The sequence below is a fragment of the Poeciliopsis prolifica genome, unplaced genomic scaffold (assembly GCF_027474105.1).
Source record: "Poeciliopsis prolifica strain line A6 unplaced genomic scaffold, Auburn_PproV2 SCAFFOLD014, whole genome shotgun sequence".
NCBI classification, from domain to species: Eukaryota; Metazoa; Chordata; class Actinopteri; order Cyprinodontiformes; family Poeciliidae; genus Poeciliopsis; species Poeciliopsis prolifica.
Genome location: NW_026562389.1, coordinates 2285672 through 2429850, shown reverse-complemented (window position 1 = coordinate 2429850; position 144179 = coordinate 2285672). Strand labels below are relative to the sequence as shown.

The 144179-nt window shown below is 37.7% G+C and overlaps 8 protein-coding genes across 18 annotated transcripts; 1 reads left to right on the top strand and 7 right to left on the bottom strand.

The window, feature by feature from the left end:
- Positions 1-58316: 58316 nt before the first annotated feature.
- On the bottom strand, positions 58317-59910 carry gadd45ga (growth arrest and DNA-damage-inducible, gamma a). The gene is made up of 4 exons (XM_055039487.1): positions 59714-59910; positions 59506-59607; positions 59182-59392; positions 58317-59062 (listed from the first exon to the last, which is right to left on the bottom strand). Exons 1-4 carry the CDS (start codon positions 59764-59766, stop codon positions 58949-58951), a joined length of 480 nt encoding a protein of 159 aa, XP_054895462.1. The 5' UTR covers positions 59767-59910; the 3' UTR covers positions 58317-58948.
- Positions 59911-64874: 4964 nt separating this feature from the next.
- Positions 64875-70157, bottom strand: creb3l3l (cAMP responsive element binding protein 3-like 3 like). 2 transcript variants are annotated; one of them, XM_055039938.1, is made up of 10 exons: positions 70037-70157; positions 68078-68218; positions 67609-67993; positions 67393-67502; positions 67136-67228; positions 66728-66834; positions 66523-66591; positions 66353-66437; positions 66176-66263; positions 64875-66043 (listed from the first exon to the last, which is right to left on the bottom strand). In XM_055039938.1, exons 2-10 carry the CDS (start codon positions 68216-68218, stop codon positions 65640-65642), a joined length of 1482 nt encoding a protein of 493 aa, XP_054895913.1. In that variant the 5' UTR covers positions 70037-70157; the 3' UTR covers positions 64875-65639. The 2 variants fall into 2 exon arrangements, with proteins under 2 accessions (XP_054895913.1, XP_054895912.1); XM_055039937.1 differs by lacking the exon at positions 70037-70157 and having other exon boundaries at positions 68078-68242.
- A 1068-nt stretch (positions 70158-71225) lies between these two features.
- On the bottom strand, positions 71226-80728 carry nim1ka (NIM1 serine/threonine protein kinase a). Of its 5 annotated transcripts, XM_055039844.1 has the most exons (9): positions 80591-80715; positions 78303-78367; positions 77266-77428; positions 76937-77009; positions 75106-75433; positions 74818-74930; positions 73718-73839; positions 73487-73633; positions 71226-72809 (listed from the first exon to the last, which is right to left on the bottom strand). In XM_055039844.1, exons 5-9 carry the CDS (start codon positions 75390-75392, stop codon positions 72051-72053), a joined length of 1428 nt encoding a protein of 475 aa, XP_054895819.1. In that variant the 5' UTR covers positions 75393-75433; positions 76937-77009; positions 77266-77428; positions 78303-78367; positions 80591-80715; the 3' UTR covers positions 71226-72050. The 5 variants fall into 5 exon arrangements, with proteins under 5 accessions (XP_054895819.1, XP_054895816.1, XP_054895815.1 ...); XM_055039841.1 differs by having other exon boundaries at positions 76937-77428; positions 80641-80728; XM_055039840.1 differs by having other exon boundaries at positions 76937-77428.
- Positions 80729-81881: 1153 nt separating this feature from the next.
- On the bottom strand, positions 81882-87997 carry znf131 (zinc finger protein 131). 2 transcript variants are annotated; one of them, XM_055040013.1, is made up of 9 exons: positions 87663-87861; positions 86541-86688; positions 86169-86270; positions 85706-85847; positions 85504-85606; positions 83823-83981; positions 83359-83731; positions 83088-83218; positions 81882-82740 (listed from the first exon to the last, which is right to left on the bottom strand). In XM_055040013.1, exons 2-9 carry the CDS (start codon positions 86671-86673, stop codon positions 82216-82218), a joined length of 1668 nt encoding a protein of 555 aa, XP_054895988.1. In that variant the 5' UTR covers positions 86674-86688; positions 87663-87861; the 3' UTR covers positions 81882-82215. The 2 variants fall into 2 exon arrangements, with proteins under 2 accessions (XP_054895988.1, XP_054895989.1); XM_055040014.1 differs by lacking the exon at positions 87663-87861 and adding an exon at positions 87890-87997 and having other exon boundaries at positions 81883-82740.
- Positions 87998-93086: 5089 nt separating this feature from the next.
- Positions 93087-96508, top strand: selenop (selenoprotein P). The gene is made up of 5 exons (XM_055039682.1): positions 93087-93188; positions 93661-93891; positions 94521-94733; positions 94834-94951; positions 95045-96508. Exons 2-5 carry the CDS (start codon positions 93689-93691, stop codon positions 95657-95659), a joined length of 1149 nt encoding a protein of 382 aa, XP_054895657.1. The 5' UTR covers positions 93087-93188; positions 93661-93688; the 3' UTR covers positions 95660-96508.
- A 2641-nt stretch (positions 96509-99149) lies between these two features.
- ghra (growth hormone receptor a) lies at positions 99150-128909 on the bottom strand. 4 transcript variants are annotated; one of them, XR_008606555.1, is made up of 11 exons: positions 128567-128909; positions 120680-120798; positions 108720-108849; positions 108456-108622; positions 106755-106933; positions 106027-106180; positions 105816-105906; positions 105543-105612; positions 104825-105045; positions 103782-104722; positions 99150-100736 (listed from the first exon to the last, which is right to left on the bottom strand). XR_008606555.1 is itself a non-coding variant. In XM_055039264.1 (11 exons), the coding sequence occupies exons 2-10, from the start codon at positions 120792-120794 to the stop codon at positions 103972-103974; spliced, it is 1878 nt and encodes a 625-aa protein (XP_054895239.1). In that variant the 5' UTR covers positions 120795-120798; positions 128567-128909; the 3' UTR covers positions 99150-103856; positions 103942-103971. The 4 variants fall into 4 exon arrangements, 3 of the variants coding, with proteins under 3 accessions (XP_054895239.1, XP_054895238.1, XP_054895237.1); XM_055039264.1 differs by having other exon boundaries at positions 99150-103856; positions 103942-104722; XM_055039263.1 differs by having other exon boundaries at positions 103942-104722.
- Positions 128910-135248: 6339 nt separating this feature from the next.
- Positions 135249-139440, bottom strand: fbxo4 (F-box protein 4). 2 transcript variants are annotated; one of them, XM_055039260.1, is made up of 7 exons: positions 139211-139440; positions 138259-138533; positions 137949-138169; positions 136951-137026; positions 136657-136829; positions 136371-136564; positions 135249-136285 (listed from the first exon to the last, which is right to left on the bottom strand). In XM_055039260.1, exons 1-7 carry the CDS (start codon positions 139364-139366, stop codon positions 136202-136204), a joined length of 1179 nt encoding a protein of 392 aa, XP_054895235.1. In that variant the 5' UTR covers positions 139367-139440; the 3' UTR covers positions 135249-136201. The 2 variants fall into 2 exon arrangements, with proteins under 2 accessions (XP_054895235.1, XP_054895236.1); XM_055039261.1 differs by having other exon boundaries at positions 137949-138142.
- Positions 139441-140309: 869 nt separating this feature from the next.
- Positions 140310-143464, bottom strand: rimoc1 (rab7a interacting mon1-ccz1 complex subunit 1). Its single transcript, XM_055039259.1, has 6 exons — positions 143327-143464; positions 142619-142728; positions 141440-141586; positions 141034-141165; positions 140656-140767; positions 140310-140571 (listed from the first exon to the last, which is right to left on the bottom strand). Exons 1-6 carry the CDS (start codon positions 143418-143420, stop codon positions 140336-140338), a joined length of 831 nt encoding a protein of 276 aa, XP_054895234.1. The 5' UTR covers positions 143421-143464; the 3' UTR covers positions 140310-140335.
- Positions 143465-144179: the final 715 nt, after the last annotated feature.

Sequence of the window (144179 nt, the reverse complement as noted above, 5' to 3'; positions counted from 1 at the left end):
ATCCTGTTTTTAAAGATGTATGAAGAAAAAATGAATATTTTGTCAAAGAAAGTCAATCTCCTGTCTTTGTATTGAACTGTGTAGCTCAAAGGTCTGGAACTTGTGGCACATGAGCTACACATGGGTCTTTCTTCAGTAAAAGTCCGAAAGAGTAATGTTGTAGAACTAAACAGTGCTTGTGTTTGAAGAGGAAATAGAAATCCAAAGTAAAATTTGTGGCTCAAACCCATGATGGGTTTTTAACTGACTTTTAGAATATTTTTCTTCCATTTCTATTTCTTATCTAGATATATGAATTATAAATTAGTTAGAAGAGAACCAGATGTTAAAATGGTCTAATGTAACAGAGTTTCCATCTTTTTAAATTCATAACATAGAAAACAATACTCTATATCTAAAGCCATCTTTGACAGTATTTCCAAGTCAAGAAATGAATTTACTGGTGTTTTCACACAGTCACCACTAAAACATGCAGAGACAGGAGATGGAGAAGCTCAATCTTTTTACAGATTATTTATCTCAGGTGCTATGACAGGGACTTAGTGACAGCTTTAACAAATATGTCAAAAACATATTTTGACAAATTTGCAGCTCAAAGCAGATTAAAGCATAAATATGTAAGCTATTAAAAGTAAACTGTTCCTTCTGACCTGTGTTCTCACACATTTTATTTTTCATTTTTTGAGTGACAAAGTCACAGTTTAGCCAGAGGTATACCAACAATAGATTCAGATAATCTTTCAAAGATTAAGTTAAGTTTTGTCTTCAAGAAAAAAGAACGAAAGTAAAAACTGAAGTAGATGAAGGTGTATTGTATTGTGCTGATAATAAAGTCTTACAAATTTATGAACATTTTCAACAGTGCTGTCAGATTGCTGGAAAGCACACCAGATTCACATAAATGAGTAAGAAAAGCAATGTGTTTGACTATCAGCTGCTAAGCATTATGTTAACTCCTTTGGGTAATAAATGTCTTGTTTAGATAATGTGATTATAAAACCTTGTCTCTTTTTCTTTTTAGCCTGAATAGTTCATCAGCAGACCTTGTAGTTCCTGATAAAAAAACAACTGTCTTTCCAATAATGCAAAGGGGAGGAGAGAGTAGAAAGCACATCGGCTGATCCATAGCGAAGATGCTGTTCTGGTTGACAATTGGCTGCTCGAAAGCTGGCAACTTGCCATGAATTTAATGATTAAGAGGCTGGAGGATTCTGGGAAAGTGTGTGACAGTAACAGGCAGGAGAACATCTTAAACATGCTGCAGTTTGAAGAGGATGTCTTTACTAGAATTGCCCTTTGGGGTGCAAATTCCACAAAACAGCTTCAGAATTCCGGGAAGACAGCGAAGCAATTCACTTCTGGACCCGTTTCCAGAAACATCAGAGACTGTAATAGCACAGACAGTTTGTTTTGAAACATTTCCTTAAAACAGCTAAGAATTCTTGGAAAATATTTTGAAAATACAATAAGAGGTTTTTTATATTTTGTCTTATTACAGCTGCAGACTTTACTGTTTTTCACTGGAATTTCAGAACATAACACAAAGGTGAAGTGGGAAACAAAACAACAACAAAAAATCTAATAACTGTATTATGCATTTATATTTGGCTCTGAATGAAATGCAGTGCAGTCAATTATAGATTATCATATTGGAAAGGCTTAGACATAAGTGAAGTACATCAATGTTTCAATGACAATCTGAATGCATTTGAGCTGTTTTACTATAAAGATGGTTAGATATGTTGGCAGACACACCCCCTATTTTTTGGAACTGAGAGCAAACCTTCAAAGGACAAATCCATGTTTGCAACTGCAAAAATATATTCTTTCAAATAGAGCACGTTCAGTCAACATTCATAATAAGTAATATAGCAATCAAACAATCTGAGCATGCAAGAGAGCTTCTTAATTTTTTCCAGCAGAGGGCAGCAAATGCTTGGTACAGGAATCGATTACCTCTGACGGTTTCTTATTCAATGCTCTTATCACAAGACATTACATCATGTTTTTCTTTCTGACTTCCACTTATACTCATGTGTTTGATAAACTGAAAAGATTTGAAAAGTTAGGAAGCCTAATACATTTTAAACAAAGATTATTTATACAACTTTTTCCATAAAAGGAAATGGAATAAACATAATTTATTTGATTAAGAAATAAACCTAAATTAAATAAATTGCAGCAAAGTTTTTACATTACAAAGCAATGATGGAAATGCATATGTAAAACAGTAAACAAAAAGGTTGACAATGTCCTTGTGAGAAAGTATAAGTCAAGTTGATTTATAAGCCACCATTCATATACCTGGAGTAAAAAATATACTTAAGGAAGAATAAATTTAAATATCTTTTATAAGAAATATTAAAGTGCAAACATAAAACTCCAAAGCAAACTGTAATGTCTTCATAAAAATTTATATCAAAAATTATATTATGACAAAATAAGTATTCGTCAAAAGTTGTTGCAACTGTGAGGAATCAAGTTTTTTACTCAAAGTTGTTCAAAAATTGAGAACATATTTTTTGTCAGAAAAGCTGAAAAATGTAAACTCTAAACTGCCTTCTGCATAAAACGGTGGATGACCTGTCATGCTTTAATGCTTTTATGCTGACCTGGTACTCTGGGTAAACAAAATAAACCAATTAGAAGATGACCACAAGATTTTGAGCAAAAGATGTAATCTAATGTCAAAAGTATGCCTTTCTAGGGAGATAGTTGTGAACTTGTAAATATAGCAGCCATAAAATTCCAAAGTGCAGATCAAATGGTACACGAACAAAACTTGGAAATAAAAAATTATGAGGCTGTCAGCAAACTACAGACCAAATCTTGGTCAACTTTTAAAAAGTGCTGAAATTAGGCATTGCGAAAACATTTTGAGCAAACTTATGAAAACTGCAAATGATCCAGACACTCTCTGAAGACACGGTCAAGAGGATTTCCATTGTTGCAATAGTCCTGCAACCAAATTTCACTGAGCTTTACAAATAACTGTGTGAAAGGTGAAGGTGATGTCAGCCCACCACTGTATATCTTCTTCTAATGGACTTTCCATATTGCCCCAGTTTTCCAAACTATGGAACGCCCCTCTGTCTAAAAATAACTACACAGTTCACTGTAACTGTTCATCTCATTCAAAGTGATCATGTCAGGATACAAATATGATCGATATCACTGCATGTTTAGACAGCTGAAATTAGTTTCATGATTGAAAGCATGTTGTGACATGTCTTGTATAACTAATTGACGATTCTTAGGGAGCAGCATGCATGCATTTCTTTACATAGTCAACATGCAAAGAATAGAAGTCACATGTTGTCACCTGACTATAAAGACCAGATGAAGCGACATCAGGTACCTTGTTAGGATATAATGTCCTGCACTGCTCTTTAGAGCTGGATCCTCTCTGCATTGTAATGGTCATGCGGTGTTGGTATGCAGAGCAGTGCAGTCACTTGCCAACTCTGGAGCACAGTGACTTGCCTTTCTGTGACGTCAGTGGACTTAGACTTATGGCTAAAGGCGTGACTGTATTTGCTTGAAACCAAATAAGGTAGAGAGAGAGAGAGAAAAAAAAACTCAATAAAACCCAGAACATTTTGTAAGCTTCTGTGGAAACATGAGTGGTAATTCCTGACATATTACATAACGCCTCATGTGACCTGTTTGCATTCCCAGCCTCTTGTAGTACACAATATTCTCTGCTGAATGAAGGGCAACCCTTCTGCCCTTTGTAGAAGACACATGTACAATGTCACTTGTAAACCTTGTAAACAAATCGTAGAAGCCACCAAAGTAGTGAACAAAGTTGAGCAGGATCTATAATCTACTTATAGGTCATTAGCTATGCATGGTGGTGACAGCATTATGCTGTGGAATGCTTCTCACCAGGGCCAAGAAAGCTCATTTGATTTGATGGGAAGATGGATAGACCTTCTTAAAGGATACAAAAAACTTGACTGAGGTCAAACTAGTTTGCAAAAAACAAAAAATAAATAAATAAAATACTGCTGAAAATCCCAGTCTCCAACAGCAGAACTCTGATAAAAACCATCAACAAAAGATTTCCAGCTGCAACTGCAGCAAAAGGTAGATCCACAAAGTATTTCATCGGGAAAATCTTTGTAAAATACATTTTGTTTAGTGTTTTACATCAAATAAAATAAAAAACACATTGACATTTGTTTTTTTAACATTACTGAAGTTGGTAAATTAATATAATATAAACACATTTTGCACAGCACTGTACACGATATCTTCCTGTAGGACAGAAACATCCAGTGATATATGTCTAGCATTATGTGAACATAGGTGACATTGCAGCCGTTTGCAGTACGTGCATGCAGTCTTGGAATGTGTTGCTGAAACATACTGTGCTAGAACACTGGAGAGAATGCAGCCTTTCAATAAGGGTTGGTGTTGAACCAAAGTTCATAAGAGAGTCTGTCAATTGTATAGCCTGAGTTGTACCTTGTCTCAGTAAAGCAATGCTTACTCTTGCAAAAGCTCCCTTTCAAAGATAAGACCTGCAAAATTCTTACTTGGAACAGGAAAAGTAGATTTCAATATTCTGGTTTTGACTTAATCAGTCACTGGTGACCTTTCTGCACATTAAGGTCCCTCTTTACAGTAAACTCCATCCTGTTATCTTCATGCCCTTTACCTATAACCCTTTAACCCTTTTTTGTTGATGTATATGTCCTTAGAGCCCTTCATGGATCACTCACCCAATAACTGCTTCTAAAATCCCCTATGTCATTTACCAACTTTCACCTCCCCCACATAGAGAGTGGGTGCCGTACTCTGAGTCACATCGGTGGGCTTGCATTATTGTTGCTTGTTTACAAGCATATAAGCCCTACTTTTTAATCAGGAATCCCCAAACACTAGTGCATCTCCAGACAGAAATTTATTTATTTGTTGTGCACAAAAGAAACATGTAACTGCAGGGAGCAGAGGAGATAAATATGTGAACAAAGAATTTGGTGCAGGACATTCTAACCAAAAGGTGAAAAAGAAAAGCACAGGATTAGAGTAGCAAAGAGTACCTCATTATAATGAGTGGCCTTTATGGAGGCGCTTTGTTCAGACTTTTGTTTGTTTAAAATAAGCACAAAAAGTTAAAGGACTGAACTCATACATGTTGAACTTTGACTTTTGCATTGTGAGTACACACAATGCAAATCTGCTTGCAATGTGTTGCAAGCAGATTTAGAAATATTTGAGTTATCACATATAGAAATCTATTCAGATTTACACTGCTGGTGATTCTCTCCATGGAAGACAGGAAATGAGATCAATAGGTCTTAGAAAGCACTCTGGGATCATATTTCATCAGCTTCCCTGCAATGGTGGTTTCAGTAAAAATGCACTGATATTTATTTTAGTTCTAACATTTCCCAACACAGAAACAACTAGATATTACCAGTAATACATTTTCAGATTCTGCAAAACTGTATCAGGCAACAATATATTACATCAAGTGACCAATCCAATGGGCAAGAAAAGATTTTGACAGCACGGCAACAATGAGAATGTTTCTTTCACTGATTTTATGCAATCTTGAGCTAAACAAGAATCACAGTTGTCTTGTGCTGGTAGAAAGATACAACTTGTCCTTGTGACCCCACATGCCTCGCTTCAATAACTGATTTACAGAAGAGGCCTCTCAAAATAGCCTGGTGGAACAAGCTGTCTCTTCAAGGCATGTGCCTGAAGCATATGTTCAAAAAGGACTTCATTGAGATGCATCGTTTGGCTTTAAAAACAGCCCTGCTGTAACTGTTTGAGCAATTATTTCTAAAAGGAGACATATTCAGATATTTTATTTCTATTTTTAACAAATAGCTTCAAATTTCAGAGACATTATTGAACTGTTTGAGACATGCTTCAGTCAAAGTGTTGCTAAGATTGTGTGCAGCAGTCTTTGAAAAGAATCCTGCAGAGCAACAGCTATGTGTGGAGGTGGAGTGGGACTGAGTTGGTTGCAGGGATAAGTACTTACTCACTCCACCAGTTACTCCACCTCTTTCTTTCTGAAGGCAGTGCTGACGCCCTCTTACTTTGCTTGCAGTGCTATTGCACTGTATCAGCAAAGACACACAGTGCCTTGCAAGAGTATTTCTTGAACTTGTACACATTTTGCCATGTGGCAATCACAAACTTAATTAGGTTATTTTATATTGAACAAGTTCTACAACTTATGCAGAGTTAAGAACGGTTATGAAGCAGAATGAAAATTAAATGTATGGTTTTCAAAATTTTTTACAAATATGGAAATTTGCTTTCTAATTTCCTTTAACATTTCCACAGCTGACAGCTAAAAAATTATTTTTAGAATATCATCATTAGAAATGTTAAGATTTGTTGCACCCTTATAACCAAAGACAGAAATAAAATTAAAACGCTTGAACCAAAATTACAAGTTTATCCAGTTTATGGTCAAGGTTTTGCTGCTACTGCAGCACAGCTGACCAAGAAGGAGAAAATGCAGCTAAACAGAGTACATAACAGAATAAATAGAGCAGTAGCTCTTTCTTCCAGTGTTAAACACAAAAAGATAGGATCAGCTGTATTGTCTACTGAAAGAGAATGAGGTTTTTAACAGCAGTAGCTCGGTTGCTTATCCCCTCCAGGAAGTTATCAGTGATTTTTATCTTGTTTAATATTTAAAAAATATGGATGCTGTTTAAAGAACAATTTATAAACATCACATCTCACTGTTAAGAAAAAAATCCTTTATTAAACATTAAAAAATCAGAAGAACAAAAACACATTGGTATCTAGAATGACTCAGTAGATTTATAGGGTTTGGCTCCTTGGTGAGTATGTGTATTAAATGTTATCACAATGTGTGCATTTTTTAAAAAGTTTTTCTACTCATTAGCACATTGCTTGGATTGGAGTACGCTATTTTTGATAATTTCACAGTATTATTTTTTATAACTTTTGCCCTTATTGTAAAGAATGTCATTCTTAATTTGGATGTATATATTTTAATACCTATTTAAAATATAGGTAACTTGGATTTAGTTATAATGTTAATTAATTCCAAGTTTACCAAAAAGTGTCATGACTCAAGTAACTCACTTACTGTGCTCATGAAAAGCTTTTTTTCTCAAATAAAAATGGAAAAAAATGACAAAATGTAACAAAATGTCTCAAGAAGCCCTGTTATGCCATTTTAGACATTCATTAATTTGCAAAATGTTCTAGAGATGTTTGAAAGCAGAAATAAAGCAGATGTCCTATATCCAAGGTATGTATTTGGTATGAAGACGTTTTCCTTTCAGCTCTGTTGTAAAATGTAAAGAAAAAGCAACATTTAGGGAAAATGTATAACGGCAAAATCGACCAAACCATTTACTGTATGTCAATAAGCTGGTTCATGTGCATTTCTGATGGTTTATTTTTCTGTAGGCCTTGAAATATAAACATTATTATGTATCACTACAGGAAAGGAATCAGACAAACTAATTCAACTGCCTTGATGAGCTGTAAAGGAAACTGTTACTTTCATACCTTGTTTTCAACATTTTACTTGTCTTGAGAAATGCTTCGCCATAAACCACCTCCAGGAAAGACTTCAAGAAATTCAATCAAAAATCTCCCAGATTCAATGTAAAACACCTTCAGTCAACACTTCCTGTTGTGGCAATAGTTGCTTTTTTTTTATCAACAGGAAGATAGGATAAACCTAAACTGAAACTAAATGTAGAGAAAAATCACAAGCTCAACTAATAACCTAGAAATCCAACATCAAATAAAAAAAACCCATGGGGTTTTTTATTATGCACTTAGAATATTTGACAACTGAATCACAGTCAGAATTCTCACTCTACTCCTGATTATTGTCTCTTGGGATTTAAAATGACAATTGCAAACACCTTTTTAATTGGGAAAAAAACTCAAAATGATTCAAATCTTTATATAATTTTATTTACATGTCGGCCTACATTGAAAAATGTTTGCATAGAATCTTGTTACATTATAATCTAATCATAGCACAAATCTGAATTTTAATGCCAAGTATTAGATTAACTGACCTTACTGTTGTGCTACAATGTCCACGCAAGTTCGAATGTAAAACTGTAGCGGCTTATGCTAAATAATATTTTGGGTAGTTATTGTGCTAAGTCGTGATCCTCTACTCTAGTCTCAAGTCTTTTCCAGCTCTGGCATAATTTCTAATAGTTTTCTGCTCCATCCATTTTACCGTAAACTCCAACCAGCTTCCCTGTCCCTGCTTATTACCGTAAAAACATTCTCACTGCATGATGCTGCCTATTGTTTAAAAGCCCCGTGGTGGACAGTCAGCATGAGGTGAATGGTTAACACGTAGCATGGTGACAGGTCAGTGGGTCAGAGGTCAGTCTCTGAATTGTTAGTGTGTTAGTCAGGGAGGAAAAGACAGCTGTCCTGTCGAGTAAAGGGATATTAACAATGGTATAGCTAAACGCAATTTGGCTCCATAAAAATTGATCAGACTTCTGCCGCAACCTTGTAATATTATACATACTCATCTAAACTCATCTAAAATTACAAACTGACTATAGCTCTGTTTCCAAATGCACACAATCTCTTGTCCTGTAGTCCTGATGAGGCATCAAAGAATCCAGTGGATGGTGGAGTAGTTAAAGGGCGGTGCTTTCTGTCCGTTGCAGCTGCTTTCTCTCCCCATGGGCACGAGGAGAAGAAAAGGGACAAAAGGGGAGGATCACCGTCTTTTAACTCTCTGTGTCGTGCTGCTGCTGCTGCTACTCCTTTTCTCTACCCACTACTCAGGTTTCACAGCCCACTCCACTGAATCATCCTATCACCCAAGACACACACATAAGGCCCATTTGCAGGCAATAACAACAGGCACTAAGTCATACCCCCAGGAATGACTCACGGTTACCCCGCTCACTCTCCCCTCAGGGAACAGTGACTAAGGGTGAGAGGAGAAAAAAAAAAAAAAAAAGAAGGAGAAGAAGAGGACAGGACAAAACACAGAGAAGTAAAAAGAGAGAGTGTCAAGTGCTGTAATGATGAGCAGTTTGGCCTTCAGTGCTTTGAGGAGGCAGCAGGCAGACATAACTTCTGCTGAACATGAGCTGCATGATGCACAATGCCTGTCTTAGTCACAAGCAACTGCTCAGCAATGCAAATATCATTCTGCAAGCATAATGTGCTTCAAATTGTTTTATAGTGGCTGAATTCAAAAAGATCTTACTCTGAAGGGCTTTTGTCTGGTTATAGTTATATAGTTTTGTAGTTATACAATATTTTCCTGAGTTTATCTATAATAACAGTAACAACTAACAAGTAATCTTCGAAGGAATGTGCAAAAGAACCTGCCAACTCAAAATATCTTGCCATGAGAGTCAGAAAAAAATGATTCATCTCTGGAAAAAAATTGGATACGATACAGTTGCACAGATAAGCACAAATACATTCATCATTCAACACTCAGTTGTCTGAAATTACAACAAGCAGAAAAAAATTAAAAGAGCAAAAAAATAAAAGTAAAAAAAAATTCTTGTTATTACTGGAGTTACCTACATTAATTCTGAATATGAAGTGGGAAAATTAAGCTGAATCTTAAAAACAAAACCCAAAAGTAATCAACTTTCAAATCTTAAGAGCCACTGAACCTCTAGGTAACCAAGAACACTGTGAACCAGACATTTTAAAGTAGATGACTAGCAAAGAATGTCTAAAACTGTCATCCATTAGTGCTACACACATAAGTACCATCTTCTCTCTTCATGCAGCAGAACACTATGAATTTCATGTTTGATCCCAATACAACTGCACTAATCGTAACATTAAACATTAAAATGATGCACAGATTTCAGAAGCATGATTGGACTTTATCTTCTGCAAAATGCATTTCTTCAGATTTAGATCCACATAACCTGCTTTCTTCAGTATCTCATCATGAATAGTAAGACATGGAACAGAGCAACAGCTGAATAAAGAGTGAAAAAACATAAAAACACATTTATGCAGTAGATATTGAACAAAAGCAGCTACCAGTAAATAGAAACAACATTGCATTTAAAACTAAGAAGATACACAAATGCTATATTGTAGAGTTAAGCAAGTATAATTTGGGTTGAAAATGCAAGTCAAGATCAGAACAATGTATCTTCATGCTGAAATGTATATTTAATCTGGAAGGGTGATTTTTAACTGGCTATCATAAAATTCATCCAATTACGAAGCCAAAGATTGAGCTTCAAAGTCCCAAATTTACATTAGTTTGAAATATGCCAGTCACAAATATGCTGCATGCTTCTGTAACCCAAAGAAAAAACATCTAAGAGAAGGTTAACAGAGACTAAAGTGAAGACAGCTTCTCGTCTATTAGCGTTGCTTTCACATTAATGACCAAAGATCCCTTTGACTGATAACAGCTGCAGCAGATACATGAAAAATGGTTCCTGCAAGATGGCACAGTTTTCTATGAACTTTGTGACCTTTTTAGGAAGAAAAAGAAGATGAGTCACAGTATGCGCACTGTAGCATCTAACAACATGGCTAGACCGCATAGCATAGAGTTGTTAGAGAGGCAGAGAACCTCACAGCAATGAGGTGTATGACTCACTGAGTCTTTGTGGGACTGTTTCAAGCCTTGTGAGTGCGGGTGGTAGGTAGGTGTGCGCATGTGGGCCTGTCGTCGTGCGTGGTAGCATGTGGTGAGCCTTTTGGTGAGAGGTTCTGGACCAGGAGGTGTGATCATCATCATAAACTGCAATGTTCAAATTGCACGGCGCTGTCACAAAATGCAGCAAAAGCATTGACAACGTTAATGTTTCGCTGTGTTTAACGGTCGTTGTCATTGGTTTGTGAAAGTTTCCAGCTCAAGGCACCATGTAGGATGCGCTTACAGAAAAATAAACACGACCTCCGCTGGAGAGCCCGTGATGTTTTGCCGTGAAGACTTGACTGAGCAAAACGGAGTTTCCTTCACGGGAGGAATCCCCCCAGAGTGCCGACCTGGTTTCTGTCTGTCTCACACATATCGCTCACTCACACCCACACACACCGTACGAAATACAGTTCTGCTGTTTACCCTTTGCTGCATGCAAGAAAATAAATAATTTAATTTTCATCTGTTGCAGCCCTTAAGCAACTTTTTAAAACAGTTAGAATTCTAATGTTTCACTTTTTTTTATAAACATCTGTCAATTAGTTCAGCAAAAGGAAGAGTTGAGATGAATCAGTAAATGTTCATTCACATTAACTGTAAAATTGCTCTCCTTTCATCTTTTGTCTCAAAAAACCAAGTCAATGTTTAATTCAAACAACGAACAGCTGCAAGTGGTGAAACGGCTTTAAGTATTGTCAGATCAAAGACAAGATGAAAGACTGTTCTGAAAGAGTTTTATGAAGTATAACTCTTTGAAGTACTAAAACTCAATTCAACTGTTTAGACATTTTGAGTTGATTTAATAGACAACAAATCTACCCACTGCCATCGTCTCTATACATTTGTGGGGTTTTTCAGGTTTATTAACCTTTGCAGAAGAAAATGTTTTAAAATATTTTCTATAATAGTTCCGTCATCTTAATTGCTCTTGTTAAATGAATCCTAAATATGTTCTATAAGTATAAGATGCACTTATAGTTATTGTCTAATTGGAATCCATATATTATTTCTGTTTTTACATGGAATCAGTTACATTAGGTGCTATATTTTGGTGTTGATAATTTAAGAAAATAAATACAAGCTCTTTCGCTAAACTACTGTCAAGAGGGCCTTCTCCAGATTTTAATGACATATTGGTGCCTGCACCCCGGACAGAACGTTAAACAAGACTAAAGTGACCCAAAGGCTTGACTCCTCTAATGCAGTATGATGATCTCTGACCTGCCTGCTCACAACCAACTCAAACTATGAGTCAGCTTTCACTTAACTGCATCACACCCTGACGGAAAAGTGAAAGCTGGTCCTGGATCAGCGGCTGTCGCTGCGTTAGCCTCTTTGCCCCACAGTCACTGTGGCTGGTGGTATGGAGGAAGTGAATGTGGTGTCTGATGATTATCTGACTGACAGGAAACTCTTTTGTGTCGAGGGTAATCTGGCTGCCTGCAGAGGAGATGACGTGAGCACTGGGGTACAGAAAGGCCATTTCTCCAGCGCTGTGTGTAATTCGTGTCAACTTCCTGCCTACGCTGCCACAACCAATCCTGTGCTGACATATGATGTTTACACAGAATACTGATATCTTTTTATTGCGTGTTAAAGCTTTCGGATGAGCAGACAGCTAATAGGAGGCTTGCTTACAGTAACTGATGGCTGGTGTCAAAACACTTGAGATGATATGACACCAAATCAAAGCAACATGTTTGCTTTTACAAAAACACAAGAAAATCAATGACCAGGACTCACCATGTCATGTCTTCTTGCTTATTTCAGTTTAAATTCATGAGTTGTTTTGTTGTTTTCAGTTCTTGTCCCCGTTTTTTTTTTTTGTTTGTTTGTTTTTTTTACACGTGTCTCTCATTATCTTGTTAGCATTCTTTAGTGCAGCTGTTGGTTTCAGGCATAAACTTTCTCAAAAGTGAGACCTTAAGAATATGTAGTGAAAGCACTATTGTGGCCCAGAGCATGGGAGCCATTCCAGATTTTACTTCTGAGATTGCATGTTTCAGCTTTGTTTTAGCCAAAAACAAATAGGAATAGTGCCTAAAAGTAGACTTTCTATGTAAATTTCCTCAAAAGCAAAAAATATCACAAGTTTATATCCGTTGGCATTTTCCAGCACCTTTGTAAATGTTTTTCACCTGTTGCTATACTACAGCTCCATTCTTCAACCAAATTTTATTGTGATTTATTTTATGTAACAGAAAGAAACACAATAGAAGTTGTAATCATACAAACAAAAATTTGAAAAGTGTGGCATGAATTTGTATTCAGCCCTCCTGAGTAAGTTCTTTGTCGAAATCAGAGACGCCAGCCTACATCCATCCTGACCAGCATGTCCATGTAGGTTTTATGCGCTTTATGATTTATAGATTGTATGTTCCATTTTGTACACCATGTTTCAACTTTGACTGTAAAAAAAAAAAAATGTCTTTATTGTTACCTCAGTTTGAAAAGAGAATAAATTGTTAGGGTTAGGGCTAACCCTATCTATGTAAAACACTCATCTATTATTTTTCATTTGAAGGCCAACTTCTCAAGCACCTGTAAGATCAAAGCTTTCTGGAAAAAAAAAAACTCATCTGATTCACTAGAAAGAGTGACTTTTTTCATGGTGTGTGCTGTTGTAAAGAAAGTGTTTGTGTTTTGCATTTGTTTGCAGGTGTTTCTGTGGGGCTTTTAGCCAACATGTGAGCAATTTGGTCTGACACATACACTTCTTATATTTACTAGTGGCGTTTTATGTGGTAACAGTGGTTTTTGTGCTTGCATGCACACCGGACAACCAAGCTTACTGAGTGGCAGGACACCTAGCATGTGCAGATGCTCATATGGGGAAAATAGATTTTACTCGTCTCTGTTTTTATTGGCCAGTGTGGTTATTATGTGGGCTGAGAAGCTTAGGTTTGACTTTCCCCACAAACAACACTGCAGGTGATTTCGATGTTAGCTATAGGGCACCCACAGGTTCTCAGGATAAGACACCACAGCTTCTTTCTGAGCAGCCGGGTGGGCTAGCTTTCAGAAAAATCCCACAGCTGAGAGGTTGATTTGACCACACATCATTGCAAGCGGCTGTTCTGCTGAATTTTACTCGAGAAAACATATTGTCAGTTCAACATGTGAGTCGTGCACCCAATAAACTTTACCATTGTGGAAGTGTGGCAAGAAAAAAGTATAAGTGCTGCTTTCAGTTTGTCATAAGTATGGGCCACAGCAAACATCGAAAAAAAGGTGCTTTGGTCAAATGAGACCAGAATCAAATCATGTGTTTGAATGTGGCAGAAAACTAACTTTGCAGATCACTAGGTTCACATCATTCACTATGCTTAAATGTTTTATCAAAGCCGTAATGTGGGGTGCTTTTGTGCTTTTGTGGGTAAATGGCTGGACTTTGGATGACAAGTGGATGAAACTAAATACAGAAAAATTCTGCAAAGAAACCTGTGTGAGGCAGCAAAACACTTAAAGCTATTGTATGTGACTTCCATTAAAAAAAAATGTTTTTAGCATCTTTGTTAAAACTGTCACTATGTTGTGACAGTATAATGTAAACAGATAATCTGTGAAAACATCAAGCTCAACCTACCTTCTCCCAGTGCTAACTCCAAAAATACACAGCATTGTATTTCTGTAGTAAGCACAGAAATACAGCCCTGTGTACAACAATCTGTCAATCATGTTCACTGCACGCTTTTAACGTACTCCTCCTCGCTTTGATTGGTTGTTTCTCGAGTAAAACGTCCAGTTTTGAATCTGTGGCTGAATCAGTGACTTGAAATTTGCTGTTCACAGATACTACTAAACAAATCTGACTGACTCTAAGAAGATAAACCAAAAGTTTGTTCTCTAAAAGCAAACATGAAGACTCCAGCAAGAAAATGAAGTGCTGAAAAACAATTTTATTAGTAAGACCAAAGCCTTTAGGTTTGTGGCCTTCATCAGGGTCACAAGCCTTGACTGCAGCCAAGTGTTGCTGGAGTCCCCACCTTATCAGATCTTTGACCCTCTGCATGCGCCTTGGGAGTCAGGAATGTTGTGCCAGAAACATTTTGGATTTCAGTCCCTAGAAGTGCAATGAAGGAGACTAAAAGATTTGCAATTGTAAGTGCAGTAAAGCTTCTACAAAGTGTTGTTTCAGCCTGGATTAATACGAATGCACACTGTACTATCCCATAAAATCCTGATAATATTCAATAAAGTTAGTAGTTCCATTTACTAAAATCTGAAGAAGAAAAAAAAATCAAGAGGTGTGAATTATTTTGCAAGGATCAGCAAGGATCAGCAAGGACCCATCCATGCTAGTGTGTTCTTTGACTGCTGACCTTTATGAAAATGTTCTCTTAAAAGTTGTGACAGAGGATGTGTAATTTGGGTCATCTACACAGTTTCTTTTGTCTTTCTGTTTCATGACTATGTAACTTATTTGTCACATGGAAGCAGACATGCACCACCAGCCTGTTTTTACTTAATCCGATGAAATGGAGATGCAAGACTGCAAGATGAGAAGGGCTGACCTAAGAGATGTGCTTCTTTTCACCCATAATGCCATGGCAGGTTTAAGGGCGCACCAATTTCATTAACACATTTTGTTTTATCTTGTCAATAAGAACATATGGTGGTACAAGTAAGATAAGTATAAACAGAAAACCAGAAAAAGACCATAGGTTTATGAATACACATTCATTGACTGGTTTCATTTACAAATAACAAAAAAAAAAAACAAATGTAAAATTGGTCAAGTTCCAGTTGTGCACCTTGCAGAAGATGTGACATTTATTGAACATGTAACAATCATAACTGCGAGATAACTTGAACATTTCAAAATGTCTGCAGAAGATACACTTTTCTGGAGCATTCTAGGGTGCAGAGATGTATGTTGTAAACAAGAATTGGTTGTGTAAGGTTTGTGTCAGTCTACGAAAAAGGTCAAAGCAGGTCATCTCCCTTAGTACACACGCTCTTAAAATAACGAGTGTCAGCTGAGGACACTTTATCACTGCAGCTTAGATCTGCCTTCTTTAGTATGGCCCTGTTGTCTGCTGGAGTCTATGCAGGGATCTGGAATAGAGTTTTTGTCAGATTGCATGTTTGTAGTTGAACATCATATGTCTGCCATGTGAACACATTTTTATATGCATACATGCTCATGCACCACCAGCAGTTTAAAAAAAAAGCATGAATGTTAATGGATTTGCATGTCTGCATGCCAGGGTGTCTTGTGTTTTTTTGCATCGCCTCTTTTGGTATTTAGGGAATGGGTGACTTACAGGTGTCTAGCTCATTGGAACCAAACTGATATTTCGTTCTTCACACACACCCGCAAACAGACTGTTCACAAGACAGGCAGGGACATAGACATGCACACGCACGCACACGCATACTCTATAACAGATGGCTCACACACACCCACTGATGAATTTCCATTCACATGCACATCCTTTGCTCAAACAGCATGTTCAACTAACAACTTATAGCATAACCATTGTCTCCACACCCAGAAAAGATGTTTCTGTTAAAAGCAGAGGCAGCATGTTTTCTCGTGGTTAGTTTTTCAAAAAATTAGTCTTTCTGTCTGAATCACAACTGCACTCCACCCTGGAAACCATCTGAAGTGTTGACTCAAAGTCCAACAAAGACTCATACAAGTATCTGTAAAAGACGAAACTGAGTAAACAACAGAAAACTAAAACTTTGAATCGGAAGAGTTGCAGACATACAGTCATACTGTTAAAAGGTGGCAACTGACACATCCTGAGCCGTTTTGGCACACTGAGCACCTAACAGTAGCAACTCAGATGAACAGAACCTTCAGTTATTATTTCTAGCTTTTAGTAATAAAAAGACTGTTGGTCAGGGAAAATAGTTTAAAGTGCTTAGCAAAACAATCAAGAAGCAGGTAATTGACATTAGCCAAACCACATCAGCTGCATTATCATTGACATGCCCCCAGAATGACTCCTGCTGCATAACTAAATCACATGAGAGGACTCCAAAACCAGCGCAGAGTGGAATATACTTTTACAGAATTAGACAGTGCTCCTTTTAGAAACTCGGTGAGCCAGAGTTGGAAACTCTGTGTTTTGTCTGTTAAACATAGCAGCAGCGGTCTCTTTAAAAGGAATTGAGACTCTAAGAATAAACCTTTCCAATCCTGGTCAGGATAATCTCCCTGGAAAAGAACATATGGAGCAGCAAAGACATTGTAGAGCATGTTTACTGTTTTGTCATTGACTTAATGCACATGTGCCTTCTCAGGCTGCCCTACATTCACACTCTCTCTCCTTGTGCTGTGCAGACAGCTAATCTTGTATTCAGGTAAGGATTGCTCCCCTAGGATCTAGTTCTTTCTGGTTAGATCTGAGCACAAGCAGTATCCAAAGCTGACCTGCAGTTGCAAAAGAAACAACAAGCAAAAAGGATTTTGCTGCTAATTATAGTGGGACTGTATGTACATGAACCTGTACAAGCAGGTTCATGTACCTGTGTGCAGGCGTGACAGCATGTACCAGTTTGCAGGCGTGAATGTGCTCGGGAACAACAGTCTTCCACATTTTTCAAATGTTTTTGCTACCAGTAAAATGTAATCTGGGTGGAGTTGCAGAATAAAACTTGTTTAGATGCAGTGAATCAGCACTTTGACCACAATTTCTTTACATCTGGTCTTTTTTGTCCAGTTTTACATGTTAAGTGTAAAAAATGATCTAAGCAGAAAGAATTTGTGTCTTAAAACTCCAGTTAAACTGTTCTAACTCATGTTAGCATGAGTATCAAATTCACTTCAAATTGTGCAATACTTTGTGATTATCTGGCACATGAACTCCTAATAAAATACAATGAGCTTTGTAGTTATGATATGCATGGCACAGAGTTCAAGAGCTGTGACTACTTTTGCAAATCCCTGTATGCACTGAAAGCTATGTTAAGTTAGCAAATTCAACTACCTTTGGGGTGGTAATTGAACAAAATGTGAATATTTTCCTGAGGCACAACACATAAAAATGCTGTATGCTGCATAAATTAGTGGCCTCTACAAATCCACAGCAGCAACTTGAGTACATCGGGCCCTGATGCTATCAAACTTTGATCGATGTAGAGAAGGGGAGGCTTTCTTAGCAGGAACCAAACAATTATTTAAGGAGGTCAACACTCTCCTTGTGGAATTATGCAAAATGATATGCATGATAATCGGAAGCTAAAATTTGTATCTATATATCTTCAAAGCTTCTCATTATTAATTCTCATATTTTTTCTGTCTCCCTCCAGGATTTGTTCTGTTTTTTTCTCTGCACTGAAACATGTTCTGTCCACCTCCAGTCAAACACTCAAGAGGGATGTTGGGGATGTCTGTGGGGTATCCTGTTGTTAATCCATTTTAACCTGAAACATATTCAATTGTCTTTTCAGTTGCACTCAAACACACAGGCAGTCATAACCCACACACACCCCCATAAACCTGAATCACTCTTTCAAACTTCCAACGCATCTAAAATGTGATTGTGTGTAGGTATCTAGATTTGGAATATGTTGTGTGCTTTGATAACTTGCAGCATAGAATATTTTCGGATTCAATCTTGCCTGTAGACTTTACTTCAAAGAGGTGTATGACTAATAGCTTCATCTGCATTTAGCAGTATCAATTTAAAATCTGCTCTCTTGGTAGTTTCGATCATCCACATATAAATACTCCAAGCAGCTGACTCACCGAGTCTTCACTCTCGTATTGCGTATTCCGGATGCTTAAAAATGGTAAACACAGCTCGAGGCGCTATCTCCCGATTCTTGTCAGGCCACTGCATCTCCTAATGTCTAATTTCTGTGACATACGTGCTCTTACTCGTGCTTGGTCATATGTAGGTCAGGAAAAATCCAGGTGTCAAATCTTGATAAGCACGAACATGGAAGAAGGTTAGTTGTACAGTTATATATTGGCCTAGATGTTCTAACCTATTTTTTTTTCCATCAAAGATGGGACAACAGTTAAGTTAAACAAACTCATTCAGAGAAAAGTGTGCTTTTGCACTACATAAATTTTGCATGAGATTTTTTTTGACTATTTCATCCACAGAAAGAGCTGCAAATTGCTCCACATCCTTTGTTGCACAGTTGCTACGCGTTGTATTGCATGATATGAAGGGGTGACCAAGATTATGGTTTCAAGGAACTACTTGAGAAAGAGCACAAACATAATTTAAAAAAATATTTTTGTTAGAATTAAGTCTGATAAATATGTATTGAAAAAGTGTGGCTTAGGTGTTTTTAGACATAGCAACCTAGTGGATACCCAACTCTTAAGGCAAAGCAGGTAACTTAGCTCCCTTTTTGCTTTCACAAATAAAAGATTCACTAATCACAACAAGTTTTAAGGAATTTGTAGTCAGTGGAGGTGGAGCAAGATATCATGGCACAAAGTCTTATAATAAAGTTGCAACAATATTTCTTGTCATAATGATGTCTGTCTTGGGAAACATCATCTAGTTCTTGTCAGCAATGGATTTTAGAAAAATATACTCAAACCAGAGAGTTCAAACTCCAGTCTTGGAGGGCCACTGTCCTGCAACTTTTAGATGTGCTGCTGCTGCACCACACCTGAATAGAGTAATTAAGTCATTAACAGGACTCTGGAGAACTTATCTACACAATAAGGAGGCAATCAAGCCATTTGATTCCATTTTTTTGTACCTGTGACACATCTAAAAATTGTAGGGCAGTGGACTAGCATTTTACACCCCTGATTTGAACTATCTCTATTTTCCCCAGATCTAAAGCTAAGTGCCTTAAGCTTTAGCTCTAGCTACTTTGAAAACATATGAAAACAGTGTGTATGCATAATCTTCATGAAGCTTTTCACTTAATGGATTGAGTTACTGGAATAAATTAACTAATTTCTTCTGATAAGTTAAATGAGCTTGCAATTAAATATGGTCCAGGTTCTTTAATAAACTGTAATTGATAATTAGCTTAGCACTTGAATTTGATGCTAAACTGGTGCTTCAGTGTTATGCGCTACCTGAAATGTACAATATTTTCTTTTCGCTCACTTGTACATCTTTTCTTTTTGCTGCAACTTATTTCTTATATTGGGAATGTTATTGGCCCAACACTCAGTAAAATTTTGGTTAGCTTCCTTTTAGGTCTTTTCCTATAGATTCTAAAGACAGTGAAAGTGCTAACAGCAGTCTAATGCTGGTAAATCAGCAGAGAAGTGTTTAGCACTGTTTGCATGTTGGTGTTTGCACGTTCTTCCCTTGTATGCATGGCTAATATAGCTTCCTGACAAAATATCCTCAAAATCTAAGCGGCTCTAAGGCAAGAGTGCCCAAGTCCAGTCCTCAAGATCTACGATTGTGCAAAGTTAGATACAACCATGCTTCTACACACCTGAATCAAATGTTCAGCTCATTATCAGGCCTCCCAGAGCAAGAGGATGCTGATGAGCCATTTGATTCAGGTGTTAACGAAAAGAGTCATGTAAAACTTGCAGGATGGTAGAGCCCGAGGGCTGGATTTTTGGTTGTGTGTTCACTGCGTTTCCCTGTGATAAACTGCTGATCTGTGCTGTGTGTACTTCTCCTCTGACCCAATGACCGCTGGAAATATGCCCGTCCAGCAGTGCTGCAAGGATTGCTGGGCAAGAAGGTCTGTGTAAAAGTGCTGTACCTAAGGAAGATTTATATGTTGTAGTTTAAATGGAAGGACACTTCTTGTCTTTGAAACACTAGAGGTGAAATGCACACTGTCATCTTACATTAACAACTTCCCCTTCAGTTGCAGTTTTCCCTCCAGACTTTGCAGAGCAAGATCTTGGACAATTAATCTTAGAACAGGGTTTATGACAACTGTCACTGCAGCATAATCAAGAACAAAGAAAGTAGCAAGTGTTTCAAGACTGCTCAAAGCAAACAAAGTTGAAAACTGAGAATTATTTGACTCCCCTATAATACATAGACGATTTAATTAGAGAGAAGATGGGCTTTTAGATGCTGAATTGTCTTTTGAGGTTCTTCAAAGGCAAGCCACAGCAGCTGCTTTGAGCTTTCAAGGTAAGTGGATACAAGCCCTGTTGTGCAGTTGTTTGCCTCTGTGATACATCACATTTGTATTGCAATGCTACATGATATGCTGTGACATTTGAAGCAATAAACCAACTAGCATAAATCATTCCTTGTTGTATTTCACTTCAAAGACAAAACTGAGGGAAAAATTGCATGTCTGAATGCAATGAATTGTAAATAAAATGAATTGTGCATTTGCAGGGACCTTAAATTTTTCGCAAGTTAACATGACTGCTGGTGAATCCATTCTGGGTTTCCTGTTGACACCAATAACTAACCTTTTATGCGCTCTTGTTGCAAATGCAATCTCATGCTTTGTTTGGTCTTTACTCATTTTTGAAATTCTTTTAAGATCAACCACACAAAAATATCAAATCCGTAATGCAATTATCTGTCAACAAAACAATCTTTTTTAAAAGTAACCTTTGTAAAAGATGTTTGATAATAGCAAAAATGCAGCTTTCTTTTCAGAACACACCTTTTATGACAAGGCTACGCACAGACATGTTTTAATTGTTTTTGACCATCCCACTTTCTGCACCATGCGTTTGCACGTGTGGCAAACGCATGGTGCTTTTGATGCATGCTTCATATCCACCCTAGGTTTCTCCTCTCCTAAAAAAAGCTAATGATATGTGTCATTATGAAAGCCTTTTTACTAAAAGGGGAAAGTCACGTTGCAGGTTCAGCAGTTCTGAGAACACCTCACTGTGCTTTTACAGAATCAGATTGCTCAGCTGTTTCCCTATATAGACCTGAGCTTCAGTAGACCTGGATAACCACAGAGAACTGAGAGAGAGAAACAGCAATTACAGAAAAACAGTGGTTCAACATGACATTTCTGTGGAGCTGGGAGGATCATGGTACCAGAAAGTGAGGGGTTGCTAAAGGCCTTTCGATTTTCTCAACAATAGTCGTGACACAAAATGAGACACATGCCAGTATGACTGGTCCTGATTGTAATTTACATGTGAGTAACGGCTTTCACAAATGCCTCAGAGCATTATGACTTGTTTTTATGTGTAGTCAGATTTATGGGTTTTGTTTAGAAATAGCTGGTTACTGTTCTTGATCTGAGAGTGAAAATGCAGGTGATCGAAATTGAACATTGAATCCCCTAAACTTTAGATGTTCTCATAGTTACAGTGGGTGGTGAATTATCAATCAGGAAATAAAAGATAAAGATGAAATATTTCTTCCATGTTTTTTGCATGTTCTTAAATACACTGTAATGTTGCAATTTTTATATTTACAATGAATAGGTCAAAATGTTAAAATATAAACATTGGGTCACAAAGCCATTTCTATGGGATTCTTAATAAATCACAATACAGAAAACGGCGGATAGTGTTGAACTTTCCCAAAGGAAGCCAGTTTACCAAAATAATACCAAGAGTGCATCAATGACTCATCTAGCAAGTCACAAAAGAACCACGAAATATCTAGTATTTTCTAGGCCTCATGCCTCAGTTAAGGTTAGTGTTCATTATTCAATAGCAGCAAAGACATCCACTGTCAAGGTTTGTAACCAGCCTTTTGCCCGTTGACCGCTGGAGAAAAGTACCAGCACCTTAGGTGACCCCTTTAGGGATAAGACTGTAAGATAATGGATGGATGTTATTTTTATTTTAGTCTCTTAGAAAGTAGAAAACTTCACTGAAATGTTTGATGCTATTGTCAAAGTCAAGAGAGAAACCTTAAACCTTAAAGGTCAAATCCCCTTTTATGTAATCCTCTTAAGTTTGATCATGATAAGTTCAACATGAACTGCACTTTGATCTGCACTTCTTTTTATTGACACAGTTGTTCCTCTTGCTTATGGTGCAAACTAATTACTGATGTTTTCTTTGAGTCAAAGCAAGTTCTTCACCATTGCAAATAATTTGACCCGTGATACAACAAAGATGATTTCTTGCTGTCTGTGTATTGTGCTGAAAACAAAGAAGGTTAATTGTTAAAAACAAACAGCTCAGTGGATTTGCTGAAAACAAAATGGCCACTATAAGCTATAAATTGGTTTGTTTACCTACTTGCAGCCAGTCTACCTCACTGGTGACATGAACAGCCCCAATCCTGAGCACACAATGCTGGACTTGTGGTTTGTTGGAACTATTTATGTCGCCTGAGCTAAAAAAAGGAGCTGCTGCACTAAAAATAGAGTGCATGCCATAAACAATAGAAGCTAGGCTCCTGTTATTACTGAGCTTGGGTTCCATGAGCACAGCTAAGATTACTGGCTTTTAACACAAGAGGAGACTCGGAGGCATTATTAGTGCTGACGTGGTGCTCGCTGTCACAATGACTGCGCAGAAAGCAAGAGTTGGACACTGTGTGGACCTGACCTTTAGCTCAACAGGAAATCCCACTGCAGCTGGGGTTTAAGTTTGCTTTTCAAAACAGCTTGGACAGATAGGGAAAGCCTGTCTAAATTTAGCCTAACAAACAACAACGTGAGATGGGCCAACTGAGATTTGTTCTTGTGACTTGATCAGAAGTGAAAGTAAGAAATGCCAGGGGCTCTTCTTTTCAGGGGATTTCTTCTTGGGGGATTTCTAACTGTTCCAAGTTAAAGGATTTGTGTGTGTGACTTTTTACTGTGTCTCCTGTTGCAGTTAATTACAGTTGTATACAGCATGTTGCATACAAAACATTTAAAAAGCACCTGATGCATCAGATGTTTCTTTTTTTTTATCTACACAAGTTCAGTACATTCTGCTAGAATTTACAAATGTAGCAGGTTAACTGGAAGATATCAGACATTGACCTTTGATAAATTCATAGAATCAAATAAACCTCTTTTTTTTGGCAACAGAAATAAATGTTTCACAAATCACAGACTGTTTTACAGACTTTGTCATCAGAGCAGAATAGTTTGTTCATACATTGAGATTTTTACGCTTGTCTAATTTTAAAGTTGCCCTAACACTACAACAAGAAATTGACAATTATGTGTTCAATGCTGCATTGTTTATCTTATTGTTGGTGTTGTTGTTTTCAAACAGAAACCTTTTAGAAACCTCAAATAGTGTATTCCTGAATCTCTGATCTCTCTGGAAAAGTGCAGTTTGAGTTTTATCAGTGTAATTAATACAAATTTAAAGTAGAAATGACTGAATGCAGCCCAGCCATTGAGCTTAGAATGCTAAAAGAGAAATGTCAAGTTATTAGTTATGGTTGGTTAGTTGTTTATTCTCCAAGTGCTTACAAATCATTTGCATCCTTTATCATTTGTCTCTTTGTAATCATTTCATTTTTTCTAACTAATAGGCAAAATGCTGCAGATCAATACAAATTGGACTTTGGTGACTCCTTCTAAGCCATATTTCTGTGCAACACATATAGTGCAATATGAAAAAAGTTAACCCTCATAGGACCAATAGTGGAAGTATTGGGGGCACTGAGATGAAATATGACTTTTAATTAACTTCTATACTTGTAAATGGAAGAATCATTAGAAAACTCATTAAAAAAATATGCCTTTAAATAAGACCAGAATTTTTATTTTTAATAGCATCTGTGGATAATCCTATTTGATCCAGCTTGTTGTTATTTCTTTCTATTCTCATCTATTCAAATCCTTGATTAATGAGTTCAAAGAAGTCAGCATATGGGTGCTCAGATCAGATAGGGCCATGCTCACAACAAAACACACATACGATCTGATAAAAACACAGGATTTCAGGGTTAATCTGTGTCCAACAGGATTTTAGCAGCAATGGCCTAATGGAGTGATTAGCAGTGTCCAGATGTTCTCAGCACTGGACTTTTTTCTACTATCAAAACAATCATGTGGCCTCTTAATGTACAGTTTTTAACCATATTTGCAAGTTGTTTGAGTGAAATAGGATCCTTGTTTTGGGGTTAGATTTTGTCTGATGTTTGAAGGTGTCTTTCTTGGTGATAAAAAGTTTTTTCCAAAATTCCTGACCTGAAATTAGAAAAAAATAAAATAAAATTTCAAATTGGATTTTACAGTGCAGTTGTTTGCATTGTTGCCTTGCATCAAGAAGATCCAGTAGACTTAAGTCCTAATCTAAATCTTTTCATAGCTTCTCTAAATTGAGCTTAGATACTGTATGAGTGTGTGCTTACATAGTTGTTTGTTGTTGTGTCAAAGATTCTCAAATCTGAGCTATAGATCTTTGAACCTCCTTCAAAATTATTTTTGGCTTCTTTGCCACTTTCCTGAATAATGTTCTCCTTGCATTATGGAGCAATGGCATGGATGACCACGTCAATGTGGGTTTACAGTTGTGCCATGATCTCCAGAACTTATAACATTGCTTTTTGTCAAATCCAACTTTCAGCTTTTCCACAGATTGTTTCTCATCTTATGATTATGTTTATACATTAGTGTTCTGTGGATCAATATGCAAATCAAATGACAAAGATGTGGATTAAATGACTTATTAGGGTTGTCTTCTTAGGGTATTGAGTTTCACAGGTTTTTATTTTGGCATAACAGAGTAAAGTGAGGTGAATACAAAGCACCCCTCACTTTTGATGTTTTTAGTTCATAAGAAAGGGGCGTAGAAACTTTTGCGAGATATTGCATTGTACAAATTTAATGTTAAAATGTGATATAAAAATGTCCCTATCCCACAGATTATGATATTCATGACTGGAGCAGTGAGAGTTCACAGAGTGCATTGTGATCAGTACTAATCCACCTAAACCACATCAAGGGTTCTTTATTTTCTTCTCCCACATCTCTGGATAACATATCCCCTTTTAATCTTTTTCATGATTTGCAAGATCCAGAACACCTACCTGTCTTGTACATTCATTCTCTCTTGTTTCATGTTTTATTTTTGTGCCTCCCATGTAGTGTATATGCCTGAGTCACACAGCCCAGGGCGGTGTACTCTGCTAATGTAAGGTGGAAAAAAAGAGGGAGAGAAAAGAGTGAGGCGATTCTAAAGAATAAAGACTGTCATTACGAGTAACTCCACACCTGCAAGACAATGACTGTGGCAAAGCAAAGTCTGAGCCAATCTTCAAAAAGCATAAACAATGCAAACAAAAGATGATAAAAGAATGTTAGCTGCCATTTTACAGTCAGAAGAAGCAAAAAACTGAGTTTAATGAAATGCTTACAAGTGTTGAATGATTAATTTCAAAGTCAACTGTTGGTATGGAAGAAAATGCTAGATTAGAAGTCTCTTTCTTCATTAAAGGTGTTGTAGAGCAGTTAAAGTAGCATGTTGAGCACATGGATTAAGTTAGGTCAGTGTGTCTTATCAAGCTTATAGTGGCTTCCCTCAAAAAGTCCAACTTAACAAAAAAATAGACTAATCAGGTGAAATGTGACACCTGATATCTGATTAATTCTCTCCTAACAGGTGAAGAGGTCAGCTGCAAAAATGTAAACACATCTGTGGCTGCTAAGGAGTAATAAGGGGAAATGCAGGAGGGGTTTCAATGTGATGCAGCTGTCCCCATAAACACATTCAATCTATACATACAGCATGGAAGCACAGAGAGTCAGAGACTCTTAAAACTGATACATCTGGTTTTCATAGTTGTTTCTTTAAACTTTGTGATTCTTGAACATGTTGCAGTAACAACAAAAATATTTTTTTTCAAAGAGAAATTCTTCCAGTGGCATTTGAGGTTTAAAAATGTAGAAATAAAGCACAATGCACAAAACTGTGTCTACATTTGCATGTAAACATCAGGTGCAAACACAAAACCACCCTGGGATCACCCGTCACCTCAAACCTAACCAACATTAAGACAGGGGTCCCCACTGTTTGAGCTGATAAGAGGGGCCTTATTGCCTGCTAATGGCAGGCCCTTTAGCCTGCCTTTAGCCCCTTTGACTAATGGCAGGCGTTGTGACCAAACCCAACTGAATGGTGGGGTCATGGGTCAAAATGTCAGAGATAACCACCTGCTGGAGCAGTTTTTTTTTTTTCTTCAGTTTTGTTTGTTCCAGCATACATCACGTGCTTGGTGGGGTGCGGTTGAGTGGGTTCCCTGATGTCATCTGGAAATTCTGATAAAATGTGTCAATGCTCAAAACTTTGAAAACAAACAACCACATGTTTGGTTTTACATAATAACGAGAAAAGGGGTAAACATACCAAATATATCAAAAATAAAGTGAGCTTTCAAAATCTTAGTTGAGCAAACACCGGAAAATAATCAACATATTGAATTTGAATTGCTATAATTTATTTTGCTATTTTTTCTTTGTTTTTTTTCTTCTTTTCAGGCTTTTTGTATGTTTAACATCTTAGAGCAGCACATTGTTTACCATCATCAAGCTTTTCTATTCAGTCTGTCTCATGCTGATACTTTTCCAACAATGACCATGCGACCGCCACCCAGTAAATACAGGAAGCGGGTGTGAACTAGGTGGAAGGTTGGAGATAATAAAAACTTTGAAAACCCCTGGAGTGGGATGACAAAAACAGCTCCCACCTTGTCAATACAGATAAGTTTTTGTGTCCACCTCCTCCACTTAGCAAATGTCTTATCAGTCTGTGCTTCTTCCATCTGGGAAAGACTTAGCGGTGCTATTGAATAAATAAATACACTTTAGTTCCTGTAGCATAGTGTGGTAGTGTATTTCATGAATGTTGCTTGTCATTATTATTGTTTCATTTCCTTGACATATTATTAGCATTTGGTACAGAAAGTACAATTTCAAAGCATGAATAGGACTGTGCAATGACATCAGTATCATTATCAGCTGAGTTCGAGTGCAGACAGAAGAGACTCAGGTTATGGATTACAGCTGTGAAGGGGAGCAGGCTGCAGGCTGAGGGAAGGCGAATGATAAACAGCTGAACTGGGGCTCCAAGAAGAAAACATTAGTCAAAGTAAACAAAATCCAAGAAGCACTCAGAACTAACAAATAGCACATTAAGACAATCTAATGTACTAAAAAATGTGGCAACGTACCAAGATCTAAGAAAGTAAAACAAAAATGAAATGATCAAAAACAGAAACAAATAAAACCCAAAGCATAGTGTCCATTAATATTCCTGTAATTCAATGATGTGATGAAATAGTTTTCAGTATGTTGCTTTTCTCAGAAATCAAAACACCTCATCTGGGTTGGGGTTTATGTATTTTCCTGGAAAAAACTTTTTTTTATTAAAAAATAAAAATCAAGAGACTTAAAACCTTGAGGCCATGAGCTACTGTTCCTGTTAAATCCATTAACAGGAGATAACATAAGAAGAGTTGTCGTTTAAGGTGTGGGGGCTGTTACATAATAAAGACAAAGATCAATTAATTATTTGATCAGCTAATATTCTGTTTAATGGTGAAGTTCTAACAAGCTCAGATGAATTAAAATACTCTGCCACTCTGCTGAGAAAGACACATCATTGTAACTAATTGAGAAAAACTTTTTTATTTACACTTGTGATGAAACTCTAAAAATCATGGCATTATAACAGCTTTATTGAACAAACTAACAATGAGATACTAATCAGATGGCTCAGTTGGGGGTTTAATTGCTTGGTCAGTTTTCTCTGATCACGACAGTCTGAATATAAGTTGGAGGTTGGCTGCACAGCAAATTCATCTGTAATGCACAACAAGCTGTTATGCAGCTCATTACTTTGAGTGGGAGGCCGAGGATGGAGCAAACACACACTGAGTCTGTTCTACACTGAATTGCTGCTCTCTGCACATAAATTTGTTTTAATGTTATGTTTAAAATCCCTGAAGACTTTATCATGTGTTATGTCTTGCATGTGTTTCTGCAGTTATACACCCAGCAAGCTCTTTGATTATGGAGGAATTTTTCCTGGTATGTTACGCTAAACTCTCCACTGCAGACGTCAGGGTTTTGGGTTTGAGATGCATGCCACTGATTCCATTCATTTTACTGTGCACACATGGCCAGTGAGGGAATGAAGTAAATGAATCCCCGTGAGGGCTCCTTTTCGCTGGGTGGGTTCTGACAGTTCAATGCAACAGCTGCAGACACAAGAGGGCAATGTCAAGAAAACCTGCTGCTGCAAATCAAACAACTCATTTGACACATTAGATAAGAAGGGATACTGTTAAAAAAGTTAAAGTGCGGGCTCTTGGCATGGAGTGCCATTTTAACTATGCTACCTTCAGCTGCTTTAAAAATGCTATATCAAACATAGCTCAAAAGAAATTCTATTTTGCATTAATATGTCTTGAAATTGACCTCTGTCTCTTCAAGAGGCTCCTGCACTTTCCAACACTCCACCTTTTTTTGCACATCATTATAACAATGCTTCTTATTATGTCATTCAAAACCATTCAGCAGGGGTTTGCCAATTGCTGCTGCCACTAGTCTGGTGGAACAGGTGGTTCTCTGTGAGGCGGTAGCAGAGAAGAACACAGCACGGAGGAGGAGCTTTGTGGAAATAGGTGATGATTTGCATGAGCCGGGGTTCAGTCACCCCTGTACGATTATGGGAGATGCAGGGGTGCCTCAAACATGCATGAAAGAATCAAAGCATCACTCCAGCTATGGTTTTGATGAGGGGGTAACATGATGATATGATATAAAGCTCACAAAAGTAGATTTTACATACCCTCCCCTGACCCAATCCTACTCTTAAAGAGCTAAGAGATAGCTCAGGTTTGTCAATGAAGGTTCAATAAAAAGGTTTTAAGCAGGTCACATCTTATAAACAGTTTTAGTTCGTTTGACGCAGTGCATTGTGGAAGCAAACCACACCAGCTGGAAATGAAATAATTGGGGCAAATTTGGTCCCTAGTTGAATGGAGTTTACTGGACTATCAGGTGGGAAAACACCCTTAAAAAGGCCTAAAAGAACTGAACACAGAATTGTTTTGTGAGAGGAGGGAAAAATTAAATAAAAGAAGACAGAAAGGTTTAGGTTAGGTCAAGTTCATTTTAACTTAATTTAACTTAGTTAATTTTATGACAGCTGTCATGAAGTAAACATAAAATTTAGAAAAATAAAAGTCTCCTTTCTCATGGTTAAAATGAAGTCTAAAATCTCTACACATCCTTGCACACCACTGAAGGTTTACCTAATTTTATCTATGGTAATTGTGCAACGACAAATTTCTCCAAACACACAAATTCACTTCTTTCTTTGATACAATACCTCTCACACATTGAAACAAACACCCATATGTAAATCCTCAGAGGCTGGTCATTTACCGGTTCTCGCTTTGAAAAACATCCTTTGCGGATTTCAGACAATGGTGATCCTGTGAGATTGCATATGTGTCAATCTGTAAACAAGTGTATTTGGAGGCATCACCGTTCTGTTCTTTTTTGACAATGTGCCATATTATAACATGTGGCTTTTGATGCGGTTTGTAAGATGTTGACGACCTCCTGCTGTGGTTATACTGTGTCCTTCTGGGGGCTGAACTAATTAAAGGATTGTCGGACTGTGCAGAGCAGAGTCAGAGGATTATGACAAAATCCATTTGTGTTTTAAATACATACAATTATAATGGTGTAGGATGTTTACACTGTGTTTGAACACAACATTTGATGGTGAGCCAACTGTTGTCCATCTATCAGAATTTTCTGTAACTTCATGACAACAGTGGAACAAAGGCAATGATGTTCCCAGAATACTGAAAAAAAAATTGAACAGTTATCATCAATATCTTTTAGCATTTTTGTGTCCCTCAGTCACCAAAATGCTGGGAAGGATTTGACTGGATAACTCTGTGCTACAAGCTACAGGCATGCTTGGCTTCAAGGGATGTTCTTAAACTATATTTACCAATGTCTAAACTTTTCCTTACCTAAGCGTCTGACTGTTTGTCAGAATTTCTTTAAGACCAGCTAGGCCACACAGCATTGTGTCATGAAACTTCCCCTACATCTGCAACTCCCACCTTTAAATACACACTTTATTTCAACCTGTTGGTACTTGTTGGTAGCTGCATAGGTCCTGATGGCTGTGCAAGCTCAGTAACAATCATTGCTCAGTTTAACTTTTTCCTTCAATTATCTTTATGCAAAACATGAGTGCTTGCCTATGTTTGCACAAAACTGATTTTCTTCAGTAAAGTTTTATTTTGTCTGGCCTCAGCCCGTTCTACAGTGATGGCAGAAGAAAGTATTTTTGTAACTTCTGATTTGTGGTTGCTTTTGATCTAAAAGCTATTTTGACATCATCGGTGAGGCAAACCGGTCAATTGATTTAAGATTATTAATTTGATACATAGAGGATTCTGTGACACTAACTTGATTTTTTTTTGTTTCTTATGTGCAATTTACAAAACAATCCAATCAGAAGCAAATCAATAAAACCATAATATAAAAATCTATTTTTTATTATATTACTTGTAATAATTTGGATGTACAAAGGGCACCTCCAAGTATGTACAAACAAAAATGAAAGACAAGCACAAATCAGTATGTATACATTCTTGTAAACATTTACTATTTTCTTAATACTTACAGTATATTGTCACTGAAATGGTAAAGAGGACTTTTTGCAATAAAAAGCAGAAAAGTGTAATATTTTGTCATGCAATAAAAAGCTCTATGGCTGTACATTTTCCTAAAAAGATTCCTTTGAATATTAAGTAGCAAAATCAGTGTCCTGCTCCTGAGCTCACCTACTGTAATCTCCTCAAGTGACCCAGATCACACTGCCCTACATTGGTCTATATGAGAGACATGCTGCTGATCCTGGAGTCCAGGCCTTGCTGGTACTATGCAGCTTTTTGCACCAACCCTACAAAGACATACTTGTGCTGATGCAACAAAAGGCAACAGAGAACATCAAACACATCTGTGGAAAGAACTCCCCCGCTAGTGGCCAAAGGCAAACCACCTACTGTACTGTATGTGCGTATATCCCTCTGTGTGTAGCAGTTCATGGATGCACGTATTTTCATTGCTTTGCCAGCTACAGTGTCCCTGTGCAGGCCTCACAGAGGCGTGGGTTGTTCCCCAAAGGATACTCAGCTGGTGAAGGTCTTGATTAGCAGTAGAACTGGATAAACTTTGTTGAGTTTCAGCTGCTTGTTCATGGCCCATTCTGCGTCAGAGCGCACATACTCTGGACCCAAAACTGGCATGATTGCAAGGCTGTCTGGATGGGGTCCAGAGAAAGGAGTGGGCCAGTTTTATAAGTTCAAGTTTGCATAAGGCCAAAGTCATCACTCCCCTAAAATCAGGAGAGAACCAAAATCCCCCTTCGAAGAAGTTGTTTGTTCTTGTTGCTTTTCACAGTCCTGACAATTCACTTGTCACCCCCCCCTCCTCTTTCATAATCTTCTGTCTGCTCACATTTAGCAGAAGGCTTTTTGAAGAAGTCACAATAATGACATTGCTCACAATTACATGGAGTTGCTTAGCAAATAACATAGTTTTGTGACTCAGAACACAAAAGTGTTTTCAATGTAGTCCTGGTTTAACCATAAAATATCCCTCATGTGAGACTAACAGATTTATTATTGTATGAGTCATGTCACTCAGGTGCTGATGAATTTCAGTAGAAGCTGAGCTCTGGGGTGGTTTTCTTTCTGAGGTTTGACAGTATGACAACAAGGTGAGGCAGCAACAAGCCACTTGTGGTCCAAACTAAGAGGTTTACAGAGGTGTAAACAGCTGGGTCCAGTGTTTCACTAAGTTATTTGATATGCAATTATTAAGATGAATGGAGATCTCAGGAGAGATTGTGGAGTGTAGTGACCAATATCTTACACATATGCTTCACATAATAGAGATTTTAAGGAACATTCTTTTGCAGACAATTATAAAATTGTTGCTTATTCTTACAATTTTTTCTGTTTATATAATTTCATAAAATAAAATTAAAAAATAAAATCAGCTTGACTTTGAACTATGTGGCACAGAGACAACAATCAGAAAACATTCACAGCAGAACTTTAGGTACAATCATGCTTACGACAGTCAACACCAGGATTGTGTGCTCAGCCCGCTGCAGTTTGCTCTGCTCATTCTTATCTAATCACAACATTTTTTGATGATATGACTGCATTAGGCTAATGCAGAGTGGAACCTACAAGACCTGAAATGGTGCCAGACCAGCAACATGACTCTAAAAGTGATGCTCTTTAAATATGTATGAAGAGCTGGTTAATCTACCAATCACCACATCTGATTATCAAAGGCTCTGAGGTTCAGAATAACATTCTAGGCAAATGACAGTAAAGCTGGTTCGACCTATTTGATAAAAAGAAGTAATGCTCCATTCAAATGTATTTTGGCTCAATTAAGTTAATTTTGATGAGATTTTATTCAGTAATGCAATTGATACATTAAAGCGTTTGTACAATTGTTGTATTATAATGTCATTCATTTTTCTGTGCCTGTAAACCAATCTGCCCTGATTTTCTGAAAAGAGACATAAATCATGTGTCCCAAATAAGAAAGTCCCCAAAGGGAAGCATTTTTGTATCCTCTGATGGAGGAAATACAAATATAGCACAAGCATTCACAAATAGACAAAACATGTGAAACGTGTGATCAGAATTTCACATGTTGCAACTACCTAAATATTTTCTTTGAAATATTTTTGAATAAATTGTGACCCTCAAACTGCTTGAATGTACATGGACCTTCCTCCATGCAGACTACAGATTTATTAGTGGCTCAATCATACTAAAAACAATTCAAAAATTAATATCCATATGTTCATATTTAAACATCAATTTGTCAGCACATGTTTGGCACAAGTTTAAACTACTTATTTTGATTCTGAAACCCGACTGTTTCTCCATCTTTATTTTTTTCTTATCTCTACCAGTGGCCTGGATTTGCCAAACAGTTTATTTTGATACAGATTGCTTTGCCCCAAATTTTGCTTGCAAGCAGGTGCAGAAGCTCTGGACATAAATGAAAACAAACAAGCAAAACAAAGTCAACATGCTTTTCAGCCCAAATAGGAGAAAACTTTTAGCCTTTGCCCCACAGGATCATATTTTAGTCTGTGCTTGAAATCACCTCTGTTAAAACAATATGTCAAAAATAGAAGGAAGTTAATTAGCAATGTTTGGTCTTCACTGTAATTAAAATGTATTTTTTTATATACTGCAATTGAACCAGAATAAACTGGTTTTGTATAGATAAATGAGATTTTCAACTTTTCACTTTTAAACACCTGGACAGGTTGCTGGTTTAATTAGTTTTCTGAGTTACCCCAGTCAGTCAGCATATCTTCCAAGTCCTCCTTTCTGGGCAAATTGATACATAAAATCTCACATTAGATGATTAAGCTGGAAGCTTTTCAGTCGCTAGTCAGTTACACACCGATTGCCAAGTTTGGTGTTTCTTGCCTGATCTTGACCTAGCTATTATGACCTACAAGTCTGAACTCAACTAAACATCAAAAGTTGTCAAAATGATCACAAAGACACCTTAACTTCATAAAAGTCTGTTCCACTTAAAGTCATTCTGATTTATCAATCTTCTCTGTCATAGTAACAATTTGTCAAAGATGGTTGAGGTAAATGAGTCCTATGAGTAATAGACCACAAGCAGTGTACAATAAAAATAGGAATCTGACAGTTGATTAAAAATTCAGAAACTTTTTTTTATGAAAATGGCATACACAATGGCAGTGATGTTCAGACTTAACTAACCAAAACATAATATTACTTTATTGGGGGTTAAGGATGATTTTATTTATGCATAATGTAAATGGTACATTGCTTGAGCATTGTTGAAAAACAAATCCAATTGGGAGAGGAGCAGGTGTTAATGTTAAAAACAAGAAAAATTTCAGTGAAAACATGTTGAAACAAGCTTATGTAGGCGGTGTAACAGGGTCAGACTTTGGGCATTGCAAGATAAAAAAAAAAAAAAAACAGCTCGCCACATGAGCAGCTGATGCAGATATTCATCAGCAGGGGATTTCTTTGCACATGCTGCAGACAGGAGAGTCTATAACGGATGAAAAAGGGACTAAACTCTATTTACAGTTTAATTATTAACATTATAAACATTTTGCTGTTTTCTCCAACAATAAAGCAGTGAGCCAAACTCAATATGCAGTAGTGGTAAAGACAAAGAACACATGTGACTTCATGGACTCTAGAGCAAGCACTCCACCGCACCCCCACTGTTTCAACCATTCAATACGAAAAGCTGCACACTAGGGAAGATGTTACGTGTAACAAAGGAGCAGTGCTGTCCGTTGCAGATGCCATGTGACAGTTCAGATTTTCTTCATATGGGAGCATGCACAGACAAAGCACAGGGACACACTGCCAAACTGGCAGCATGTCCCTGTGCTGCTACAAAGTTACACAACATATGATCGGACAGTACACAGTGAGCAGGTTACAGGAAAACATGTGCGGTGAACCTGTCATCAGACCTTCGTAACAAGCGCTTTATCTTACAGTTAGTTAATAGCTTTCAGCTGCTGTTTGGTGAACAAATCTGCATGGTCAGACAACTGGAAAAGAAGGTGCTGTGCAGAGGCAAATCTGTCTTGTATAATAGCTACAATGCTCGAGCATGTTTTTAAAGGGTTAGCTGCGAGCCAATTGCATGTTGCGAATAGCTGCATTCTGTGTCTGAGATGTTTATAAAATTTAATGTAGTTTACACAAAACACTGATTTTGGAACAAATTGTCAATTCACTTCTGGAAGAAAAAAAAATAACCCTGTTGGATTATTTATGTCTGATGAAAAATAAAAAGCTTTGATTAACATCTGAAACAGTCTTGTTTCTCTTTTTCCAGTCTCAAATGTAATATATCTTTCAGTACCTCTGCTGCACTGAACATAAAAGTAAGTGAAGTAATAGAGATTTCTACTTGTTTGATCTTTAGTGTAAACAAACTAATTCAAGAAAAGTCATGAACTATTTCCAAAGTCAACAAAGTACTTTGCAGTCTATGTATGTCTTTGTTTAATAAATTTTTAATGTCTGTGATAACCAACACATTTGGTCTGAATGCAGCATAACTCATTGGATGCACATTGAAGTGAAGCCATTACTGATTATTTCCATGATCTATCTGTCCAAATACATTGACATTGCGTTTAAAATTGATAGAACAGGTTAAACATGAAGTCTATGGCAAGAAGCCAATCGATGTAAATGAACTGTACCAATTTCATAAAGAACATTGTCAAAAATCCAGCTAGCATCATTAAAGAAACTCTGTGCTGGGTACAAAAACTGTATGATCGGGAGATCAAATTATTTACACTCCAGAATTATTAAAACATTATTGCCCAAGACGAGTCACAATTTGGCAAGAACTGTAAGTCATTAGTTGCAGTTTGTCCGTAAAGTGATATAAGAGAATAATCCCTTGCAGTTGTTCTCTATTTACTATCCGTGAGCAAAGTGGACACTGTTTGTCTTAAGTTACAAAGTGTAGTTTAAGTAATTGGAGATGGTAGAAAAGCATTTTGTGTACAGTACATCCTTTGTGAATATACTGATGTCATCAATGTTATGCCCTCAGAGAAGACATTTCTGGAAGCTGCAGTCAAACTTGCAGCTTCTCCTCTGACTCATGATTTAAGAGTCAGAGGAGATGATTACAGATGATCTTGATCTTCATACATTTAAATCCATTGTATATAAAAGCCTACGTGAGGGTGATACGTGCTTCATCACTATCTTCATCTCTACCTGAAGGGAAGCATTTGTTCATCTCAATATAAAGCAAACAGTCTCATACTGAACAGAGGAAAACAAGAAAACCAATTCCATTGTCTTCAATTTTGCAATGTCTGCAATCTCCCTCAACAAATAGCAACAGAAATGCTCTCTATCTGCATGGATCATAGATCTGAGGTCTCCTTACATAAACCCTCAGAGCTCGTCATCTCCCTAAATGAATCAACTATTATCTCAGCACCAGCACAGAGCTCTTTAACAATGCCCCATTCTCCATGCATCTGTTTCTCTGTTAAAGGAGAGACAGGCACTTAAAGTCTCTACAAACAGTCCGTTCTTTGGAAGAGGAATGATTAGGTTGTTCTTGTGTATTGTAATCATATCAGATGAGAATGACTTCAGCACAGTATATATTGTCAGGATGACTGATTTTCACTTCTGCATTTTCATGTCCAAGAAAGCTAATTATTTTGTTTGAGAACCACAGAAACTTAAATTTCCAGAGAAAATGCATTTAAGTAAAACACCCATAATGTGTCTAGAGAAGAAAACAACTTAAAAGCTGAGAAGCATTAAACTGGTGAGTCCAATTTAGAGAATGTGGTACAGTGAGGTGGAAAACCAAAAATGGAAGATGGTTAGGAATGATTCAACTAATAACTTAAGAAACCATGACTGAGGACTCAGGATGAATATCAAATCGAAAACCAAAGGAAGAACAAAATATAAAATCAATGTAATTACAATTGAATGTTTCTGGATGCCATGTGAATCTGTAGCGTTTGTTTTTGAGTTCAAAGAAGTTCATAGAGCTACAAAAATGTTCCTCCTGTTCCTGACAGTCAAACTGCCCTTTACTCATTAGATGTGCTGTATGCACGTGTGTGTGAGTATGCATGTGGTTTGTTGAGTGGGTGGCTAACTATTCCTGAGTTTTGCTGCACATCTATCACCAGCTGTACAAAAACCAGCAGAAACCAGATCCTTTTTCCAGGCAGCTGTCGCGTGCAGCTGGTAACCTGAGCCAGGCCCCTGCAGAGGCTTTTAATTCCACACATGTGGCGCTACCTGTCCAGGGAGGAATTGAAGATTTTATGTGTGAAGGGCAGCTGCTTTGGCCCAAAAGCCCAATGATGCTGGGGAATGGCCTGTAGGAGGATAAGCGCTTCTTCGCATCTAAAACTTTGTATTTGCAATCGTCACCATCCATTTATCCATCTATTAAAGCACATAAGACATATGGGCCGAAGCTTGCATGTTTGTCTTTCTATACCTGAAAAAGTCTGTCTATTTTATTAGAATAATGTGAAACTATTTTTTTATTGCTTTATTATAATTAACATCCCCACTGAACAAATGGTGGAAGCATCAAGCTTTGGGGAGTGTTTTTAGAAACAAGGACAAAGAAGATTTGATGACTGGGGTGGGAGACTTTAATTAGTAGTATTAGTAAAGTAAAGCATAGTATATTTTATACAATTTTAAAATTTTAAAATGTTTTGAAAATCGTATATTCTTTCCTCACCACTTCACAATTATGCAGTGAAATTCCAATGAAATATGACAAAGGCTTTGAATGCATTACCTCAAAATCTGAAAAGGTTCAAATGGTTTTTCAAGGCACTGCATGTTCTACTTATGAAATGTTAACTCCAACTTTTGACATAATAGGTCATTTGGGACATCACACAGCAAAGATGCCAAAGTTCAGTCCTATGGGTTCCCCTGTTATACAAAGAGTTTTTAGTAAAGGAATTTAGGAAAGAGAGAAAATAAGTAGCTGAACTCAAGTTCATACTTAGACTATATGTCTAAGTATGATGATCATCATAGCTCATCATTATTCACCAAACAAAGCGTCTGGACCTGGCTCAGTTCTCATCTTCTGCTCTTTCACCTCTCAGGGGTGCCAGTCTCTGTGTTGAGATGTTCTTACAGCTATGATTCAGAGGTGTCCTCCGTGGGTTCCTGAAAAAAGGGCTTCGATTTCTCTACTGTTAGAACAACAGAACTGTTCCATCGGCTGTTGTGTCTGATTTATCCAGATTTTTTGCCGTGATCCAAAATAACATCTGAAAACATTTGAACCAAGGTTTTTTTTAAAGCTTTGCATTCTTTAATCTGTAACTTTCATTAAGCTTTGGTGATGCACAAACTAATGAAAAAATATCAAGCATTTCTTTGGTGATATTTATTGCTTTAATAAAACCCTCCTCCTTAGAGATCACAATTTTCCAAATGTCTTGTTTATTTGGATAAGGAAAGCCTCAGAGAGAATAAAATTGTCCACAGATCTGTTCTTGTCTTATTTTGTTCTTATTTGGCATCCAATGAAGACAAAAAAATAATCTGGTTTTTGTTTCAGCATTGTGGACATTATACAATGACAATGTTCTGTGCACAAAAATTGTCTTTCATGTGTCTAGATTGCAGAAGGTGCTGAAAGTAAAAAAATATATATATTAGTCTTTGCACTGCAAAGGGATTTATTTGACCCCCATCAGCAAAAGGTAAACAAAAACATGTGACCAATTGGATTTATAGAATTTTTATGAGACACTCAGGAACATGTTGTTTCTTTTGTTTTCTTCCCTGCAGCACTGAGAATTTGAATACTTGGAAAAGAAAAGACACTAAGGGCTACTGAGAAAGTAACCGTATTCTCTTTGGAGAGTTGCTGGGAAGTGACTTTGCATTTCTTTACAGGAATGAAGACAGTTCTGATTCTTTGCAGGCTGCAGGAACCTTTTGATGGTTCCTTAGATATTTCTAAGGAGGTATGTTTAAAGAACAAGTTTGTTCGTCAGAGCTATTGACTGAAAGCACTCAACTGGAATTCTTGTGCAATTTTGTCTCTCTGTTCTGCAGAACTCGTGGTCTGGAGTTGGTTCAGTAGTTGCACTCAAGTTTCCATGTCCATTTTTTCCCTTCAGCCCAGTCTACAGGCTGTTTGTCTGGCGGAAACTTCAAACAAGCTTCCTTTACAGAATCCCTGTGAATTTGTTTTGACAAGATGAGTCATGACTGTCTTTGTGCATGTGCCACTGACATTATTATTTTTCTGGCTAATTCATATCTAAGTTACATCTAGGAATAAAAAGACTAGACTTGTTCCAGTAAATAATTGCATAATAATCAACTTCTAATATAGCTTAACTCTCTCCGATAAAAAATGTTAATGTGATAATGTGTGATTAATCTCATTGACCAGCCATGGAGTTTTCTCAAAGCATATCAGTGGTCTTTAAAACATTTTTGGACATTAACTTCTTTTAATGTTTATATACAAAGGGAAGTAGTGTGAGCTCTTGTATAAGAAGTCAAGTTTCATCTTGAGATCTTGTCCCAAGGGCCTTTTTTGCATAACAAAAAGATCACGGAGACAGTTGGTTGTTTGTGGTCTATGGTTCAACAAAGATCAGGTAAATTTGTCCACTAATGCAAATATTTCCCACACAAAGAGCATTCAGTTTGTTGCAGTGGTATGGCTTTTTTGTTATGCTTTTGCGAATATTAGTAAGTGATTGCTGTGGTAAGAGGAGAAAACTATAAATACATCACTACACTTGACTTTACTGTATGGCGAGCTTGCGTTACTGTCTCTTATTCTGCAGTTGTGGAGTCACAATGTCTGGGATCATGAGTGCCCCGTGTCATGACGTAAGAGAACTGTCTGCCTCGCCTCGAATCTGTTCTGATGTTTCTGATCTGTAAAGCTAATTTAATGCTTTACAGATAGTTTTTTATCTTTCTCAAAACTGTATGTGGGGTGAAAAACTAACACTGCATCACCTTGCACATATTATGTTTAATTATTTGGGAAGGTAACATTTTAGACAATGGTTCATGTTAAGATACATTGATTCAGACCTAAATATAATTGACATTGAACTACTATGCTAATAGCAAATGCTCTCCATCGAAATTGATTGAGTTTGAGCTATTCTGAAAAGAGGAATGGGAGAAAATTTCATTGTCTAGATTTATTCACTTGGCAAAGATGCATGTAAAAAGACTTGCTGCAGCTGTGACTGCAGTAGAAGGCGGCTGTACAATAAATGCCATATTTTCTAAAATCACTTCTTATCATATTTGACATAAAATGGCATGAAAGTAAATTTAAATGTATAGCTGCATGGCCATTAATGCTTTTGCAAAGCAATGAGTACTTTTTTTGTCTTGTCTTGTAGGGTAGACATTATACACTTTGCATTTACCAAGAAGGGAAGTCTCAGACAAAATAAGCCATGCAAACATTTGTTTTTATAAACATTTTAAACAGTTTCTTTTCTCTTTTTTTTCCAAAAAATGCTGACCTCCCTATAATCTGAGAGCAATGCATGTACATGTCCATGCTTTGGAGGGGCTCTTTTGTGCTTGGCTGCAGGTCCAGCCCCCACATTCAAAGTGCTGGCTAGTGAAGGAGAACAGGATGTAGGTGCGTTGTCTGGCTCACATTAGACCATGTCTGCCTTGTCTGCAGATGATCACATCAAAGAAAAACAATCACACTGCAGTCAGGTCTCTGCTAAAATATCAATGCAAAGTTTCTTGTGGTAAAGTTGAGGCCGTTTTAAAAATAACATGAATCATTTTCAAAAAATGTTTGACTCAAAGGAAGTCCCTACATGTGTGATGATCTTCCAGCAACTGCAGATTACTTTCCACATGTATTGTGAGGCTACTCAGGGGTCTTCACCTTGAACTTGATTCATTTCTCAGTAAATATGCTGTTTGATTATCTCTCTCAGATGTTGCCACGGTCAACTGCATCAACTAATCTATACCCAAATGTAACTCATTGACTAATTTTTTTTTTCCATGCGCATGGACTTATATGACATTGGGTCAGTGAAGTTATTCTAAGTCACTCATCACTTTAACAAAGACTTAAATCTTCCTGACATATGATCAAAGCAAGTGTTCATTTTAAGATCCTTTTTTTCTCTGTCTCTCAGACATCAAAGCCCTCTAACATCTTACACTTTTTTGCTTAGCAAAGAAGAAAAGGCAAGGAGAAAAAAGAAGTACTTGATGTTGAGCGGCTCTGAGCCTCAGCAGCCGACAGAGTAGTGAAAACTACCAATAAATACTCCGACTTCATTCTTTCTTTCTCTCTCTCTTTCTTTTTTTTCCTTCTTTCTTTCTTTGTTGTCTTTTATTTATTTCTGCAGGTGACAGTATCGTGAGTCAGTGTGGACTTTCCAGCTTCTCCTCTGATCTCTCTGAAAATCACCTCACGAGTCTTTTCCTGGCATCTGCAGAAAAAAACACACACACATAAAGACAATATTTCACACAGGCACTTAATATCTCACAGTCTCTCTTCTCCTAAGCACTTTTTTTTTTCTTTATTCCTTGGAACCACACCTGCTTACCCCTCTGAAAGGTGAAGACCGCTGGAATCCCCCTCCCCTTCGTTCCCAGGAGGGAGGTCCTGGGTGGCCCTCGTGTCTCAGAGGGGTGTGAAGCTGATCTTTCACCTTTTCTCTTCTCTGTCTCGGTCAGGATCCCAAGGGCATGGGTTATGTGTACTGTTACTTAAGTGTGACAGTGTGCCCTCTGTGTAATCCAGAGTATCACCTGAGTCCAAAATGAAGCTGAGAAATATTGAGGGTCTCGTTGATATGGCAGAACAAACAGCACATTCTAGATGTGAATGTGCAGCCCTGAGCTCAACTTTCTCTTTTTATTACATTCCACTAACCACACTTTAAATTAAACTTACCTTAAGTTAACTTCCATCTTAACATTGGCACTAGATATGAGGCTTGTTTACTCAGCAAATCTAAAATATAGGATGGAATTTTTTTTTAATACCCAGCTGGTTTTGCTCCAAAATCTTGACTTGGCAGTACAACAAATATACAGTTCAGAAAGTATTCACAGCAGAACATGTAGAATTTTGAGGAAAGAGATTAATGTGATTCAATTTGGAATAAGGCTGCAACACACCCAAAAGAGGAAAAAGTGAAGCAATGCGAACACTTTACGTCTGCGCCGTATTTCAGTTTTTGTTGATCCAACTGCATTAAGCAGCTGTGAACTCATTGAACTCTTGAGGGGTTGCAGTTATGGCTTTGTGTGTGTTCTGTGAAGTGGGGCTCATCCTGGGATTCCTGCCGACCTTTGAAAATAGCATGATGAACTGATGAGAACTGAAATTTGTGCGAATGTCGCTCAATTGATCGATTTTGTATCAAATCATTTAGGGGAAGTTGCTTCCTACAACTTCTTTAAAAATACAGAACATGAACACAGTTAAGGACACAGAAAATAACTAGTTTCTCTTTTGTGCACTGTACATAACACATGCATTTCTGTAGTCAAAAATATAATTAATACATAATTTATGAAGGATTGCATCTTCAGAAAGTTAGATAGCACTGCACAGTTCTGAGTATGATGAGGGTCACCAAATCAATAAGTCCTTTAAAATGCTTTAATCCTCACTCTTTGTAAAACTCTTTGCATGCTGTTCTATCAGGGCTTCAGGAAGCAAGGTGGTCTGACGATGAGTCTGCATTAAACATGAGGGCCTGGCAGGTAAATGCAGGTCCTGCTTCAGATAGCAAAAAAAGCGGATTCTTATCAGTCGTTCGCCAGCTTGTGCTGTTGCTAGTGCACACAGTGGAGATAGGACAGGAAAAGCACCAAGTAACACCTCAAAGCAAATTCTTTTTGCATTTACACCCATGAAGGACCACACATCCTTAAGTGACTGTTTACATGAACAACAGCAGCGGGGTGCTTTGTCTACATAAATTTATCTTGCGTTCCTTTTTATATCTAATCTTATCAGCTCTGAATCTCACATAACTGGAATCCTAAAACATAAAAATATGTTTTTGCTTATTACTAGCTTGCTTACTACTAAGCAAACCAAGGAATGTTCCTATGCTTAGTAATAAAATATTGTAGTTATATTGCTTGGCAGTTTTTGTGAGTTTTTCTGACATCACTCCTTCTCAGCTCATCCCAAATAAATCTCAATTTTAGAAAATATACACAAATCTCAGCACATCTTAATCAATGGAAAGGGGAAAATAAATCATCCTTCAAGTTAAATTTTTAAGTATCATGAAACTGGTAATGAGACTGATTCATTATCAACACCATTTAAAGTAGCATAGCTACTCTGCGTGACTGTTAACGATGTGTGAAAAAAAGACTTGAAAACTTCTGCCTAATTGAATCAACCGTTGTTCTAATTTTTCTAGAGAACCCCTCATCCTAATTAGGGATTAGTCATCAGTTGTCATGAGAGACAATGACAAACAGAATAGAGCTGTCGGCCTGCATCAGACTGACATGCGGCTATAGCAGCAAGGGTCAACGGGTGCGTAATGCATGGCAGAAGAAAGATAACTCCTGCCATGCATTGAAGTTGTGGAGGGTGTGGAGGTTGAAAAGAGAGACTTTGTCTAAGAATCCATTTAGAATCAGATTTGTTTCAGCCTTCCATGAAAACAGTTTAAATAAAAGCCCTTTAACCCTCTCTAAAGGTCAGTTTTCCTATGTGTCATATACCGCCCCTCTGTAAAGACTTCATTTATCCTAATTTATCTCCATTACCTGGATTTTGCAAACAAATGAGTCAGCGATGAGGCTTTTAGGCAGTCAATCTGTGTACTTTTCATGATGTTTTCAAGGTTAAGGCTGGATCGCACCAGAATGAGCAGATTTGCATACGTCTTTCGATAGGCCTGTGCAAATATCATGTTGTTGTTGAGCCCCAAATGACTACCCTGTGTCAATAAGTCGTAGCTCTTTCCCAGAGATGCCTTTGTCTTTCAGTAAATAAGCATGAATAAAAACAGGTCTATAAATGGGCCTTTAGGGTAGTAAAATCAGTACATCTTTCCTCACTATAGCTCATGTAGTGTGAAGAATCTTGTCTAAACAATGCTATTATTAGTTTCTTGACAACATTCCCATTTATCTCAAGCACTCTTTATTTTTGGGGACTATTGAACTTCTTGAGGTTTTAATTTAATCTATTTTTATTGGGGCTACTGACAAAAAATTATGTACATGTGAAAAATAAATCAGTAGTAGTTAGTTCATAAATGAAGTTACATGTGATCGGCTGCAACAGGGAAAAACAAGCTAGAATCCCATAAACACATCAAATCAATATTGTCTGGTTTATTTCTATTTGATTAAAAAAAAATTAAAAAACAAAACAAAAAACATCAACATTAATTTACAAGAAATGACACAATAAGTATTTCATGGCAAGCTCTCTGATGGCATTGGGTGCATTTTCCCCCAAATAAAACAACACACCAACAAGGACATTTGGAGGTGGGAACATGATTTGTATAGGACTTTTTTTGGGTATATGATAGTGAATGAGATTGAATGATGGATAAATGTAGAATTTACTGACTGACACTGTCTTTAAGATTTGAAACAATTTCTGTAGAAGAAATAAACACAAGTATGATCCAAACATGACATGTTTTATTTGTCCACTTAAAAGACTTATTGAAGCTGACAATACTAATACAGTAATGAGAAAAAGGCATTTCCCCACTGTACAACACTCCAGAGTTTTTTGTTTTGCTTTTTTGTAATTTTCATAGCAGTTCTATGATCTAGGAAGGGCCTGGCTTGAATATCTTGGCAAGACCAACAGCTGCCACTAAGCCTCTCAGGCTGGACCCCACATTGCACCCAAAACTCTGTCTGTCGCCATTTCCATCCTTGTGCTGACTACTTAAACTTATCTGTCCATTTCGTCTCTTATCATGTCTCCACATAGAGAAATATTGTTTCTTTCTGGTTGTTTTTAGATGAAGATGCAAGGAGACAAAGTGGGCCCAGGAGGAAAGACAATGAATGAAGAGAGGCCCCCATTCATTCAGTGTAAGACCACTGACTGGCCCACACATACCCTCTAATCTGCACAGTTCCACCCTCAGGGCCTGAGGCTGGGACAGCTGCTGCTAATGGAGCCAGAGAGCCAGCTGTCCCCACACACACTCACCCCTTCACTCATTCACCAAGAACAATGGAGCCAGGACAGGGCTGTGTGTGTTTATGTGTCTGGCTCATGGTTTTGGAGTGTGCCATGAATATCAGAAGGAGGGGGGGTGGGTGTCACAGTCTGTAAAGTGTTTTTTATGTTCGCTTTTATGTCCAAGCAACAGTTGGCAGCACGTGTGTCGATGTTATGCCTCTCCCATTTATTGTCCATGAAAAAGGGGGTTTGGGGTGACCGAGGGCATATCCACTGACACTCTTATAGAAATGCGCACACACATACACATCCACCAAAACAGAAGGTGCATAAAACTTTTTTTTCAAAACAAAAACAGACGTAAACATTGTTTGCACCGATCAGTTGTGTAATTTCATCATCTTGCAACATCTTCCACAGACCGATGTATGTGTTCAGGTTCATCCTTGAAAAAAATAGAAAAAAAAATGCAAGATTTTTCCTCTAATGCATTAACTGTCCATAAACTAGGTTTCCTCTATGCGGTAACAACTGCACATTTGGGATTATTGAGCAAGGGCATTAAGACCTTGCATGCTTAACCATAAAGAAAAAGTTCAAAAACAACACATCAATGGATTCAAATTCAGCTTCTGATTGGTTTAACTCTATCTCCAACTGCTTGAGTGTCTGTCTCTCTGAGCCATTGGCCATCCCTGACTCTGAACACCGGATTGGCTCAGACGCTGACTAGTTTTACATTGTGGTCTCCCGATTGGTGGAGAATCAGCCCACTGTCTGTACTGATTTGCTCTTGGTCATGCATTCTTCTGACTTTTCTGCACACCACAGCTGCTTGGGAGACAATAAGAAAGAGAGTGCATGTTTATTTGTAGACAGATTCACTTGAGTGCATGAATAAGGAGGTTTAGGAGTGTGGTTTGCAACTAGAGGGGTGCCATATGGCTAATGACACATAGGCACACACACCTGACGGCTGCCTCACACCTGCTGCACTGTGTTTAGTTGAGTAAGATCCAGATCAAAAGGGAGAAACAAGCCCTCGGGGGGCTTGTGCGTGCGTGCATTCACGTGTGTGTTTGCATGTGTCTGTTTGAGGAGACATTCACTGCTTCTGAATCCGTTCCAACAAAGAGAAGTGGATTTGAATGAGAGGCGACTCATGTCTGGCTTTGCAGAGAGGAGTTGAGGGGGAAGAGGGAAAGCCAGCAGCAGTATAGTATAGCAAGAATACTCTGTACTACACACTGCAAATGGACCCAAACGAAGATTTTTGACCCAGTTTACAGGCTTAGAATGACATGAATATCAGCATGAAAAAAATGGATGTACAACTGTAAGTTGGAAGTGCATAAATAACTGTTTTATTTGTACCTAAATCTGTAATTTTCTCTGGATATGTATCTAAAGTTTGAGAGCACACAACTACTTTCTTTTTTTGTTGTTGTTGCCTTACACACAATGGCTACAGAGTCTGTCTTCATGACTTTCTAAATCAGACGTCACTGAGTTGTTTTTCACTGCATCTTGTGAATGAAGTTGGCCTACGCTTAGCCCCCCATGCACAGTATATCTCCATAATATTACCCACACCCACACTGCACACAGTGACTTTCTCTGTATTCCAGAAATGATTATTAGATAGGAATGGACTACAGATTAGGTCCTTCCTAATTCCACCTCCTTGCATTAATGCAGACATGTGCACAAAGGGCAGGTTCATTTACACAAACAGCCAAACACAATTATTAAAACTTACAGACTTGCAGGATCTTCGACTAACTGTGGCTTATATTATATCTGTTAGTACACATTCATGTCCAACTAAAGAACAAGCCAATGATTGCAATTAATTAATGTATTGGAAGAGAAAACTTAGGCAACATTTCACACTGAGCATTATCCCAATGCTGAAACATGATGGTGGGGGCATTGCGCAATGAATAAACGTTTTATCAGCTCCTACATTAAGTAAGCAAGAACAAGTATGTAAGTGAGAAGTATGAAATGCTGAATACAACTATATGGCACACATTTTAGACTTTACTTTTGAAATAATATGCTTCCTAAACATTTCACAACGATGCACTACTTTGTGTTGGAGGCTCCAGATAAATTACATTAAAGTTTTCGTTTGCAACAAGGCAGAAGAGAAATTCAAGGATGTAAATACTTCTAGCAAGGCATTGTGTTGTAAACTGAGGATCGAATTGAGGATTCCATCCCTTTGTGCTTAAGTCAGATTTACCATCTGTTTGAAAGCAAAACAATTAATAAGAAAAAATATATACTTTTTTGGTTTAATTAATATGCAAATTGCCTTTTTTTTCTCTTCTTTCGTATCTTTTCCCTGCAGTAATAGTTTAGCAGACGGAATTTAGCAGAAGGTTTTTTATTTAAGACACTAAATACCCAGAAGCTTGCTCCCTTGTAATTTCACCTCTTAGTGAAAGCATAGATAATGATTTAGTTATTTATGCTTTAGGTAAATTAACTTTCATTTACTCAGTTTCTGTTTTCTACTGATAGGAGAATGCGATTGCACTCACATGCTTTGCAGCATTACCCTTACGTGTAAGAAAAGCTGGGACTCAGTGAATTACATCTTCTCTCCCCTGCAGGCACAGTGAGGTGATGGGTGTAAGACAAAGGAAACTGACAAAGAGGCTCTGTTTTTTGGGGGGAAAGGGTTAGCAAAAAGCACGTTTGCGCAAAGATGCATACACTCAGATGTGAAGCAATACACTACTGAGCATCTATTGTTTACTTGACACAGCTGCATCCTGTGTGGCAGGTTACACATGGTTCTGGCTGCAGATCCGTTTTCACTCACTCACACACAAACACAACACAGAGAGCATGCATAGAAACAGACCACAGTGTAGTCTTTGTCATCCTAACAGCTCAAATGTAAATTGTTTGTCATATATTGTTAGTTATCTAATGCTTTACATGTGATTTACATACAAAACTACCTTTTGTATGTAATTAAAATAATGTGATATATGTGAGAAATGTTACTTCTTTTATCTCACTGCACTCTGCAACTTTATATATGTTTGTGGTCATGCATGTAAGATTGCTATATCTAATAAGCAGGCAGATAGCAGTCCTTCTGTTTTTGTGTACACAGTAATAAAATTAGCATTAACAGGAAGGGAAAAAGATGTTGATGGTAAATGAGCTTAAAGCAGGTGCCTGACTCGGTAATCAACCTCTTTCAAAACAATACCAGCTGCACAAGACACACATGACTATATTCACACCCCTGCATGTGCACAAGCAAACAAAAACAAAACTTTTAGTGTCACTAGTGACACTATAAAATACAAAAGTAGTATCACGCTGATCACAGTGTTTCAATTAGGGCTTTTTAATTGGCTTAGTGCTGTGCTGGGTTGATCCCAATGTTATTGCTTTGGTGGTGTTGGGATTTTTTTTTCTTCTCTGAGTGATCTGATTAAAAACCTCTCCCTGTGTCAACATGCTGCCAGATAGGATGAAACAGCTTGATTAATTCACACACACAAAGGCACATGCCTTAATCCATGCCCTCCTATTGGCTGCCACGGGTTCCCTGTTTCCAAAGCAACACCGGCATGCTGCTCATGTGGAGCCACCCCTTTCAGGAAGGAAGCGGTTGTAAACAAACCCCACATGTACCGACAGCACTATGCACTTCATCTGACTCTGAGGTAAACAGAGTGTCACCCTGTGTGTTTAAGAGGGGTGGGAGGGAATATGGAGCCTTACTTCTGATTGCATTGTTTGTCTCTTCGAGGACTGTGAGGATTTTTGGACATGTTTCCGGTTGTTTGCACCATCAGACTGGTGCAAATCAATGAAATTTGGGAAAACACACAAAACTCCATTTAGCTGAAACATACAAATCATTCGGCATTGAACTGCTAATCCTATCAAAGAAACTGCAGCTCATTTTTCTTTAATGTGTTCCAGTTTGTAGGGAAAAAATGGAATGGCTCCAGAATGAGCAAGTCAGTCCTCAAAGGAAAATAAAACTCTTTATTGGCCAACAAAAGCCTGAAACAAGTGCATCATGACATTTAGAATGTACCGTCTGGATAATTAAAATATGCGCAAAAGTAAAACATAAATCTAAATCAAGAAAAGCAGGTGTTGATGCATCATGCAACAGTGTGATTAACCTGTCCTCACAGTCTGATGTCATTACCCCTCCCTCTGTTTTTGACTGCATAGCCAGCCTCTTGTTTTTCTGTGTATTTACTTGCGTGGCCCTGATAACATAACACAGCCTTTCCTTTGCATATCAACAACTGTTGGTGAGCAAAGTACAGCAGAGTTACAGTAATCCGACATGAGGTGAAAACAGCCTCAGTCCATCTAACAATGAAATGGCTTTAGCTGTTTTTTCTGTAAGGTCCACCTCTGTAAATGAAAACAGAAGTGAAGAACAATAACAAAGTTGTTTAAGAGCATAACATCACACAAACACATTCATAACAGTGATCAAAATACCCACACGTGGAGAGACCTATCGCATGGAGCAGGAACTCCTGACCAATCACATTTCTGTTACCAACAGCAACATTTCATGTTTACGCTGGCCCAGGACTAATCCTGCCCTCTGATTGGCTGCTCCCAAAGTACAACCCCCGGCCCCCTGTATTTTTTTTTTCCTGTTTTCCCTTTTTACTGGCCCCACCATCCCAACAGATTAAGTGGCACCGGCAAAACAAAAAGCTTATTTTTTTGTTTTTCATCAATGACAGTGTATCCACACAAACACATGGCTTGTTTATATGTAAAGGTATCTGTTTCATAATTGCTTAAAGGCAGAGGTGCACAGACAGGAGCATGTGAGGGAAAGGAGGAGGGAGAGAGAGGAACGCTGTTGCTATGCTCCGTCTGTGTTACTGTGTTACTGGGTGAACTATGGTATGTTGCTATGAAAAAAGAAATAGTGTAAGGAAGAGGGGCAATTGCATCACTCCCTTGAAAAGTCCTTGAAAACATATATTCCTCTGTTGCAAAATTGTGATTATGCTTTCAAGTCATCTCGAGGGAGGGATTTCAAATTGAAATGTGCTATTTGAAGCTGCGGGGAACAACTCTGCAAAGGTGTTCCTGTCCAATATTTATTGGACAGGAACACCAATATTTATTGGACAGGAACATTTGCAGAAACCAGTCTGGACTGGTTTCAGTAGTTTTTCTTCATTGTTCTTTTTCTGCATAACAACAAATATGCATGGTGTGTTTTTCTCAGCTGCCCTGTGTTCCACAGTTCCTCCATGCTGCTGCAACTGAAGTCGATGCATGAACACGCTGTCTGTTTGGATCTCTCAGGTTGTTGTTATGATTGAGGCACCATTAGATAAGAATATAGTCAGGCAGTCCAGATCTGAAGCCATTACGCAACTCTCCGGTGGTTCAGGGAGCAGGTTCCGAACTTCCAAAACACGTTATATCACATGTATACAAAACTGACAACATGTTGTTGTAAGTTTCACATTTCAGTTTTTGAGTTTCCTATGAGGGGGAAAGATGCGTCACATGCTTTTCTGTTTGTCTGTGCACAGTTTAAGAGTTATTTGTGATCAATCATTGGTCACTTGCTCAAACTCTGGCTCACAAACTTCATGAAACAAAGTCAAGTTGTTTGTGCATAATGGTGACCCTGTTGTTGTGAACTGCTGCGTCATTATTCCTCTAATAGCCCTGAACTGTAATCGAGTGACGACATGGCACAAGCAAACAAGCTTCTGGGATCCTCCTCCGTTTGCGCCATCGCTGCTATTTTCCTATGTCAGAGTTTGCTGATTTTTCCCGTTAGCAAAATGCCCTTCACAAATGTTTTCATATTTTGTCACATAGAGCACACACTTTGGTGTATTCTAATAAGTATAATTCTGATATATAGATAAGTGGGTTTAAAACCTTTTACAAACAAGCATTTGTGCTTTTGAAAGACATCAACACAGAATCATGATATGACTATTGTCCAGTATTAGTTCTCCACCTCACTTAGACTAAATGTCTGATTTTGATCTCATTTACTTAGCTCACTGTAGTCCACTTTTGCTGTGTCCCCAAATGGCTGGCACCTGAAAATTTGATTTCATTTGGAGTCCTCCTTAAAGGCCACATTTGAGCGCAAGTAATAGTTGTCATAGAAACAGAGCTGTAATTATGGGTATGTGAGCTACTTCTCAGATTAATCCTTTACTTATCAGTTTAGGGTTTTGACTGTGTTTTGGTTGGTTTTATGGTTGCGTCTCACTTTTCTATTGTTAAATAGTAGTTATCAAATTCCACGCGGAATGCTTAAACTTGGGATATCTAACCCTGCTTTGAACATTTAAATCATTTTCTTTCATTTCAGGATATTGGGCAATAGACTGAATATAAATTTATGACAGAAATTTACATTTTTATTTGTAGATATGTTTGGAAAACTATCCTTTTCCCAGCTACAGAGTAAGTAATACTGGCATATCATGTGAAATTTTAAAAAATCACATAACATGCATTAAAGTTTATGGTTGCATCAAGACCAAATGTTAAAAGGTTCAAAGGGTAGTTATACTTTGCAAAGCACATTAGGTGCACTAAAAATAGAAAGATCGCTGGGCACTTACACTGTTTGCATGCTGACTTTAATCTCTCACTGCTCCTGCATGGTCAACTGATACAGGAACAGTGGCTCTGCATAGGTTTTTATTTGACAAACTTAATATTTCATTTCTCACTGTTGCTTCAAACTTGTTCCTATGATAAAGTGTGAGTGTTGCTGCTTCAAATCCGGAATTAGTCTGAAACAATCACCACAATGCAAACTGGAATTCAAACATTGCCTGTTATGTAAATATAACCAATCTTTCCTTGATTCGGCAATACCGGCATGTCTGCTTTTTATTCCTGCATGCAATCACAGACCAGATATTTGTTTATCTTGTGAGAAAACAATTTGCAGCTTCCCCATATTTCATTAAAATATCACAAAGTCTATTTGCAGATAGCAGTTTGTGAGCATCTCTCCTCCTCCGTCTCCTTTTTCTCCAGCCTGGTGTTCTGTGGCCAGGCCTTCTGCACCACTGCTCTACTTGGGGACTGCATGTTATGAGGCAGAATTCCTGGCATGGCTTACAGAGTACATGTGCTTCTGGGAGGATAAGCTGAGCAATGTCAGTAATGTGTCAGCCCCATCGAGGTCACAGTCTGCTCCCCATATTTAGCAAACCATTTAGCATTGCGCCCACTTCAGCCAGACAGACGGAGAGAGTAAACCTGAAAACACGAGCAGAATTCAGAAACAGACGGTAGATAACGGGAGAACGCATGGCTTAAAAATAGGACGCGTTCTCACATTCTTCGAATGCCAGTTTCCTCAGTGGATGACAACAAACTTTGAGTTATTCATTTAAGATGCTCATTTATTACGCTGGTTTTCTCATTTGTTTTTTTGTTTTTTCAGGCTTTTTCCTCTCATTTGCTACTTCTTATCAAACTGAATCACAAGGCTTTTGGTTCGATATATGGTTTACTCTGGTCCCCACTAGTTATATACAAAATAAAAACAAAAGGTCGGCTGCGGTTAGGTCAGTTAATAGGTGGGGTCATATATTTTTCATGTGGTTCTTGGTAGATTTGAACAGTTTTTCCTCCTTAATAAATTAAATAAATATTTGAAAAATACACGTTTTATTTACTCATGTTGTCTGGTAATAAAATTTGTTTGAAAATCTCAAACATTAAATTGTGGAGAAAAAAAAGAGAAGAAATGTATGTTTATGTAAACTTTCATATTGCAGTAGCAAAAGATTGTATAGCTTCAAAAAAATGTATATAAAAATCTAATAAAGACACACAAAAAGACTTGTACTGACTTTCAAATAGAAATTGTACAAACATTTTAACCAGGCAGTCTATTTAGATGATCCTGAACAAACACACTGATGCAATTCTGTAGCAATTTCAGACATACCAATCTAAAAACAAATATGCATATCACATTGCAGGGCAAAAACAATAGGAGAAATGCATTTTAAATTTATTTTATTCCTGCCTCAGGGATTTTCAGATACGTGTTAAAATTACATATTTTTTAGGATCTACAGAGAGATACTTGGTACTGACTGCAGTTATCTTTGTGTCATGACCTCATATCCAATGACCTGCTGCTTGTATGTCACTCTATCCACCCAAAAGGACATGCTGAATCTGTAGAGTGTGGGCAAGGTTTGTGTGTGCATGTGCTTCTAAATCAGTTGTCCTCTCTTTGGCTTACAAACACCTGTTTGGCTCTTTTTGATTATGGGTTCTACACAAAGACAGCCACGATCGTCACTCGTGAGCTGAGAAGCCTGGATTTTGCGACCTCATCATGCAGCGCAGTCATGCAAGAAGCCCAGGTGTGTGCACATGTGTTGGCTTCAAAATTCACCTCAGTCAGACCAAAACCATAAAACTCCAAAGCGCCTCAGTGAAGTCATGCTGACACATTAACAGTGACTCTTGACAAATGAGGTTTGTCTACACATTATTGACATGGATTCACCTCGGTGGCCATAGCAATGAGAAATTCCCTGTATCATGACTCTAAGAACCTTTTAAAGTTGCATGCAGTGCAGGGTTACCACAGCGTCTGAGGACTGAGTTCACCGTGAGCAAAAAGCAGCAGTAGAAAGGGTGTAGCTCATCTCTCTGAGGAGTGACACATACCCTGTACTTAGGTTAGAGACACCCTACACCCGCAGCCAGTCCATCTAGTTCTCTCTACAGCATGCCAAGACAGCTGAGCCATGATCTCATGGTACCAGCTCAGCCACGCGAGAACAAGTGCAGGGTGGGGTGAGAGCGAGGGGATGCTGGCTGCCAGCTCATGGTGTAATCTTATCTCTCGGCGGTTACAGTAAGTGAAGTAGAGCAGGAATGGGAAGAAGAGCCCATGAAAGTAATGACTCTGGGAAGTGCAGAGTTTCTCTCTACCAAGCATTAAACATTTACAATTAAACCATGCTTCTGGGAATATTTCAATTTCTCAATATGGAATCACGCTATGACCTGGAATAAGTTATAAAATAGTTGTATCTGGCTTTCTGATAGAAGCTCAGTATTTTTCATAAAATGACAGTCCTCCCTATTACACTTCATTATTAATGATTATGCTTAAGTGTATTCTTAAGTGGCTATTATGTTGTTTTAATTGTATGTCCAGCAGTCCAGCTCAACAAAGTTAGAATTCACGGAATGTGACATGCTTTAACACAGAGGCTGTGCAGCGAGAGCTGTTTGCTGAGCACAGTTCAGAGTGTTTGCCAAGAGAACTGTACTGTGTGAAGTTTGGTGAAGGGAAATTATAGTGTGGGGCAGCTTTTTAAGGAGTTTGGCAAAGCCAATTAGTTCCCATGACAGGAGCTTTTAACGCTTCAGCACATGAAGAAATTTCTGAAAAACTAATCCCTTCAACTTTGTTGGAACAGTTTGGGGATGACTCCTCAAAAGTCCAAAATGACTCTGCACAAGTACCAAAAATCAGTGAAATTTGTGTCAAAGAACCTGAGTCTTTATTTTAACCCATAGAACAACCAGAGCAGAGATTCAGAACCGGGCTTCATCATCCAACTTCAGTGTCTGACCTCACAAACCTGCCAGAAAAGCTGTAGGTTTTATGACTGGAAAATATGAGCCAGTATTATACAATATTATTGCCCTATGAAATAATCATTTGCTTTAAGAATGAGAAATCATTTAAGTTTATCTTTGAGCAAAGACAAATGAGTAAATATATATAGTGCACATACAATGACAAAATAATACTTAAAGGAAAGTGATTTGCAAATTTTGTAGGGATGATTCATGAATCCTTTCACACTGAAATATGTCTCAGTATTACTAAAAACAGCTCTAACTGGTTTACAGGAAACAAGTTGACATCTTTCTGATGTCTGAATGTTATGGTAATACAGTGAAAACGTTTGAAATAGACACACACAGTTGACGTGATCAACATACAGATTTACAATCCCACTCTTTAAAATGAATACAGTTTAGGTAAATATGCTTATTCAGCACTTAAAACTGTTGAAACTGTTCTTAAATCATCATTATCACGTCCACAGTTCCAGCCAGGGAGCCAAGCACATTCCCAACCTGATCTTTTTACATCCTTTGAACAAAACCAAGCAGCTCCGTATGATGCAAAAAAAAATTAAATGGCTGCTATAAATTTTTGATCTAAATATAATGTGTTATTTTTTCCACTTACATCTGCTGTGGAGTATTTTCTTTTTCATCTTTTAACATCTCTCAACCTAAATTGTGTTTTTGTTCTTATTGAAAATGGTCAAAGAGTAAAAAAGAAATATTCTGTGGCGCAAGATTTAAACAGATACAAAAAGAAACAAAATAAGAAGAAGAAGAAACAAAACAAAAACAATAGGCCTTCGCAGCACTTAGCTGCTCGGGCCTAACTATCACCTCTACATGTTGTTTACCAATGTTTCAAACTGGAGCTGAAAAGGGTAATGTATCAGAGTCACGGCACACATCTGTCTGGTCTCGCTCCTTCGCTTTCACTCTATCGTAGTTCTAAATCTCTGGCTCAGACTTTGTGCAGACAGTCAGCTGCCTCAGCAGTCTGGACTGTTGCTCCAGGCTTTGGCACCACAGCCAACATGGGGAGAAGATGTTTGTTAACTCTGTGCAAACAGCAGCCACAGCAGAGGCTGGGGCTCCTTTCCACCACGCACAGTGAAATTTGCTGTGTGTACACCAGCAGGCAAACTGATAAAGACAGGTATGCTATTGTTGTCCAGTCTTGCAGAAGGGAGGCTAAATTAAAGCTCAATTAAACACAAAGCAAATCTGAATCATCACAACAAATATCAGTGTGATATTTCTGAAAACTGGGTCAAAATTGTGCTAAGCAGTACAGCTCCTGTTCTGCAGTAATTACAATACTATACAGATCTGTGTTTACTGTATAGACTGTTAACAGTGAAAATTTAAATGACATGGTTCTTATCTCAGACAATTACTATTGCTTTGTTTCCAAAATCAAGTGAAAATTAGAGACAACTGCTGGAAGACAGTTTAGCCTCATCTGAACAGGTTGAGCAAGTTTTTTTTTTTGTTTGTTTTTTTAGGTTTGCATCTAAAATATTTGTTATGCCTCCTAATCTACAATAATGATTGGATGGGACTTTTACTTGTACATTTGTGTACTCGATACTGTGTTTTAACTCCCAGTCATGTTCAAGTTTCATGTTCAATCATCCCTGAGTTCAGAATGACACAGAATACCACAGAATAGTATTAGTACCTCAACAGACCAGTGGTTCTGTTTATCAGACTGAAATCACCATCTGCAGTTTTCACACTACTATGAGAATGATGACTAGTTGTTTTTTTGTTTTGTTTTTTCAGCAGTTATAGTAATTTAGAGAGATTTTAATGCAGGTAACCAGGCAAGTGAAGAGATTAAACCCATGGAAATTCCCTCTAGTGATTGCCTGCAAGTTGCATTTTAACATAATTCTATCTAAGAGGAGCTTCCTCTGTTCTTAGAATGCTGTGCAGTTACCTCCATTAGTCCCAGCTGTCTCTCTTTCTCTTTCTCTCTTTCTCTCTCTTACTCTCTCATTGTGTGCGTGTGTGTGTATTGTTCAGGGTTGGCCAAGTGTGCACATGCAGGTGTAAGTCCATGCTTGCCCATGCAAGTGCACTTACAGGTTAGAATGCCCAGCAGATGGATGGAGGCTGAAGACCCTTGCCAAGAAAGTTGCAATGATTTCCTTTAAGGGCTGCCATGGCTTTGATGTGGGCCATGAGTTACTGTCAGCCTCAGGTCTGAGGCGACCACAACAGGCAAACACCTTCCCCTTACCCAACCTACCACTAATGACTGTCATTCTCTCACCACTCCACTGCAGTTTCTTTCCACTTTTTAGAACATGTATGTATCTGCAGCTGCAGAAATTTTAACAATGCAGGCATGTAGATGGCTTGAATTTTCTTAACTAAACATTTATCTAAAGTCTGATATGCAGTTGAGTTTATTTCTTACTCTTCAACTTTTTGGCTATTTCTGTGCCATTACGAACACACATTTCAATATATTGGGACTTTATGTGTGGAAGACGTACACATGCTTTTCACCTCTTGAAGCTCGATAAAACCTACTAACATGTGGCCGTACCAAAGTTAAGATGGAACAATCTACAAGATTGCAATGATTCGTTTACTCCACAATACAGATTTTTATGCAAAAGTGGCAAGACAGCCATAAAGGGTTTGCGGTTTTGCCACAAGCCAAGTGAGGGACACAGCAAACATGTGGCAGAAGGTGCTCTGTTAAGATGAGATGAGTCAGATGCACCAATTTGAAAATGTAAGTCCAACAGTAAAACATGATGGTGGTTGCATCATGCTGTGGGGTGCTTTTCTTCAGTCAGGACAGAGAAAATGGATAGAGCTATATAGAAAGCTGTTAAAGGCTGCAAAAGACTTAATTTTGTGAATTTTCCATTCAGTCAGGGGAAGAGTAAATATGACGCAAAACTTTAAAATTTCTCTTCGCAGACACAGCAGTACAGCAAACCTGATAGAGCTTGGATGGGCAAAAGTCATTCTCTAGATGTGCAAAGCTTGTAGAACCATGAGGTGGTCTGATGCTTGTCTTTAACGTTCACAAAAATGTTGAAAACTATTATTTTATTCCCCTTTGCAACAATGTGGCACTTTCCAAGTCTTTTGCACAAAATCTCCAATACTTGTAGTTTTCATCTGTAGCTTAGTGAAATGTGAAAAAGATCAAGGGGTGTGAATACTTTTGCATGGCACTTAAGTCAGTATCTTCATGCACACATCACATTCTGGCTGATTCTCATTTTTCTTCACTCACTCCCTTTCTAAGTCACCAAATCATTTGATCTTTACTATTCTGCTACCCACATTTGACTCCCTCACTCAGACTGCAGTAATCAGTCATGCAGCACTTCCTGACTTTTGAGTCTCTGCAGTGTGGTGCAGGTTCCCACATTCTGCTGCAACTTATGTCAGCTCTAGATACCATGGAACATACTGGTTGAAGACATAATGCGTAAAGAACTGAAACTTCTGAGAGGAGAGGTAGTTTGATCTCAAATGTTTATTCAGAAAACATTCCAAATGCATACAATTCAAATAGTTATTGCATTATTTTTATGCATATTTGAAAGTAAATACAAATAGTCCATGAATGTCTTGCTGGACAAGATGCAGCTTAAAAAATAATAATCAGGATTTGCAAGCTGAACAATTGCTTTTCCCAAGAACTTCCTGATTAATATATAGCTGCATGAAACAAGAAAAGTCCATGTAGACTCTTTTGGACACCATCTTCAGAACCAGGATCTGACAAGATCCGATGTGATCAGATTCAGTCCAACTTCCACACTTTCACAAGTCCACTGTATCTTTTCTCTGTAACCTGCTGCCCAACTCCTCAGACAGGCTCCTAATACCGGGCAGCGCCAGGTCACCACTTAATGCAACATCCAGCAAAGTCCAGCTTCTTCTCAGTGTCCACATGATCCAGTCAACACCTGACCCCTGGACTCCAGCCGTCGCCACTGGGTGATGATCCAGACCCAACATGCTGACCCAGAATGCTCTGGATTGGGTTGCAGTCACAGCCTCTTAATCCAGACAAGTGAAGCAGAAAGGCTTGACTCCATCAACTGAAGGTTGACTTTTCGTTCCATCATCCTGGGAACTGTCTCTTCAACGCTCTGGGAGTGTGATGGTTGGCACCCAGTCATAGGCGCTGCGGCTCTCCTCGCAGAACAGGCTCAGCTTGTCCAGAGCAGGGTCTTTCCACGGGTTTGCACTGGGGCTCTGGAATAAAGCACAAATGAGCACATTTAGAATCGTGACGAAAATGAGATCAATTACTGATAAGTGGTGCATGCATGACGAAGTGGCTGCAGTGCACAGCAAGTCCGTGGTGAACGTACCGTGACAAGAATGCAGTGAGCGTCCTTGGGTTCGCCGCTGTCGTCTGCGCCCACCAGGTCGGCCAGACGATCAATGTCGTTGACCCGCACCACGTTGATGTCGTTGTCAAAGCAAAAAGCCTGGATGAGGGTGAAGTGGATCTGAAGCGCGATGTCGCACTCATACTCCTCATCCGTGGCGAGGACGCAGAATGCCACGCTGTCTGGGTCGCTGTGCGGGGAAAAGATGAGACAGGTGATTAGTCGCACATCCTTGCACGCTTTTCAGCTCAACCCGTTCAAGTTGCCATTTGCGCTTCACAGAGAAAGAGACTGGATACTCACACATTCATGACTTTTGCAGACTCGTAAACTCCAACTGTGAGGTAGTCTTGCTTCTTAGCGGCGATCAGCAGCTCCTCCAGGGCTGCGCCTGCACTTTGCACCCTTGAAAGAAGAACGCACATCGTCAGAACACTGTGTACGGCTAAAGAAGCAGTGCACTCAGGTTAATCAGCTTCAACCGTGTTCTGCAACACAGTCAAATATTTACCTATCAGCGGTATCCATTGTGTTTTCTTGTCCGTGGATTTCTTCCAGTGTCATAGTTATAATAAATCCAAGTGTGATCGAGTCGTTCAGTGATCCGGTAACAGTGCTATGCTCTTCCTCGTGCTGTCTCTCGTGTTATTCTGAGCTCGGAAAAAGCCTGTGGGTGGCTTTATAGCCACGCCGGCGTAGTTTCTCGGCAATGGGCGGTCCTTCAGCCCCCCCGCTCCCCAGTTACCTCTGTGCTGTTCCAACCATTGGCTCGGAGTAGCCGGGTAAAGCGAGGTAAGGAAAGCAAAAGTCCCCGGCCAGTGTGTGTGTGTGTGGTGTGTGTGTGTGTGTGTGTGTGTGTGTGTGTGTGTGTGTGTGTGTGTGTGTGTGTGTGTGTGTGCTGGAGCTGTTGAGTTGGAGCTGTTAACCCCACGTGGGCTCGATTGCACAGTCTCAAGAAATTTCCCCCACTCCCCCTGACCGCCGCCGATTCCCTCCACCTTGCCTTGTCAACATCCAACATCACCAGAGTGTACAAAAACTAAAAGTCCTGTTTACAGGAGACTGATACAAACAAGTCTGGATCATGTGAGTTCAGTTTGGACACAATGTCATCAAACAGGACGAGGATCCTAAAATATGTAAGACACACGTCAAAAATTTTGCTATTCACTAAATTCACTAATATTATGTTGCATCCTTGACGGAAAATCATTGTTTGCCGGTTTTGTAAGTGGCATAAAGCAGCTGATGTTTTTCTATGATTGTCACGACACAAGGGGTACTACGGAGTCCAATTCACATGATTGGTAACAGGCAGACAGTCCTGTGAAGAGGCTGGTCATGCATCCTGTCTGGTTTTCGGTTTGAGCGAAAGCAGGGCTCACCGCCCAGGGTGTTGCAGCCTGGTGGTCTCCAACAAAACTCAAAGTCAGTTTCATTTCCCTTTCTGATGACATATATTAGCATATTTAGCAGTGGTGAGCTAGTCCCAGAAATGTAATAATCGTGACATAATTGGAAGAAAAAGATGATTGGATGAATGCATGATTAACTTGGTAAATAATACAAAATTCTAAATCACAAATTTAGTTTTCTAAAAAAATTTTCTTTGCAAAATCCTTACGTTTTATTTTTGGCTCCGATCCTCATATATGCTAGTTGAGTCTCACAAAATTTGACCAATAAAAAAAAAAATAATAAAAATTGTGCTGAAAATGCCTTAAATTCAACACAACGTACTGACTGAAGAAAAAAATGAAATGGACAAAAACATCCATTTCATTTCAGATGTTTAATTTCTTTAAAATATTAAGATTTGTTATAGAATGTTTAGAAGGATGTTAATAGCATAGCTGCTGTCAGCCTTTTTTCAGAATTAAACATATGTTCCTGCAGCTGGAATGCAGTGAGTGATCACAGCAGAGAAACAGATATCTTCCATGATAAACACTGGAAGTGTATTTCAGGGTAAGAACTTTCCCAGCACGGGGAATCACTGCTAAGGTTTTATATAGCAACCTTTCCCCACCCGCCCTCCCTTTGCCCCTAATAAACAGCTTTCCATTCTGTTACCCAACCTGCTGCACTGTTTACAGTCAGGCAACAGAACCCTCCAGAAAGAGAAATCTCCAAGCCTGACCTGACCCTAATAATGAGGCGAGACTTCTTGAAGTCTCTTAAAGAAGAACACTCTCTGAACCTCTGGGTTATTCATTTAACCCAGCTGGATTGGTTTAATCAAACACTGATTGACTCAAAAACAGTGAACAAGTCTCCTGGGTCACATCTGAAATGAAAAGGAGAATCACTGTTCTTCACACACTGCCATCTGGACTGGAAAATTGCTGGAATTTGCTATTTGTACTGACACAAGCCATATAAGTAAGCTCTAGCATGTTTCTATGCATTTTATGTGACCAAACAGAAGAAACATGCTCACAATTGAAGGTTGCATTATGTGTTCCTGTGACTTAGTAAGATAAACCAAGTGCTGATTTATTTTTTTTTTGCCTATAAAAATTATAGCAATATTACTATTTACATGTTATATATGTATTTTGTTATCCAAATTCACTTGTCAATAACAATGTTTTTCTGTGGTCATTTTCAGTGCGGTCAAAAAAAGTCATTCATTTTGGGTTAGCAGGTGTTGTAATAAGAAAATTCTGGATTTTTCATGGCTAAAACACACATGTTGGGCTGACTGGCCACTTTAAATTGGCATGAGTGTGTCGATGTATGACTCTGTACGGGTGCCTCTGCATGATTGGGATTTCTGCATGGAAGTGTATTAACTATACTACAAATTAGTCTGAGTGCGTGCACAGATGTGTGTCACTGTGTTTCCCTGTGATGGAGTGTGACCTTTTGTAGGGTGCATTCCATTCTCACCCAATGACTGTTGGAGATTGACACCAACGCGTTTTTGCTAATTGTTTTGTTAGAACGCTCACCATTCTCGTCTGTTTTTTTTTTTTTTCGTTGTTCCTATTTTGTGTGTTTCTTTAACCCGATTCACCAAAACAATCGGGTTAAAGATGCAGGTTTTCAGAATTGAGCCCAAGCAGCCAAATTGACGGCACACGCCACTTTTGATTCGCGCTTTTTAAAGAGTGGGGGTGGGGGGTGGACTTAATTACAGCTGCCTGGCTCGACAAGCGTGTCGTGCCCCCACGGACAAAAGGGAGGCGACTTGCATCCCTCCTCCACTTCACCTGCCCCTTGTCTTTGCTTAGTGCAAAAGCAAGGAAGTGTTGCATTTCTCCACGCGTGCATGCGCCCTTTGTGCGCCGTCCACGCGCACGGCGACCAGCGACAGATGTGCGCACGACCCCCAAAAGGGCACGTGCCGCAGTCAGAAGCCTTTTCAGGCCACTTTATCTTATCAGTGGTGCAGCATATGTTTGACATTAAACACCGTTCTCTATTGTGAACAAATGCTGCCGGCTGTGTTTACGCACCGGGGGCGCTACTCCTGTCGTAACTTGAATTGCTGTGCCTAAAACGCAATGAACAATCATTTTAAAGTATTTGTGCGCGACTCCAAACTTGGAAACATGAACGGGAAGATTGCGATCCCTTTACCTTCTGTCAATCATCGCAAAGTATAACGACAGGAATAATTCTCCCCGTTAAATTTCTTATCAAATGAGTCAAAAATGTCGTTTGACATTTATCTCAATGCAAATAAGGTTGCCTACATGATAACTGGATGACTTTTCACCTGAACCGCACAACCACCCAGAGCTGCACAAAAACACTTGCCCCCTTATTGTCAGAAACACAGGGCAATATCGCCCTCTGGCGGTCACTCGGGGATTGAACTTTCACCCACTACGACAAGCCTGAACATGTTGCTGGGGCTCATGACTCATGATTCCAGCCTCACACTTGTGACTCACTTTCTATCCCGTGTTACCCCGCACAGCTGAATTTGCAAAGGTCAGACAAATAGCTCCAGACTAAAGCTTATTGAGGAGAAATGTGAACAACCTTATCCCCCCTGTTCCCACACATGGACACCCTGAAACACAACAAACTGAAGCTTTGATTTATTTAAAAATAAATCATTGAAATGACACATAATTGCATCATCTTATCACTTCAGATAAGATTCAATGAGTGAAATGAAATCAGGATTCTGATTAAGCATGGTGAAGTACAAAATGTAAGCATTTCCCAGATCTTGATCAATATGGAACTTTTTAGTATTTCCGATTCATATCCAGTGATGACTCCATCAGCCCTCCTCCCATCTATTGGTTTAATCAGTCCCCCATCCAAGCCAAGACAACTTTATTTACACGAATTTCAATGACAGCAAAAAAAAATCAAAGTACTGAGCATACATTCATCTATTGGTTCATCAAAGTTCTGGCAGAACCCTGAAGACCTGCACAAACAGGCAACAAATCAGTTTATTTCTTGTAACCTGTGAACATACTGCAGTCACACCAACACAGATGACTGCACAGAATCAAAGGGAACCCTGGACTCTTTAACTGTAATGTTTTACATTGATCGGTGCAATACTGACAATCTTATCTTAGCTTTCTTTTAATTACAGTGTGTGGGTGTGTGTTTAAATGTGCTTGTTTTTTTTCTTACTTTTAAATGCAATTTTCTATGTACAATATTTGCACATTATTAAATTCAATCTGCAACTGCATCACTTCAAAGCATCAATAAAACTGATCATCTATCTATCTATCTATCTATCTATCTATCTATCTATCTATCTATCTATCTATCTATCTATCTATCTATCTATCTATCTATCTATCTATCTATCTATCTATCTATCTATCTATCTATCTATCTATCTATCTATCTATCTATCTATCTGATCATCCACCCATCATTCTATTCAATTATCCATTGGTGATATTTTTTTTAACTAAAAAGCAGCTAATAATGGACATTCAATTCTCAAAAAGTGTGATATGTTGGTTTTATAAAGGAGTCAGCAGAGGGCAGCAGAAAGTACTCAGGGAAATCTCAAATGATTTTGAAAATCTTAGTGGAGAACCACCTACTTTAGAAAGCAGTGATTGCAAAGAACCTTACGAACTGTAAAACAAAAATGAAAATAGCCTCTATTTGAATCTATGCTGCCAGGTATAACGAGTCATTTGCCTGTTGTGTTGGAAAATGGTTCTACAGCCAAATGTGTCACTTGTAGCTGGATATTAGAAATCATTAAAGCTAACAAAAAAAGCTTCTTGTAAAGGCAGTGTAGTCGTAAAGAAAAAAACTAAAAAGTTTGTTCTTATTTATAGAAAAATGTTTATTATAATAGATATTCAGACATTTAGTTTGTACGTACAGAAAAAAGTAACAATCATATATTGTATTTACATTTCATACTCAGACTGTCAAACGTCAGTGCATTTGCTTTGACATGACTAATGTTGAAAATCTCATTTTTATGTGAATTATACCAAAGCTGTTCCAGTACAATTTAGATTCCATTTGTCACTGACAGTAACAAAAAAATATACGCACAAATAAAAGAAAATAAAATGTTTCACTGACAAAACAGATCATTACATCTTTGAGTATACATTACTGCAAATAGTTCACTGAGCAAATATTTATTAATCCCCTTCTTAATACACTTGAGTGAAAAGGTATTTTAGACTTTTACAAAGAAAGACAATTTGACGAGCTGGTAAAACATTTTACATTTTACTGGGCATCACTGACAATTATAAACTAAGGAGCTCATGGGCATTTTTTCTATACTTCCTTTTGCTTTACTGTACAAAAAATATCAAGAGCATTTTAAAATTATAAAGCACATGGATACCCTTGGTACAAGGGAAATACTAACACACTTTACTAGTCTTCTAAATGGCCAAATGTCCTGCAATGGCTTAAGCAATAGATACAGTGGTCAAACAACCACTTTGTTCAAGCTTTATGAGTCAAGCAGCTTTTCTTCTACAATACAATCTATGATGGAGGGCTGGACTTTTATTCATGGTTTTGAAGGAGCATGTCAATACCTGCTAAAGGTAAAATTGAAAAATCTGTCTGCTAAATTTAGTATGTATATAAAAAAGTATCATTGTTCCCCAGTTTGCAAATTTGGATTCATTACTTTTAATCGCATCACATCATTACGTCGCAAAACAAGTACTTCAGTAGCATGTGGCTTGCAGTAGACCAGAAATATATCATGGCAACGCTGGCCCTTTTTTTTATATAGAAACATTCAGTAGTTTATACTGTGAAAGTTTCTTCAGTTCTTCAATGAAATCAGACAAAAAGTGCAAAAATCCTGCAATAAATGAGAAAAGCGGTGAAAAACAGGGCATACCCTGGAAGGACAGATGGTAGTATTTTTACCTTCGTCCTTATTTTAAGCTTAAGCTTCCCTCATTTAACAGTTAAAAAAATGTCTCCTTCTGTTGGTTCAATGATTAAAAATGCACCTACATCTCATCAGAGCGGTGCTGCTGTAAAATGACAGTCGGGGGGCTTCGGTCAATCCAGTTCTCTTTAGATCCCGGCACGTCGTACGCCTCAGCAGTCGCCACCACGGGATCAATGAACCCTTCCTTTACAGGACCCACACTGCCAGGGGACCCCGGCTTCATCTCTGCTACCTGAGCGGGACTTGGGAAGTCTGCTGAGGAGTTGCTGTTGACACCAGTCTCAGAGTCAGATTGTTCCACCCTCTCATAATCGGGGGTGTGGTTCTTCTGACCGCCTGAGAAGATGGCCTTGGTGTTCTCCACGACTTCTGACACCAAGACAAGTGGCTCATCCTCTGACTCCAGGTAAAACATAGGATCTGGGTTTTCTGATGGCACTGAGCGCAAGGTCCGGGAAATGACTACAATAATGAGGAAACAATATTTTTCAAAAAGAAGCCTCAATAGTGAAAATATTGTTTTATCTTGGCAATACAACAGAGGTAAAACATTTGCTTCACGCTTAAAACAAAAGGAGCCACAGTGCAACTCACCGGATGAAGGATTGAAGGACTCCTGAGTGTTTCCACCAAATGGATTAACGGACGGAAAGATGATGAGACAGAAAGAGAGCAGGAACACCTGAAGGAGACAAACAAAGTGTGAAAAAATAGCAAAATTTTAAAGCGTAATAGCAAAGATGAACACAACGCCGTAGCAGACGACTTTACCATAACACAAGTGCTGGTTGTGCTGGCCTTCAAAGTAGACATCTTCACTATAGCCTGGAGTTTCTTCAGTTGCTCAATCAGAGACCTATGAAATATAGAAAGGACACATTTAGAGTAATGAAGCTTGTTGTTAAAAAAGGAGCAAAGGGGAAATGTCCAAGACTTCTTACATGTTCTGTTTCTGAAGCAGCTGGACTTTCTTCTGAAGTTCCAGGTTGTGTGCAGTGCAAACAGCAACCCTGAAGAAAAAATTCATTCAATAATTAGTCCCATTATATTTGTACCAACATTGCGCAGATACAATTTGAGCCTTGCACTTACAGCATCTATAATCCCGATTGCCCCCCAAATTTGTTAAATTATCTTTGTAGCTACCTGTTTTCCAGCCCATCAACATACACCTTCTTCTTCTTGCGGCTCTCCTGAGCAGACTGCTTGTTGCGGATCTTCCTCCTGATCCTCTTCAAAGTCCTCTCCTCTGCCTGTCAACCAAAGTAAAGGAGGCTTTCAGCACAATGCTGATATGACAGCAGCGTTGTGCCTTAAACTGCTGCACCAGAGAAATACAAAAAGAAGATTTTAATGTTTTTGCAACCTTTCCCCACCCCGCACCTCCACCCCCCTCCCCCCCCCCCCCAAAAAAAAACAAGGTGTCACTTCTGAGAAGGTAAGTAAAACAAACATCTAGAATTGAAAGAGATATGAAACGAAATCCACATGTGGTCAGAAATATTCAATGTTCTGTGAGGGGACAATTATACACAGATAGAAGCTCACAATTACCTTGGTGAGAGGCATGTGCTCGGGAATGGTGGATCCTTCTTTTGCCAAAAGCCGCTTCTCCTCCTCAGTGAGAACAATTTCTTTAAACTGGAACTAGATGGAGAAAAATCAAAGTACTGAAACATTGCTCATGTAAACAAACTTAAATACTTAAATATCATGAATCAGTGCCTTTCTAATAAACAAACCATTTTTAATAATAATTATTTTAACTGCATTATTGTTATGCTAAACATCTGTAAGCATGTAAAACTAACCTGGTCTACTTTGGTTAGCTGAGCTAAATCATGTGCAGAGTTCTCTATGGCCAAAGTACACGGCAGCTCAGTGGTGAAGTCCTCCTCCATAGCATCACTCACCAAGTCATCTGTTACAAGAGAGTCATTTTAAATAAATATAATCTGTATGTTTACATAAGTTCTTGTAGTTGGGTTTTTATTATTATTATTATTTCAAAACTCCACAACACGTACCCAGATCAATGAAGACATCTGTATCTGGCTTCTCTGCCCTGACACTCTCCAGCACATCCATATCTCTGACTCCACTCTGCAGCAGAGAGTAGCTGTGATCTGCATGGACCGACAAGGCTTCAGGGCTCTCTGCTTGCAGCTCTTCTGAGGTAAGGGTGGGGTCAGAGTGCATGGGGCTGGGGTGAGAGTAGCTGGGACTGGGTACTATGTCGCTTTCACTGCCGTGTGGACTTCCCAGAGTGTTATTTCCAGCGCCAGTGCTGCTGTCGTCAGAAATGCCGCTGTCGCTCCCCAGCGGGGAATGAGACGGACAGAAGGCCTCCACGTTGTCATCTCCATCTAACAAGCTGGACAGGAAATCTTCAGTATCCATACCTGTCAACATCTACAGACAAAAATCAATTCCATTGGTAAAATTGAACATGAAAGTAATGCCTTGGATAGCTGGTTGTAGTGCTTGACGCCTTACTTCTTGCTCAGACAGCCAGGATTCAATAAGCCCATCTTCATCCTGAAAGAGGGGCTCAGTGGATCCATTGTTGCCGTCTTGGAACAGCAGCCCGATGAGGTCTGCCCCATCCATGTCTGGAAGGTCCTCAGTGGCTGACATCTGTGGCAGAACATCAGCAAACATTTTTTATCATGTCATAAAAGATCAAATAATATGAGAGTTTGGATGACGGCTGGTTGGTGTATTAATGAGGGCTGCATTCAACTTCGAGAAACATCTGCTTTCACAAATAGTTTTTATTGCATTATCAAGTCTTTATAGCATCTGAATGGTTTCACATTTTCTCACATTATTGCCACACACTTTATTTTTATTTGGATTTTATGTGGTAATAATTCAAAACAAAGTAACATGTGCTCAATGAACTGAAACAAACAAAAAATGTAAACATACTACTATATAGCTATTCAACTAAACTGACAGGTCAGACATTGATCAAAGAAACAACTAATTCAACAAAGGCAACATTGCAAAACTTTTTTGCTCTGGATGCTAACACACATTCAGAGCTACACAAAAATTTAATTCAGAATTTGAGGCACGACTTGACAAGTACTGCAGCAAATCTCATCAAAACAAGACGAGTTTAATTAATTTTTCAGAAAGAACTGAAAACTTTCATTTCAACAACATACAAAGCTGATACGGACCAGCAGTTGGATTTGCAATAAAATGTTGGGAGAGGAGGGATAAATACAAACACAACAGAGATATGTTCATAATTTCAAAACCTTATTTAATTGTTCTTCCACCTAGTTTTGCAATTCTTTGTATTGTTTTTTTCCACAAACAATCTCCACAACTTCCATCAAAGTTTGTGATGTTAATAAGAATAAACATTAAGATACTCAAGGTTTATGAATACTGCTGGAAACCACTGTAGATATCACAGAAAGCCAGCTGGCCCCAGTACCTGGAGTCAAAATGCCTGTAAAAATATTATCTATGCTAATTTAATAATTTTTTTAAACAAAAATAATTAGCAATTTTAGTACACTATTTCCATGAAAGGCCTTGATAATAAGTAGTTAAGTTCAGCCAAATCAAAACAAATCAAAGCATTTTATTATTGTTGCGCAGCGGCAACCACGTGGCCATTCACGCTTTTCAAAAATAAGATTTTTTTTTTTTTTTTTTGCTCCATGAACGTGTATGCATCTGCAGAAAAAGATTTTAATGCGCTTTCGATTACAACGTTTGGTGATGTTGCGTTATCACAACAGCCTCGCGATTACAACAATGCGTCAGAACAAAGGGGACCTTTCTCTGAATCCTCTCAGCCTATGCTGCATTTAATTCCTCATGTGGCCTCCAGGCATAGGTTGAAGCCTATTTTCTCAGATCAGTAACTAATTACGTTGGGTTAAAAATAAATGGATTTTCTCGTCTGAAGCAGCTGACAACGTGGTACAGTGTGTCTGTGAACCGTCTAATGTTGCATCATCTTAAACATTTCAGCATGACCTCATCCCATAATGTGCCCCGCCCCCATACCCTTCTGACAGGATCTGATACAATATGAAATGTCAAAACAAATAACACCCATAACAAATAGATTAATAAAAGGAAGGTGGTCAAAAGGTTCAAACAAACACTGATTTTCGGCTTGATTAAGAGTTTTTTTTGCTTTGGTTTTAAACCGCACCAATGCATTGCAATATGTCATGTTGTGTTCAACTACGATTAAAACGGAAAACGAGGGAGCTGTTTCATGGAGATAAAGCATAATATTTATTAAAGATACCACGGAAATGCAGCTGCGTTATTAATTCCAGCAAAAAGTAAGGAATATTTTTGGACTAACTGACTTCTCTTAGCTGTTCCAAGCATTATGTTAAAAGGCGTGGCTCCTTTTTAAACATAAAAAACACTACAAAACATCCTAGTATTGGTGGCAAAAGAAGCACATTTTCTTACCGTTTGATAACAGAAGATAATATCAACTCAAACAAGCTCGTTCGAATGCGTTTTGGTTTCTCTACTCAGGTTTTTTTCTTCCGCTACCGTGTACAGCCGAAGCTTCCTTCTGAAAACACCTTCCAACGAGGCAAAAAACGCGTCATCACGCAAAGGCGGAAACGAATTTAGTACGTAAGTTTTTTGGGGGGTGTTTATGGGAAACGTAGTCAAATGCTTCATAAGCTAGTTTGTACTACTAACCTATTTTTGGTGTTTTGTGAATTTGGAACCTTATTATACAAACAAAATCATTAAAATATCACATAAAAGTAGTTCTACAAATAAATTATATATTTAGTAAAGTGATAATTTATTATTAACAAGGCATGTGTAGCACATACACAGTAAAATGTTATCCTTTTTTTGCAAGATCTAATGTGGATCTAATTTTGTAAAATTGCAAAAAAAAAAATATAAATCAGTGTAATAAAACTATAATTTAAAATTTAAGTGAATACATACATCTTTTATTGCTATTGTTATGGATTTACAGCTCATTTACTATTAAGTAAATGGGCTGTACAGTAAGAAGTAATAAAAACTTCTTAAACTGCATTAAGCTTAATCAAATTCAAAGACTAGTTGTTTGTGTTTTTTCCCTATAACCTATACTTATTGATAAACTATATTTAGCTACATTAAAAAAAACTGCCTGTACAGTTTATAAAGCAAAACATATACACATTTTAGCAATAACACTTACAATTATGCTTTTTTTTAATTTAAAGCAATATTATACTGAATAATTCTCAGAATTATAACAATGGTCTTGTGAAAAATATCTTTCTTGTAATGTTAATAATAGTCACATAAGGTACTAGCAGCTGATACACAGGCTGTGTACTGACATTATTTTAAAAAATAATTATGAAAAGTTCTTGTGCTACAGAAAAGTAATGCAAGTAATACACATTTACATACACTAGTAAATGTGTAGTATATATTTTAACATTATTTATAAGTGGAATTATAAAGTTACCTATAAAATTAAACCATTTGTCAATAAAAAAAACTAAATATACATAAATTACTTACGGAGCGATAACGCAAGCTAATTGAAGTTTTCTACATGAAACTCAATCAGATATAAAGAGATTATCTTTTTTGTTGTTAGCTTTTATTCTTCAATGAACAGAAGCAGTTTAGTTTTCATTTGACATTTATTTCCATCAGCACGTTAGCATCGACATAGCATTGCATGATGTAGTGAATCGGTCTCAGACCTTGAACCTGAAAGTAATGTTTTACCACATTAATTAATCTTCTGTTAATTGGTATATCTGTCATGAAATCGTACCTCAGTGTACCCGTACTCACCTTGCTTTTAGTCAAAAGTTGGTCAACAAATTGAGGCTAATGACATAAATATTTGGAACATCTCACAGAGATACATCACATATGACCCTTTCACCTGTATCATTATTGAAACCAATTTGATTTCAAAACAATGAAAAATAAGGCATTTCAGAAAATTTCACTTAAACATCAAATCTACCAACTTTAATGCACTGAATTTATGTTTTTGTTTTCATATTACTAATATCGAGCCTTTTTAGGGTGTTTCTGTTAAATTGGTTCTTTTGAACCTGGCAATAATTCCAACAATGAGCATAGAGCTGATAGCTAACAGTGTATTGTCTTTATGACTCAAATAAAATTATTAGCAGTTTAACCATTATGCTGACTTATAATTATTTACATTCCATACCTTATTAAATCTGATAAAATTTTTTATCTCAAAACAAAAAAGTAAACATAATAAACTTTCTGCAGTCTTCTCGTAAAGACTAGATTTAGAAGAAAAGGAAAACATACTAAGTAAGAAATATCAAGTTTCAGCAGCTCAGTGAGGTCATAGTACGATTATTTTGACATATACTACTGGTATGAAAAGCTTTGCTAAAGCAGTCTGTGCAATTTAACCCCAGACCACATAATCACTGAATTTCCATAGTAAAGCTTAACATTTTTGTCACAGAACCACACACAGTTTAGATGTGTGCCGCAAACTGCGGTACACTTTTAGTCGCTCCTTTTTATTTGTTGTAGTTGGCCCAACTTTCTGTGTGACTGCTGGCGTCCTCTCAACCACCCGTTTCTTTTGAGCCCGGTGTAGCAAGATCCGATAGACCCCAGTGATGGAGCTTCTGCAGTCTTTTCCCTGGTTGTTGAATATGTGCTCTGAAGTGATTCCCAGAGTCTCTAATGCAGCCTTTACCTCCAGCTCTTCCTCCAGCAGTTCAGCTGGGGTGCTCTCAGCAAGGTGAGATGGATCTAGCTTACAAGGCTCCATGGCACATGGGAATTCCACAGGGAGCAGCCACTCACAGCCCATCATCTGTTCCACTGTATAGCGATCCGATGGGACTGGCTGGAGAATCCCCCTGATGAGCCTCTGGCATGCCTCTGAGACCCATGGGGGAAGCACATAGGCTCCCTCCAGGATGCATCTCTTAAGTTTGGCCACAGTGTCTGCCCTGAATGGCATGGTGCCGGTCACCATAAAAAACAGCATGACCCCCAAAGCCCAAATATCTACATAAGCTCCTACATAATGCTCATCCCGGAAGAGTTCTGGAGCCGCATAAGGTGGAGAGCCGCAGAAAGTGTTGAGCATCTCATCGCGGTGGCTCAGTGTGCTAAATCCAAAGTCCCCGACTTTGACACAAGAGCTGCTTGTGTAGAAGACATTTTCTGCCTTTAGGTCACGATGGATGATGTTATTTTCATGCTATGGGAGAAGAATAGAAATCATAGTCATAAACATATCATCTACCTAATCAAGATAAGTACCGGTAACTAATAATGTCATGTGACACCAACTCCCATTCGATTAAACTCGAGTTACGAGTTTAACGTAAATTTCATTTAAATTTCAGAAATTGACATGTAGATTTGATCTTTGAGTAGAGATTAAAAAAGGCGATGCCAGGTTTTATTAACAACATTCCAGGGTGTGAAAAAATGACTGAGGTCAGAAAAATTAAACATATTTATATCCCTGGGATATTTAGATATACATGTATTTCTATCCAACCAAAAACTTTGCCACAAGAATCCAAAGCATAAAAGGAAAAAAAATGTGCACCATGTAAAAAAAAAAAAAAAGTTCATCTGCCAAGGTTATGACAAATTTTAGGAAAACATGAATCTATTTAAATTATTAAGGAGGAGTTTGAAAATAAATTCAAGTGGGACAAACTTCCAGAAAGGAAAGTTCATTTTATGTTTAAGTTTCATTTCATTGCATACTCAGACATGCGTACTGTTAATTCTGAGAGACACAAAGAATATCAATATTTTGATGGCATGGCTATTGGGACTCTAAGTTACAGAATGTATTCATAGTACAATTTATTGTAATTCTACACAAATATATTCCAGTAACATATGTGTATAAGTACTCACCATGTGTTTAACAGCTGAGAGGATCTGAGCAAAGACAATCTTGCTGTCAGTGTCAGAAAGTTTTCCTTCTGTAGTAATCTTAGTGTAGAGCTCCCCTCCACCTGCATACTCCATCACCAAGTGTAGCCGTGACAACGTCTCCACCACCTACAAAGGATACAGAGATAGAGGCATAATGATCTCGATAAAAGAAGGCTGGTTGTAAAAAGGAAAAGAAATCTAAAGACAAACCTCATATAGGCGTATAATATTAGGGTGATGCAGTTTTTCCATGCTGGAAATCTCTCTTGAAAGCAACCTCTGAGTCTTCTGATCCAACTTAGTTTTGTCTAAGATCTTAATGGCCACTTTGTCTGGTTATACCAAAGAGAGAATTAATAATCAACCAGAGCTCAATCATGTGACAGAAAGAAATCCTGTATTTTTTAAATTCTGATTTAAACTAACAACATATATAAAGATGAAAATTATATGAAAAAAAACAACAGACACTGACAATCTACTCATATTAAGAGTTTTAGCTGCCCTTTAAAATATTTTTATTTTATAGAATCTCATTTATAGTGCCATCTTAAAATGAAATTTACTTTTATATATCATGGGAACTTCTTTTTGAAACAACAGCTACTTGAGGTGTAAGTATAATAAATTTGCAATCCAAAAAAGTAATATTAAAGATCTAAAAACTTTACAAATATTTCATTTAAGTACCCCAGCTGTTGGCTATGTGCCTTTAAATCATTTATGGAGATCCTTAAAACAACTCTCAAGTAACTGAATCCAGAAAAGTTCTCAAGCAGCAAAATGGTGTTGAGACATCTCTTTGTGCTCCAGCGTGAATTATTAAGGTGGGTATTAGGCTCAGTTTCAGATGCAATATAGTTTCAATAGCAGCATTCAAGATGCAACCCTGTTCATAATGTTTTAGAATCAGAAATAGAGCTTAAATGCAAAAATGTACTCATAACACAAAGAGGAATAAAGTCGCAAACTATACTAAAGCACCCACAATCTGACAAAACTACACACTCATTCGTGGCCCCATCTGTAGCATTTGATGAGGCATGCAACAATTTTAGCTGTCGCTAAGGAAACTGGAGATCTCTAATCAATCCCTTAGGTCAAGTGCAGCAGACAGTTACTCTGTTTGTAGATGAATCAGCCTCCTCACCAGGAAAAGAGCTGCTTTATTAATTATCATGAAAAAAAACCTCTTGCTCATTGATCACAACGACTTACTCCTGAAAGAACAGAAAGCTTACTTTAAAGTTTTCTATACATGGGGCTTTGTTTGTATCTGTCTTAGGTGTCATATTATTTGCACTAATTACCTTTTGTAAGAGCATGAATTCCTAGTTTGACATGGGAGAAATTTCCACACCCTATTTCGCCACGAATCTTGTAGAAGGCAATTCTTCTGCCCACTGTCAGCTCACGGACCACCCTGTGACCAGATTATGTAACACGAAATGTGACACTGATATTTTTTCCATAATTTAACAAACTCACACAAGAAAGGATTGTAGTCTAAGGCAGTCAATCAAAAATGGAAAAAGTAGCTCAAGTCCAAAGAAATGTCAGACTGTAAAAAAAAAAACTTTTTTTCTCTGAAATCTTACCTTTCATCCTGACACATATCCAGGTTCAGCCTTTCCAGAGGAGTTAGGCGACGAACAGTGGCTCCCTCATCATCTGTGTTGATGTCAGAGCTATCCTGCCGGCTCCAGCGGCTATACCTTTGTCCGCCAGAAACCACAGCTGTCCCTACAGTGGACCCTCCAACAGAGTCTCCGTTAGACTCCCTGGAATCTGCTCCTGAGACTGAGCTGTTCCCAGTGGTGCCTGCTGTCCCTGTCCCAGCTTCAGCTCCATCTGGGCTGCTGTCGGAGGGGCAGACAGCAGTCATCCTGCAAGGGACGCTCAGGGAGGAGTGGGCTTAGGCCATAGCTAGGAGTAATGCAGAATGGAAGAAGTCATTTTCTACTTTATTTTCTTTTTCATTTGTTACTTTCCTAAACTTTGAGCATCTGAAGATATTCTTCAAGTTGAATTGAAGACATCTCTGACTATTTTATTTTTATATAGGCAAATTTTAATGAATTAGAATAAAACTAAAAAGTAATTCCAATATTTCAGTGAATAAAGTGAAAACCATGCAGATTGAATGCACACAGAGTGAAAGAATAAAAAAATAAAAAACTGGCAAAAATCATAAGATAGAAATGTTATGTTAGGGGAAAAAAATCACAGGGAAGATTAAAACTAAAAGATTAACTTGACAGTTATAATTGAAGTCCCCCAAAAGGAAGGTAAGCCACAAAAATACATTGCTCCTTATGCTAACTATTGCCAGAGAGCAGAACCCAAGTATATTATTTGAAAGTTAAATAGAAAGGAAAATTGTGGTAGAAAAATAACCAGGATAAATAAAAAGCCAAGTGTTAGCAGGTGAATAAAGTTTGGTTTGTGGCTGAAGTCGCAGCTTCCAATACCCACCTCAGGATATGGGATAAAACTGTCACATTCCTTCTGTTAAGTTTCACTCAGATAAACCAGACTGAATTGTTTTACTTATTTATACTTATGAAAGTAAAAAAGAAGTCCAAAGTCCATTTTTAAGACAAAAGTAAATTTAATATTTCATTTGTAAATCAAGATCAGGGTTTAGGGGAAGAGCAGAAAGGAAAATAATCCAATCCGAATAAGGTACAGTGTAAAGTTTCCACATTCTGTAATGATTTGGGGATTCATGTCTCCTAGTGTTGGTCAATCGATTGTCCAAAGTCAAAAGCAGCCGGAAATCATATGGCATTACATGCTACCCGTGCTGACAAGCTTCATGGAAACATTGATTTTCTTGTACTATTTGGCATCTATCCACACTGCCAAAAGTACCAATAAAAGGTTATGCCTAGTGGACCAGCACACTGTTCTGACCAAAACTGTATGTAAAATCCATTGAGTAATGTCATGAGGAAAATGATAGACGCCATAACCAACACTGAAGAGTCACAGAAGGATCATCTTCATACCAAGCTGCACTAATGTAGTAATTCATCAAATAGGCCCCTTATCAAGAAGTAAGTACGTATGCTGCACTGCACCTCTGGGTGAGAATTTATTTTACTGATATTCTGTATTTTTTTCCTGAAAAATTACATTTTGGGTTGTAAGCCATAATCATAGCATAAATAGACATTATAAATGAATCTACATTATGCATTAGCAGACAATAATACAAGGTTTTAACTTATTATATTCATTATTTTGAGGCAAAATAATAATCATAATAATAATAATCTTCCAAGACTCAAAAAAACATTTTAATGTAATGAGATATAAAAGAAGGAAAATATAAGCAGTTACCCATTACATGGCTATTATCTGATCAAAATATATGTTTACTTTTACTAACTTCAACTATGTCACAAACAGAAAAAATAGACTTACCTTCTGGCATGTGGTTCATTTTCAAGATAAATCCTTTCAGATTTGTCACTGCATCATTGTTGTGTAGGCACTTCTATTGAAGAAGAAATATTCAGTTTCTTTCTTTATGTCAGCTCAACACTTCAGCACATATTTGCATCTAAAAGTCCATGTTTTATCCAAAATGTCTCAAGTGAGCTGCACAAAAAAATAATATGATCAGATTTTCACTGGATGCTTAAAGCTATGCTGTGGCATTTGGGGATTTCCTCTGTCAATCTTCCACTTCCCCTCGCTTATAGCTGTGTCCGAAGGTTCACCGAAGCATGTATTATCAGATTCATGCTCACTGCTGTCTCGGAGCGGCGGCATTAATGGAGCCTTTTGTGTCTGAGTATTAATAGGCCATGAGGTGAGGAGGAGGGAAGAGGAGAAGGACTCGAGAGGTTGAAAGAGTGAGGATGAACAGGTGATTGTGTCAGGGTGCAGCCACAGGGTGACAGCCAGGACAACCTGTGAAAAGAACAAAGACAAACAGATGCATAAATTTGAATTGGTTTTTAAGCCTATTCAGCTACTTAGTTTCTTTAGGAGGTTTGAAATTTGAAACCTGAACTTTACGACATCATTTAGAGGTCTATTTATAGGTTAATACATATTTTATGAACTGTATACAACTTTTCCCCTCACATTGTGTCATCTTGATGATGTAGCAGCAATATTAACATCTGTGCTTTTGTTTGAAACATTAATAAATCATGAATACCACCAAAGACATTTCTGCACCACTTGCAACAGAAGGCCAATACGCAGATCTTAAAAAGCAGAACACTTGGTCTTTCTTCACTCGAATGTACGATAATGCGTATTGTGATTCATACTTAGGAGCTCACTGACAGATTCAGGTTGCTATGGCTGCTGGGGTAAGCAAATCAAGATTTGGTAACAGAAAGAAAACCTTCAAAACTACTGGTGTGACTAAGCAAAATCATTTCAATTGCAGAGTGCTCACTGTCAGCTTCTTTATTTGTGTCTGTGAATCAGTGTGGTGGTGTGGTTGAATAAGCGTGGAAGAAGGTGATAATTGTATGCTGTTCAGAAAACAAAGCTCTAACGATGCCCCATGAGGAAGGACAGAAAAAAAACACATTAGAGATGAAAATTAACTAGGCTTATGTAAACATATTTATTACTAAATTATATGCCAAGTTTGTTCATAAAATACCCTGCACATTTCAGTTACCGAAATTAAACTTATAAACGTACAAAACCAATATAGGACAAGATAAATTTAGTTTTGATTAATCAATTGCTCAATATAATTTCATGGGAGTTTTAAATATACCGATACAATGGCATAATATGTCAAAAACTTTACATCAATTACCATGTCCTGGTTGGTTTACGGCTGCGCCACTCTTCAACCATTTTCAGATGTTTAACTGAACAGTGCTGAAACAAAGCAAAGAGATCTATATGCAAACAATCTGTGGACAATAATAAGCTTCATCAAACCTGTCAAACAAATTCATCACAAACATGTTTTAAAACTTTGTATGACAGAAACAGATTTAGTTACAATAAACGATGTTTCTCTCATGACAGATTTAACAATCTGTAAAAGACTAAGGGCGTATATTTTAAAACCCTGTAACTGAATTTTAATAATATAGGCATAAAACTATGAATTGCTCCAAAGATTGGTAGGAAGCGCATCTGATAATGGGTCTCCAGAGTCTTCAATCTGTTCATCACTGCCATTTGTAAATAGAATCGCCTAAAAATACTGTACATGAATATGATGTCATAAACTACAGCACGAGTCTGCAAACAGTCTGTCACCATTAAACACAATCTGCTTTGCTGCCTTTCTTACTCACTGCACAATTATTGCTGCAAGAATCACTTAAGGTAATCTCCTGCTGATTGTTCTGCTGCTATCAGCAGCTTCTTTATGGTTTCCAGCAAAAGAGAACTTAAGCAGCTCATCCACAGCAGTTGTGGATTAATTATTGCGCTATCCAGCAGGTATATTTCCCATCACCGACAAAACTCATGTTCTGTATTTGCACACAACATTTCTGCACCAGTTAGTGCAGAAATGTGGAGAACAGCATCCTCACCAGGCCAGTGAAATGCTTCCCCAAAAACAGACCATGGATCACCAGTAACCTAAAGGAACTGCTAAACAAAAGCAAAACAAAATTGTCTTCAGGGAGGGATTCAAAATAGATGGCATTTCAAATGGTTAGTTGAAAATATTCTATTACCTATAAGTCTAAGGCAACTTACAAGGGCTTTTAGATTGTCACAATTTAAATCCTTTCTGTTATTTTTAGTAGAACTGCATATATGTAGTCAGCTTACCTATAGCTTCTCACATCTCTCTATTTCCTTATGAATTATTTTTAAACATCTTATTGACACTGAAAATTGCTAATTTCCATAATAATACTGTTTAGACCAAATGTCTGCAGCTATTGTGACGCTGTCACCAGTTTGTAAAAGATGTATTTTTTTCTTGTTTGTTTCAGACTGGCCTGTTAAAATGAGAAAGCTTCACTCAAGAAGTGAAGCTTTGCACTATGTGGGGAGCTTTGAATCACTGACTCTGGACCTAATACTAATAATGTTTGGTTATACAAAAGACGAACACAAACAAGATGAATGAGCACCACCGAGGGACATATATGTCTCTGAGGCCTTAATGAAGTTACCATGACACTATGAACAGGAAGCACAAAAACAAAATGATGCTGCAGAGCAGCCACAGGCAAGCTTACATCTGCTGGTTCACATCAAAATCAAATTAATTTCTTCCAGCTTTAAAGAGCTGTCTGAGTTTGCATGTCATTCCCAATCAACACATCAAAGAGGTTTGCATCAAAGAAAAATCACATGAAGCAAAATGTTTTATGTACTCTGATTAATTGATCATCAAAAGAATAAAATTAGGAAAAGATTTTCTGCAGGTGGACATAAAAAGAACCACAAAAGGGGTCATTTTTGTTTTAACAATATGGAAAATTATTCAACAGCTTACAATGTAGATGAATGACTGAAATTTCCTTCTTAATTCGTCACATCTTCAGCCTATTTACTTCTGAAGAAAATACAAAATGTTCTCTTTGTTTTGTTCCTCGAAAGATTCATCTTTGGAGCACCAAACAGCTCCGTCCATTGAGACGTCACTGAACAAATTCTTCTGACATGCAAATTGAACCTCATTTGTTTAAAATCTAAAAATTGTCACAGCAAAACGAAACGCTTTGCAACAGGTGCCTTTGCAGTTCCACTGCCCTTCAGTCTTTGAGCAACGGCAAGTTAAGGTACCTCATGGTGTATTTTTTATTTTATTTTGTTTTTGTGAACCCAAGGAGAACGACACAAGCTCTCCCATCAGAGAAAGCAATAAAGCGGAACATCTCACCTTGAATGGGTCATGTTTACAATAAACGCGTATATTTTTCAGTAACAATAATATTGTCAAGGACGGAATACATCTTGAAGTGTGTCTATGAAATAATACACCCATCTCTGTTCAATCATAGTCAACAGTTAGCCAAAAATCCCCCACAGTAGGCCGTTTTCTGTGAGCCAAAACGCTTTCTATCATAACCCCATAGTACAAAATATATATATATAGCTGAGCCTACACATGGAAATTGATCTTACTTGGATGTGTACAGTATCTTCGTGAATCCGTGACAGCCTTGTTTACCAACCTTGGTGCCAAATCCATCCTATCCCCACTGCCCGGTGACATTGGGCGCTCAGGCTTTCTGCTGCAACTGCTGCCCAGCTCAGTTTGTTGTCAAGGAAATCCTCTTAAAGGACGGGCGGATGGACCAATCAGCGACGGCAACAGCGCTACACCGTGTCCAATGAGAAGGAAGAATTAGAACTCATTTTCTTCTAGGAGCAGGACAGCAGTCTAACACAAATAGCAGGTGGCGGGACTCTGCAGGTAATTGAAGCTGCATGTGTCAGGCAGCGTGATCCCGTGATGACTGTAACGGGACCACATCAGAGGTTCAGCGTGGGGTCAAGGGGCAAGGAGCTGAGAGAGTTCTTTATTACTTTAAATTTGACTGGCACTAGAGTTTGGAGTGTCTTAAAACCCTTGTTAAATTTGTTGGCAACCCTGAATGTGTACTTGGCATTCATAATAATTCTATATTCAAATTTCTTTTCCTTTCACTTTAAGCAAATTTGATTCTGTGTGGGGGTAAAAATCCCATTTTTAGATATAGCTGAGAGGTTTTTATATCTCCAATTTCTCTTTTATTAGCTCTCCAACTTTTAATTTTTTTTTTTTTTTTTTTTTTTTTACTTTAAGGTATTCAGCACAGGGTTAACCTGGTAAAAGGCGATGTTAATAACACTGATATATATTAAGACATATCGGGTTAATGAGCTGGTTCAGTCAAATGTGCAGTAAAGTCAAAACAGGCAAAAAGAAAAAGCTTTTGATGTTTGATCAGAATGTATGGACTTTCCATGCCTGCTAATAGGTATATAAATTTAAAAAAACATGACACAGAGGTGCTAACAGTGAAGATAATTGGTAAAAAAATAAAAAAAAATAAAAAATTAAAAGCAAGTGGCTATTCTTCTGTTGTGGAAATAAGACTTTTCTTCTGCTTGATTTGGAAAAACCTTTTATAATGTACATTAAGACAGTCCTTGCTGTGGCTTATTGTGGCTGTTCCTAAAGCTTATTCAGTTTCAATCATAATTTCTTGTGAATTATTTCAAGCTGAAATCTTTGATTTTCAGCCTTTGCATAAAAACAGAATACTCAGTAGTATGTTAAAGTAAATAGTAAGACATTATAGTCCAAGTCCTAAAGTACAAAAATGTTAGATTTTTTCTTTTCACTATGGAGGTATTTAAAAAAAAGAAAGTAAAAAACACTGGCTGAAAGTCAAATTCCTAATTCACAAATATTTACCAACATCTCTAGTTTCCCAAAGCACACTGCAAGTGATCTGATTTGACATCAGTAATTTATTGAGAAAAATGGATTGCTGGAGTCTTGAAGACTCAAGTTATGGGACAGAAAACATGTTTAAAATAAATACAATATTTTAAAGAAATCTTGATATTGCAAATCTCTCAAAAGATTCAGAGAAGTTCAGATATGGACATTCAATGTGACAGGTGATTATACAGATATGTGGTGTATCCCACATGCAGGAGTCCATTAAAAAATAAGGTGTCTGCAGTAGAAAACTTTCTTCTGCTTGATTTGGAAAGACCTTTTTTTAATGTAAATTAAGACAATCCTTGCTTTATTCTCATACAGCTACTGCTTGTTCAGCTTCCTCTAGGTTCACAATTTCATCCTCAATCTCTACTTCCACCTCAGAGTTGACCACATGGTGCTCATCAACTGCAGCTGTGTTCACATGGACCACTTGGATCTGTAACCCAGCCTGCTTTAGTCTCTCCAGGTCCTCCTCACATATCCCCCCCACTCCTCCATCTTCCACTACAACTGTTGTTGTGTCCTCCATTTGCATTACGTCCACAGGCTCTACCGTAACATGCTCAACGTGAATGCCGTCGTCCAGCAGGACGGTTTCAGTGCCTCCTATGCTTTGTGTTGCTATGGTGAGAGCGGCGGTTGCAGCTGAGTCGGTGAGGACCACCTGCTCCATAGACTTATCCTCAATAGAATGTACGTCTTTGAGATGCGTTTTAAGTTCTTTGGCGTCAGTGAACCATAGGTCACACATGGTGCAATGGTTTGGCTTGTCCCCCGTGTGGCACATAAGATGCTCCTTGAACTGGTCCCAGCTTGTAAAGACGCTACTGCAGACCTGATGGGGAAAAAAATTAAAGATTTGAACCAATTCATACTGGCATGTTCTGCATTTCTGCTGCAAAAGCAAAGTATAAAAAACACTATTCAACTTGTTTACACTGCAAAACAATGTTTTAGTATGACCTGTATTTAAAATCTAAATGTGTTAAGGTTAGTGAACACTGGCAGCCATACTTAATTATATTACCGAACAATAATACTGGTGCAAAAAAGATTCAGATATTTTATTTTTTTAATGTTTGTGGAGGTTTCTGCAGCAGTTGTACGAGCATTATTTCTTTTTTACATAAATAAATACTAAAACACTGTTTTAACAAAGAAAAAAAACTTGGCTAGTTGTACCTGGCATTCGTAGAGCTTCTTTCGTCCTTTCTTGGCTCCTGCTCCGTTCTGACAGGCAGCCATATGGCACTTCAAGGTGCTGTTCCTTGCAAATCGCTCATGACAATCTGGACACTCATAAGGTTTCTCACCTGAAAATATAAAAACCCAAAAATGCTAAAGTTGCATATATAATTATAGAATGGCTGTATAAATGAAAAATTATGAACAGAATCCATGTAAAATTAGTAACTTAAACTGAGCTTTTTTGGTTTTATATTTCAAATCTCACCAGTGTGCTTCCTTAAGTGCTCCTTAAAGTGGCCAAAGTGGTCAAAGTGCTTCTTACAGTATTCACAGATGTGCACTTTCTTTTGAATTTTCTGCCCTCGAGACAGTTCCTCTGCGTCATAATGAAACGTGCTGATGTGCTGCTTCAGGGCGCCCTCCCGTGTGTAAGCTTTTCCACAGTGGTTACATAGATGAGGCTTCTCCATAGAAGCCAGGTGAGTTTTCAGGTGCTGCTTGAGATGGTAGTACAGCTTAAAACTACGGTCGCACTTGCTGCAGCGGAAAATGTCTCCTTGGGAGATCTGGACTTCTACGACTTCAACGTTTTCCAGTACTTTGGAGGCTGTCACGGTTTCCTCCTGATACAGGACCTCCTGCAAAGTGAAAACTGAAATTTGTAGAGAATGCTTCCCCAAGGGCAAGTATATACATATTTAAGAAATAAATAATAATACAAAAAAATACCTCTTCATCCTTCTTGATCACATGAATTGTTGGCTCCCCCTGCTGGTATTTGCTAGTTATGTCAGCAAGAAGAGCCAAAGCAGAGTCATCTGATGCAGATTGAGCAGTCTTTCCATCCACCACCTCCTCCAGTCCAGTCTCCACCACTTCGATCTCCACCTAGAGGACAGCAAAACATTTAATCCATACCTTTAATTAAGGTGATCATCAGCTTGAATGTCATATGCTTATGGCTTTGATTAACGTATTTGTATTTCCAATGTGAAATGATGTAACAAGAAACAACTTTGGTGATTTTTGCAAACAAAAGCTCATTGTAAAAAGTTGTAAAAAAAAAAAACCTATAGCTTTACACTCTTAACTGCATAACAATTGTATGAACTGTTCTTTAGCAAGCTGCTGCACTTGGCTACTGTGAAGAAGTTTTATTTGTATTAAATGATGTTCCTTTATGTGTCATATAAATGTAATGTTTTTTGAACCATAGTCAAGGTGTTTTGTACAAACTAATGAAACATGATGTGTCTACTGAAGTAAGTTTTTCAGGGTTGCTGAACTTCCCCAGACAGTTATTTGGGAACTCGCTGTTTTTCCCGTGACCTTCCCTGCATGGAGATGTTTAGTTTTCACCTCCCATGGACATTAAAGTGAATGAGCATACAAGGTTTCGTATGTTTTCCTTTGTTTCTTTTGTTTGGTCTTCGAAGATTGAGTCTCCGCCTCGGTAGTAAAGAGATGAATAAAGTAACTATGCAACTCTGGGTTCCTCAGAGTGGATCCTAATTTGTGCCTAATGCAGTATATTTCTTGCTCTCCGTCTGCAGATGTATTAAAGATTGTTTTTGCTCCCTGACTTTTGTCTGGACCTCAGTCTCTTAATTGTGCACTTCACACTACTTTTTGTCATCAACAATATATAGGCTAGATACTGGCCCACTCTTCTTCAAAAATGTCAGAGTTAATTTAAACTGGTTGATTGATTTGCAGAGAGCAGACATTTCCATTAGAGTTTAGGTCAAGGCCATTCCATAAGCTTAAATTAACCACTCCAAATCCCAGTATTGGTATGTTTGAGAATATTGTCATTCTGAAAAATTGTGAAAGGAAGTTAGTGAGGGTGTTCAAAAGAGAATCTCAGGTACCACTATTTGTCTCCAGAGTCACTGTCCACAAAAATACTAATTTTCAGTCAACACAGAGAAGATGCCGACCAAAAAAATAGGTCTTGCTCTAAAGTCAAAATCTTTTAGCTTTGATGATCTTTCATCATCTTTAATGCCTACATTAGTGACAAAATGCTAAAGCACAAGGAGAGTGACTGAGTTATCAAGTTGTTGTAAAAGAACAAGAAGTGTGAGAATTTGGCTTAATCACAACTGATATTGCAATATTCAACAATAATATTGTGATTTGCCATTTTTCTAATATTGTGTTTTATAGCCAGATCAGACAGATATTGAGCTATTTGGCACAAAAGCAAGAAAAAGGTTTGGAAAGTCAAAGGGGAAAAAATTTAAACTAAAACAGGGTAGCATCATTATCTGTTTATGGTCTAGTTTTGCACAAAGAGGATGAACTAATTAAATTACAATAATGTTTAACAACATTAGTAAATTTGAACTTGTGCACAAACTGATGAATGTATGCATACCTTTAATCAGAACTACACATATACACTAACCTGCTCTCCCTCCACTGTCGGTAAGGTTTCTGTAATCACATTAGATGTCTCTGCAATCGTCCTCTTCTTAGCAATGCTTTTTGTTGTAACTGAGGAATTTATTCTTTAAAAAGAAATAAAAAATCACAGTTATTTAATAATCATCACTTAGGCATGAGATTTTATCAGTACAAGACATATGGTTATTTTGCTTATGTCTTACTTCTTGAGGGCTTTGATGGCTTCCTGCATTTGAAGGTATTCAGCAGCTTTCCAAACATCGAGTGCCTCTTCCTCCCCAGATATCGCTAGTGTGGCTGTGTACGTAAACTCCATCAGCTGGCGAAACGCTGTGTTGCTAACTCCTAAAAAATGTCAGAGGATCAGTGAGTAAATAATATGAAACACATGAAATACAAATCCCCTAACTGCATTTTTGCATTTTATGAAAACCTAAAAGTTTATAAAAGGAGCGAAAATACTAGCTATTGTTTTCATAGTTAACATGCTTTTTTAAATTTTTTACCTCGTTTACAAAATGCTATGACATACTTTATTTACAAGAGAAAAACTTGCAACCGTAATAATAACATCCACAAAAGTTTCACTTTCAAAGTTGACTTTGCTTGTATGTGAAGACATGGCTGCTCATTCTTTAAGTGGGATTTAACAGAAACACTGAATACCTTCGATCTCCACCAGAGGTTCCTGGGTGAAATCCTGAAAGAACTTGTGGAAGAACTGACTGCATGCTGCCAACACAGCTTTATGAGCTCTGAAGTGGTGTCCTGCAACAAGAAGCCAACAAGCAAATGTGATTCAAACACAAAAATACAGGGATCTGTGTCAAGCCAAACAATGACTACACAGCTCAGTTTTCTTTACAGAACCAGAATAACGGTGACAGTTTGATAAAATGATAGCAAACTCGACTTTATAATAATACAGAAACAGCTTCAACTGGACATTACAAAGTAAAGCTACAACAATTTACCTTTTTGAACTGCATGGCAGTGTGGAAAAAGAAAAAAAAGATATAAATCTACAACTGTACATACCATCCACTATGAGAGTGATATCTGTAAACTGATCCAGTTGTCGCTGTTCATTTAGTTTGTCCATCATGACTTTGTAGAGCCCTGGGTACTCGCTGCCTCCATTCACCTCCACCTCTGCCCCCGCCGCCATCATTCACCTGACCCTGCCCTGCAAAAACAGAGCCACGTGGACAGGCAGTTCTGAATGTGGACGTCAAGTAGCTATTACAGAGTTACTTGACATCTCGTACAGACAAACGGTACTGCTAAAATTTGTTTTAGGAAAACAGACACTAAAAACTAGAGGTGTATTGGGAAATTGGGTAGTGGAAATCTTTCAGAAATCTCACAGTTAACATAAGAATTTACTAACTCCAGGGAACACACACCAGGACTGGCTCTAAGTAATAAGAATTGTCTAGTAAGATTAGAGTTGAAATTTGAGTTCATCATCTCTCCTTAATGAAGCCACTCCTTTGTCATCAAAGGACAAAAAAACAAAACAGCTTATTAAAATGTACCTTATTAAAATGTGTAATTAATAACGTGAATCATCTTATATTTGCCCATTAAGTGATACCAGTGCCTATCAATGTCTGCTCTCTCCTTAATGCGAAGTACTGACTTTGTCCAAAAACTGACATGTATATCTCATTCACATTACAAAAAAAAAAACAACACAGTGAACTCTTTCCATAGAAAGGACATAATGTTATAAGTTAGGTCAGGCTTAATATCATGAAAAAGTGAATTGACCTAAAAGCTAACCTTTGCTTTCCTTAGATATTACACGACATATGCCGTAGAATGTTTAAAGTAGAGTTTGACCCTGGCATTACATGTCTTGTAATGTTCTGTTTAGCACATGTAGGTCTCTTATGGAATAATTTTGTTGTTTGCATCCGACTAATGACATGCTATTTATTAATAGTACGTTTACTGAAACATCTACTATTCTGCAAGGTTTAATTTCGGGAAAAAAATTGTGTTCTAGAAAGAAATTGCTTTCCTTCCTGTTGACACATGGAGCTTATTTAAGCTAAACATCTTTGCTAGCTCAGTTTCGGACCCTTCCCCACAGAGATGAATAAAACCTACATTTATATACACACATCAACCGCACACAACTACTGCTAAACTTACCCAGCGCTGATAAAATGGAATAACTGTCTCCATATGCAAAGTTAAAAAGTGTAATAAAAATCTTGTTTTCAGCTGCTAACGGGCCTCCTAGCACACTCGCCATTTCGCGTTCGACAATCAACATTACGTCATCAATCTGCGCATTAAAATACACTTTTACCAGGCAGATATCCTGATTTTAACTACTGTGGGTCGACGAATGCGTTGAAAAGCATCGCTTGACATACCTCAAGTAGTTGTACACAGTTTTAAAAAGTAGCTTTGCGATTATATTTCCCACGGCGCTGTTCCACTCTCGTTGCTCGAAAAAGGGCGGTCCTTGTGGCCCACAGGCCTCAGTTTCCCAGAAGCCTTTGCAAACAAAAGAAGGACGCCTGGTAGCGTTGCTTAGTGACAAAGGTACATGCCAAGAAATCACAAATGGAAATCAACATTTTCTACTGCAACTCTTTCACAAGGAACTCTGCCACCTCTTCTTATCGCTGAAATTCATGAACAAAGATCAAGATACAGAACTGTATGATATAATAATCACTATGAAATTGCTGGAAAACCCCTAATGTATGTCTTTTTGTTTTGTTTTATTGTTTTCTTTCCTCCTTTTTGTCTGTATGGAAGCAGCCCTGATCGGCTTCATCAGATTTTTTCAGATTTTATGTACATTTGAGGCCAATTACATGTTTAGTGTATATGTTGATAATAATACAGAGCTTATTTAAAAAAATCTACTACAACTACTAGTTTTCGTAGGTGTATTTTATATATAAATATATATAAATGTATATATATATATATATATATATATATTAATATATATATATATATATATATATATATATATATATATATATATAACTGAGCATAAAAATGTGCAACAGCAACATGTAAATATTTACCCACTTTGCCTTACAATAGTTCTCCAAATCTGTTATTGATTGTGATGATATATTTTATCCACAGCCCTCTGCAAGTTGAAACTCATTGTATTGTTTAAAATAGTATTATGACTGCAGAATAAAATCAAATGCGCCATTTCAACCAAAGATTGGAATCCGCTTCTCAATCGGATGAACTTTGTGCAATACCCCCGCCCCGCCTCGCGAGGCCGGGGCGGATGTGCGCATGCGCGGGGCCGGGGCGGTTGTGCGCATGCGTGGGTTCGGTGTGGTTGTGCGCATGCGCGGGGCCAGGGCGTTTTTGCGCATGCGTGGTGCTGGGGTGGATGTGAGCATGCGCGGGGCAAAGACGGATGTGAGCATGCGCGGGCCAGAGGCGGATGTGCGCATACGCGGGACCGGGGCGGATGTGGGGTTGGACAACTTCCGGTGGCTATAGCGTTAGCATTAAAAGGCTAGGAAAATGGCTCAGTCTCTGCGCAGTTGTTTTTGTTCAGTCCCTGGTTGTTCATGTGGGGCAAGAAAACAGCCTTATCTTGCGTTCCCGACGGACCCGGACGAACGGAGGCAGTGGATCCAGGCGATCCGAAGAGATGAAGGTCCGGACTTTTGCATAAAGACGGGGAGCACTTTCGTATGTAGCCGCCACTTCACACCGGAGGATTTTGTTAGCGGATCCACTTAAAAGTGGATCTGTTCCTTCCCTGTTTGCCTGGAATAACTTCACTGCACCGGCAATGAGAGAGTCTTCTTTCGAGAGGGCTGAGAAATGGCAGTGTGTCCTCTCTCAGAAAGCTAGCCAGGCTGAAGACCATGACTACACGGCACATCCACCGGCAGGTAAAAGATAGTACATTGTATATATTTTCCATGTAAGATAATTTCAGTAAAATATAACTGTTGCTATAATATTATTATGATTATGATCACATAATAATAAAATTATGTGGTTATGTATTTTGTGGAGAGATTAAGTCAATGGCTGCATACATACATGCTCCGACTCACAACATGTATTGATCTTCACAGAAGTAATGTTTCAAATATATAATTATAACTTATTTCTAACCGTATGTTTTGCTATTTTATTTTGTGGTTTTACAGGTGCACTTGATGAAGCTCTGGATTATATTAAGGAGGCCAGACTTCAAAAAGTGGATTTGTCTGCCACACTTTTTAGCCGCTACTGTGCCTCTGATGACCAGATCCGGGTACACCAGATTTCCATCTGAATGTGTGTTCTGGATCTTCTGGGAGTCCATTGCACCCTCTGCATCACGCCAGGTGTACTGGACCAGAGCACAGAAACTTGGAGAGGAAGCATGTGCTGAAGCCAGCCCTGCCCGCTGCATGCCTCTGATTGATGAGTTCCTGATGTAATCATTCAGGGTAGCAGTGGACATGAAGGAGCAGCTCATTGCTGACATATTTCAAGTCAGCATAGCTACTGTCAGCCGAGTGACCATCACCTCTTCCATCAACCTGTGGATTCGTCGTGAGAAGGTAAAAGCCAGTATGCCTCAGAAATTTCTGAAGTTCTCTCCAAATGTCCGTGTCATCTTGGACTGCACAGAAGTTGCTCTGGAAACGCCATCATCCCTCACCTTACAGTCTGAAACGTTCTCTGCCTACAAGAACCACACTCTGAAAGGGCTGATTGGAGTTGCTCCCTGTGGGTTGGTGACATTTATTTCAGCGTTGTACACAGGCTGCATCTCTAACAAAGAAATAACAAAGGTCAGTGGAATCCTTCCTCTGCTTGAGCTGGGAGATGAAGTCAAAAAAAAAAAACAAGTTGGGGGAACACCACAGACATTGCGATGAATGAGCCAAGATGATTAACACGTTCCACCGACTGGACCCGATCAGTCGTAACACACCACACACTACAGGATGATCGGTTACGATTGTCGGAAGCGACAATCTTAGAACTCAGAACGACGTTCTAAGATTGTCGTAAGGGCAAAATCGGGCCCGACAATCGTGTAGTGTGAACTGGGCATTAGAGTCTAATGGAAAGCTTATTAGACTTCATCAGCTTTAAGATTACACACTTTACATTTTATTTAAGTTTAGCATTACATAGTACATCACAGTGCTTATTTTAAAAATATGTTTCGCTTGCGATCTGATTATAAAACATTCTTTTCAGAATGTAAATATTTTATGAATCTAGAATATCAAAGGTTTTACATCTTTATGATGGATATGTAAGCAGTTTACAACTCAGTCCCACACAACAGTGACGTCTTAACAGTATATTGAGGCCAGCTGAGTACTAGATTACCTGTATCTGACCCTACAGATCCAAAGGTCCTGATATGAAAGGTGCATACAGAGTTCTTTTAACATCATAAACTTTTTTGACCAGCAATAGTACTTGAATCACATGACTGGTAATATTGATTCATTTTGTTAAATGAATATTATTATATAAATAATACTATTATGATTTATAATAATATTATTTATATAATAATAGTATAGATACTTATTTATTATTTAAATAATAACACAATTATTTATATAATAAATAAAACACATTGACAGAATGTGCAATGTGCATTCAGTCAAATGCACAAAACACAAGTTTAGCATCACAATTTCCAATGGAGTTATTGACTTAAAATATACACCCAATGTCAGCAAGAATAATACATAGATACATATGGGAACAGTTCTAAAATGACACAGATAATAAGTATACTTTTACCAAGCCAAGCACGTTGCAAAACCTTGACATTAAGAGAAGCTTTTTATGGGCCTTCAGTTAATATTAAACCAGGTTCTATTGATTTTCACAAACCAGTATGTATGGTTTCTAAAAATTGACCGATTTCAACTAATTCCTTAATGTTCTATGTCATTTTACACATCATGTTCTTTGAATATTAAATATTTATAGTATTTACCATGTTAGTCCAATATTTTGCCCATAATTTCTTTTGCTGTCAACATCTGGTGTGAATTCTATGTTCAATCTAAGGAAAAAGTTTGTCTTTACTATTTATTTTACACATTGCTTACAGGTCATCTTGTTCTGGATAAAAATGTACTGAGCATACTCTGTAAATAAGTAACTCATTAGAACTAAATCACACATGACATGATATTTTGAAGCTCAGGTCAAGTTGCCACATGTCTCTAAGCTCATCAAGTTGCATTCATACTTGTTTTACATTTGCAAAACAAGTTCTCGTCTACTCTGAACAGTATCACTATAGCATTACTTAAATCCTACAAATTGCACTGTGTAACCCCAATCTGGCTTTGCAATTGTGGGTGGATGTTGTAGTCATTCAGTTTTAATATAAAATCACTATAAAGATAAACCACACTGTAGCAGCAGACAGTTCTGTTTTCAAGGAATACTTTTTACTTTGCATCTTATGCAATTTGTAACAAGCACCAATAGGTCTATAAAAAACATTACTCACACTAAATCTACCCATAAAGAAACACGAGGGGCCAAAACTCATCAATTGTTATAATTACTCCATTCCAAGGGCATTAAAAAGAAAAAGAAACTGTGCAGAAACTGTGCAGAAACTGTGCACAGTTTGGTGTTAGACCAGTTTAGTGATCCTCAAAACATGTAAACACTGGCTTTGGAAAGTTTCCGTGTATAATTCTCAGTCATCTGTGTCATGTCTCCTGGATGTTGCAGCGTCTTAGGATTGGTTAATGTTTCAAACCACTTGGTTATTTAATTTTCCAGCAAAAAGTTAAATCTAAACTATTGTAAGCATTCAGTTAAGATTACTCTGTTAAATTGTTCTTGTCTTTATTTGTCTCCAAGCAGTGTTCTCCCTTCCACTGTCAGTTGGGTGTCCTTCATTGGTGGGGGGATGAAATTGCCTGACTGCATAGTGATAGTCTTTACAGCTACTTTATATAATATTATCTTTCAGTGTCAATGAGATAAACTTGCAGTTTATTGCCTTGGTATCATCTTATTAACCTCCATATCAAGCCTTATGTAACAAAATTTTCAATTTTCTTCACAGACATCTAGCAGTCTGTGCAATTCTATAAATGTAAACTTTGTTTACAGGCCACATCTGTGCATTAAAGTGAAGCATTTGTTCCAGTGATGGCAGAAGCAAAGCAACTTGTGCATATTGCGAAACCCCCTTCCACTTGTGTTTATCAGGAAACATTCTGGACAGCCTCCAGAGTCCCACCCCCGGTTCTTTTCACTTCTTCCACTGCTGCAAGAAATTAATATATGATTCCTCAGGTCTTAATCAAAATTTTGTTTTACATTCATTAAAAAAATACTATTTGATCCCTTTTTCTTGTTAATGATATAAAGTACATTAACAAGTCAAGCAAAAAGTTTTTTTTCTGCACACACATTTGTTTCCTCAAAATTTTAAGTTGTTGCAAAACATTTTTCATGCTCTGTTTCCCCTTAACTGGAGGATTTCATGCACTGTGACTTTTTTAACCAGAGAAAAGTGTTGATATCAGCAGACAGAGGGAACTGAACTTTGTCCTCCATATACAGAGGAAAAACAACAGCCTGAGTATAAAAGGGGGGAGCAAAGGAGGAGGAGGCATGTTTTTGTTCGAAGACTTGCAGAGAAAGCACAGCACAGCAGAGGCAAAGCACTATTTTAAACAAAGGGTAAGTGGCCGATTCCTCCAAAAAAACAACTTCTGGCTTGAGTTAACGTTGATCTTTATGCTGCATGAACATAAGGAATGTGTTTCACATTGCAAAGGTTTTGCTAAGTGTACATAATTTAGTTTTTTAGCTCTTGTAATTTTGCACTGACATAACTTTCAGACGATCATGTACGAAGAAAAGAAGTGAAAACTTGACATTCGAGTTAGAATTTTTTTCTCCTTGTTTCAATTCAAACATAATGTATAAACATATAGGTAAAGTCAAACTTTGAGGAAATCTTTCAATGCTTTTAAATGTTTTAATGCAATTGAAGTGGGATCAATTCAAGGGGAAAAAATGTTATCCACATTAGTTTTGACTTCATATGCATTCATCTAGCTTTTTTCTGCTGAGTTTGACTAAATTGTTTCTTCTCATTTTGTTTTTCACTTCTTCCTTACTTTCACCCCTCCTACCTCTGTGCTTTCAGACTGGAGCAGGGAGGAGGCGCCAGAGGGATGTGGGTGCGCCTGAGCCTGCTCCTCACTCTCTGCCTGCTCCATGGGGGCGGTGCAGAGAGTGAGGGCGGCGGGCCTGGCTGTCAGCCCCCATCGACCTGGATGATCGGGGAGGTGGAACCAATGAAGGGCACAGCAGGCCAAGTAACAGTGGTGGCCCTGTTAAAAGCCAGCTGACTGTTCTGCTTGGTGCAGGCCTCCAGGTATGGGTCAGCCCCAGTTTGTTTTGCTCTAATTTTTTTCACCTTTAGTTAAAAAAAATACCAAAGTAAGCAGCGAAGCACAACTCAGGTTGAAAGATCTCAAAACGCAACATGTGCACAGATCTAAAGTAACTCAAGACCAGATAAGAAACAAAGTCATTGAGATCTGTCAGTCTGGAAAGGCTTACAAATCCACTTTTAAGATGAAAACATCAGGAGAACACCCCGGACGCTGTTTGGCCGGGTGTACAAGCAGCCAGTTCAGTAGGTTATTATGGCTGCTGCAAAAGTAAGTCGCAGATATAAACTATTTAATACACTTCTAACAGTAAGACTGCAAATCCTATCAAACAGAGATAGATGATTCCATGCAATTATTTGAAGACATGTTCATTTAGTGTTCGAACGCACAATTATGGATAAAAGGGGTTCAATGTAGTTCTGAAATAAAATAAAATAAAAACCTAAAGAGATAAAATTACACCCCTCTGAAAAAAAAAAATTGTCCTTTGTCCAAGAAGTGAATATTCAAGTGAATGAATATTCACACCCAACTTTCTTACGTTCTTAATAAACAGTGCTTTCTAATATAAATCAACTCTACCTTCTGTTGTGCATTTTCAACACAGAATTGATGGTCTGCGCCAGAAATTGGAGACTCAGGGCCTGAGAGACGTGGTTTACATGGTCATCAACCACCAGGGGGAGCAAGCCCAGCGGCTCCACTCCCTGCTGGCTGAGAGGCTGTCAGATAAGATCTCACTGTACAAACAGAGTGAACAACAACCTGATGTTTGGCAGGCCCTGAATGGAAAGAAAGATGACTTCATCATCTATGACAGGTTTGTTATGTGCTTTAAATGTATTTTACAGAGTGGAGGAGTTTGGAGTTAAACACTATCCCTTGTCTCACAATGTTTTTTTTTATCTCTGTAACCTTAGGTGCGGCCGTCTTACCCACCATATTTCCCTTCCTTATTCTGTTATTGGACATGGCCATATTGAGAGTGCAATCAAAGAAGCCTACTGCAATCGCAAGTGTGGCGCCTGCTCACATGAGGTAAAAGAGGTGAAATGACTTCACTGTAACATGTTTGTGAGTACTGGAAATGAAAAATACAACCCTTTTTGCATTCTCTGACTTTTTTTTCAGACTGCTGAGACTCCAGAGGAATGCAGAGCAACACCAAATGCACAGCCTGATGCAGATACACCTGCAGCTGTAGGAGACAACACAGAACCTGACCACAGTCGCCATCATGGTCATGGCCATCATGGTCAGCATGGTCATCATGGTCATCACCATAGGCACCACGGTCATCATCATGGTCATCACCATGGCGATGGCTTTGCCTCTGACTTGGATCCAAGGCAGCAGGGGGTTAGGCAGGATCATGGTCAGCATGGCTTTGACTCACCGCAGTTACAGCAAGCAGTGGACACAGAGCAGTTATTACAGGAGGCTGTAGCAGCCCCTGTTAGGCCATGAGTGGCAGAAAAGAGAAGTTGAAAGTCACAGTTCATCTGACAGGGAACAGCAGGCTCCGAAAATGAAACTGCTCCCAAAGCCATCTGATGCTGACACTGACGCAGGATGTTTGGCGAGGCGGGAAGCGAACAGTCGCTCGGGCTCTGACACTGTGAAGGGGGGCTCCCGGCCTCCTGACAGTGACAGGGCCTCACGAGCGAGGCAGCCGCCAATGTCAGGGAGACCTGACAGTGACGCATGCCTCCTGCTGAATGACAGCAGCCTCAGCCAAACCAATGAGCCTGACCCTCTGGCGTTGGAAGCTGAGCATGAGAGCAGCTGTAAGCTGGAACTGATGTCAGCTATCAATGCCAAGGCCAAGTGCTCTTAATACCAACAAGTATTTTCCTGGGAGAGGGGAAAGGTCAATCCTTGATATAAACGCTGGAAATTCAAATTTTTGGATTTCACATTTGATGAAAGTATGATGTTCCAACTGACTTGCCTTGTTTTATCATGGATTGCCTCCCCCTTTCTCTCAGGTAGTCAGTGGGATATTATGTCCATAAACTGACTCCTTCATGTTGTTCTCACCTTCCGTTATGAAACCAGATGCATAAACTATGATCTAGTGGCGTCTGTCTGATGTTTGGCAGGTGAGAGAGAAGGAGGTAGTTTAAGAACATTATAAACCCTTTACATTTCAGAGAAGAAAACATCTGCAAGTAGAAAAAAATTGTAATTGTAATTTAGAGATTACAAGAAAACAAAACAACATTGTGGAGTTGTTTTAGCAGAAAGCACAAGTTAATGTCTGGTAAAAAAAAAAAAAAGCTACAAAGCACTCTTATTGTTTAGATTTTTGTTATTGCTCACTTCCGAAAAGATAACAGTTACTGTCATGAATTTCTTTTTGTTTTGTTCTCACTAATAACATTCATGGGCTATAACATATTTTAGATATTTCAGACTAACATTTGTGCAAGATATCTTAAAAAAATAACTATTGTTTGGATGGAAAGGGATAACTAGAGAGAACTGATGTGCTTAATGACGGTTTCTGTGGGAAGATAACAGTCACCAGGAAATCCTGATGCTAGCACAGCTAGTTGCATTGTGTTGGAAAGTTTAATAAAGATGGTCAATTTACTTTGGAGATTTGTGTTTATGTTCTTGATAAAGAATAAGATAAAAAATATTGTCAAGAGCAGGATCTTGACAATATTAAAGAATATGTAAAAAAAAAAGCATTGCATTTATTTAGGGGTATCAAGGAAAGGGGGACCAATTATGAATGCATTTCAGATTCAAAATACATAGAATTTCAAGGGATGTGAATACTTTAACAGAGCACTGAATGCATTTTTTAAGTTTGAGATTTTGAGCTGTTCTGCTCTGCAATAACAACAGATTGACTGCAGCACTATAGTCTCCACCATTTTACCTCCTTTTCTATTCACTGATGTAATAATTTAGTTTTATCAAGAATATATTTGAGATATGTGTGTAAAAGAAATGATGCCATTCCCCAAATTTATCAGCAGATGGCATCGAGCATCTGCTCAGACTTAAAACCACCGTGTTCGTTCTGTTTACTGACCTGATCTTACCACAGTTGTTATATGCCACACACACAAATACTGTTTAAACAGAGCCTCATTTCAGGTCATTACCCAAAGTGACTCATTTTATTTCATTTGGGTCACCTCAGTCTTGCACAAACATGTCACATCAAAATTTATGTGGAAAAAAACACTTTCACGGTAGTTGCAGTGGTGTCGGATGTGACACCACTGCATTTCAGAAAACTGCTACAGGTTTATGGACACAAATCTGTATCATGTAAAGTTGCAGCTTTACATGTTTGTTTTTGATCAACTTAATTGCTGAACATTAGTGAAACCTCTTGAAGAATTTGAGAACTCAGTCAGAAAACCGTCTTCCTGGAATAGCAATTTAGATTAAACATTTTTGTAAATTTAAAAAAATATGAAGTAAAACCATTATAATGCCACATAGGATGAGCATTTTAAGCAAATTTGTTCCATGCAATCACTTAAGCATTGAGATCTATCTGTAAGAGCAGTACCCTGTGTTCAGTGTTATGTAGCTGGACTGCCTATTGGCCTGTATGTCTAAAAAGGTCAACAAGCAACCGGAGGTAATAAATGAGGCAGAGCTTGTGTGGGCGTAATTGGACTGAAGATCCAGGACAGAGGAACGGTGACTTATGGGCAATTACCTGCAATGTCCTGAGACAAAGAGCTGTGAGTGGCCACCTCTCTGATTCAATCAATCCCACACGGAGAAGCGCAGTACACAGCTTCTGTCTTAATTGTCCAATATGCTTTCCCCTCGGAAACCGGGGAAAGCAACCGGTTTTTCCCGCTTAGTTACCCCATCAGAAACAGCGGACAGAGAATCACATACTTGTGAGCTAATTCACATAGAAGGTCCTCTGTATGGCTTGTAAATGTCCAAACATCCACCATTCAGTCATCGTACGCATGCAATACATTCTTCAGGCACAATCTACATCGACTGGACTAGATTTGAACTCCAAAAGGGCATATTTGCATGAAGAACCCTTTTCTGAAACTGTGTGTGAATCTTAGTGCATGCTGCTTGTGTCCTTTTATGAAAGTAACAGTACATAATTTGAAGAGTCCTAAATTGATTGTCAATAAAGATATGTACTACAATTTGTCATTAGATTGACTGAGACTTAAAAGTGCCTTAAATGGCCCTTGTACCTTGGCAGTGTTTAAGCCTGCGTCATGACTGAGGTCTTTGACACACCGGGGCTTGTCATTCATGGAAATAAAAAGAACTGAGACAAGTATAAAAATGACATTCAGTTATATTCAGTAAAGGCTTGGTATTTATGAAGCAGCCATTTTTGTAAATATTTCTTACATTGTTTACACTGTTTTTGGAGTTGGCTTTAATCTCGTTTTACATGTGTACAGTGACAACAACAAATTAAATAAAAATTCAAGATTATGTCAAATTTGATCTTGCATTACAGAGATTAATCAACTTCCCCATTGGCAGCAAAGGATCAGTGAGGACTACACTCTAGAATGGACTATTTTTGAAACATTCTGCAAGTTGCTTTGGATCCAGTTTATGCAGCACCCACTGCAAATTTCATGAATATATGTTTGGAGGAAATTTTTTTTGTCTCCTCTGTTAGGAATTGGTGCAAAGTCAGCAACAAAACTTTTAATCAATATTGCCAACAAAACCTTTAATCAATGTTGCCTTCAAATATGTTTAAATCATTTTTTTAAGAGGCCGAGTTAAAATTTTTTGTTTAAAAGTGAGCTCACAAAATGTCACCTTTAAACTTAGGCTACCCTAAGACACGGGTCTGTATGTTCAAGCTTTTGATCACTGAATCAGCAGTAACCTTCAGAATATACAATGAAGACGTTAAGTCAGCCGAAAACACATATAAATGTTTTCAGCTGAAAACATTTATAAAAAGGACCAATTTTTAAAATTCCACATAAAACTGATCGATTGAATGGAAGCTTTGGGGACACTAAGCTTCCACTGTGGAGCCATTTTAATGTACTACTGCCCCAGAGAAGTGTGGAGAGTCTTTTGGGGACTAATGCAAAAGGCAATTGAATTAGGACAATAAGTAGAAGAGTCAATAAATTAAAAAAACAATTGCACTTTCAAAGGCAATACAATAAGATAAGAATTCAAAGTAGCAAAGAAAAGTGTGTTTATTTAAGATAACCCCCCATAACATTTTAAAGGTTGCAAAAAATGAACAAGATGCTGTTATATTTATTTTATTGAGAACTTATTGATCACACATACAACATCAAAAAGAGAACAAAACAGACAAATCCTCAAGGATCAATACATTTCTTGGCCCTAGGGAAAGCAGCAGTTTTTACACAAGAACATTGGCTCTCGGATGCAAAAAGAAAAAAAAGAACTCGGATGTAAAAAAAAAAAAAGACAAAAAAGGGAGTTAATAAAGCCAGTATCGACCGGTTTATCAACTTAGACTACATTATTATTTTAATTTGCTGTTTGTTTCCAGTTTGCTGGGGGGGTGAATGACATGGCAGAGGGCCTACAGGAAGAAAGACAGAGAGGAGCCATGGAACATTGCAAAAACTAAAGAAAACATTATTTACTCAAATCAGTACTTGGCTTGAAGTAAATCCTCAAGACGAGTGGAGAATTAAGTACTTTCCTTAACAAACTGAACTGCACAGGGTATGGTGCTGATAGCTTCAAAAACATTAACTGACAACCAAAAATTCCAGCAAAATTACTTCCAGGCTCGAGAGAGTGACAAAAGTCAGCCTTCAACGCAAAGCTGCAGGCCAAACATGCATCATTCCAAAACAATTCACCCTTGTCATAAAGTTCTTTGTGGTCATGAAAAACTGAAATCACACAGCGACACAAACAAGAACAAGAAGTTAAAAAGATGAATATATCACACAACATATGTTTAATATGACTTTATAAATGTTCTGATTTAATCGTCTATAAACTCTATATGAAACATTAAATACTCCATTACAGTACAACAATCTAGTAATCTGTTAGTGTGAAATAAGTTTTTTTTATAAACATAAACTGTATGACAAAATCAAAGCTTATTTATTCCTCAAAGTTTGATTTTTGTGCTGACCAGAAAACATAATGCTATTCTGTAGTAACATAGAAATCACACACTTGATTTGGCAAAAAATACAAAATCTGAATACTATTTCTAAATATCACATATATGCTTTATGTGTACAAAGTGCGTCCTCTAAAGTGTCCTTGACATTTATAACCTTCAAATAACAAACTACCAATTCTGCCACTGTGAAATGAGCGATATGGCAAAAAAGAACAATATATACTTAAGGTAGTAAACATCTGCACAGTTGGCTTGAAGAATAAAAAGCACCTCCTAATTTCTTCATCTTGCCAATGGTATTACAAACACTGCTTAAAACTTTTCCTCAGTTTTATGATTGCATTGTGTATTCCAGTTACACATTCACAGTTTTACCTAAAAAAAGAAGTCCTTCAATCTCTGTTCTTGCTACGTGAACATAATGAGAGCCTTCTGTGAACACTGGACACTGTGACAGACAAGATGCCTAAACAAAACCTGCACTTTACTATCACAAAACACTGATTACTGCTCTTTCTTGACATGAACTCAGCCATGAAAAAACTGAGTAAAAGAGAAATACATGCACCAAGCAGCATCACCGTGTAAAAGTATCATCCTCGACATAAACCTTTATATTTGCACAGCACTAGCAAATACATTAAGACATTTTGCGACAGCACAAATTTTGCTGGTATCATCCGCGTAATGGCAGGAGCAGCAGAGAACTGAGTATTTCTGAAAGAGAAATGGCATATAGTCATCAAATTCACATTTTAAACCTCTCTTTGTAGATCCGATTGATACAAAAAAAAAACTACATTGATCCATATATTCAGAATATTTACATTCAGAAAGGCAAGAAAGCAGCATAAATCACAGACTGGTTGTGTTTTTTTTTTTTTGTTTTTTTTTTTTTTGCACTGTTAGGAAAGTTTTGTTCCAGGTGCAGGTTAATAAATTTGGAAGTCATTAAAAATTTATATTTTTACTATAATTTAGTTCAAATGTGTTTGTCATTTTGAGGCTATCAGTCCTGATGTTTTTTTGTCTTGGCACAAAGCAATGTTGATCGGTTAGCCACTAAAATAAGATGCAGATGTTACATTAGTGCTCATATTATGTTTGCGATGAACGTGTTGAATCATCAAGTCAGGACTTGGAATGAAACATAAGAGGCATCTGATTTCTTTTCAAGAATCCCATTAGGAGTAGAACAGAGGCTGATATAGCCTTTATTGTGGGGGAATTACTACTTTCAACATTATTTGTGAAAACAAATAGAAGATCCTGTATTAGGCAGAATATTCTTTATAAACACAGTCTTAAATATTTTATCTACAAAAAGCCTGAAGCTAAGCAAACAAGATTCCAATTTGTTGAGTGTTGCTTTTTATAAATGCTAAGCTCAAAATATGCTAAGTATTTTGAATTTGAAAATTGTAATAAATTGTCAAATAATTTTCAGCATACAAAATGAAAATCTTTTTTTCTTAAATGGAAACATTAAGCACAGTATCTTATTATAATAGGGAATGTTCTTTTATGTTCTGTGCTAACATACACATGCATGCATGTTTTGTGTCGATTTTTAACTGTTTCTTGTCACAGAGAACATATAAACCAATTCATCTATACATAGCAAACAGAGGTACCTTTTGTTAACTGATATGCAGAAATCTAAACCACATTAGTATTGTACCATAGCAATTAAACAAACCATAATACTACAATAGGCATAATTTGTTACATAGTGAATGTGGCAGATAAGTATTGTGCAAGCTCGTAACATCTTTAGTACATTTTCACAGTCAACTTATTCCAGTTGCTGTCTCTGAAATGACAATGTAGAACAAAGTTCGTCTTCAGAAAACTTAAAATGCAACAATTTCATAACATGTATGTCCTCTTTTGTTAAATGAACCAAAACAATGTACTGTCAAGCAACTTTGGCCTGCTGCTGGTTCTGTGACACATGTTGAACCACCTTTTGCCTTCAATTAGGGCAGAAAACTGCCCAATGAAAACCAGGATATCAAATAATATTTGAATATTGTTAGGTTACCACAAAATAATATTTCAGGTTGAAGTCAAGCAGCACCCTACTGCCATGCTACCACACTCCTATTCAGCCACTTTGCTACTGCTGTCGGAATCAAATCTAAACGACATTTGATAACAAACATCCTAATTCAGGAATACAGGAGAGGCTTCTGCACCACCATCATCAGATTCAAACTTGCTGTGGATGAGGAAAATACTTTGTATTAAAGCAGATAACTTTCATCAGCTTATCTGCATCATCATTATCATATTATCTACAGGTCCCATAAAATAGCAGAGTGCGCTATTTTGTCCCACATTCTAACTGATTTGCACTACTCTTTAGCTGGGACACCTACAAAAAAAATAATAAAAAGAATTATATTGTTATATGGTACAAGACTGTGCACGTTTTTCTTCACATCTCAGCAATAGTTACACAGGACATTTGAGGCATGGAGTAAACAGCTAAGGTACTCTCAAGCTCTATCCACTAATGGGATGTTACTCTCATGCTATTGCCCTGGTGCAGTGTGAAGAGGGACTCTGCCTGGGCAAAAGGTTGGTTTCCACATGTAAGGAAAATCTGAGTAAATAAACCCTTACTGTCTACAGTCAGTGACTAAAGTTTTGTGTTGATGTGAAGCTATTGTTTAACTGCATACTTTTTTGTTAAAAGTAACTTTGACAGTGAAACAAGTCCAACAAAATCTATTCAAATTAATCTTGGAATTATTAAGTCAAGTATTTTAGTTTCCCTTTCATGTAATGCATTCCTGATCAAAAACCTAGTGACCCTTAAGAAACTTAGTGGTCACCCTAACTTTGGTTTAATTGTTGACATTTGGTGTAGCTAAAACCAATGACTATAAAAGATAAAACTTTTATTTTCTTAAAGAAACAAAGACAGAGATTCAAATCTGCATCGCTTTGTTCAAACTTTTCGTGTTTTGTATAAAAATATATCTGTTGTGAAGTACTATCAGTATAACATGGTGAAATAGGAAACTTTGGAATATAGTAAATGTGATAGGCATTAAACCTCAAAAAGACAAGTACTGTCAAAGCCAAATTACTGTGTAGTTAGAACATGACTACTGCCTCTTTCTCTTCTCATCCTCACTGATATTCTGACTTCACATTCAATATTAAGACTATAAGGCAATCTAAGGCAATTTTTCACACATACTGTATATATGGATATTTTTCCACTTACTACAATCATGCATTGATGCAAACTTTGCATTTGCTTGTGATGTTTTTGTGATGTTATTAACCTCAGTGAGTTTCAGCCAAAAATTCAGCAATTAAGTGGGGACTAATAAAAGAGTAGTTTTTAGTGCATCTCAATAAATTACTATATTGTTAAGAAGTTAATTTGTTTCAGCAATTCAATTTAAGTGTAACTCATATATTATGTACATTTATTACACACAGAGACATATATATTGCATTTGTTTCTCATGTTCTGATTAAAAGCAATGACAAGCCAAAGTTTAGGTTGCAAAGAAATGATTACATCAGGCTAATAAATTATGAAATTATAGAATACTAACATTTTCAGGGAAACCAGATTTTTGACTTGTAGTAGCTATAAGACATAATCATCAAAATTGACAGAAACAAATGCTTGATCAATATTCTGTCAAATCAAACTTTTCCATTTTTTACATTTACTTCTTAATTAGAATTGCTGAAAAAAACCCATTTTCTATTAGATTTTAATTTGTTGAGATGTACCTGCATATCTCTCCTTGCATATCTCTCCTTGGTAATAAGTGTGTGGTTAATTCACACACTTATTCATCCAGTGTCCTGCAGGTTTTTAAGATTTTTTTGGTTGTTACCAGGAATCAGGTAGGGTAACTTCATACTGACATCCTGTCCAATAAGCCTGTACCTGTAGTTAAGGTCTGATGGTCCTGTCCACTCATGGTGTGAGATTCCCCAGCAGGTCTGGGGTGACGTACCCTACGGGCATTGGGACTTTGAGAGGATGCTGTGGCTGGCACAAAGAGGGAGATTGGCTGGGAGGCGGGTTAAGGAGCAGACTGCGATGCGTGTCCAACTCCTGCACTACTGTGTAGTCTGCAACAGGAATAAAGAGCTGAGGCTGGGAAGGCTCGGGGAGAATGTACGGGGACTCGTTGGTGTCTCCCGTGGCTGCAGGTTTGGTCTCCATTGGCTGAGGCTGTATGGTTTGGTACCCTGCCCCAGGCACCGAAGTGCTGGGAGGAGTGCTGGTCTGCTGGATGTTGTTCTCGGTGGTGTCGCCGCTTCCCTCTGGAACCACTACAAACAGCTGAAACTGGGGCTCATTTCTCTTCTGCTCCTTGATGCCCTCAACATCTTCATTTTGCTTTCCTACTTTCTGTGTTTCCCTCTCTGAACTTGAGGTGTTCTCCTGGATTTTGGGTTGTTGCCCAGGGGACAGCACAACCCCACCAGATGCCATGACATTGCTGACCTGGGCATATAAGTCTGTGTTGATCCAAGTCTGTGGTCCCCCGATTTGAGTTTGGATGAGGGGCTTTTCACCTGTCTCTGAAGCTGGGGCATCCAGGCAGGTTTCGTTGTCCTCAGGTTGACCCGGCAGCAGGGATGCCATGAGCCTCTGAGTGTCATGTTCCGGCAGGTCTGTGTCGTAACAGCTGGCCCGGCCTGAGTCATCGTCAGGGTGGCTAAATGAGAAACCCGAGGTGAAAACAATGAGGGAATAATTTCAAATCTGTGATACCAGTTAGCATGAAAATAATCCATTCATCTGAAAACTTTTAAATTACCTAATGGTGCTGAAACCCTCTGGATTCCTGTGTGGGAGACCAAGGAGCCTCTGAGTGTCTGAATTACAGTTGCCTTCCTTATCTCCACCTTGTGCATCCTCCTCATCCACCTCAATGAACTCCACCCATGGCTCTTCTTGGTAGAAATCTGCTGCATAGGCTGGCAGGCCATCCGCACCCCCACTATTCAGGATAAAATTCAACTCCTCCAGTTTCCCCGTCTACAAAAGATATAAAATATTGACAAAAGCTGTTAAAGCTGCAGTATATAACATTTTTACTTGATATTTATCCTGCAAAGACATAATGATAATTTTACCAAATGTGCAGAAAAGATATGTTTTAGAAAATGTAAATGCTCGAGCTTTGAGAGCAATCTTTTTCACTTTAGAAATTATAGCCGACATATAGGCTCAGTGTTGCATATCATTCATTTTATTCCCATGTAGTTTTTCTCTTGTTCGAAGGTGGAATCTGTGGAATATCATGATATACCACATCATGGTATATCATTTATTTCAAAACTTATCCTATTTTCCGACTTTGACTTTCTTTGTATTTATGCATGAGTAAATTTGTATCAAAGTAACAACAAAGAGAAAATTATGCAGCACTTTAAATACAGTGATCCATCTATCCATCCATCCATGTTGGAAAAAGGAAAACAGACTTAAACTGAAAGAGTAAAAAAAGGAAAACACAAGAAAACATGCAATACCTTTAACAATTCTGAATCAATGCCTTTGATTTTGGGTACAGGAACAGGTGGCAAGAGAATCATCATTATTCTGAAATAACAGAAGAATGTGACAAAGTTAATAATGTTGACAGGAGCATTTTATAACAAGGGTGACTTTTTTTATTTGGATTGGTGAGTGCAGTTCATGATTTATACCTACAGGAAAACTTTTTAATAAAAACATCTTAATATTGCTCATAAAGTATTCTTGAACACTTCTAAGGTGAAAGCAGAAGTAGAGAAGGTTCTTACCTTTGCTGCTGAGAAATGATTATCATCATGATGATAATCAGGACCCCCACAACCCCAAAAATGAGAACCAAAGTGAATGGGACAGTAAAATCTGAAAACAAAATGCAGCATAATTTCTGATTAAATTCCTTATACTTTATTTTTGTGAATTTAGTAACTTAACAAGTAATAAGGCAGGTATGCATTAATTAAAGAAGAATGGCTCCCTCACCTTCACTGGGAATTTCTGTAACTTCAATGAAGATGGAGTCACTGAACTCTCCGAACTTCACAAAGGCCTGCATCCTGGAGCGGATGTGCACTTCGTACTCTTTTCCTATTTGCAGGCCATAGATCGTCTGCTGGGTGTGCGGCTGAATCTCCAGCTGAAAATGGAAATTTCAAAGAACTCTTTAGCGCATCTTAGCAGAGCAGACAAATGTAATGACACATGCAGGGAGAAAATAAACACTGTGGCTAACTTGACACAGCACAATGTGCCAAGAGTTCCTTACTTATTTTTGGTACCCGTAACTATGACCTTTTCAAAGGTGGCAGGACTGCCCAGGCCTTTCACATAAATATGATAGAAGACATGTTGGCATATTAGAGCCATCTGTTGCTATTTTGAAGTTTGCATTTGTCAAACCGGGTGGTCAGGCAATAATAAACAAGCCTATACAAGGTCCCATGCCCTCTGACCCACAAATCCCTCCCTTCTCTTCCTTCAGAGAGTTTGTTTTCACAGAGGGTCCTGCTCCTGCTTCAGAGGCTTGCCAACAAAGTGCATTTCAGCCACAAGAGTTCAGGAGGGAGTCCAGACAGTGGAAAGGAAAGAAAACATGGTGTCTCTACAACCTACCAAGAGTTTACTTTCAAAAAGATGTGTAAGTGGTTTAATTTGTGCAATCTTTCGGGTGTTTTGTAAAGTCAGACAGAAAGTTTGACGGAAAAACATACTGCTTCCCAGTTGGTGGCGTTCCTCTCTCTGTACTGGATTTCATACTCAATGCGCATCCAGCCCAAGCCAACGTCTGCAGAGGGCGGGGGCTTCCAGCTGACTAAGACATCGTAATTGAGGCCAGAGGGGCTTATGTTCAGCAGGGTCCAGTTTAAAGACACGGGCTGGTCAGGACGCACTGTAAGAGGGGGAAAGGGGCAAAAGTTTAAATGTGAACATGAGAGAAAACATGCAGCTGTTTACATCTTTCGATTTCACTGCACTCTCTTGTTTGCACTCTAAAATACTGCTGTGCAGGAATGTTTACGGCATTAGAACATGACTTTTGCACTGTGATGATATTTTGAGATCTTTCAAATTAGCAAAACTAATATGCTTTCCATTAGCAGAAGGTTTTAGGAGACCAGTACAGCAAAAAACGCAGCCCTTTTACAATGTGGTATTTTAGTGGCATTAACAGAAACACTGACAATGGCAAAAAATGTAACTCACAAAATATGTACATTTATAAAAAAGTGTGTAGAGGAGGAGATTCTTGATGTATCTAAGTTTGTCTGGCATGCTGTATTGAAAATAAATATTTTAGGTTTTGTTTTTCATTTTGGCCTTTTGGTTAGATAAAACATTTTGACCAGTGCTTTTAATTTGTCTGTCAAGTTCCCATGAATCACAGGGTGCTGGTTTCGGTCTTTATCTCCACTGTCTGGCAGACAGTTAGTTTATCTGATGTTTGTTTCAGCCAGCAGCAAAGGGCTTTTTTTTCTTGGCACGCAGACTTTCAGACTAATGAAGGTTCCAGTAAATTCTGTGGTGACGACTAAAGCCTTTTTTGAAGACCAGTTTCAAAATTCCTGCTTAAAATTTTGCACAATTTGAAATATAAATCAAGAATATTAAAAAAGTATTTCGTTAAGAAATCTGAGATCACTGTAAGTTTCTTGCCAGATATACATTTTTTTGGGAAAAAAAGTGCTTAAGTCCTTGCAGAGATGTTGAGATCTTGTTAGTTGGTATAGTGACACCCCATATGTTAAAGATTAAATGTTACATACTTTCTTAACATATGTGATTAGTTTTCTCTTGCCAAAAAATGTGAGGTGGGTGATAAACTGTTTTGAAAATGTATTTTCCCAGAACGTCCAAATTTCAACAATTCAGATATAAAGATGGACATCAACATGGAAAAGAAAATAAAGTCAAAGTCAACATGAAAATTAGTGATGTTTTTAATGTGACTCTTTTAAATAAGATGTTGAACCCCTTAATAATGCCACCACTGTCTAGAATACATACAATTGTTAGAATCTTCCATAGTGCTACATTACCAATAATACATAAGTTGCTTGTCAAACATAAAGACTTTATTTCTATAAAATAGGTCTGGTATGGCATTGAGTTTTATTAGTATATGCTGCGCATTAAAAAAGCTTGTAAGGAAGCTAAATGCCCACATACATATCTGAACCTCAGATCGGTTCTCCTTCAAGGACAGAAATGCTGATTTTAAATGATATGACAAAGCCACTTTGAAGTCCCTCAATACCTTGCCTCCAAAAAACAATCCTGATTACAGTTTTTTGTCATCAACAAAAATATCTACTTCAGCTCTGGAGATGATTTTTCTAGATGATTTTGTTTGTAATAAAGACAAACAAACAATCAAAAAAAAAAGTACTTGTGGAGACAGATTGACTACAAACCTATATTTTCCACTGTGAAGCAGTCGTCCTCATTGAAATAGGTGACGTTTTGGCCACGAAGCTGAATGCAGTAGGGGGTCCAAACGGAAGTATGGTTGGCATCAAAGAAGCACTCTCTGTTTTCATGGATGTACTCAGGACATTCCTTCCATTCACTGGTGGGGGAACTATACAGGAGAAAATGAAGATAAAAAGAAGAAAGGGTAGCTGTAAAGTAAAGTTTTATAACATGCACATATAAATCAGTGTTCAAGCTGCACTCACTCTTTCTTTAGATAAAATACTTTCAATGCTCCAGGAGAAGACAGGTTTTGGAGGCTGCCTGGACTCCACCAGCAGCGGAAAGACTCCTGGTCCCTTGAGATGCAGTCTGTGAAGTGAGGTCCAAGGGTGGCTGTAAAATCAGCGTGAAAAAAAAAAAGAAAAAAAGACAGTGTCAGAAAGGTTGGTGGTTTATTCATTAAAAAAAAAATAGTTCAGAAATCTCACAATAAAATTAAATGTTACTGGAACCTAAATTATGCAAGACTTTCCAAAGAGTCACTATATACGCTGATGGTTGGAGCCAGTATGGAAGTGATCCATACTGGCTTCCCCTGCATAGGCATTGGAGGCTATACAACTAAATAAAGCCTAAAGAAAGAGGCAAATATTAACAAACGCAAATAGTGAAGCTAAACTGAAGTTGACAACTGGAGCAGAAAAATGTAGGAACCCATATCAGCTACCCTGCTATAGTAGATATTTAGCCATAAATACAAACATAAATATTATGCAAAACTACCAGAAGTAAACAAATTTGCACCCTGATATACTCTTGTTCACACAGTAAAGAAGTGTTTTGTAAGCGCCAGATCCATGTTAGATTTGAAGCCCTATTTATTTTAGTATAGAACAAAATCAAATTGACAGGCAAATGGAAGTACACAGCCTATTATAAAAGGATTATCTTTTATAATAAAGATAAGCCTATGACACAACTTATGGTAAAGATTTCCTGAAAGTAAAGTAAATTGTTACAGATTTCTCAAACAGGAAAGCGACAAATTTAAATTCATTTAGTTTTCAAAAGACCCATTTATTGGTTTTTTCCCTAATAAGTTAATTAAATATTGTGATATTGTAATTAATCATATTTGCTCTTAAGTAGAAAAGGCCCTGTGACTCCAACAATGTTGCTGCAATATAGAAAATGGCACTGAGTATTCAATATTTACATAAGAAACACCAATTTAGAATGCTTCTTTGCATGCCATGTCGTTCTTAATGTGAAAGTGACATATCAGAATATTTCTTTCCTTTGACATGCTGGCATTTGGACTGTACATCAGCATCTTGTTTTCAGTGACTGAGGAAAGCCAACCAGCATCTGATGAAATATATGATGAGGCAAACAGTAGGTGAAATGAGCAGAACGCAGATGGTGAATCTACCCTCCAAACATGGATGTGTAGGAATACAAACTGCTGATCTGTGAGCAGGATCAAATTTCAGTCACCAGCCCTTGATCCGTCCACACAGACCTTGAGGTCCTTACTCAGCCTCTTTCATCTCTCCCTTGGCACCTCATCACTCACCATCAACAATCTTCTACCCGCTCCTGCCAGAGAACCAGTTTCTCATCCAGCTGGGAGTTTCAGGGCTTGGTGCAGCCATAAATAATCTGCTGAGTGTATCATCGATTTCTGCTCTACTCATTCTATGTTCCTTATGCTAACTCTGCGCAGAATTACAAATCACAACTAAAATCGGAACATTAACAAGAAATTAAAGACAGGCTTCTGCAGAACTTGCTCCACGTTTTTGACGTTTTTCAACATAAAACACAAGAAGACGCTAAATTGGGTGCCAGCAGTGTGTTTACACAACAAATATAAACACACAAACACTTTAATCCCTGGGCTTCACAACAAAAACACTCCTCACTAATGTCAGAGTAACCTCAAAATTTATACGCATTCTCCGTTTTCCGTCACGTCATCTTTTTCATGCGGTTCCAAATAGTTTTCAGAATCATACTTTCCTCCCTCGTCCCTACAAATTCCAGCTGGTATCAAGAAAACAGCTTGCAAACAGAGAATGTGTGCAAATGAGGTCTTTTCAACGGAAATGGTTCAGATAGAATAATAAGCATGTTAACATATGCAGAATATGATATTAGGTTTAAATACTTCAAGACAGGTCTACATTATTTTGTGTTACATCACTCTTAACTGTTTGTCCATGGAGAAAATAAGTGAAGGCTCAAACATAAACAATATATTTTTTTAAGTTATCTTGAATGCAGAGGGCCAAATGGTTCAGTTATTCATAAGAATCTGTTTTCATTTTTTTAAGTCAGCAGTGTGCCCATATGGTATGTAGTATGCCAGAGAAAAAACGTTGTGCAACAACACCTGAAAAAACGTACAAAATAAAGCTTCAATCTAATTTCCAATGCCTCTCTAATTGGACCCCTTCATTAAATTAGTTTATTATACTGCATTCGTCATCCTGTTTTGGAGTCAAAAAACTAACAAATCTTAAAAGTATGAAACACAAAAATGTTATTTTACACCTTTCAGACACAAAAATAACTTTTTGAGTCGCACCTTCTGTAACGGGAAGTATGTCAATTAGTGGGTGCATCAACAACGTCTACTGGTATGTTAAAGGAATTTTTGTGATTGGTGGCACAGAAAAAAGAAAAAAAAACAGCATTTTCTTCAAGTATGTAATTTCTACACCCTTCCTTCAGTGATATTAGGTCTGCAAGTACCAGGCTGAAAGACATCCGACCCCACGAAGTTTCCACATACAATTCAATTTTGGCATGTGGAAAAATTCTTCCTCCAAATATGTGAGCAAAAACATCCAAAAAGTTCAGCTTTGCCTCATCTTGCCATATTATATTTTCCTAGTATCATTGGCTTGTCCAAATCATCTGCACAAATTTTAAACAAGATTCCAACATGCTTTTTTCTTCAGCAGTGGAGCCTTGCACAGAGTGTATGCAGAGGTCATTACAGTTAAATGCATTTTAATATGAAAAAAAATTGATCTGTTATTTCCAGGTCTTACTGGAGCTGTGTGTGTTCTCCTTAATCAGAACAAATCTTCTGATTATTCTTTTAGCTTTCCCAGAAATCCAACAGTTTCAGGCTGTGGTTGGTTTCTGATAAAATTATGTCGCATGTCATCCTTTACAATAACGTATTGTAAAGGATGACAATATGTTATTGTTTCTACTACATTGTCAATGATGAAGCACTTACACTGGACAGGAAAGAGTGTTTGGCTTTTCCCAATAATTATGCATGAGGAATGCCTTTTTTACATTTCAAGAAGTAAGAAACAATTATGATGTGAAGTCAAATTTCTTTTAAGTCATGCTTATTGCAGTATATGTACAGCATTGTCATGACAACTGAATGTAATACATGTACTTATGTGCAATAACGCGGGACTAGGTGCCTGTAAATGTAAAATATATAATGTCTAGCCATTGCCTTCCTATTCAATTCTAATAGCTCTTCACTGCTCTGCCTGGGCTTTCTCCCATTGACATGGATTTCTCCAGCAAAGTCTCAACCGGGCCAATCAGCAAACAGCAAGAGAAGAATTGCTGTTTGCCTGTAGTTTTAGCAATGGCAGCAGAGGAAGTGAACGAAGCCATTCAGTTGCATCAAACTGCCACATTGCATACATAACAGTTAAATATTAGCGATTAGGTAAAATTTAAAACTTCAACAGAGTTCACGTCTTGAGGAAGCAATCATTTCACAATAGCCGGGAGTCCAGACCCTTTGTACGAAGGGCTGGTTTTTACCAGCCTTCATAAAAGCCCTTTTTACGATCTCCAGTGTGGATGACTTATGCTGATAGTGCCGTTTTCTGTGAATTTTTGTCACTTGAAGCATTTTCTTTGTGCTCCCTTTTTTCCCCTCTGTCTTGTTTTTGTCTTGATTTTGATCACAGAAATGATTTAAAATATTTTAAGATACAAGAAAAGAAAAAGCTGGAAAAGAAGATAGATCTTCTTCTTTTACAGCTTGCTTATTATTTAAAAAATAACCAAGTCTGTATGTGTGAACTACTGCAGTAAGGCTTTGGGAGCCTGTTTTCATTTTTTCATGTCAGCTGGATGTCAGTAAAATCTGAAACATACCAGAGATAACAGGTTATGTAACAACACATGGAATAATCTTCAATAACATCTGAGTCTAATTTTCAAACCCTCTCTTCTCAATTTTGAACCTCTTTATTGTGTTGTTTCTCCAGACTGTTAATTAATTTTCATGTAAAGGTTGAAGTTTTTATCTATATTTTCATTCTTATTTATTTTTTACTTCTTTTCACCTTTGACCAGCAAAATGCAGGACTATTTGTGAGTTTAGTTAATGGAAAGCTAAATTCTGTCTCCTCTTGCTAGTTGCTATTAAATGATCCACAGCTGAAAGCCCTCAACTGAGAGAAGACAGCTAATTCTGTGCAGAAGTGTGTGTATGTGTGTGCACCCCCCCAGCCCCCCATCCTGTCTGTCCATATGTTTCTGGACAGAGAGAAACATATGGGTGTTATTCGCAGGCTTCAATAACAGCCTGCGAAGCCTGTTATTGAAGGCTTCGCAGGCTGCACAGACTGATAAACAGCTCTCAGCCTCTCCTCCAGCCATCACCAGGCCATGTAGAGGAGCTAGGAAACCATCCACTGAAAATGATGCAGGCCACAGCCATTAAGGCTTAAAAATCCAGTAAGAAGACAAAATTGGGCTTTCAGTACCAGTACTATTTGGGAAACAGTACTAAAAAGATGGAGAAATGTGAATGGACTTATCCTACTTTATAATGTTTACCTGTAATGAGGGACTGAATGGGGCTATGACACGTTGGAATACTCACATTTCCACCTCATTTGCAGAATTAAGCTGAAGTTGGAAGATAAGGGAAGAGATGGAGAGCAAAGGTCAGACTGACAATGTGTGCACAATGATAGCCAAATGTAAGAAAGCATGAGATTGCAAAAGAGAATAAATTTGTCATTGTGCAACACTCACTGGAACACTAAAACAGAATTATTGATGGTCTGGAATAAAATCCAAGAAACTATTTTGTTCTTAACTTTCATTTCATTGGATCTAAAAATGCAGATCTATGTTGTGCAAGAAATGTTTTTGTTACACTGAATTTTAAACTGTACTTTTAGTTGGTATTTTTTTAAAGTTATTTAAAAAGGTTCACATGAATAACGAATGTGGTTAAGACAATGTATTTAGCCAATAAGGTCACGATTGATCATACGTGAAAACTGATGAAAACTGAAGCCATAAACATAAGATGAAAGTGTAAAACAAAATAAAGCAGAAAGTAGGTTGTTGTTCCTTGACATTTCACACAAGCCTTAAAGTTCAGATATTTAGAAAATGCTTATATGATGGCAGACTGTTTAATATTTACAAACCTTCACCGATAACAAATTTGGCCATAATTACTTATTACAGTGGTTACAGTTCAATGTATAAGAGAAGAGCAGTTGGAGGTAGCAGATTCTCTCTAAGTTTTGCTCCCTACTTCATTCTCACTTCATCTGCTTTCAGATCCTCAGTTTGTCTTCTAAATTAAGACACAAACTCACTTTGAAACTGGAGTATCTGCAGAGAGTACTCTGGACTCGATAATCTGGGAAAATCTTTAACTTTTGTGGTTTAAACAATGAGTCCTAAACGTTGTAGTAAGGTTTAAAGAGAAGGGTTTGACTGTGCATTACTCTTAATGGAGTCCTTCCATCAATAAAACAGTACATATTGCTCATTATGTATTATCAGCTTTGTTCAATTAAAGGTTTGCAAAAACACTCATAAACATCTTGATATGAAAATGTTTGTACTGAACATATATTCCCAACATCAACTACACTAAGAAATGATAAATGAATCAAGACTTTGCTGAACCACAGTGTTTCTACTAGCTTTACACATCTGGAGGCATTTTTGTCTAATCTTTACAAAATAGATCAAGCTCAGAAATTGTACAGAAAGCATCTCAGTGTTAATTCTCCATTAGATTCAGATGTGGGTTTAGAGTATTCCAGCAGATACAAGCTTTGTTCTTTACTATTCTTTTGTGGTTCTGAATGTATGTTTATGTTTGTTTTGTGGCTGAAAGATGAACCTGGTCTGATCTGAACCAGAGCCATTGATTTAATTGATTTATATTTATTCATATAGCACACATTCAGCAACAAGGCAATTAATGTGTTTCCTTTGTCCCCAACAGCTTATACTACACTGTAAACTAACTAAGCTTGGTTAATGGAATGTTAGCCATAATAAATTACAGAATAACAAGTTAAAAGCCGATGTCTAACAAATGATAAGCATATTTCATATGCTACTACTTGAAGTACTTATAGGATTTATTGTTCCACACCCAGTGGTTATTTCCCTAAATGGTCTAGATGAGCCAGAGGATGGTTCAAACACGAGGTATTTGAAATCTGCACTGCCACCACATCATTCATGGCAGATGTTTTCATACTTCAGCCCTCTAAATCTGAGCATGAATTTCAGAATTTAGCTAACCAGATAGAACAATTGCCAGCACAGAACGACGCTAATAGTACTTGTGAGCAAGGACAGGCCAAGTACTGCACCACTGCATATGCATGTTTTGCTGCAAAAAAACAAACAAAAAAAAATGCTACATAATATGCACACATTTTTTTCATTCTTCTTCAGAAAGAAACATTCAATAAACTCAGAGGAAACCAAACTGTACGGGAGCTGGGAGAGAGGTCAGTGAGAGAGGAATTTAATTTCTTCTTCAGAGGAAAGCTCAAAAGAGCCGTCTGGAAACTACATTTGGAGAATAAGCTGCATTTATAGTTACAAAAAAAAATTCTACCAGGACTTTGAAGAAAGCCAGAGTAAAGGGGATAAAGGTGACACAAGGGAACATGATATAATTAATGTATGTCAACAGGGGATATAAATAACTGCCAACATTTGTACACAGCCTCATGCTGAACATACACCTTCAAAACAAAAACAGGTAAAGAATTTCAAAGTGCCATTGTTTAATTCGGTGAATGCATCCTGCCTTTCTTACCAGCAATGAAACAGGACCACCGGATAACAAACTGTTGCCGCCATTGATCCTTGATGATTTCCAACAGTGCTCTGAGCTTTGTAGTCAAGTGCAAACTTTGCTCTGTTTACCTTTACAGTGTCCTACTAAGCTTTTAAAGGCTCAAGAAATACATCAACTGGAAATAATTATGCTCCTTATCTCCTCTAAAGTCATTAAATACCACTGAACCAATATAGTTACTATTCCATTTCTCTTCTCATTATAGGTTTGGCTTCAGATATTTTAACATGGTGACAAGACCTGTGTAAAACTCAGCTTTTCAAGACTGTTGCTTCATTCTCAGCATGAGATCCATGATTCACAAATGAGACAACATGACTTTGTGACATCCCAAGAAATTAAAAAAGAAAACACACTGAGTCGTCCCATAAATCATGTTCTGTTTAACTCAGTGTAATGTTTTCTTCCTTATGTCAATCACACCTATTAGATTTGACTAAAAATACAGTGCACTAACTAATAAATTGAATAAAGATTTATGGAGAAACAGGGAGGAAAAAAAAAACAGAAGAATTGCTTTTTCTCTAAAAATCCTGTAAGCTGAATTTGTCAGAAAAATAAAATTAGGAGTTATGGAAATGAAATATCAAAAGACTAGTAATTGCAAAGAAATGTATTGAAAGGTCAAGGAACAGTATTAAATAATTATTAGCTATATTGTGTAACTTTATGATTGCGTTAGAGTACTCTTTTGGTGTCTTTTGGCTAAAATCTATACTGGTCAGTTAAACTGTAAAGACCCAAAAATCTGCCTTCAGGTGGCGTCAAGGAAATTTTATCAAGGAAAGACATTACAACAGCAATAAAAATTCAGTAAGACAGACAATACATATGAACCATCAAGCTTCACCCTTTTTGCAGCATCACAAAATGGACAAAGGATTGCAACTATTAGAGTGAGTTTAACTATATTTTTATCCCATCCATCCATTTTCTGTACAACCTTGTCCCCATTGGGGTCATGAGGGGTGATGGTGCCTATCTGCAGGGAACGTTTCGGGCGAGAGACGGGGACAGGTCACCAGTCTGCCGCAGAATTATATATTATATTTTTAACTTAGCTTTAAGTTGCACTCTCACATACTGCCACTCTTAAATAGTGCTGTAAATATGGTTGTACATTAATAAATTGCTACTTGACTAAATTCAATTGCTTACTTGCAATCCATAATGTTCCACACTTCTTAAGAGAACTTGCGTTTAGCTTATCAACTAAATTTTATTACCTATTAATAACTTTTATTGAATTAGTTTTTTGTGTGTGTTTTTTTCCCCCATAAGTATTAACAATCCAGTTATCTTCTAAACTGGATTGATGATTTGAAACTTTCTCATATATTATATGTCTTCCTGGATATGACATCCAGCTCTACCTTTTTGTTGTGTTTGTTCGTCACACTCATGGCTCGTTCTTGAAGCCGATGTAACAGAAGGATTTTGTGAACGAGCCAGAAACATCAAACCGAAACCTCTGCACAGCTACCACTAATTACCACCACTGTAGCAAAGGCCACAGCCTCATTCTGTATATGAATCCTCCTGAGACACTCAAACAAAAAAAGATCATGGAAGACACGCTAAGGAAAAAAAGTAGACTGTGAAGACAGAGACGAACACTGCCTATAATTACTCTGGTAAGCCTTTAACTGCATAGAAGCATCTCCACATATCTACTCTTTGCTTGTTTTGTGGCTGATATGACATGAGGCACAGTCCCAGGAAAGCCACTTTGGTTGACAGGTGAGACAAAAAAAAGTTTTATGCAGACACGGAGAAAGAGAGACAGAGAGAGACACAGAAAGACGGTGAACCTGAAGGCTGTAAATGAATGTCAGGGTAGGATGCTGTTCTGGTAGTTTGAAAAAGACGTAGGCTGTCTGTGTTTGTTCTTGCTATCATTGGCTGCTTTGTGTTTACAAATGTTTTAACGGTTGTTGAGGAAGACCAGGACTGCATTACTGCCGTGCTCTCTGGAAACAATTTGAAGAGTGGAAGAGGCGGGCCGGTCGAGCCATCAGCAGTTTGTTTTAGAGAAAGTTAAGCTTGCTTTGATATACAGCAATTTTATGACAGCTCAAGGTAACATATTTGCTTGACTGTGCTATGAAATAGTATTATGTGTGTGGAAAATACATAAGCTATTGACTCATTTTTAAATTTGGGTGTTTTTTTTTGTGTTTCCTCTTGTAGACCAGGTGGCAGTAGAAATAATCAACAACTGATGTAATTATCTACATTTTTATACTTTCTAATTACTGTTGAAATATGTTGCGCCTTACCCAATTATTAACCCAAGCTATTGAACATAAACACTAATAGGGTAGCTATAAAATTATACTCCTTTCTACAGTGTTTTGCTTGGTCTATCCTGAACTACTGTAACAACCTGCAATCAGTTGGAATAAAGAACAGCTTAATTTCTTTGAACAAAATCTACAGGAACACCAATACATTGAAGTTTTTTTTTTTTTTTTACCCCTGCTGGGAACTATTTGAGAAAAGTGAACTGTATCTGTCAGCAAATTGTAATAATGATAAAGACACACTTATGAGAGGGTGCCCCACTGAGGAGCTGAATTATAGAGTGCAGAAGAAGACTAAATGTGCTGGCTATCTCCGCTGGATTCCAGTGGTATGTCTGCAGCTGTTTTTCACTAAACCCACACAAAAGACAGAGAAGTGTACTGGTAAAGGGTTGTTTTCTTGTCAGACGCTGCCATGAAAATTACGACCAAATCGCCAATAAAAAGAGACGTGTTTGCGTCCACCAACACAACTAGGTTTAGACGGTTTTTATGAGCTTCTATATGTTTTTGGGTTGCCAAGTGACACTACAAACCAGAAAACACTGCCACAAAACACAACGTTGTAATACCTTAACATAAAAAAACAACAACAAAATAACTAAATTACACTGTGTTGTCAACAGCACTAGCCTATTAATAACATTAACAACCCCTGTGGCATCCAGTAGCTTTCTGTAACTTTAATGACACATGGTTTCTCTTGACACTTGTGTGCTCTTTTCAAAAGGCAACACCAGACAGATGTTTCAGCAGCAAAATGAGAAATGATTTACACGGGATGAGCACAAATCAATAAAATCAATGATCAGATGCACCTAATGAAATACTCCCTGACTTCTCTGAATGCCCGTTCAAAGAACAACTTTTGTTCAGCTGCTAAGTGCTGTCAATGCTATTTACTCAACAGAAATGCTGATCCTTCAGTGTGAGCCAAAGCTCTATGTTTATCTCTGGCAGAATGAATCCAACATGTGAAATAACTAAAATGTCTCATATTATTTCTGAGGGAAACAGAGACAACTTTTTGAAATCTATTTATTAAGAAAAAGATTAGATTTTATTTGTAAATGGATTTTCCAGACTTTTGCTAAAAAGGAAGATATAAAGGCTGTGTTGTTAAGTACCCATGAACCAAGTTCTTTAATGACACAGGTTAAAAGAGAAACTGGTTGGTAATCCTTCTTGAATAAGTAAGCTTTATATATCACAAGTCAGAAACAGCTGCCAACTCCATTTCCATTCGAGAATGTAATACAGACACCCTAGAACAGATTTATATTTCGCAGTTGCCACTTTTTGGCTATGAGAATTGCTGTCCTGGCAGAGATGGCGCTTAAATAAACAGGTGCTGCCAAAGTTCTCGTATTTTACCCAATTTCAACTGAAGCTGCTTTAGCTGCTAGGGGCAGATAGCAGTTGGTAATGTCAACACAATGAGATAATGATAATTCCTTTCGATCACAATTTCCACATGTAATATTTATACAGTAAAAGTTAACTGAAAAATAAAGCTGTTATTGCAATTGCCCTGGTTATATAATGAAGTACTTTTGGATTAAGTATCACCATTTGGTTTTCTTTGGTGGAAATCTGTCAACATCCCACATCTTGATGTGGCAATATTTGTGAAGTGAGCCTTGTAAAGGTTTTTTCAGAAATATTCAGACATGGAGGACAACTCAAAGTCTGAGAACTTACTCTTATATTCAGTCACATGCAGATGACATGTGACTGAATATCCTTGTTGGAATTTCCTCCAGTGTCGATCAGTTCCTGCTTTTTCAATGATTTTAGAAAAAGGTCCATTGGACATTCCCCCCCTTTTGTCCTTAATATTCTGCAAATATTGGTAGCTGTCCCATGGTATGCAGGTGATGCTGTGAAATACTTTGCACCCTTCTCCTGACTGATATTCTTGAAATCTAAGATCTTTTGAAATCTTTATGAAAACATGGCAATAAGCTAAAGAATGGAAATGTGGAAAGTCTGGAAATGACAATTAAACATTATTCGAAGGTCATCAAATTCTATGTAAAGGTATAACTCAATATGAATGAATACTAAAAACTCAATTATAAAATTCAAGTAAGTATTTCAAAATGCAAGAAAATAGTTGTAAGTTTTGTATGAATTGTTTTCAGTTGAATGGTGTGAGACAAATGTCACACACAATTTAGCCTCAACCAAGTGAAATGATTTGACTTGGTATTATGGGGTTTTTTTTCACAAAAACAGACATTTCAACAAGAGTCTCTCCGCTTCTGAGACCCACTGTGCTTTTTCTGTTCAGTTTTAAAAAGCCATAAAACATAGTTCAACATTCATTTAAAAATTCTTATTGTAAGTTTTGTGGCTTTAAAGATCGAAAGTGGAAAAATACATAAAATCTGGTCCGCATCTCGAGCCAGCCCCAGCATTCTTTAACCTAATTACTTTAAATGATCCAGTGACAACGAGATTAGTTGGCTGAACATTGTGCATTGCTCTGTCCCTGAACTTTGACAGTACAGCTCCAGCCATATGTTTACCCTAGCACTATTGATCACCAACAAGTCGGGAAAGTGCAACGTTTGCTCAACAGTGAACTTTTCCACATGTATCCAAGTAAACACATCATTCTGCAACTGATGTCTGACATAAGGTTTGATAACAGGTGTCGACAGCACGTTGAGCAAAAAATCGAATTTAATTTGTTAATATTTGATAGAGCATGCATTGATGAATGGTACGATTCGTTCCGACATCGTACCATTTCCTCCCGGGTATTTAAGTTGAAACATCAGTAACTCACCTGATGATGTCGTGCGGTCCCAGTTGATGAGAAATGCAGATGCAGGAGTGGGGAGCCAATTCAACACAGAAACCAGGAGTAGGAGAAAAAGGTTGGAGGAGAGCAAGATACCCATGATGCTGGAAAGAAAGAGAGGGAATTGAATAAGAGAGGGACAAACACAGTGATTGTAAATATTAGTTAAACATCGCAATGACACGTCTGTGTGAAGCTAACCTTCCTTCTCCCACTTGCTCTCTCTTTTCTGCTTGCCTGAGTGTGCAAATTGTGGTGGCATTTTAAATTTTACTTTTAGCTGGTGTAACCTAACAAGAGACAGGAGTAAAAGTATTGGCTTTTGTTTCTTCAGAATTTAAAAGACTAATCTATGAAGCTGTTTTTTGAAATTTCTAATTAAACTTGTTTTTTTTTTTTTACCTTAACAGGAAAGTTAATGTTTCATATTTTGTCAAAAATAAACACAGACTTCAATGTTCAAAGCAGCCCTTAGCTGTGCAGTTGAAGGAAAATGTACAGTTCAATTTAATCTTATTTTTTTGGATATTTTTATCTTATACCCAATATTGGTAGTAGAGCTAAAGATTAGTGTTATGTCAAGAAAACCATCCACCTTAAATAGTTGGAGCTCATCCTAAATCAGTACCAGTTGATAAAAGCAAGACAATGGATGTAATAGACAGAGAATATTTCAAAATACAGACACTTACAGACATATAGAAAGTTCGTCAAATGTAGGTACAAAGCATCGCCACTGTGGATATTAATGGAATTATAGTTGGTAAAAAAAATAAAACATCCACTGTGGATATTAATGAAATTATAGTTGGTAAAAAATAATAAAATAAATAAAAAATCCAATGTCTTTGTTGAGACGAGTAAAACTGCAAAGGTAAAAAAAAAAAGGTCACAAGGCTGAAATGACCAAAACACACTGCAGTTAGCAATGTGTAATTGTTTGCAGTTTGAGTGGACCAATTAATTGTCTTAAGAATAAGACAATTAAAAATTAAAAGACATTTTTACTCTACTTTTTCTAGGTTGACACATTGCAAGGACAACTAACCTATATTTTTAGAGTAGTTTTATAAGTTTTCATAGAATTAGGCTCTCCTTCAGTGTAAAGGGGGTTGTGTGTCTTTTGACTGCCATCATGCAGCAATAAAGAAACTAATCTATAGCGTAATATACACTTGTAAAAACTGTCAACTCCCTAGGCTATTCTTTTCAACAAAACAATTTTTTTTCTCCAAAAGAGATAGTGTAAAACATCAGATAACTCTCCCTGGTCATTCAGAATGTTCTGGTGGACAACTTCTCGAAGTTAAGTCCAACCTCTAAATATAGGCCAAACCTTCAGTCCACACCCTTAGCTATTTACAGCTGTGCTGCACGTTTGCTGGGCAGCCAGCTACCCTGAATGTGGAGTTTGTGCCTCTACATGTGTTTTTCCCAACTCGGATGCTGGCTGACACTCCAAACTTTCTTCTTAATCTTATATTCTCCTGTTCATTGGACATCTTTTACGTGATTTAATAAACAATGCAATCCTAAGTCATGAAAAAACAAGGTTTTATCCAAATAGTGGGGGAAAAAATTTAACATTAGACAACAACAACTGAAAATGAATGTTTGCAGGAATGTTCAGACTTTCACAGTGAATCAAAGTTCTGGGTGCTGGGCAACAACTTTATTCTTTATATTAAACTTTCAGGCTGAAGTGTGTGAGCCTGTGTATGTGTCTGAATGCCATGTGTCCAGAGGCCAAGAAGGCCAAGTTATACAATGCAGGAATTCATGGCACAGAGCTGTCAAGCAGCAGGCTCATCTGGAGTGGGTAGAATATCCCACTTAACGTGTTGCTCAGTTTCTGCGTTGATCTACTTCGTCTAATCTTTAGAATAATTTGGTCTCCCCCTTACTTATGATCCGTGCAATTATACTCTTAATCTTCTAACTGGAGCATCGCCATTAGGGCAATTAGGCCTAATGGTGATTTTTCTCTTTGTTTCTGCATTGTCTCTTCTTTCAAAGTCTATTGTGTCATGAGTGGAAGAACCAAACTAAATTAATCCCAAAGAGCTCCTCTGATGTTTCACTTCATGCTAATCCTTTAAAGTGTCTGCGAAAGCACTGCCAGGGCAGTACCTTTATCCTTCATTTTCCTAACTGCTTAGGCCAATGACAAGCTCCCAGATTTCCAGGAAGAGCAGAAGGGTCCAATAAGAAAAGAGGGAGGCTCAGCAAGTCTCCCGGGTTCCCTTGGTAAACATCTGAGGTCAATCCTTTTCCCAAAACTGCTTTCATAAAGCACACATGCATCTATGCAACATGAGCACACACATACATACACAGGCATTATGCACACTTTGACTTGTCACCTCACTGCCAATAACATGCCTCTGACATTTTTCCTCAAATTTCTATTAATCATCTCTGTTTGTTCCAAATCGGATGAGAGGTGAGGTGGTGAGGGAGTCAGGAATAAATAGGATGGTGGTATAAGGGTGAAAGCAAAGAAAATCAAAAGGTCAGGGGGAGAGAGGTCATTCAATCTCTGTTAAGATTCTCTTAACTGAATTAAAAACAGAATAAAAGCACACGTAACCACAAACACACCCAAAGAGCAATGTTGCAAGCCTGAGTTCAACTTGAAGTTCCTCTAAAGAGAACACAGGGCACATGTAAACTGCAACCTCTGTGCATACTGAAAGCTTTTCAAACATCTGAAGACACAGAAAGAAAATGACAAAGTGAACATGGGAATGGACTTTTAATCAGTTCATAAGCTTGAAGAGCATAGCTGTTTTCAACCTAAGTACTATTTCTAGGTATCATAACATTTTTTTTTAAAAGATCAGTTTAGGTGTAGTCATTGACGAGAACATGACAGCTTAAGATTTGAGCTGCAACTTCATTTTTTACATTGTAAAACTAGAAGTCGTCGGTGTATATTCTCATTACCCAGTTCAAGATGATCCCAAGTGAGTAAAAAGAAGGTTCTGGACTTCTTGTTTCTTGAAAAGAGAAGAACTCCATCAGCATTCTACTGAAGCAGAAGGGGAAACTATGAATTGTTGATGCAATAATGTTGTGCATCATAAGAGACATTGACATGTCACTGTCAACGTTAGGTATTCCAAACTCAGGCCCAAAATATCAGCAAAACATGCATGGTGAGGAAATGTGGTAATTAAAAGAATATTTCAACTTTTATTAATCATCATTGCTTTAACATTCTATGACTTATAGGTCATAGAACCTATAAGTAGGGATCTGTGTGTTTTATCCATTAATTTGTGCATGTATTATTATGTTCAAAACAGAAAACCTTGAAAAAGTGAAATGTAAGTAAATTGGCCTTTTCATTCGGTTTAAAAGCAAATGTGTAATTTTGATGCACACTTTTCTGAAATAGTCTTTTGACACACATACCAAAAAAACAGAAAGATACTGAACAGAGAATTATTATTATGTACACCCTGACACAAACTTTGAGGTTCATTCATATAAACCTCAAAGTTTGTGATCAGATCGTGCTGTATTGGTAGAAAATATATGAATCAATTTTGCATGACCTTGTTAATTACTCTATTACCAGTCCAGTGAAACCAACATTTCAAAACCTCAAGCTGTTTGAGGTTTGAGTAAATCCTGATAGAAATGCATTTAAACGTAATTATGGGATGAAGGCCATTTAAATCCATTTAAAATCTTAAATGGATCCTATCCATTTAAGATGCCATAAAGCATCTTAAATGAATAAAATCTTGGATGAGAAGTAAGACATTTTGGTTGTCAGGCTGAAAAAAAGTAAAACTGGTCAATCCCACAAAATTAGAAAAAAGTTGAGGTGTTAATTTTTTACATGGAAGAGAAAATATTCAAGGTTTTTCTCTTGAATATTTTTTTACCAAACCGATATTAACAGCTTGATCAGCATCCTGTTATTATGGCTTAGGGCTGCTTTTCAAAAAATACATTTAAAATATACTTGCTGATGTCATAGATCAAAACAAAATTATCCAAACAGCACAAATTCATTAATACACTCTAATTAAATAAGTAAAACATTCCTTTCACCTCTTCACCTTCTCACCTGGCCTGTTTTCTTCTATCAAGACAAGCATTGAAATTGAAATGACAATCTTTACAGAATCTTTTATTTATAAGCAGGGCAATTTTTCAATTTGGCTGAGCAGGCAGCTTATTCCGCCGTGTCGCTACTTCACGCTTATGGCTTAAATTAAATCAAACACAAACAGGCATCAACTTATCCCCAACATCTTGCCAACATCTTTACTTGTCTTTTGGCCTTTTTGTTGTCACTGATCTTTCACTATCTTCATGCAGTTCTATGCTCAACCGTTCACTTCCCTACAATTCATGAAAACCCATGTTCTGAAAAGACTGCAGTTTTTCTTTTACTCTTACTCTTGATTATGTTGCCAGTATCTCACAGACTCAGCTATCATTTCGTAAAATGATCATTCAAAGTATATACAATGAAGAGCTGAGAGAATTAATCTACAAGATAGAGTATAAAAATAAAATTGAGAGCTAATATGTCTGTGCACTTGAAACAGGCCCTCAAAATGTTTACTTGTAAACAGATGACACCAATACCAAAAAGGCAGGAGGCAAGTACAACTGTTTTGCTGTTACATCAATGCTGTGTGTAAAACGGTAAAATCCTGGAGAGTTTTGGTTGATCTTCTGACATCAACAGTGACCACTGTGTTAGATGTACTGGCATTTGTTTGTAAGACAGACACAGACACTGGTGATGCATTGTTGGTCTTGCTTGATTTCGTATCAAGTAGCTCATGCTTTCTAAAGTACATGCTGGGTCAACCTCAGTGTGTGTTATTTCACCTCTCATTGTTTCCTCATTTACAAAAGAGAGAGGTGGGGGAAGCTGTTATTTTCAGGGAAATATATTTTGAACGTCCGTCAGATTGTTCAACAGCATCTGTGAAGGAAAAGTATCAATTCGTATCACAGAGTCTTAATTAAACTAATGAATGAATTAGGAGCCACTCTGACAGCAAAATGCTTTGATCTAAACCATTTCATAGTATCTCCTACTACAAGTTTAGGGTTGTGGTCGTGCAACAGGATTATTTAACTTCCCATCAACTGTGGCCTCTTTCCCTGTCCTGCTGAAGAAAAGCATCACCACAAGCAACACCGTGGGAAGGGGGTAAGCATTTAATAAATTAAGACTATTTATTTCAGCAACTGAATTCACAAAGTGAAACACATTATGCAAATTAATTATGAACAGACTGATGTTTTGAATCCTTTCTTTCACTTAATCATGATGATTTTCCACTTTCAGCTAACGAAAACAGGCCATTTAAGATTAAGATAATATTACAAGAGGCCAATAAATATTTTAACACAGAAAGGTGGGCTTAATGAAGTTTCAAAAGGTACTTTTAATTTGACAGACAAACTTATTGGAACATTTATTCTAATTTACTGAGATGGATCTTTATTTATACTGAGATCAAATCACACTCTGGTGATTTCTAAATGTTGCACAATTCATTTTAGGGGGGAATCAGACTAAGTGGGTTGAAAGCAAAAGCACTCAACACCTCAGATTTCTATCTATAAGAATAATAATAATAAAAAAAAGACATGTACTCTTTTTTTTCCTGCCAGCTGCTTTTTTAAAATAAACATCAGACTTTGTTTGAGTCAAACAAAAGACCTACAGGCTGCAGCTGCTCCTACAGCCTATGGACTGTTTGACGTATATTTACCATCCCCTGCCTGTGCGCTTATATTTGGATATATAGGTGGTCACGGTGAGAACATATGGCCGTAAGCGTGCACTTTCAACTTGAACACGTCTACATGTGTGTGCTCCACAGCCATTCAAGCCTGGCTACTGGATGGTTCTAATGTCTCCTACTCCTATTTCATAAGAGAGTGTGGAAAACTTAGAGTCAGCACACTGGCATGAGATGAGCCTCGGCTGGAAGCGGATTGGGTCACACATCTGCAAAACACCACTCACGTCTGTGTGTATGAAAAGCAAGAGAGGAAAAGAGAGGTCGGGGGCGTATGCATATGCTGGACAAAAGGAAGACATGTGCATTAAACACATGAAAACAAATGAGTCCAGTGACGAGGAAATATGTGCTGCGCAAATTATAACAGCTGAGAAGTAAAAACAAAAATCAATGTTTTAATAAGTTTCAGGGTTTTGTACAAATCAAGAACAATCATTAGTTAAACCTGCAGAATTAAACCCAAGAGAACAAAGAAATCTCCTGTTTCCATAAGAAAACGCAGGTATGCAGCCTCTTTAATTTGCTTTAGAAAAGCTGTTTCTCGCCACATCCTGGCAACCATTCTATGACGGCGAGGCGCAAATGGACGTATGTAAAATGTAATGGTTTCAGAGAGTTGTTGAGCTGTCAGATGTAGAAAGTTACAAATGCACTTTTGCAGACACAGAGACGGATGGAGCAAATGTCTCATAAAATTCATCGCCTCATCTGCCTAAACAGATGAGGCATTGGTGACCTGGTGAGTGCTGCTGTGTCACTACAAGCCTTATTTTCTGCTGCACAAATAGTTCCAACAAGTGAATGCATGCAATTCGACCTGCAAGATAATATGGAATTTGTCTTGATAAAACCAGACATTAGACACATAATACAAATGGTCTTTTTAAAAATATTTCAATCTCTAATTTCTGGTAAAATACGGCAGCTCTGGGTTGCCAGTATTTTAACATACAATATAAATCAAACTTTGCTGGATTTATACAATAAAGTTATGGTAACCACAGAGGAGGCCAGTATTTTACTGTAAATTTTTGACTCTTTTTTCACAGTGCTATTTAGATAAATGTGGTATTCGATGTGAATAACCACATAAGCACATTTATTATATTAAACATTCCGACATTCTGGTTGTATGCAGTTTCACAACCACAAGAATTTCTTATGTCATTTTATAAGATGATGCATTTCAATTGTCAAATGTTATTATCAGTGATATATTTGGTCATATGTCTGCTAAGCATTTTTTTTAGTGGTTGAGATGCTATAACTCAGAGGTTGGTCAAGATTTTACTTTTTTTTTTTAAATAAAGAGACAAGAATACAATGTGATCACAATCAAGGTCATAATCACAAATGTCATGAACAGTATTGCAATCATTTCACAATATTATCCAACTGCGGTTTTCAAAAATGCACTCAAATATGAAGGAAATTTGTCTACTTTTACTGGCTCAATTAAAGTCCAGACTTACAGTTGAGGATATGCAGCAAGAGTTTCAACTATTTTGCAAAAGAAAAAAAGGAGGGACAAATATTTCAGTGATACATGTTGGAAGGTGGTTCTACAATTAATTTTTGACTCAACTGATTTTAATATTTATACATATATATATATATATATAGATGCATCTCAATCGAGAAAACCTTGTTAATTTCTTTACATTGTCTCATTTTGAGTTGATTTATCACACAAAAATACGTAGAAGTTTGCGATTCAGACGTGACAAAACGTGAAACTCTATGAAAGGTTATGAATAACTGAGCAAGGCACTGCAGACACACTTGAGAAGGCAACAGTCTGCATCCATCAAACCAACACCTGGCTGGTCACTTCTGGCAAGACTCGAGTCTTATTTAGTAGGCTAATCTATTTCAGTGTCCTACGCATATGCTTTTACTAATAGTGCATATTACTCTCTGCAAACTGCAGGAGGCTGTCCGCATTCGTGTTTATGGAAGTGCTTGAAAAGATTTTGCAACAAGCAAAGGAGAACGTGTGGCAATTAATGCTCCCGAGACGTGCATCAGCATTTCAAAGCACGACCTCGACTCGCTGTGCGCTTTTTCAAAGCAGGACCAAACTTACTTGTTGCGAAGTTGGCGAGCTGAGAAACTGCAAGAACAGCCCAGATCGACTTTTCAGAAGTTGGTCATTTGATGGTCAGCGCGAGCTCCAGCAGGCACGAATCCTGCACGAATCCTGCAGTTTTTCCCCTTCGGCCCGTGTCCTGTACAGATCTCCTCCACTCGAGGTTTTCACATCACCGAAGAACTGAATCGGTGCAAACTTTTCTTTCTTTCTTTTTTTTTTTTTTCCTTTTCCCGTGGACGGGTCTCGTGTTATTTGGCGCTCATCATCTAGTCCCGTTCAAATGGACGCGCAGAGAGAAAGTATGTGGGTGTCTTACGGCGGTGAGGCGCCCACATCCGCCGACTATAAAAGTCTGCAGAGAGAGGAGGACCACCGAGGGGACAGACTGCTGGGCCAAACCTCCAAAATAAGATGCTCCCTGAGCTGCAGGCTCGGTGCAAGAGCCAAAGATTGGACAATGCTGTTTCATTATTATTATTAAATAATAATAATAATAATAATAATAATAATAATAATAATAATAATAATAATAATAATAATAATAATAATAATAACCCTATTATTAGAGTGGGCGAATGTTAAAGATTCTGTTTAGATTCTTCTTAAACTCCTAAAACCTGATTGTACAAAGAAAAAAAAAGGAAATGTTCTTTTTAACCTTGCCCAGTAGGTAGACTGTATTTTAAAGGGGTTTTGTATTTGGCACCAAATATATTAGTTATAGCAAAGATACACTAGACTGATAAAGCAACGTTTTTTTGGCTTAACCAATGAAAGTGCTGCACTTTATACGTGTAGGTTTCTAAAGCTGGGCTTTTGTAGCATCTAAGCACTCTGGAATAAATCAGTTACATTTCAAGTACATTTTAAGATGCAGTCATTTAGCTACATTTTCATAAATACAATTTTTAAAGATCGTTTTGCGTGTTTGGTTTGTCCTCACAAGATAAAAAAAAACAAAAAACAAACAAATGAATGCACTAAAATGAAACATTGTTGAAACTTTTTCAAATTAATTCCCCAAGAACTGCAGCAAAGATGGGCCTTACCTTTGCAATGACTGGATAAAATTTTTTTCTCATTAACAATTTTGATTTTACCATTAGCCCTGTTGGGTGAACTATTGGTAAGGTTGCATCTCTTCTGGCGATGTGCTGAAACCTGCCACTGTATGTAGTGCTAAGAATCTCATCTTGCCAGCAGTTTTGCCTTTAGCAGTTAGCACTGTCACTAAACTATAGAAATACGGATACAAACTGAAATACTGCTTCAGCAAAGACATTTCCTCAAGAATTGGTTGTACAACTCTTCCTAATTTTATCAAGTTGATGGGCTAAATATTCATTTCTGAGAAAACTCAACATATTAGTATTAGCATTCCCTGCATGACCAAAAGTTACATTTGACAAACCCAATGTTACCAAACGTTTTTATATTTTTCTAAGAAAAATATAAAAACGTTCCTTCCGAAACACGGTGGCTTGTAAATGGAATTAGTTTGCACAGAGGCTGAGAAGATGCAGGACAAACTTGCTCCCTGGGCTCACATGTAGGGTCAATTAGAGATGTGTTGTCTCTAGAGGCTCACCCACAATTTCAGCTTTCAGCAGCTGTCCACCCCCTGACCAAAAGCCACCGGTCACTATGGAGGTCCCGCCCAAACACGTGAGCATATACGAGAAAAGAAATGCTTCCAGCTGTTGCTTGCTGTTGACACACAATTGTTAGTTGTATTTGTCAAGAAACAGCATATTTTGTTTTGCATGGATCTTCAGTCAGTCTTTTGAGGGCAAACATCTATCAGTATAAAAAAAAATCAATGGCCTTAATGAAGCTAAAGCAAATTAAGTTTGCTTCATTAATGATATGTGTCACCTATAAATCTGACGTCATCTGAAGTCAGACAGTTGCCTGAGGTTGCACGGTACCAGACCATATCTGAAACATACCAAAAATAATGCAAGACAAATTCAAATACAGACAGAGAGGCAGGGAGGTGGACTGGGAGTATGTTTTGATCTCTTCATCGCCTCCACCCCACTTTCCAATGTACAGACTCTGTCTTGACATTATTTGTCAACACATAATTTGTGATGTGATGGTGAGGAAATGCAATTGCCCTGTCTGCACTGAGAATCATCTTTTTTTCTTTTGTACCCCTCACCCCCCTTCTCATTTGCAAAGTCCACAAGTTATGGTTTGGCATTTCCGAATCCTCCACCTGTAGTGCACATAAAACACTCTTTTTATGTGCACAAAGCAACACAAACACTCCAAATCTCCAATTAAAACCTACAGTAAAGAAACAAGCCCAAAGTTATTTTTGTGTTTTTTTTTTCTTTTAATTCGCTAATTCTATGACGAAATGTTTATGTCAAGTTCTCTTCCTTATTATTCTCATTTGTTTTGCAAAAGGTGTTTGACATTCATATTGAAACAAGGGAACACTTGTTATTAATCTGCACTCATTGAATGGCCAAGAATCCCTTTTTCATTATGGAGTTATGTGACAGATAGCTCCAGTTTGAGAAGAATGGGGGAATGCAGTGAACCACTTTATCCGTTACTGAATCATGTGGACTTATGCTGTATTGAATGTGACAAGAGAACAATGCACCTGACCCACAGACCAATGCCACTGAATTCTCTAGAGTGGTGGAATTATGTTTCACTCGAGCTGTACTTTCTGTTGGATGACTGGTACTTTGTGTTGTTACTACAGTCCCACTCAAAAGGAATCTACATGGTGAAATAATGTTCAGTGCTATGAAATATGATTTACCTCACTACAGATCACTTCTCGATTGTATGTTTCAGTGTCAGGTTATCAAACAATTTTTAATATCAGACAAAGACAGCCCATACAAATAACATATTTTCATCAACACTTTTATTGATTGTTTTATCTATTTAAGTTCATTAACTTTCCAAAAACAATGTTGCTCAGAGTAAAAATGTAATTTACATAATCAAAATATGTCATGTTGTTTGACAATATGATGTAGGCTTAAAGATCTCGAAAAGCAATATCGTCCACCAATCTAAAGAAATTAAACAACAGATGAGGAACAAAATCATTGATATCTATCAGGCTAAAACAGGTTTCAAAGCTATTTACGTGAATTACTGTGAGAGCTGTGAAAAAAAGCATGGAACAGTTGGGAATTCACAGAACATGTTGTCCTACAGAAATTAATCTAAGAGCTCATCCAGGACTCATCCAGCAGGTCATAAAAAACCCCAGAACGTCTAAAGCACTGCAGGTCTCACTCGTCTTGATTAAGGTGACCAAAAAGAACACAAAGACCTGTTCCACATTAACCAAAATAAAATCTTGACAACCCCCAAGGCTTTCTCTGAAAGCTTTGGGGGGTCCTCATAGTTTCCTCAAGATAGCATAATTTGTTATAAAACCTAATCCTAGTCTGAATATATGCCATATGTATGTGCAGATTACATATGGAGTGATTTTTTAATATGTTTTGCTAAGCTGTATTTGTTTGGTTCTTGTTACCTCCTTACGAGGATTGATAGCCAAATAAAATTTTTGGATCATGTTTTGAATGTGATTTGGTTTAAGAGTCCAAGCTGCATAAGCAAGATGCTTCAGGCTTTTCAAGTCACAACCATATTTTCATTATTGGTTTTCTGCCAAAGCATGCTTTTTTTGCAGCAATGTAATTTGTGCTAGACTGTCTGTTTCTTCTTCCCCCATAACAAAAGAGTGTCCTCTCTCTCAACCCCATCAAATCACCTGTAATGCATTTAGGGCAGTTTCACGTTGAAGTGTGGCAATTTACATCTGTGTCAAGCCCTCACTGCCTATTTGATTAGAAAAGAGAGGTGGCAGTCTCTATGGCACACAGAGAAAGAAACAACTGAGAAAATCAGGAGGGAGCAAAGTGTTCTTCATGCTGTTCTTTAGCTGCTGATAGACCATAATCCAGTATTATATCATTATCTAACCTGCCATATGTATGCCAAAGGTAGGGTTGTAAACTAGACGAGGTGAAGCGGGAAGGAAATTGAAGCAAATTGGTAAGATTTCTTGGTATGAATGGGATCTACAGAGTAACACCATGAGAGCCCCACCATGTGCAAAACAACACAATTAAGAGGGACGCTTAGCTTAATCGGTGAAAGCATCATGCAAATGATGCTGTTTTTTTCTCCAAGCCTACTTTAATCTTGACTCTTATGTTGGAATACAAATCAGGGACTTAAGTCTAATGAAAAGAAGAGCTTAGCAGAGAAAAAGTGAAGAACAGAGGAGGCGGAGGTGTGAAAAACAGAAGTTGAAGAAGACTGTGATCTGCTTACAGCCAAGTTCATCAGATTAATAACAATCACTTCTTTCTTAATTCTGGACTTGTATGTTCACTCATAGCACATGTTTTGTGCTTCTGTGATATGTTTGCACAATAAAAGCAACATTGGAGCTTTATTACCATCACTAATATGATATTGTCATCATATTAAAACTAATCCAGCAGAAATATTGGATTTATAATTCTAAAATTTTCACTTGCAGTATGCCAGATTTTTATTTGCTTGAGTTTCTAATTTATTTGTAAACAATTAAAACTTCTTATTTTAGTACTGTGGTGGGAAAATTCTCCTATCAAAATTTTCAATCAAATATCTTGTAACTTTATTAATCTAAAAATCCTGTCATGTCATGTTTTATTTTAATGCTTATAAAATTTCATAGCAACAATATTGTGAAATCTTAGGCCATACTTGTCTAACATAAGACTTTGAAGGTTATGGCGCGGCAGATGTTGTTTTCTGCACCTGTTCCCATTTTTAGTTTTTTTTTTTCTGAGCTCAGGTATAAAATAGACATTAAAGAATCTTTAGGTCTTAGCTGATAGTAATAAACCTGGTAATTTTCACTTGGATAAGTTTTTTCCCTCCCTAACAGTTTTTAATTACTTACCTCATGTCAGAGTACACAGAATAGGGACTGAGATGAGCATGAAAAAAGTTAGTTTGTCTCTGGTATTCTGTTGATTTGGCCATATGTTTTAGTTCATGATCTTGTTTATGACTCCCTTTCAGTTCTCCGTTATAGAGCATCACATTTTTATTTAAAATCTCAGAGTATTTCAAGAGGTTCATATTGGCTGTGCTCTGTAATGAAGTTCCCAAAGGGTCTGGAGGAGAAACAGTCCCACAACACAACAGAAGGTCCTTTTCCAAATATTGATCCATCTTGCTCTTGAGTGTTTTCTTTCAAATTTTACCAAAGCACATAGCATCTGAAGGTTCCTATGGAGACTTGGTGACTTTGTATTTACGCCACTTAGTATCCTTACTAAGGGAAGGTAAATACACCTCTTTATTACACTTACTGTTTAATCATTCAGAATAAATTCCAACCAAGGCACATGGTTCTCATTGATAAAACCTACTGAATTTTTAAGTTGTGTGACCAAGACTTTACATTCTTGCATTCCTTCCTCCCTAACATATTTCTATAAAGTCTCATCTCACTGATCTGTGGCCTGTTTTGAATCAGTCAGTCAGGGTATCTTCTTCGCTTCCTCTAATTTTAGAGGGCCCCAGTGACTTAAGAAGACAAGATGCAGCTGAAGGTCTGGTACTCATTCAACAGTCCAAAACATGGACTGAGCTCCTCCCCCAACAAACCCAGGCACCATTACATCTCACTGGTTGAGAAGTGCTCATGATTCACAGACTTTAGTAGAAAGACTTTGAAAGTATCTAGATAAGAAGCTGCAATACTAAACAGAGTTAACCCACCTTAACTCTATTTAGTATTTATTTAGTTTCATAAAAGTAGTTCAAAATCAAACTCTGGTTAACCTAAGAATTGTTTTATTTGTTCAGATGACTGAACAAACATTACAAAATCATATATTTATCCAAACAGCAACTATTAGTGTTAGTCCCGACTTGGGCTGAAAACGGGTTGACCATTATAAATGACTATCTAAATGTCAACCAAGCTGATTGCCCAGCCCATATAAACTATGAACTCTCTTTCATACACAAACACATATACAGGCAGACAAAACCAGACAGAAGGTAAGGAACTGCAGAGAGAGGACCAAAGACAAGACATCCTGTTTACACTGAACAGAAAGTAGAAAGTGTATGCCTGTCTCTCCTAGAAGCACACTAATTGCATACAGATGTCCACGGTTAGCAGGCTGAATTCACCATTATTTACTGAAAATTAAAGATTGCATGAAAAAACTAAACAATACAACAAAAAAACAATCTCCGCTTCCATACCGCTAAAAGTTTGCCTAATGGACTCAAATGGAAGCAATCATCATCTTGTTCTAAACCTATATGTGTATAAAAATGACTTCTGAGACAGAGGAACCTTTTGATGGAAGGGTTGGTTAGAGGAAAGAACATTTGCTGACAATTTAATGTTACTAAGGGAACCAGAATAAAAGAGAGTCAGCGAAGCATATTATCTTGTCATACCTAACATGCTGGTGAAGTGATCCTATTGTTGCCATTAAAGCATCTCAGCTGCGCCATTATGGATGTAGAAAATGGAGGTGAACCAGGTTAGGTTGCCATTTTCCATTCAAATACACAACTTTAAACACATTAAGGGGCAGACGGTGGCAATCGGAGTGACGCAAATGTGCTAAATTTAGAATTTAAAGAAGAGCAGCGCATTAAAATATTAAAATATAATTCACGACACTTTATTGGCAAAGATAGACAAAACATTTTACAGATGTTGACTGACATAATCTGGAGTGGGGAGCGGTGTAACACGTAAAATAATCAAACAGAAGGTCTAGGGATGTGAATGGGGCAAAATTTATTTTTAAAAGTCACTGCATATTAAATAAATTGACAAGAGTATGAACTGAATAAAAAGGATCATTTGTTCCTGCTCTTAAGAAATAAAAACATGTGTATTCAACAAAAGCATCTTACAAAATATTTCAAGTATCCAATGCTCATCAAATGTCCAAATGTTTCATTTGGTTTTTAAATAGATTTCTTGTTTTAATTTACCTATGTATAAACATTTTATTTGAAGACTTAATTTTTTCCTAACATTTTTCTGAAGACACTTTCACAGGACAGTTTCTAGTAAACATTCATAATTATGAAATTAAATGTATCAAGAAAAGATACAACATTTATCTTCTGCACCTGAGGAGCAGGTGTATACACCTGCTTGGAAATCTAAAATATCCAAACAAGTAAAAAAAGTATCACCAAATTTTTCTCAAGGTGAAACGTTATGCTTTTACAACAGGTCTACCTTCCCTGATTTGCAAAGAATCTCAATGCAGCTTCAGCATTTTGTTTTCTTGCAGTTAGTGTTAAATAAATCAGTTTGTTCGGTTTCTATGCTTTACTGCCCGACTGGAATTCCTTCACTTGCACCATTTAAAAAAAGATATCCTTGCTAGCTCCTCCACATGAGTCCCAATTTTCCTCTTTGCTGCTCAACCTTTTAATTAAACTCCACTGGCAGTGCTCCTCAAGTAAGACTTTGGCAGATCAGACAGCTACGTTTACAAAGTGAAAATAATAAAGTAGTGGACACTGACATCAAAATTAGGAGGCAGGGTGGTCTGCAGTCAAATTCTCCTTGACGGTATTGGGACACACCAATATATATCCCTACATTTTGACACCAGAAGATTTCAGCAGCCAGGCAATCCCATCCAAAACCCCTGTTAATGATTCTGCCACTGTATCCTGTACCTGAAAGGGAAAAAGAAACACTTTTTGAAAATTATCTACATGATGAAGTAGAAAGTTTGGGATTAATTATATATGATATAGTTACCATCCAGCGATTAGACAACTGAGGAAGGCCAAGACTCTTTGCCACATAAACGCAGGGTGTCCGACATTTGGCTTCTTCACTTGCTTCCTCTGGTTCTCGTGAGACGCAGGAGAGCACCAGTAGTGGCTTAGCTGTGGAATCCCCAACAAAATTCAGCACAGCTCTAATCTGGGCTGCCTCAGTGACCCCATCACCTGAGAAATAAACGTTTTCATGCAGTTATTTAAAAGTCAAAGATTACCAATGGCTGCAAAAAATACAAAATAAAATGAACATTTTTCCTCACCTTTTCCAGGTTCTGCATTGGCAACATAAATGAAGCCATCCACCTCCAGGCACACCTTCTGCACCTGGGGAGCAGGCGTATACACTGGACAACCTGCATCATCAGTTCCTTCAAAGGTAAAGAGCTTATTGCTGATGCTCTGCTGCTGCAGTCGGGCTTTTTCTCTCTCAGCTCTGCAGACAGAAAACAAAGTTACCACAGCTGTAGTGTAAATCTCTGTGTGCTCACAGAGATTTAAACAAAAAAGACTTGTGAATAACTGCAACTCTGTGACATCTTGAATAAAGATCTTACCTGTTTGTGGAATATAGTGTTAGGATGTTAAATTTGTGTTGATTATTGAACAAGTAGCTGATCCCAGAGCCAATACCTAGAATAAAAACGGTGTCTGGATTTAGTTTGGTTTACTATTTTAGTAACCTGTCTGACAATAACTAGTAAAGAATGTAAATACTGCCATCATGTGGTAGGCCATAAAACTACAAGAAAGATGGACAGATTATGCATTCAATGTATGCAATTCTTTCATACTGTTTCATATTTCAACCTGAAACTCTACATAATAAATATTATTGCGATTTTATATTTATAAAGAAAAGGGAATCAAAGTCTTAAAAAATGTATCACGGTCAAATCCCAACTACTCTATCGAGGCCTCAGATGTTAATTGGAGAACAATAGTAAACTAATGGGGAATAGTGTAGCCCTTCTGCAAGCCTATACATTGCTGTTCATCAGCCCCATAAACCGAGCAGGGAGAGGATTAATCTAAGAAGAAACTCAGAGGCCATAGAGTAACTCTGGAGGAGGTTCAGAAATCACAGGTCACAGGTCCTGCTGACAGGCCAGCTATTACATCTTGTATGAATCTGATATTCAAGGAGGAATTGGAAGAAATAAAGCCCTTGCTGAAAAAAAAACATTCTTAACGTGTCAAAAGTCTCTACATGCCATGGAGGGTTGAACTGTTGCAATTGATGTTCATAGGTGCTCTTCATTCAATCTGACTGAGATTTGTAGAATGAACTAGTAAAGAAGCAGTCTCTCTACTGCTGGGAAACCCAGGAAAATACATTAAAGTTGGGGTTGTAATGTGGTAAAATAGAACAAAAAATTAAGTGGCATACTGTCTACGTTTTTTTTTTTTTTGTAAAGGTTTTTAGATGGCATTGCATATGTCTTGGATTCAGGATGCAATAATAATATGACAATTGTGTTTTGATTATTTTTGCAGAAACAGAACTATTAACAAAAATAGCAATAACAAAACGGAAAACTTAGCACTGCCTTACCGTTTATCTGCCTGTGTGGAGTACCTGCCACAGGTAACAGATCAGGGGCATGCATCAGTCTTGTGACCAATGAGACGTCTAGCTGTTCCATACCAGGCCCAAACATTGCATAGCGAGGTTCAGATGAGGGCACCAGGTACTGAAGGAGTAAGGTCAGAAGTTGATGTGCTGGTCGGGAGGGCAACCACTGCTGTCTGCAGGATGGACAACCTTTCAGGTATCTGGTAAAACAAAACAATAATTATAAAGAAACATATGGAGGAAACTTTTACAAATTGTTTTCTAAAAAACACATTGAGACTATACCTACTCTGACATGTAGTCACATTTCAGTTCCCTATTTTTCTCTTCATCTTCTTTTCTGTCATCCAAACTTTCAAGTTCACTGACTAGCGGTGCATCCAGCAACTCCAGATCTGGCATTGTCAGATGATCGATGGATGACCAATGCGGCATGTCCCGCAACAGGAAGTATTTCCACAGTAACGGATCTCTCACCATGGCCCTCCAGTATCGACAAGTGGCTCCCAGGTTGCAGATATCCACAGGAGAGAGAAAGGTCATGATGAGGAATTGCACGTCGGCCTTTTGAAAAGAGGGATAAGTTTAATTTATACATTAGCTAAATTCTGAATACTGGTCTGCTGTTAAAAAAGGAGATAGGGAAATGTATTTTAAAGTGACCAGACTGTTCAGCGTCAAAAGAACAAGATCATGATCAAGTGCTTGAAACAAGCTTCTCCTGCAGGATGATAGCCCCCCAAAACAGAGTGAGCTTTTCCAACAGTTAATCAGCATTTAAGTTGCAAAAACAGCAATCGCCTTGTTTTGATGGAATAGAATCAGCAAGATGTTAATTTTTTAAGCTTTAGTGTCAAAATGTTTCAATGCAAATGGTGAAACTAGTCAGACTGTTTTTTAGTGAGGGCAATACGCCATGATTAGACTGAAGATCATAAGATCAATGTCAAGTGTAAATGTCTGATTTTTTTTAAATCTCAAAAACCTTCTGATTAACAGACCACAAGGATTTAAATGAAATATTAATTAGTAAAAAAAAAACTGTACATTTTTTTTAGAATGTAAATGCTATTAGAAAGACAAGCATTTCTAAAAAAAATAAATAAAAATAAAGTCTTTAAAAAATAAGCCCCAACAGGTGAGGGAAAAATATTTAAATGAATTTTTTTTCTCATTTTCAACTCTACACCATAGAAGTTGAGCACACTATGACTACAATTGTTTCGAACAAATTGCCTTACAGGAAAGCTATCCAAATATCCCCAGTGCGACGCCTCTTCTTCTTGCTCCTCATCTAACGTCGAGCTTCTGGCAGGTTTCTCTGGAAAATATCGCTCACTGAACCGCCTGAAGCTGCGAATCACCACGGACTTCAGGTGCCCGTCTCTCTCAGCCATGGCTTCACACGTTAAAACTCACTGACAAACTAGTAAGAACTTCCATCCCAGTGAAACGGCCAAACGACAACAAATGTGACGTTTCCTTCTTTTACTTCCTCCTTAGTGGCAGTCCTAGAGCATTGTGGGTGGTGTAGTTTTGCATGGACTGAAACGGATTCATAACCAAATAAGTACAACATATTAGAAAACCATTTTCTGAAAACAAATCATATCTTTATTGTCAGCAAGGACATAAAAAAAACTTTTTTTTTTTCTTCAAATAACAAGCTCTGTATTAATGGTTACACTGCCAACGTTATCCAGGTGGAGTGGAAGGAAATGAGTTTTATGGTACATGGGAAAACAGGCAACACATTAGAAAAATGGCATCTACACACTTTAACATACTTAAAATTGGTCAAAATTTCTGAAACATCTTGCTTTACTTACAGTGTGTATATTTTATACACACGTTACCCACAACTCTGTTACATCTGAAACACATTAAAAATGGCAACAAAACAATAAATAAGATGTTATGTGCAATGTCACACATCCAGCTGGATTATTTTCAAATCTGAAACAATTGTAAAAAGTAGAGACGGCCATTTTATTTAAATAACACCCTCTGAATATTAATAATAAAGTTATTATAACATCTTTAGAGCAAACAACTGCTCCAAGCACTATTCAAGATCAGATCTGCGCAATCAGCAGAAAAATAAAAACAACAATTAAGCTTCCTGTCTTTTCATCTTTGTTTTCCTCCAACGTACTAAACTCTCACATGCTCTGCACGAGTTCTTTTGGACTAGGATGACCCAAAGACACCTTTTCATCACATACACATACTGGGTGTCCTGCTTTTTTACCTTCTACAACACCGCACCTCTTTTATGGAGTTCCATATTTATTTGGGTTTGACACATTTGAATACTGAACTCAGATCTGCGCCTGATGGTAACTTTTACACAAGAGCAATTTATTTCACTGTAAAATACTAAGGATTTCCTTGGCATTTTCTGTATTCCAGCCCTGGCCCTGCAGAGGTCCCTCGCAGGCATTCACATATTTGTTCAGAATCTGTGTACCGATGTCCCGAAACTGGAGGCCATCTTCTTTGTGGTCTGTAGGGTCAGCGCTGCAGTCCTCATACTTGACGGCCCAGAAACACATTTCCCCAATATACATCATTGTCAGCAGGTGGGTGTCTGAAAAAATACCTGTCAAAACACAGAAGCAGACAACAGGCATAACAAAAAAGAAGGCAGAACAGTGTTTTACTGTTCAGAGATGAACATATTTACCCTCAGATAAAATGCTTGATCCACTGTCATGAAGCACCACCCCATCACTGAGCTTCACCGTGTTTCTAACTTGCAGCATCCGCATCAAATACCGAACACCTTCTTGAATACACTGGAACACAACGTGCATGTATGTAAAAAAAATGTTAGAAACTTTAGACACTTTTCCCAGCCAACAAGGTCAAAATTTATGAGACATGACATTTCGCAAATGTTTCAACTGTAGTTCCTTGAATTCATACTGCTTGAACTTTTGTCATCTAATCATATTACAGCAAGAAATATCAACATGTTGTATTTTATTGTAGGGGAGGGGGTGTTAGGTCAGCTCACAGTTTGAATACTTCTCCAAAGCAAAGTATATTTACAGTGTGGTACCTTAATGAATGTATCCTTGTTCTTCTTGATCCATTGCTTTCGCTGATGAAGGGTGTGGCAGTACATGTACAGCAGAGCTCCACGTCTCCAGTAGAGACATTCCAACAGCTCTGTGCCCAACACGCACTGCACCTGTTAAACACCAAAACAAAGCAACAATACAGTTTCGTGATGACAGACCACTATGTAAACAAATCACACACCTGACACACACCCATGTGTGGAAAGATTTTTTATCAGTTAACTGATAACTGAGAGACAACAGAAAACCCTGCTGGATATGCTGGCTCTTAAGGAGGAGGGGAGAGGTTCATCTTTTTCTTTAGTGTGCCTATTTTTCAAACTGAAATCTCTAAGAGAATATTTGAATAACAGACTCTGAAATAAAACTGTTCATACTGCACACCTCCTGTCCTGGTGCCAGCCGTGCCACCAACACCTCTGGCTCAGTCAGGTCTTGCAGCAGTTGCTGGATCTTAAATGGTGAGGAGTCTTCGGGAAATTCCTGATCTACCAATTGATTCTCTTCATAAAAAGTGATGTCGAGAATCACCTAGACAGGAAAAAAACCCAAACACAAATAATACATAAAACAAAGAAATTAAAGTTCAAATACTACTACAAAAATTTAATATGTCCTACAGTAGCATACAGATGGCACAATTACTGAAGTCTTTACTTGAGAGTGCTTTTAATTTTGGGACTTGTCATTTGCTTTAACTAAGCCCCTTTTTGACTTCTTATTTTGTCTCATCTAAATGTGAATTTTGAGCTAAATTAGGAGAGTTTGTTCAGACTGTAATCCAAGGGAATTTGCTTCCTGGTAAAAGCTTCTAATCATGGTAAACAAAACAAAACTAATCATGGCTATTCACTTTAAATCCCCTTTTACACCAGGTAGGCATAAACAAGAGTGTCTGCAGCTAAACCTTTTTATGTCTGAACGTGAATACAATCAACTTCATGCATTTAGGCTGCTTAGTTTAATACAACACACAGAGGGACATATTGAAAAGTATCTGCAGTGGCTAAATGTAGGCAAACAAAGTTTTAACTCAGAAATCAGGCTTAAAGTCTGAACTCCTTCTACAACACACAGATCAGTCTCTTTGAACTAATGCAATTTACCCAAATGTTAATAATGGATTATGCATTCATTCATTTAAGGAAAACTCCAGACATATTTACTTATACTAATAGAAACCAGAACAATTATGCATGCTGGGTTATGGGGAAGCTGATGCAGATTTCCAGCAGTAAATGAGTGAGAGGAGGATACACTCTGGACAAATAACCATTCTATCACACCTAATAGCAATTTAGAGCATCCAACAAACCTAATATTCATTTTTGTGGGTGACAAATATAAGAAAAACCCACTTCCACTCGAGGGATGCAACAAAGTTAATAAGTGTGTCACCTTGCGAAATGGATCTCATAAAACAAACAGCAAAGAACATGCTGGCTGAATGTCATAAATACTGTCAGGATTCCCATTTGGAGATATCAAGCAATCTGATACATATTTTGTTTTTACAAGAAACTCTTTAGTGGCAGAATGATGGATTGTTGAGTGAAGAAAAACCTGTGTGTAATCCTGAAGCAGCTTGGAAAAGTTCAAGCTTTCTCCTCCGTGTCTGTAAAAGCTTTTCAACTTCTCTAGTATTGCAGATGCATTCTGCAAATAGTCATCATCTATTAAAACAGAAAAAAGATACGTTAATATCCACACCACAGGCGTAACATTAAAAGTGCATGAAAATTAGAAACAACTCCTAAAAGGTGTTCTTAGCATTGAAAGCGCAGTTAGCTTTCGGGGGGTCACGTTGTGGTCAGACTAATGATCGTACGTTGCTCTGTGGTTTGCAGTTATATCGCAATGGAGCGCAATTCTACGGCAAAATAATAATTCCAACTGTTTATTTTTAGATCTGGTTTTGCGTCAGTTTCTTAAATAACATTCCTCAACTGTATTTAAGCTAATGCTTTACTGTTCGTCATTCACTATATATATATATTTGTGTGTGTAAACAAGAACAAAACAAACCACAACTTGGACAATAAACGTCATTATGAAGCTGCTGAGCTACCGGTCGGTTAAAAGTTAAAGTAAACGAGTTGTCAAACCGCAAAGTTTTAGACATCAGTTGTTGCTATGGCTGCCAGCTAACGTTCGTTAGCTAGCTTCTCAGCTAAACAACCCAGGGAGAAAAAAAATGTTTCTCTTCTGAAAAGAAAATATTCAAGAGAGTCACAAAACAAAAAAATAAAGCGCGCTGTGGGTAACCAATACCTTGCTTTTCAGCCCGGAGACATGAACATTTGTTGTCTATCTCAAATATTCTCCTCTCCAACTCAAAATCGTGTCGCCTGTAGTCGTCTGCCATGACTACGCAAAGTATACGTCACGTGAGCAGGTGGTTACTGAGGTAGACGTAGAACGAGTAGACGCTACTTTGGCTGAGTTGGCCAGTGAGAACCAAACGTCAACAGGCATCTCAAGTTAGCGGGTGCGCCATATTGAGAGAGGCAAATTAAATGTGAATTTAGAGGAATTTAAAGGTGCCTGGCTACCTTGTTCTTCTCACTGTGAGAACCAGGACAAAAGAAGATAGAGTCGAAATTCTTATAAGCTATAAATCACCAGATTATAGCAGTGCTCCATCCATAAATAACTTAAAGGTACGTATATCTCGGAAGAACAGAATATTGTATAAAAAAATAGTCACTCATTTCATGTTGATTTGTTGCTCAAGGAGTGAAATACGTCAAGCCTTGTTTTCTTGAAATTTTTATGAATATAACTTATGAACTCCAAATTCAGTTTCTGTCTTTCTGACAAGGTTATTCTTGGTCATCAATTCTGTTCATAACCTTTGTCGAAAGAATTTCAAATTATTAAAGAGATCAACTTTAGTGAAACATTTTAGGGTTGAGTCTCTGCTTTTTGTGGATCATATTGGCTTCACCAGAAAATGATCTCTGGTTTGCACTGGAACACTTTTAGGATGAAAATCAGCATCTCCAAATTTAAGACTGGTGTGGCATCTGGAGTGATGTTGTATCGATTGTAGAGAGAGCTGAGTTAAAAGGAAACGCTCTCAATTCACTGGTCAATGTCAGTTTCTATACCATCATCTATGGTC

Coding starts and splice junctions, on each gene's coding strand:
- gadd45ga (XM_055039487.1), bottom strand. CDS start 59,766: ATGACACTGGAAGAAATCCACGGACAAGAAAACACAATGGATACCGCT. Junction 59,608..59,713: donor ACAATGGATACCGCTGATAG/GTAAATATTTGA, acceptor TCTTCTTTCAAG/GGTGCAAAGTGCAGGCGCAG. Junction 59,393..59,505: donor TCTGCAAAAGTCATGAATGT/GTGAGTATCCAG, acceptor TTCCCCGCACAG/CGACCCAGACAGCGTGGCAT.
- creb3l3l (XM_055039937.1), bottom strand. CDS start 68,242: ATGTTTGCTGATGTTCTGCCACAGATGTCAGCCACTGAGGACCTTCCA. Junction 66,835..67,135: donor AGCACATGCCTCTCACCAAG/GTAATTGTGAGC, acceptor TTTGGTTGACAG/GCAGAGGAGAGGACTTTGAA. Junction 66,438..66,522: donor CTGCTTCAGAAACAGAACAT/GTAAGAAGTCTT, acceptor TATATTTCATAG/GTCTCTGATTGAGCAACTGA.
- nim1ka (XM_055039841.1), bottom strand. CDS start 75,392: ATGACTGCTGTCTGCCCCTCCGACAGCAGCCCAGATGGAGCTGAAGCT. Junction 73,634..73,717: donor ATATTATACGCCTATATGAG/GTTTGTCTTTAG, acceptor TATCCTTTGTAG/GTGGTGGAGACGTTGTCACG. Junction 72,810..73,486: donor TCTCAGCTGTTAAACACATG/GTGAGTACTTAT, acceptor CTTCTCCCATAG/CATGAAAATAACATCATCCA.
- znf131 (XM_055040014.1), bottom strand. CDS start 86,673: ATGATGGCGGCGGGGGCAGAGGTGGAGGTGAATGGAGGCAGCGAGTAC. Junction 83,982..85,503: donor CGACAGTGGAGGGAGAGCAG/GTTAGTGTATAT, acceptor GCTGTCCTCTAG/GTGGAGATCGAAGTGGTGGA. Junction 82,741..83,087: donor AGAAGCTCTACGAATGCCAG/GTACAACTAGCC, acceptor TTTCCCCATCAG/GTCTGCAGTAGCGTCTTTAC.
- ghra (XM_055039262.1), bottom strand. CDS start 120,794: ATGGGTATCTTGCTCTCCTCCAACCTTTTTCTCCTACTCCTGGTTTCT. Junction 105,613..105,815: donor ATCATTTCTCAGCAGCAAAG/GTAAGAACCTTC, acceptor CTGTTATTTCAG/AATAATGATGATTCTCTTGC. Junction 104,723..104,824: donor GAGGGTTTCAGCACCATTAG/GTAATTTAAAAG, acceptor TTTCTCATTTAG/CCACCCTGACGATGACTCAG.
- fbxo4 (XM_055039260.1), bottom strand. CDS start 139,366: ATGGCTGAGAGAGACGGGCACCTGAAGTCCGTGGTGATTCGCAGCTTC. Junction 136,830..136,950: donor ACACTATATTCCACAAACAG/GTAAGATCTTTA, acceptor TTCTGTCTGCAG/AGCTGAGAGAGAAAAAGCCC. Junction 136,286..136,370: donor AGTTGTCTAATCGCTGGATG/GTAACTATATCA, acceptor TTTCCCTTTCAG/GTACAGGATACAGTGGCAGA.
- rimoc1 (XM_055039259.1), bottom strand. CDS start 143,420: ATGGCAGACGACTACAGGCGACACGATTTTGAGTTGGAGAGGAGAATA. Junction 141,587..142,618: donor TGCTTCAGGATTACACACAG/GTTTTTCTTCAC, acceptor TTTCCTGTCTAG/GTGATTCTCGACATCACTTT. Junction 140,572..140,655: donor ATCAAGCATTTTATCTGAGG/GTAAATATGTTC, acceptor GTGTTTTGACAG/GTATTTTTTCAGACACCCAC.